The sequence below is a fragment of the Microtus pennsylvanicus genome, chromosome 10 (assembly GCF_037038515.1).
Source record: "Microtus pennsylvanicus isolate mMicPen1 chromosome 10, mMicPen1.hap1, whole genome shotgun sequence".
Classification (NCBI taxonomy): Eukaryota; Metazoa; Chordata; class Mammalia; order Rodentia; family Cricetidae; genus Microtus; species Microtus pennsylvanicus.
In genome coordinates this window covers 35,082,610-35,192,150 of record NC_134588.1, presented here as the reverse complement: position 1 = coordinate 35,192,150, position 109,541 = coordinate 35,082,610, and the positions used below count along the sequence as shown (strand labels likewise).

Sequence of the window (109,541 nt, the reverse complement as noted above, 5' to 3'; positions counted from 1 at the left end):
GAGGGAGGGGGAGGGAGAAGGACCAGTGGGGGAGGGGAATGGGAGGAGAGGAGGAAGTATAAATTTTTGAATGGAAAAAATAAAAAAATACGAAAAAAGAATATCAGAGTAAAAAGATATTTTACATAGTTAAAAATCAGTGAGTAGTTAATAAAAGATTGGTATTTTAAAATAAATGAAACTTCTAACTGAGAAAAATATCTTAAGCAAAATCAAATTTTGGTCAGCAAAAAAAAAATGTTTGTAACTTAGATCACAGACAAAAGTCTAAACTTTTCAATTATATAAAGAGCTCCTAGAAATAAATAAGAAAAAATGAATCAAGAAAACCAGGTAAATATTGATGAAAAGAATACAAAAAATAATTAGTAGTGACTTAAAATGAATAACATTCTAATTTTAATAAGAAGTAAAGTCAAATTGCCCTGGGAAAACATTTTTCTCATATCAGATTAGTAAGAACTACTTACAACTGTGATGATTTATTATATTGATTACTACATGGGGAAATATTTTCATGTGCAGTTGATGCAGAGGAAATTAGCTCAATTTCAATGAATACCCTTGTCTAGTAGACAGCAAATACACACAGCCGTTGACCTTACAATTGAAGTCCTAGTAATTTATCCTACAGATAGACTAGAACATCTACAAAATATATTTACTAGGTTAGTTGTTGCAACTTTAAGATATTATAAACTTTGGGAGGCAGAGGCATGTGGATCTCTGTGAGTTCGAAGCCAGCCTGGTCTACAAGAGCTAGTTCCAGGACAGGAACCAAAAAGCTACAGAGAAACCCTGTCTCGAAAATCCAAAAAAAAAAAAAAAGATATTATAAACTAAACTTCCATCAGGTGAGAGTAGTTATACTATGATTTATGATTCATTTGGAAACTAGAATATAGGGCATCTATGAGTGGCTAGACAGGGAATGAAGTATGTTGAATGCTTAAAGAATGCATATTGCGTTTGTGTGTCTTTGTGATTGTGTCTGTTTGTATGTGTGTCTGACACTCCACTTGAAGCTTGTTTTCTTCTTGGCAAAACTGGCCTTTAAGCAAAAAACTGCCCATGCACTGACCACTGACAAAATGCACTGTGTCCGGACTGGACAAACCTGATTAAAAAAAAAAAAGACTGCCAAACTTTTCCAAGACAGAATAATATAATTTTGACAATTTTCCTGCCTCTAAAAATGGTAGCCAGTTTTCTCTGTCATTTTCTGTGCATTTTGAAAGCTGCTTGATTGCACTTGCTACCTTGCTGTCTACTCAAGTAATATCATCTCCCTTCTCAGGTCTTCAATGGTGTAAAAAAAAAAAAAAGACAGTCGTAGTTACTTTCTTATGACTTAATCAAGCCATTTATAATATGAGACTTAGACTCCTTAGGTTAAAATAATTATTAAAACATTTAACATGTCTTTCTTGCTTAGTACTGTCTATGCTAGTTCTAATTTTTATACTTGATATGTGTTCTTATTGTATATAGTTTTGTATTAGGTTTGGAACTCTCCAATTTAGACAAAAGGGGGAGGTAATGGGGAACCTCCTTCAGCCAATGGCCTTTAAGAGGCTGGTTGAGCATGGTTTGGGGTACTAAAAAGGTCTAGGCTCGCATGCCCGCCCTCTCTCTCCTCTCTTCTAGATGTTGGATTCAGTTCCTATTTCCTGTTCTTGCAGAGGACTATGATCTGTGAATCCCTCTTAAATAAAATACCTCTTATTATACTTTAAAAAAAGAGTTATCTATAAAAATGCATGAGCTAATTGGCCAAACAGTGTTGTAATTAATAAAGTTTCTGTATGATGATTTTTGGTATTGGTGGTTTTGAAACAAATCAGCAGTCTATGCCTACAAAATAGTATCTCTGCCTATGAGAAAGAGAGGCCCCTTTTCCTGCATGCAGCTTCCAGAGATTGCTTGGGTCTGGCTGCTTCTCCTGCAGGTCACTTGGGCCTGCCTGATGCTCTTGGACACTGTTCAGGCCTTACTTTCAAATTTTTAATTTGAATTTTTGAAAATTTCATACATGAATATGCTGAATTTGAATGACTTTTACAATTCTCTCCCTGCTTCCAACTCTTCCCATGTCTTTCTTGCCCCTCTCTAAATCTTGACCTCTTATTCTATAATCAACATCTTATATGAACTATATGTGTACACCAACAATCTAGTGGGTCTAATTAATGTTGCTACAATATGAGTGTTTAGGGATGACCATTTAGGTTTTGTAATATATATATAGTTAAAATTAGTTTGTCCAATATTCAAGTTGAATACTACATAAAACAAAAATTAACAATCAAGAGCCATGTTGTGCAAAGTGATGTCTCAAATAAATTTCTGATAAAGGACTCTAACTAAACAAAGGAGTAAATTGCTTCTCCCCCACTTACATACACTAAGTATAGACAAATAGAGTCCATATTTTTGGAGACAGCAACATTGATTGGAAACTGGGAAAGCACAGCAGTTAGAAATGAAGACAGAGGTTTCTTGACTGGTCCCTGGGTGATGGTCCTGAAAGCCCTTCCTAACTGAAGCTCCCCAAATGACTTTTAAAAGAGCCTTCACTGCTTTCTGTTATGTGGTTATGAAACCCAGAGGCGATCACCAGCCCCTGCTCCTCACATTCTGAGAAACCTGAACTTGTTTCCAAAGAAAACAAGCTGGCATTTACAATAATAATCAGCAGGTCACAGGCAGGGTGCAGCAAGGGCAGGGATCAAACACTCAAGCGGCTAAACTTGTAGTCTATGTTTTCAGTTTACTTTGCAGAAGTTGCTGGGGAGCAGATCATTTAGTGATCCTGATTTCCTAAGCTGACTTTCAACTTCACTTTGGGGCAAGTCTTTCCCTGCAGTAAGGACAGTTCTTAACAAAGACTGGTGCTGCTGTACTTCTCTGCTCCAAGAAAGATCCAAACCATGAGACTATCAGCAAGAATTATCTGGCTTATGTTATGGACTGTTTGTGTAGCACAAGGTAAGTTTTAAACAGATTGCCTTTCTCCATTCTGGCTGAGCCGCACTATAAAACATTTGCAGATAATAATTCTCATAGCAACCATTGAAATAAAGTCTACAAAATGTGAAGGAATTACTGGTCTGTTACTTAATGGCCTTTGGTGCTAAGTTTAAAGGTTGCAAGCAGTTCATTTGATTGCCATAATTGATGGTTCCTCCCAATGTAAAACACAAACAGTCCTTGAAAAATGTTTTTGCAAGTCATAGTTCGGTATAGTCATTTAGCTTGTAGTCATCATGAAATACAAACCCCTTTTTTGTATGAATGTCCCTGAAATACTTCATGTAAAACAAGTGAGAAATATGTAAATATCTGTACTTAGTGAAAACTTTTTACAAATTTTTTAGGGAGTGAATTCATTTTAGGCATAATTCTTTTTATGGCATTTCTTGATCATGGTTTGCTTTTTTTCTGCTTTGTGTTATCTTTTAAAAATTATTTTTTATTGTTTTATTGAGCTGTATATTTTTCTCTGCTCCCCTCCCTGTCTGTCCCCTTCAACCCTCTCCCAAGGTCTCCAATGCTTCCAATTTACTCAGGAGATCTTGTCTTTTTCTACTTCCTATGTAGATTATCCATGTATGTCTCTCTTAGGGTCTTCTTTGTTATTTAACTTCTTGTGAATTGTAGGCTGTTTTTTTTGGTTTTTTTTATTTTTTTTGCTTTATGTCTAAAAGTCATTTATGAGGGACTACATAAGATATTTGTTTTTCTGGGTCTTGGTTGCCTCACTCAATATGATGTTTTCTAGATCCATCCATTTACCTGCAACTTTCAAGATGACCCATCACTTACAACTGAGATTGCCATGACTTTAAAGTTTGGTACATGAGAACGGCATGTATGAAACTAAAGTGGTTATAAAATTTGACACATAATCTTTATATGTCATTTGTAAGATCTTACGTATTTGGTTTCTGTTTTCCCATGAGTGTGTATGGAACATATACACGTGTGAAATCCTTTTGTGGCCTGTATAATGTGAGTGTCAGAGCTCTTCCCCCATGTCAAAAAGAGAAGTTCCAACTCTATCATTGAGTTAAATTCCATCAAAATAATTTGCTGTATTCAATAAAGGGGTTCACTTTTCTAGTACATAGTGATGCGACAAGCATTCAATTGACTTATTTTTGTTGTTCTGGATTTTTAAAAATAGGGTGTTCTAATGTAAGACACCAACTCAAAAAGCCTGTTTGCAACTGCTTTAAGCATATGCCCTAGGTGGATGACTCTCAGCAGTGGAAAAGTACAAAACTTGCAAAACAGCCCTGACTGCCAAAACTTGCACCCTGACCATGGTACCCTGCACAACCAGCCTGCCAAGAAACACCTAGCGCCCATGATAGGGCTTGGGGACTTTCCAGGACAGGGTTTGGGGTTTTTATGGCATTTCTGGGAAATAGAAGGAACAAATAGCTATGGCCTAAAACGGACCCAAAATGCTAAATGTTGTATCCAATTGTTTTGTACCTTATATCCATTATTTTAATGTTGTGGATTTTACCTATAAAAACTTGCTGGAATTGCTGTTCGGGGATTGGTCTGCCTCTTTGGAGACTAGAGACATCTGGTCACGTGATCCTTAATAAACCCTCTTGCTTCTTGTATCTGCTGGACTGGTTAATTGGGCGGGGGACTTCTCTCTCTTTGGCCTGCACGCAGTGGGTGAGGGTCTTTCACTAACACTCTGCTTTGTCCATAAACTCACTGTAATCCTGTGTCAGCCCTCTGTGTGCTGAGGTTACAGGTCCTAGTAACTGCCATACTTGACTTAGCACTTGTTATATCAAGTGAATAACGCAATGTTAATCATTTTTCCAGATGTTTCACTTAGCCAAAACTTTGCAGTTTGAGCCTTTGCTGTGGCCTCTACTCACTGAAGAATATTAACAATCAAGCTCTAACTGGACACGTACCTCTCTAGACAAGAAAGACAGATATGGTTTCTCAGTTATATCTTTTAATCAAGTTCCATAAATTTGTTGAATAGTGTTTAATATTTTTGAATGAACTTTTCAATTATATTTTGTAATATTATTTCTTGAATTTTAGCTTATAAGTCTTATATTCAGATACCTTTTAGACTAAAGCATTCATTTTCATATAAATGAAAATATAAGTATTATTAAAATGAGATATGATTATATTGGCTAAGATTTCTAAAGCAGTGTTGATATTATTAACTATAACTCAACCTTTTTCCTTGTCATAAGTCAATGCTTTTACTTTAATGGTCTATGTTCGTACAGAGATATTTTTGAAGGTATATATTATAAACAAATATCAATTTTATTTTTAACTAATTCTTAAATCTTAAGAAATTATAGAAATTAAATCAAGCTGTTTATATAAACACTAAGTGGAATTTAAATATTAAAAGGAAGTACCCTCCAATTTACATGAAAAAATTAATGTTAATGATTTAAAATCCTCATACCATGGATTCCAGCTGATTTTCTTGTTATTGTTGGATATGATTTTTCATCATTATGTATTGAAATGTGGTGCTCGTTCTTACTTGTGAGTTGGGCTGCACTGTCCACATTACTGTTCCAAGGGCTTTACAGTAAGAGATGAAGAAGGAGTTTAATATTAAAAGCATTATGTAGAGTAACCTTATGATATTCACAAATTCACACAATGAAGAGACAGATGTGAGAAGTTTCATGGACATTCAGTGGACAGAGAGCTCCCTCTTCATTCTTAGCTTGGCTAGTAGCCTGGGTCTGTCTGAAAAGTAAACAATTTCAACAGTCTGTCAACTTAACAGGAATTCCCCCATGCAACAGAACTTGAATCAATTAAAATTGTTACATATATGCTTCAATAGTTTCGATTGTTTCTTTTTCCAACATCAGACACTGGCTAACTGGGCTGATTAAAAAATGATTGTGAAATGCTACCCTAATGCTTTCCTAAGCCTGGAAGAAGAGGCAAGCATTTCATAAATCACTTCTGCTTTGATAAATATCAACATTCTTCCAAAACCAAGGTTAACTGGACCAGCAGGAAGGCTGAACTGGTTAATGAACTTTCTTGCAACAGAATCTGACTACTTGAGTTAAATCCATGGAACCTACAAGGTGAAAGAAAGAAAAACACCTTCTGCAGGCCATGTTCCAGTTTCCATAGGCAAGCATGGCTACAGGATATCACACCTGCCCATATTAAAAACAAAAAAGAAAAGTACAACTTTAACAAAAATTTTAAAAGGGAAGAACTATGAACCTAGCTTTGTTTTTGTCCTCGCTTTTCCATATGTCAAGGCTGCCTAATATATTTTTAGTGTAGGACCTGCCTGTGTTTACCCTCCTAGCTGCTGGGAACTTTAAATGCTGATTCTTGCAAAATCACATGCTGTTCAGATTGGGTAAGATTTACAGGACAACCTGTAACATAAGAGTTCCTTAATTAAGCTGTGTAATTTCAGTTCTGGAGAATGGATTATACCCAAGTTTTCCAAGCACACATTTTACCCTCACAATTGGATATTGTGTGAAACTGTCCACAGCCCAGAATTACTGAAACAAACCAATTAAATTTGTGCAGAATCACAACCAAATAACCACTGCAGACTTCCAGGGGAGATAAGTGTTCTTTGATCCTGGAGGTCTAAAGAACAAACACGTTCTTTTAGGCTTCAAGATTTTAATCATAGAATGGAGAATTCATTTAATTCTATATTATCTTATTTTAAGTGTAAAATGTTTTCAAGCTTAATTTGACTTTGATTTAGAAAATTTGATCTTGCATATATTAATTATGAATTAATAATAGGTACCCTTTAGAGATTAGAAGGAAAAGTTATTTATGCTTTTATTTTAAATGCTATGATAAATGGCAAAATGTTAACTGTGAGGTAAACTATTTTTTTTCCTTAAGAAAGAGAATTTATATGGAAAGTGCTCATACTTTTTCTTTCATTCTATGTTCACAGTAGAGTTTGCCCCATCTTTTTTTTTTCTATTTTCGAGACAGAGTTTCTCTGTGTAACTTTGGCACCTGTCCTGGATATAGCTTTATATACCAGGTTGGCCTCAAATTTACAGAGACACACCTGCCTCTGTTTCCTCAGTGCTGGGATTAAAGATGAGGACTGGTTACAATAATATACTCAAGAAATTGGTCATAAAAAAAAACAAAAACAGATAATCTAATTTAAAAATGGGGTAGACCTAAACAGAGAACTCCTCAGCAAAGGAATCTAAAATTTCTGAAAGATTATTGATAAAATGCTCAACATCCTTAGCCATCAGATGAATGGAAATCAAAACAACTTTGTGATTCCATCTTACACCTGTAAGAATGACCAAGTTCAAAAACACTGATGGGAACTTATGTTAGAGAAGATGTGGGGTAAAGGGAACACTCCTGTATTTATATTGGTAGTGAAAGCTGGTACAGCCCCTATGGATATCAGTATGGCTATTTTTCATAAAATTAGGAAACAATCTTCTCTAAGACCCAGTAATACCACTTTTGGGTATATACCCAAATGCTGCTTAATCATACCACAAGTAGATGTGCTCAACTATGTTCATAGTAGCATTTTTAGTTATAGCCAGAACCTGGAAACAACCTAAATGCTCCTTGACCAAAGAATGGATAAGGAAAATGTACATTTACACAATGGAGTACTCCACAGAAGAAAAAAATTGTGACATCTTAAAAACCAAAAGCAAATGGATGGATCCATAAAACATCATATTGAGTAAGGTAACCCAGACCTAGAAAAACAAATATCATATGTACTCACTCATAAGTGGCTTTTGACATAAAGCAAAGAAAACAAGCCTAGAATTCACAGTCCTGGAGAACCTAGACAACAACCTGGACCCTGAGAAAGACATACATCTAAATTTTGAATTTACATGGAAAGTAGACAAAGACAAGATCTCCTGAGTAAATTAGGAGTGTGGGCATCATGGGAGAGGGTAGAAGGAAAAGGGAGAGGAAGAAAGGGGATCAGAGAAAAATGTATAGCTCAATAAAATAAATTTTAAAAAGGTGTGTGCCACCACCATCATAGTAACTGAAAACCACAAAACCCATTCTTCCAGTCTTCACTTTTACTGTTTGAGATAGAGTTTTATCTTATGACCCAAGCTGGCCTTGCACTCCTCGTCCTCCAGTCTTAGCTTCCGAATTACTAGAATTCAACATCTAGAAAAACCTGCTCAGGTTTTTTATCACCATTTCTCAACTAAATTCACAGGAATAGCTGGTCCTTCTTTAGAAGAATGGGTAAAAATTCTTTTAAATTCCAGATTGTCAAAACCTTTTAAAGAAGCCATCAATAATTTTCTCTCCCAAGTGGAAAAGAAAAAAATCTTTCATTAAAAGAGAAATGACCAGTCCTTAAAACATGTAATAGAGTAACATTATACAAACTGAACAAGTTATATTTAGAAAAATATATGAATATCATATATGCAGGTAATAACAATGATGAAAATAAGAGTCCATTAATTTGAAAGCGAGCAAGGAGGTTTATATGGGAGGTTTGGGAGTGACAAGAGGAATGGGAAAATGTAATGATATTATAGTTAAAAGAGATAATAGTAAAAAAAATAGGAATTTCCATAGAAATTAGAAAATAATGTGGATTTACATAGTAAAAAGATGTGTCTGCAATGGTTTAGGTTACTCATGAAACCAATCTTGGCATCTTGCCTTTATGTTCCTATCAAGGGTTTGTAAACTTGATAAGTCATAGCATAAGCCAGGACTTACATGTATGCACCTTTTAAACATTTCCTTTATTTTAAATTATACTGAATAATTAGAATTACTGCTGCAGTCTAAACTGTGAGTATCATAATAGTTTCAAAGTGGGAAGACATATTAAAAACGCTGAATTCACCCATCCTTCAAATTTGTTTGACTTTCTTCTTTGGGGCAAAGGGGAAAGAATTCACAACTACAAAGGAAGCACCTGTTGCAAATTAAATAATCCTCTTCCACTTGCAAAGCTATAGCTTTACAATTAAGCAAACAGAGCCTCCCTGTGCTGAATCTGAGAACTGTAAGGAAAGGGAAGTAATCCTTTCATCACAAGCCATGGAAGGAAGGAGACTCTGACATTTCCCTAGGGAAAGTAGGGAAATGTATAACTCGATTAAAAACAGTAAAGTATATAAAAATAAAAAAAAATCAGGAAAGTAGAAGAGAAGACAGCATAGACATTCTTTTTTGAGCCTTGAATTTAGATTTTTCATAAGAAAAAGCTACAGAGACAAGGTCAGGAAAACATGTGCCCTGTGTACTAAGGTCCCCGCACAGTCTAGACATTTACACAACTTCTCCATGGTCATCATCACAGTCCCAGGGGCTAGAGGTCCAGTTATGCAGACATTTGCTTCTTCACAATCAACCCTAAGAGAGTATGTGAGTGTTGTAGATCTTTATGTAAGCTAGAAAAATGGGCAATACTAGTTAATTATCCAAATTAGGTTTTAATTTCAGTAGGATAAATAACCCTTACCCACAAGACCCATGTTTTCAAGAACTGTGTTGCATTTCCTTAACTGGTGCTTTTGGCATTGCTCTGTGTCCCATTTCTCTTCTGTGTTTTCTCTTCTGCAACTCTGAAAATACCTGACATGTTTATAGTATCACAAACCCAACCAACCTGTAATTTACGTGAAAGAGACAACAGTTAAATTTAGTGATATTCTGTGTAACTTATTCTGTGTAAAATTTCACTGATAGAGGATGAGACTGGGCAGTGGTAAGCAACCAAGTTTTTCTGAGACAGGAAGCATTTCAGTGTGAAATGCTGTGGAAGTTGTCAAAGACTGGAGAAACTGCTCACAGGCAGGGAGTAGGGTGGATTGTGATGGAAAACCTTGCTTATTTTTAGCACAGCCATATTCTAGAAATGCTCGTGCCCTTTACCTGAATATAATTTTAAACTGCACCTCTTAAGTATTGTGATCTAGAGTTATTCTGAGGTAGAAATTGCCACATAGCAAATAGTCTTCATTTTGGACTTAGATTGCTCAATTTTGAAATCTCCCCACCCTCCAGGTTAATCCATTTTTGTTTGCTGTCTCTAATTGTCAATAAGTTGTTACCACTTTCCTCTACACACACACACACACACACACACACATGCACGCACACACGCACCACACCTACCTTTCGTTATATGAGGAGATGCTGGCAACCAAGTCGTGTATGCTCAGTTGACTGATGCGTGGCTCACCCAGTTCTTCAGTTCTTCTCAGAACTTAGCACATGAAAAATACACAAGGTAACTGGGAGAAAACTGTTACATTTTGGTTAAAATGAATTAAAAAAAAACAATTTCAGAGAAAGTCAAGTAACCAGAGGGAGAAAAAAGGAAATTTCTACCTGGAAATAATAAAAAAGAGCACAAGAATTTGACAGAGCACTTTTGTTTTGACATATTAACTTAGAAAGCTTAGTTTCTCACAAACAGTGCTAACTGGGAATACAATAGACAGAGGATGATTGTAGAAACACCCCTTCAAAGATTCCTAAGAACTTTTTATACTTTGCCCTAAATGCAAGAGGTTTCTGACTGAAACACTGCAACATAGACTCACACTTGGTGCTGCAGCAAGGGCAGCCTGAATGCCTAGACTGGCTGGGAGTGCTGGGATTGAGACACAGAAGCTTCTTTTCAGGTGGAAGAACAGCAACCTTTATTTTGCCCCAGCTAAAGCCTTTTATATTAGGAAGCTTCTGCAGGAAAATCACTGGCCACAAGGAAGTTCCCCTGTCTGTCAGGGGGAATGAGGGCAGCTAGATCACAACAACTTGGGAGATGAATAGATGAACAGTATGGTTGTGGAGAGTTGTCAATGCAGACAACAGGCCTTCAAATTCACCAGATAATGGTTTCCTTGTCTTTTATTTTTCCTCCCAGTTTTGAAAAACTGTAAGAAAAGCCAGGTGGGGTGGAGCATGCCTTAAATCCCAGTACTAGGAAGGCAGAAGCAGATAGACCTCTGTGAGTTCAAGGCCAGCTTGGCTTCAAAGTGACTTGCAGGACATCCAGGACTACACAGAAAATCACTGTCTCATGGTATGGGATGGGAGGTGATAATAAAATCTAACCCTTTGTATACTAATTTAAAAGTAAAATTAAAAATAAAAATTAGAATGGGTCAGGAGGGAGAGAGGATGAAACATGTGGGCTGACTTGTTGAGGTTTCTGTCCTGCCCGGTACCCCACAGCTGGCAAGCCCCAAAGAAAATCACACAGAGGTGTCCATTAGTTACAAAACTGATTGGCCCATTAGCTCAGGCTTCTTATTAGCTCTTGTAGTGTATATTAACCCATTATCCTTATCTATGTTAGCCACATGGCTCAGTACCTTTTTCAGCAGGGTAGATCACATCTTGCTTCTTCAGTGATCTGGGCAGGAATGCAAGGAATGGGCTTCCTCCTTCCCAGAATTCTCCTGTTCTCATCGCCCTACCTCTACTTCCTGCCTGACTGACTTGCCTATACTTCCTGCTTGGCCAATCAGCATTTATTTAAAACATGATTGACAGATTATAGACAATTCTCCAGCACCAATGACCTTTGCTAGATATATTTTTGCTGCTTTAGTTTTATGTTGTTTATCTGAAACAGAGTCATACCAAACAGCACAAGCTGGTCTCAAATAACAATCTCCCTTCTCAAATATGCTAAAAGGCATGGAGCCTCATGTAGGCAGATTTTGAAAGCTGCATAGAAAGTTAGTCAGATGATGGCAAAAGAAGGTTAATGGTTTGGGAAAATATAAGTTATACAGAAAGAAATAAAGTGCTTCTGTAAAACGGGAACTCACCTCTACAGATCCAAGTAAATTCTCCTTTAGAAGTAAGGTTTTATAAAGCATGGTCATTAAAAACTCAGAGACAGATATTGGGGTTTAACCTGAAGACCAGAAAAGCAAAGCAGCCACCACTGGCTGTTACCTAGACCTCAATCTGATATGGTGATCCTGCCTCCAGGAATCTCAGAATGACACTGACACTGAGAGCTGTCTCCTCCCATTTTATAATCATCTCTAATTCTGGGATTAAGGACGTGTACCATTACTGCCTGGTTGGTTTCTATGGCAAACTAATATGGCTACTGGGATTAAAGTTGTGTGTCATTGCTGCCTGGTCTGTAAGGCTGGCCAGGGTGGCTGTTTTAATTTTCTGATCCTCAGGTAAGCTTTATTATTAAAATGCAAATGAAATACCACTACAGTGTGGAAAGGAGTTGCTTCCCTTTTGTTTTCATCCTTATCCTCTGGATCCTACTGATAACGCTCTGAATTTTTGCTATCTAATTGCCTATATTTATTTGCTCCATCCTGCAGCTAAGCTACTTTTTGAGGAAGTCTTTCAAGCCTAAGGAAAACCATTCAGTATAAACTAACGGTCTATTTTAAAAAGACAACAACGTGCTTGAAATCGTACTTGGTGTTTGGAGACTGCAGTCCAGGCAGTGCCCATTTCAGATGTGTTGAATGAATGCATTTCATGCTGCCTCCTCACAATGACACAATTGCCAGCTTCTCCTGACAATTTCCTTGAGGTTTCGGCATGTACCCTTGATGATCTAATGATCTATGCTTTCCTCAAGGTTAGCATCTTTACAAATAAGCTATGTAATTATCCCTTTATATTTTAGAAATACAAATTTATATTTTCAAATTTTTAAGTATCATTTGAACCTAAATTTTTATAGTTTGTTTTCTAAAGTATTTTATTGCAACTAATATTTATTTGTTCAAAATATAACAAACTCTATATCCTTCCACTATTCATAAATTACTCCGAATATTTTTAATTAAGAAAATCTCCTTGACTCACCATATAGTCATAAAATTAATATATGTTTATATCAATAAGAAGGCAGAAGGGAAATGTAATGAAAATACCTATTTTGATATTTCTATTTATTTGTTTTAGTTCTCTAAGGAACTTGTAGCTTTCCATTATATCATAGTCTACCATCTATTAATAGATAATATTTTAAAAGTGATACCATCTATTCTTTTTCTAAAATTTTAAGAAGCTATAGTAAATGAACAAAGAGGTTTCCTTTGACTTTAATCTACCAAAAGTGTGGGTACAAGAGATACGTCTTACAAAATAAGACAATTCATTATTACGTGTTTCATTTCTGCAAGAATTTTTCAAACAATCATTAAGAGACATATTGCCATTGGAAACAGGGAATTGTACCTTGTTTGTGTGTGCACACTACCTCTTTAAAATTTGAATATGAAAAACTGGTGAATCATAATTAATAAATATCAGATATTTGCTTTTAACTTTCAAAATTACACAATTATCTCCCTCAAGATAAAGTAAAAAATGGTCCTGTTTTCAGATAATGAAACCTATACACAGGGATATTTCAAATTCAGACAAGTATGGAGAAAATCAGCACAGGCAGTTTTCAAAAACACCATAAATTGTCAATTACATTACTGCAAACACATAGGATCAGACTTTATTTAGACTGACCTGAATAATGATGTGGGAAAGTCATTTGTCAATGTGTTGTTTCATTGGTTAATCAATAAAGAAAACTGCTTGGTCTGATAGGTCAGAAAATTAGGTAGGTGGAGTAGACAGAATAGAATGCTGGGAAGAAGGGAAGTGAGCCAGATACCATGCCTCTCTTCTCTGGTCAGACGTGATGAAGCTCCAGCCCAAGATGGACGCAGGTCAGACATGCTGAATCTTTCCCAGTAAGACACCACCTCATGGTGCTACACAGATTTCTAAATATGGGTTAAGCAAGATAGGAGAGTTAGCCAAGAAGAGGCTAGATATAATGGGCCAGGCAGTCTTTAAATGAATAGAGTTTGTGTGTTGTTATTTTGGGGCATAAGCTAGCCAGGAGGCTGGGAGCTGGGTGGCGGGAAGCATCCCGCAGCTCCTTGTACACTGAATAAAAATGTAGGCACAAAAAAAGTGAGTCCACTCCTTCACTGGTGGTTGAATACAGAAGGTGTGTCCCTTTTCGGGGGTTTTAAGATGAATTATCCCCCTGAAAGTGTTTTTATCCTTTTGAAAGCATTGCTATGCTCCCTGTTTAATACACACCTGCTGTATTTTGCTAACAATTTCCCATCTATTTCAAGAAAATTTTTTGCATATTTTGTTGACAGATTGACTACATGATAAAAAATAACTTGTTACAGTCTATTTAGAACTCTGAGAATATTTTTCAGTGGAACTTGAGAAATCCTGTTGTCTATCACCATCATAAGACACGACTAACTCTCATTATAGAAATATGGTAAATTGTTAACGATTTTATCTATAACACGAGTTACTGGTACATGTTGTTTTGAGAATCTAAACAAGGGCAGACAACATGTTCATTTGAAGGGAGAAGGTCTCAGCAGCACCTGAAAACAGAGGGAATCTTCATTTTCAGTTTCAGAGAGCTCACATTTTGAAGCACCAGGTTTTTGCTGCAGTGCTGGTGGGGTATTAGCACCATCTAGTGTACAAAAACTTAGTTGCTGAAATGATGAAAAAATGGAATGTAATTGATTACACAAGTTCACTAAGACAAGTGTTCTAAATATTAGAAAAATACTCAAGGGAAATATGTGTTCCTGACAAGCTAAGCAAGCTCTTTATTATTCTGTAAGCTATAGTGTTTTTTTTTAATTTTTATCACATGTGGTAAAATGGCATCTTAAAGATACAAGTTGTAGGTGGGACTTACCTCAGGTTGTTGTCTTTAAAAGGTAAAGTTTAGAATAGAGTGGTGGATTGTTACAAAATTAAGAAGTAAAATAAATCTAGCAATTAAAGTAATAATTTTACAGATATAATAAATAAAAATCCCAGGAATCTGACATTTAGGAACCAAGATTCTGGGTTTTACAAACACATTAATTTAAACATCAGGGTATTTATTGTAAAATTAAGTAGCAGGCATCATTAAAAACAATTCTTTTCCATAGCACTAATATTCCATAGCCATAATTTCAGCCCAATAGGAAGGAAAAAGTCTCAAGAACGTGTACAATAGTCAGAGACTCACTTGTCACAGTCAAGAGTCCCATAGAAATGTAAAGCTAATAGTTATAATACATACACAGAGGACCTGCTGTAGCTCTGCACAGTCCCTGTGCTTGCTGCTTCAGTGTCTGTGAGTTCACATGAGCCTTGATTGATTAATAATATACAGGGTCTTGTTCTCCTGGTGTCCTCCATTGCCTCTGTGTATATTCTTTCATCGTCTTCTTCTATGTGATTCTCTCGGCTTTGTGGGAGAGGATTTGATGGAGAGCTCAATTTAGACTCTCCCCTAATATCTGACTGTGAGTCTCTGCCTTTGTTCCCATCTGCTGACAGAGATGGGATGATGACTGGATAAAATACTGGTCTACAAGTATAGCAGAATACCTTCTTCCTTCCTTCCTTCCTTCTTTCCTTCCTTCCTTCCTTTCTTCCTCCCTCCCTCTCTCCCCCTCTCACTTCCTCACTTCCTACCTCCCTCCCTCTACCTCCCTTCTTCCTTTCCGTCCTTCCTGGTGTGGGAGAATTGCCTGTAATCTGTCAATCATGTTTTAAATAAACGCTGACTGACCAGGCAGAAAGTATAGGTGGGAAAACCAGACAGGAAGTAGAAATGATGTAATGAGAACAGGAGAATTCTGGGAAGGAGGAAGCTGATTCATCCCACTCCTGTCCAGACCACCGAAGCAGCAGGATGTGATCTGCAATCACTGAAAAAGTTACTGAGCCACATGGCTAACATAGATCAGAAAAATGGGTTAATCAAGATGTGAGAGTTAGCCAGTGAGAGGAAAGAGCTAATAAGCCAATCAGCTTTATAACTTATAGAGATCTCTGTGTTATTTCTTTGGGGCTTGCAGGCTGTGGGGTATCGGGCAGGACAGAAACCCCAACAAGAAGGCCTGGCTCTTCATGTTACACTTTCCTATCTGTCTGTCGTATTTATTTACCAGTAGTGTTTGGTTTTACCTTAGGTGGTCTGTGGTCTATCTAATCTCTAGTTCTTGGTTACTCAAGAAGTGTTTGGTATTTATTCTTTCTTATAGAGGGGGTCTTAGATCAAATAAGACATTGGTTGGCTATGACCATAAGTTCTGTGCTAGTACTTCCCCAGAGCATTAAGCAGGCAGGATAGATTGTAGATGAGAGGATTTTGGACTCAGGTAGTATTTATATTTTGTTAGCCTGCAGAGGACCTTCCAGCACCCAAAGCACTAAAATCTAGAGGTGAACACTCCATGTAGACACCAGCTCAACTTCTCCATGTTCAGTGAGTTTGTAGGTGTCATCCTGACATGGAGGCCCACTCTCAATGTGCAAAGAAGAATCCATTATTTTTAGCAAAAGCCTAGAATTTTGGAGATTTCCATGGAACCATCTTGATGAACAACTCAATTTGATGCAATCCAGTCCCGCTACTGGAAGCGTGTTTAATGACAAGAGAAAGCCCAGTTGAGACTATGTATGTCCCCATTATAGGGAGACCTTATTAGGATCCCCTTCACATGCTTTATCCCTCAACTGTCTCTCCCCAAATTCTCTCCCTCTCTCTTAGCTCCCTTCCCCATTCACACTGTGTGTGTGTGTGTGTGCATATTTTAATCTTCAAAATTTAGGTGTCCATAGGTTTGTTGTTTTATGGCTGAGTCTTTGTGTCTATTTTTGTGCCAGTCCCATGTGGTTTTTATTACTATTGCCTGCAGTACAACTTGAAATCATTGAAATCAGGAATGGTGATATCTCCAGCAGTTCTTTTATTGTTCAAGATTGTTTTAGCTCTCCTGTTTTTTGTTCTTGCATCTGAAGTTTGAGACTGTAATTTCAAGGTCTATAAAGAATTGTGTTGTAATTTTAATGGGTGTTGTATTGAATCTGTGTCTTGCTTTGGTAGGGTGTCCATTTTTACAAGGTTAATCCTACCAATCCATGAATATGGGATATTTTTCCATGTTCTGATATCTTCTTCAGTTTCTTTCTTGAAAAACTTTAACTTTTTTATCACACAGATTTTTTTCCTATGTGCTGGGTTAGTATAAAATCCAACATATTTTATTTTATTAGAGGTTATTGTAAAGGATGCTGTTTCCATTATTTCTTCCTCAAGCTAGTTTTCATTTTTATTTAGGGGGGGACTACAAATGTTTTAGATTTTATCCTGCATCCAATCACCTTGCTGGAAGTGTTTATTAGCTGTAGGAGTTCCCTGGTGGAATTCTGGGGACTTTTTATTTTTACTATCATATCATCCTCAAATAAAGATATTTTTAATTTTCCTTACAAATTTATGTCCCCTTGATCTCCTTCATTTGTCTTATTGTTTTAGCTATACTTTTAAGTAATATATAGAATAGCTTTAAAGAGATTGTACAACCTTGTTTGTTCCTGATTTCAGTGGAATTATTTGAGTTTCTCTCCATTTAATTTTATTTTGGCTATAGTCTTCAGCATATTTTCTTTATAGTGTTTATATGTGTCCCATTTGGCTATAGTCTTGCACCATATTTCCTTTATAGTATTTATATATTGTCCTTTTATCATGAAGGGGTGCGTTATTTTGTCAAGGTTTTTGTTGGCACCTAATGAGATGATCATGTAAGTTATTTTTTTCTTTCAGTTTATTTATATGATGGGTTATATTGACTGATTTTCTTATGTTGATCTACCCCTGTATCACTTGTATGGAGTCTACTTGATTATGGAGGATGATTTTTTTTATGTATTATTGGATTCTGTTTTCAAGTATTTTATCTAATAGTTTTATATCTATGTTTATATAAGGGAACTTGGCCTGTAATTCTCTTTGCTGAGTCTTCATGTGGTTTGGGTATGAGTGTTACTTTGGCCTCATGAAATGTATTCGACAATGTTATTTTTATTTCTCTTTTATGAAATAATTTGAGGACTACTGGAACTCTTCATTGAAAGCCTGGTAGAATTATGATCTAAAACCATCCTCTTTTTTTAAGCTTAATATTTTTGGTGGTGTTTATTTGCTTAGGGGTTGTCAGTCTATTTAAACTGTTTATTTGATCTTGATTTATCTTTAGTAAGTGGTAGCTTTTGAAAAATTAACCATTTCTTTTAGATTTTTCCAATTTTTTTAGAATTTAGGCTTTTAAATATGTCTATGTGATTCTATGAATTTTCTTGGAGTCCTTTGTTGTGTTCCCCCTTTCCTTTCTGATTTCCATTAATTTGGACATTCTCTGTAGGCCTTTTAGTTAGTTTGGATAAAGGTTCCTCTATCTTATTAATTTTCTTGAAGAACCAACTGGTGTTTTATTTTATTTTTGTACTGTCCTTTTGTTTCCATTTTATTGAATTCAGCCCTCATTTTGATTATTTCTTGCTGTTTTATCCTCTTGAGTGTGCTTATTTCTTTTAATTTTATAGTTTTCAGATGTGCTGTTGAGTTGCTAGTATAAAATTTATCTATTTTTTGTAGAGGCATTTACTGTTATGAACTCTTCATTTGCAATGCTTTCATGTATTCCATAATTTTGGATATGTCGTGTATTCATTTTCATGAAATTCTAATAAGTAATTAATTTCTCTTTTTATTTCTTTCTTGACCCAGTAACCATTCAATGCAGTGTTGTTCAGTTCCCATGAACCTCTAAGTTTTATGTTGTTTCTGTTCTTGCTATATTCACCATTAGTCCACGATAGAATATATACAATTATTTCACTTTGCTTCTATCTATTGAAACTTGCTTTGTTTCTGAGTAGGTAGTCAATTTTTGAGAAAGTTGCATGAGGAACTAGGAAGGAGGCATCTTCTTTTGTGTGGGGGTGGAATGTTCTTGAATTATTTTAAATAGATTTGATTTATAATGCCTGCTATGTCCAGTATTATCTCTTCAGGTTTTGTCTGGTTGACCTGTCCATTGGTGAGAGTGGAATATGTACGTCCTCTATTCTTAGTGTGTAAAGGTCATTAATGTGATTTCAGCTGCAGTAGTACTCCTTTTACAAAAGTGAGTGTCTTTTGTTTGCGGAATAGATATCAAAAATTGAAATATCATCTAGGGAGATTATTTTTTCTATGTAGTGTGCTCCATTTTTTTGTATTAATGTTGGTTTGAAGTCTATGTTGTTAGATATTAAAATGACCACAGCAGCTTGCTTCTTGGGACCATTTGGTTGAAATATCTTTTTCCAACCCTTGACCTTTGATGTTGAGTTGTGCTTTTTGTATGCAGCAAAAGAATGGATCCTGATTTTGAGTCCATTATCATCATCTGTGTCGTTTTACTGAGAAATTGAGTCCATTGATGCTGAGAGATATCAGTACCTTTCCTTGGTTGTTTCTGTTCAAATTCCTAAAATTTCATTTTTCATAATTCCATCCATTTGTGTTTTCTTTTTATGCTATTTTCATTTTCATCCCTCGAGCAGTTTTGTTTCCTTCCACTGTTTGTTTGTGTGTTCTTGAATTCCTTAAGTTATTTATTCATTCCCTCCAATCGTTTGTGTTTTATTGGATTTCTTTAAAGGATTTACCAATTTCTTCCTTAAAGACCTATGTTATTTTCATACAGGAGGTTATAAGATATGTTTCTTGAGCTTCAGCTATATTGAAATAATCAGGGTCTCTAATGGTAAGATAGCCACATTCTAGCAGAGTCATGACTATTAATTATATTTTATGTTTGCATCTATGCCTCTCGTTTTGGGGTGATTATAAGTCTAGGTTCTGATTTCTATATTTATATTTGTTGAATGGGTGTTTTGCTTCTTGCTTTGTGTTTCCTCGGAGGAATTTTTGAGAGTGTGATAGCTGTGTTTTGCTTATTATCCTGTCCTATTCATCTGGTATGTTCACAGGAACCTTGGCTTAGCAGGGGGATTCCTTCTGAAATTGAAGACTAGAAAAAGAAAGAAAAGTGTGGAGAGGGGAAAGAGAAGGGGAAGATCTGTGGGAAACAGAAGAGATAGAAGTTGAGATAGGACACAAAAGGCTGCCACAGGTGTTCTGTTGCAGAGCTGGGAATGAGGCTAGGAAATTTTTATCAGGTGGAACAGAGAAATAAGATCTGTAGGCAGCCTACCTCGTTTTTCCTTTAAGTAACATTTAAGTTTTAAGTAACATTAAAATTTAAGATTTTAAATAGTATTCAAAACACATTTTTAGAAAACTTAAATTCATAATTTACTGCTACTCGAATTTCTGTATATGTACTTATGTACATTTTTAAATTAAGAAACATTTACATAAATTTTCAGTAAATTATTGGGAAAGAATGACATACAATATTTAATTTTAGTTATTTATTTGCATTGTAGTATCAATCAGAAATATTTTCAGAATTTGCTTTATAACAAACTTTTGTTGTCTCCCCATTTCTATGGGCCATATTTGAAGATGATTGGGTACTTTATTTGCATCAGTGTGGTGCTGTCAGAGACTGCCATGGCTGTCAGTCACCAGGAGCCTTGGCTGGGCATTAGGCTGTATGTTCAACATGTCACCCTCACATGGCTTTGACAGGAGGCTTCAGTTCCTTACATATTAACCTCCGCATAGATTGCTTGATATCACCTAACTTATTAGAGAGTCACTAAACCAAGAGATCCCGGAGGCCCAGAACCCATTTATGATATACTCACAATTGTTTTGGACATGGTAGTTCTTTATATTCTGAGACTAACTTATATACGAAGAGGGAAATTATACTACCTTCATTGGAGACATTTGTTTTGAAGGATTTCAATGGCTTCTTAAAACACGTGCATCAATGTCAATTGAGTCAAGACATTTTATTTTGGTGTACTTCTGCCATTTTTTTTTCAGGTTTTTGCCTATCTGAATGCATATTCCTTTCTTCCTGTCTAGAAGACATTGGTTAATGTATATAATACCTAAGCCTGGTATCCCTTCAGCCAAACAAACAAACCCTACAGTGAAAAAAGAGTGGTCAAGGATCTCTTCTTAGTCACTTTCTGTCTCTGTGTCAGTATTACTGAAGAAATAACTTAGAACAAGGCCTTATTTAAAGTTTTGGTGCCTTTGGTGACTTGGGTTCATTGTCAGCTAGTCCCACCCGTGACAGACATAGCATTATGTCAAGGAATGAGTGCTAAAGCAAAGCTGCTTCCCTCCTGCCCACCAGGAAACAAAGCTATAAAATAATGACCAAGGTCCCAGTACCCCTTCATTGCACAGCCCCAATGATCTGACTTATTTTAACCATGCTAGCAACTTCTGAACATTACACACCCTCCCCAAATCACCAGCAATGAAAAACCAAGTTTCCATTAAAGTGAGACTTTGGGAAACATGAGATCCAAACCATAATAAGAAAGAATGATGCTATTGACAGTAAGAAATATCATTGATATATGAGAATTGTAAGGGGAAATTAATGATCTTTTAATATTTTATTTTTAAATTAATTTCTTTTGAAAATTTCTAAAATATTCTGGATATCCTATCCCCTTATTTTTTTACATCCCAACCTTACCAACAATACCTCATATTTGCATGTCTTTTCTCTAGATTCCCAAGTTTGGGATCTGATAAATGGTACATACAGTTTAATGAAGGACATATGTGTAACAGTTGAATTGTACTGTATTTTGGAAGCTACTTTAGACACTAGTAGGAATACACAAAAAAAAAAATCAATGACATCCGTGTTTTTGTTTTCTGAATCAGTCAGATGGGATTGTTCAGAGGTAGGACCAGAGTTCCCAGAGCTTACTCTATTCATGCCTGGGTGTTCATGGGTCATTCTTGATAGACTCAGTACAGACATCTGTAGATGTTGATCTATTGATGTAGCTTGTGACTATAACACCTCTGAATAGTCCTGAAGATATTTCACAGCCATGATGACTAAATTCTAGCTCTTAGAATCTTTGTGCCCTTCCATCCACATGGTCCTTGAACCTTTGAGAGATGTGTGTCTTGTTTAATGATGAGCTCACTCTCACTACTCCCACTACCTTGGGCATTAACAAGGCTCTACATTCATCACAACTTACTGGAAAAGATAAGCTTCTCTGACTAATGTTGACAGTGTTGGTTATCCAAGATATGAACATATATATATAATGTATGTATATATATAATGTATGTATGTATGTATAAAATTGTTCAGTGTCATGTCAATTTATTACAATAACAGAATTAAGTTCCCCCAAGATCTCATGAAATCCCTGCCAAAGGCTTTTGAGCAGGTTTACAATTACAGTTGTGGAATCTAAGAAGTTCAGTGAACCTCAAACCCATGATCCACAATATAGATCTTCCCCAAAAATACCAGGATTGTCTGTGACCTAAACATATCTGAATTTGAGTTTTCTCAAAGGAGAATTTCTCATGTTTCACTGAGTAAAATAAAGATGACAAATCTTATTGTAGTTTTATTAAATACATTTTTTATTTAAAATGTGTAGTACTCTCTTCTCAGGCCTGCTCAATTACTCATCTCTTTCATAAAATTGTTTGTTGCTCCAGGGAAAATAGAAAAAATTCAAAACTGAAGAAATACAGCAGATGATAAGCTTGAACCTTCCTTAGGAGTCTACAAATTGATCTTGTGTGTCATGTTGAATCTGAAGTAGGATGAAATTGACAATAAAAATTAGGAGTTCCTGGGACAGATCATAAAATGAACAGTGTAGTACTTATTTAAAACAGGTGAAAAATTAGTATATATTAGTATATATTAATCAATGTTGTGAGAAGCCTGAATTTAAAACTATGATGGACCAAACATCACTGCTGAAGGGGCCACGACCTGCATCTGGAAAAGTGTAATATTCATACAGGGCAGCTTTAGTACTGACTACCTCTGCTGATCATTCACTTTGAGGAATATTAGATTTGTTTTGAGGAATTATTTATAAAAGGGACAAACACAGATTTATAACTGCCCACATGAGAATGAAGATTAGCTAAGAGGCACAGGAATGTGTCTAAAAGTTTAAAATATCCCTATTTAAAATCATGTCCCCTTTTAGAACCCTTTAAAAAGAAATCTCAATGAGCTAATTTAAGTTCTTGATGTCGGATGAAAAGCAAAATTCTAAAATTTTAAAGAATAACACTCAAGATAAAAAGAATTTAAACTTATAAACTATGTAAAAATATGAGTGTGTGTGAATGAACAAGGAAGCTATAAGAGATTTCTGTGTTTTGTCATGTATTGAATAAATTCTTTTAACATACCGCATGAGGATCCCTGAAGTAAAATCATACTTCATAGAAAAGTTAATACTTTTCTGATATTAAAAGTATACTTATTATTTATAAATGATAGTATGAAGGAAAAAATTTAATGAAACATTACTTATAAATTTATTAATACAAAGAGATATATAGTACTTCAATATGAAGTTATAAAAAGAGTTCACTTTGATTAAATCAAATTAGATTTCAGTTCTGATAAAAATTACAAAAAATCAGCTATCACATTGGATATTATTAAATACCCCTAACCCACTTCTCTGGTGACATGTCAGGCATAACCTGAAATCATGAGGAAAGACCTCCTCATATACCTCAAAAGTATGGATTTTATTTGTCTCCTTCTCTGAGCACTCTCTAGACTTGCAGTTATTGTAATTAATAGAAACTAATTTACTGGTCAACTGGTTTATCAGTGTTTTTCTGTCTTTTTGTTTTTATTGCTAGGTCAACATTGTGATTTTCCACAAATCAAAAATGGAGGTCTATATGATGAAAAGGAACACAAACCCTCCTTCCCAGTAGCTCCAGGAAAGTCATTTGAATATTACTGCAACAGAGGATTTTTGCCTACTTCAAGGACATACTGGGACAGTATTCACTGCACTGCACAAGGGTGGGAGCCAGCAGTCCCATGCCGCAGTAAGTCAATGTCTGTATCAAATCATGTTTAATTCTATCAAAGAATGGAAAGAGAAGAGCACATATGTAATTACAGTTAAGTCTCTCATAAGAAAAATAAGAAACAGAAAAATTTGTGAATAAAAATACCTAGTTTCTGTCTTGTGAGCAGCTTTTCATGAAATGAACGTGAAAAATGAGGACTATGAGATTATCTTCATTGCTTGCATGTTTTCTTCATAAAATCTAAAGATAAGTGCTACTTCTTGAAACTTTTGATATTGGTTTTATTGTTGATGTCACACATTCTTATTTAACTATTATAGATAAACCTTAGTCTTTTTTAAAAAAATAAATGAATGTTGTTTCTTTTTAATTTAATATTTATGGTTCATTTATGGTCCTTAGGGCTATGTGGCATCTATCATATAGAGAATGGGGAAATTCTACAACAGAAAGGAAAGTACATACAAGACGAGTCTGTAAGTGTCGAGTGTTGCCCTGGTTACAGTCTCCCAAATGATCAGGACACTATTACGTGTACAGAGAACGGCTGGTCTCCTGAACCCAAATGCATCCGTGTCAGTAAGTAACCGGCTCTGAGATCACAAGATGCTCTTGACTCCCCATCCCATGTATATTAACTGTGTCAAATATTTCTTTCCAAGTGTGTATGAGTTAATTCTTAGGATTCTTGGAAAGTATATAGCAAAGTAAACACAAATATCAGACATTAAAACAAAATACTTAGTAAACTTTTGTTTAATATATAGTACTCTAAACTTTGCAATCACAAGAACTATAAAAATATAGTTTAAAAATAACAAATATAATAACAGCTATACACATCATTCATATATTCAAATAGTGACATGTCATTTTAAAGTACTGATATTGTTGCTGAATTTTCCATGATGTGTAGCTGGGAAGGAAATTTTGAGGTATTGTGTATTATCTGGTTTTCATGTTTTCTCTAATCTCTATGCTAATATGTTTGTACTGACAGTTACTTCATGTTCTATGTTCTTGTAAATGACTGTGTAAAGTCATACTTTATTTTCAAAATAAATGTCTATAAAATGATAAACATAATAGTGCTAATTTGAATTCCTTTCATTATCATTTGCGTTTTAAAAATATAATTCTAAGTCAATTTTCAGTCAAGAATTTTAATTTTTAAGTTCATTATTTTTAAATAAATGCACTTGTAATTAGTTTGCTGCAGTATTAAGAATTCTAAAAGTTAGTTTGATTTGCATGTATTCTTTATTTAATATAGATTTTCAACTTCTTTTAAACAACCTTTGTTAGATTTGAATGACATCTTGAATTTTCAGAAAAATTTTGAAATAATTACATAAGCATATTGACTCTTCATATTTATTAATGCAATATATTTAAAAGTTTTTGAATGTTTGTCAACTGTGCTCTGTTGTACTATTTTGCTGATGAGATACTTTTGCTAGCATTATTTTTTGATACTGTTCATTATGTATTTAATCTCTAAGAAATTTTATCTTCACTGATTTAAAATTTTATATGAATAATGTTAATGACCTGCTTAAAAGTTCTACTGAGTTTTTTCCCGGGAGTCTTGTCTACTTCCCATTGAGAAGTCAAGGACAATGGCACTAGGTTTCGATCCTAATACATGAACTGGCTTTGTGGGAGCCTAGCCTGTTTGGATGCTCACCTTCCTGGACCTGGATAGAAGTGGGAGGATCTTGAACTTCCTGCAGGGCAGGGAATCTGGACTGCTCTTCATTCTTGAGAGGGAGGGGAAATGGAGTGGGGGGAGAGGGGGAGGGGAGTGGGGAAAGGGGGCAATGTGTGGGAGGAGGGGAAAGGAAATGGGAAACGGGGAGGAGGCAGAAATTTTTTTTCAACAACTAAAAAAAATAAACAAATAATAATAATAAAGAAAAAATTCTACTGAGTTATTTGATAGCTTTTCCACCATGCTGGTTTTGCTCATATTTTTAATTTTATGGATTTTTTCTAGTGTCTTTGTTAATAGTGCTGATCTATATGAAAACAATGATTCTTAATATTTCTGTGACTTTTCACTTTATAAAAGTCCTATCCAGGTAAATTGCTATAACATTGATATTATTCAAATATCAAAAAATTGTCAATATTTATTCTTTTTCTGTCATCTAAAATGTCATTGCCTAAGTCAAAAGCAGATGCTTTACTAGAAGTTTAGATTTTCCCTTTAGGCACATGATCAATATTTATGATAATTTTATATGAGTGTGAGAAAAAATCTTAAACTTATTATTTTGTATTTGAATGCCAAAATATTAATATTTTATTTGTTAAAAGGTCATTTTCTACTACAAAATTGATATTAATTATTCCTAAGTATGTACTTATCCTATGTGTGTGCAGTTACTGACTTCCTGTTCTCTTCCACTATTATGTATACTTTTACGTTCCCCAAAATCAAATGATCTTTAGTGACTACTGTAATATTAGACCTTCAATTCTTTTCTTTCTGAACAATGTAATTTGAATCACTCAAATGTATAACAGCAAAAGCATAGGTTGTCGAAACTTATTATTTGAGAAGTATGACATTTCTGTTAATTAACACACTTCTAATATTTATATTAGGTTTAAAATATCTGTATCATTTTACATTTTGAATATTTTGCTGCTGTGGTCTTTTGCCATGTGACTTCTACATTGTGTTTGGTCATGAATGTAAAACGCTTTTCTGGAGTACAATTAGAGACAATTGATACAGAATCACTTAATTTTCCTATTAATGATTATGTTATACCTGTGTAATTAGATCTTTGATTCCTTAAAGCACTATTCCGTTGTGTGCAGCAGAAGGTCCTGTGTTATTCTGTAAATGTTTAGCTAGTACATATTTTTCATATTGAAGCAACTATATCCATCTTAATATTTTTCTTGAGTGAGTTGTATAGTCTATAAACTCCATTAAGTTTTAACTTGTCAAATTAATTGACATGAACATCCATAATCTTCTCTGTCTGTTCTTTTAAAAATAGGTTTAAAAAAAAGATATATTTCCAATCATTCCTGATATTGGTGCTGTCTCTACTTTTCTCTGATAAATCTGTTTAAATGTTATTAATTTAAGAATTTTTGTAGTATCAATGTTTAAAGTTTATTTTACATATGAATGTGTTTGAGTATTACAAACATTATTCCTTTTACTTTTCTGCTTCATTGTTTCAGTTCAGGATGTGACAGCTCCCTACACACAAAAACACATTTCTACTCACTTTAACTTTAATTTCTTCTTTTTCTAATGTGTTAAGAGAATCTGGGGTAATGGATAGGGGCGACTTTCCTTTTCTATGTGTATGCTCTGTGAAGCCAGCTTCCTCCATGGCCTTTATTGCTCTCCCACAATTTGCTTATGTGGTTTATTCATTGACACATGTGTTAAAAATTGTCAAAGGTTTTCTGGAAATTTTTGTTGGGAAAATAAAATGTTGCCACAGTGTATTTTCCCTCACATCCACCACAATCTTTGGAATAAAGAAGCAGTATCTGGTTTAAAACACTTGCTGCGAAGGAAATCTGCATAAGTGGAAGCTGAATTTGATTGATCACTTTGTTCCCTTTGAAATTTATTTAGACTGGTTTAGGAGCTTTTTCTTTCCAGCTAGTGTGTTCAGAGTATTGATAAACTTCTTCCGGAATTTTACTAAGGTATTTAGATAATCAAATGGAGCTGTTCCACTTTTCCTATTTGAATATCTCACATGGCTGGCATTCTGGGAACCTCTGACCTTAAAATCTGTGGGCGTTTTTCTTCTGTTCTTTTGTCACAGAGTCTTGTACTGTGTTGTAGTATGCTGGCATCTGGCCAAAGAAGCTAGAGGATGGTGATGATGATCTGCTGTTTACTCTTTTCTGCTTTTTTACATCACAGGTCCAGAGCCTTCAATTGCTTTGAAAAGACTGATTTTTGGTTCTGAAATTCAGTAAAATACCCATTTTTCTTTAGTTTTTTATTGCTTTTTTTTGAAGGTCAGAATCTTTCTCACTGCTATTTTTTGAAAATTCCTCCACACATACAGCCCTTGATAATGATAATAGAGCTCATTAATCTATTGCTACTCTGGAATTCTAATCTTGTGTTCTTTTTCTCCTACTAGCAGGCATTGGTAATTTTCAATATATTTCTCTGTTCCCTTCTTGTTTGTAGCTGGCACTCTGTTCTTCTTTTCTTTACAATTTTATTACATTCCTCTAAAAAAATCACAACTTCATTACCTTTTCCTCATTTGTCTTCTACATGAACTCTGTTCACTTTTTTCAGTTTCTTCAATTTGTGCTTTGTTAGTATTTATTTACTTTTCCAAGTTAACGATGTGAAAACATTTATTCCTTACTGGATTTTATTTTTTAATATTTTCTAATTGTTTGATGAAGTTTCTGCTTCTTCGCTATTTATTGATACCTCCCAATATATTAGCTAATGTTTTAATTGTCATTTACAAAAAATATTTAAAATTTTCTTCTTTGATTTCATACTTATCTGTATAGAAACAAATATGTGTACTAGGAAGATATCTAGTAACTGGAAATATACTTTTATAGTATCTTTTTAAATTAATTTTTTCATTGAATATATTTTTACCTGGTACATTTCACAATGAAATATTCAGCTGAAAAGAAATGTGGAATTAAAATATTTACTTTTACACCTGCAAGTTCAGTTATTTAAGACTTGAGGAGACAAATCTCTTGTAAGAAGAGTAAATAATTTTGTTTCTCATGATATTCTTCAAATATTGAATCCATTGTATTTTAGACATGAAGTTACAAAAGTATTTCAAATATTTGACATTGAAATCTGTAGCAACTGTGTAGATCAATTTTCCAGTGTTATCACTCAACCTTAGGAACCCTAGTTGGGATAAGTTTAAGTCCCTAAGAGAGCCAATTATTCTCAAGTTTAAAGAAAGTACAAGAAAAAAATATTGTACAGAGCTCTGACTTTCTGTAGGACTGTGGATTCCCTTGGACAAAAACTTTTAACACATTTTTGTTTTAAGGTGGAATTATGAGTGATTTAAATACCTATTTTAGAGAAGCTTCAAACAAGATATTTCATATCTTTCAATCTTCTGGCTTCAGCAATGTGAATGGTTTTGATTTCAAGTCTTCATGTATAAGTGAGTAATGACTATTTTAATATATTTTTGTATTGTGAACCCTTATGTTACTGAGGACACACTTGACTTTTTCTTACTTCTTTTCTTTTTAGATAAATGTTTAAAGTCAAATATAGAAATTCAGAATGGATTTCTTTCTGAGTCTGATCTTACATATGACATAAATAGAAAAACACAGTTTAGGTGCAAACAGGGGTATGTAACAGCAAATGGAGAAACATCAGGAACAGTTACGTGCCTTCAAAATGGATGGTCAGCTCAACCCGCATGCTTTAGTGAGTACCTCATTATATTGCTGCCATTATACTAGAGATATATGAGTTTAACTTTATTATTTATTGAGATAACTGATGTTATTTTATTTGAAAGTTGAATTTTAAACTTCAAGAAAATTATTTTACTATTTTCTTTTCTTTTTGGACTCATTCTTGCATTTTCAGCTCATTATCCTTTCCATTGCTTTACATACCCTCTAGTTTTAAATATAGTAAAGGATGCTTTGACCAGCTGCCTTATTAAAGATGTTCTGCCTTCCTTATCAAAGCCATTGCTCCTAGATATAAAGGTAAAGTTTTAGGTGAAGATATATATCTGTGTTTTAAATTTCAGAATATGTGATAACCGTATAATATGTATTTGACTCTATCAATTAAAGTTCATTTCAGAAAGTCTCCATCTTAGAAATACTTTCCAAATTTCTCAATATTGGAAAGAAAGAAATGTTTCCATGTAGAAGCAATTTTGGCATTTTAAGACTTACAGTTAATGAAGGTTTTTTTTTTTACTAATAATTAGTTCAGTTTGTTTTACTTATCAGAAAGCTAGCCAGTGCTCTTTTTTTCAAGAACTATTCATAACTTAAATGATAAAGTGATTCAAGATACTTACTGCTTTCTTAATTTCTAGTTTTCACTTATTGTACTTTTACAGGATCTATTTAAAGAAAAACTATTGAATTTTGCCCATGTACTCATGTGTATTAAATTATAATTAACAAGTCTTTTTGGATTTTCTTATTATAAAAGAAAAAAACTTTGAAACAATACAGAAAAGGCACCTTTTTAAAATTTAACTAATCTACTTTTCTAAACTAGGTTGCATATAAACTACTAAATATTGGACTTTATTTGCAAAATGCTATTACACTTCCCTAAAACTAAATACATCTGCTCTTATCTATTTATTTCCAGTATGTGATAAATACAATAAAAATTAGCTGAAAAATTATTTTTAAAGTAAAGTTTTATGAAACTTAACTGAGGAAGTAAATGCTAATAGTGGTGTACTTTTTATTTAGTAACTCTTTCAAGAAAATGATTTCTTGTTGGTCTTCTAAGGGTATTTTTATACAGTATTTAATTGCTATCATAGATTAACCTGGGACCACTATAGCTCTCATGAGAATTGCTCAGTTTGTCCATTAACACTGAAAAATGAAATCTCCCATTTTATTTTGCATTAGAGTCTTGTGATAGGCCTGTATTTGAGAATGCTGGGACTAAAAACAATAGCATATGGTTTAAACTCAATGACAAATTAGACTATGAATGCCATGCTGGATATGAGAACAGACATAAAGATACCAAAGGATCCATAATATGTAATTATTACGGATGGTCTGATAGGCCCTCATGTTTTGGTGAGTACTATTGTCTCTAAATTTTTTTAAAAAACAAAATTATTTATGTGTTATATAAAAAATTAACTTCCTAGAATATTCCGTCCAATTAATGTAAACTCAGAGAAAGGACGTTTTTGAGTTTTTTTTCTTTTTTTTCAAGACAGGGTTTCTCTGTAGCTTTGAGCCTGTCCTGGAACTAGCTCTTTAGACCAGGCTGGCCTCAAACTCACAAAGATCTGCCTGCCTCTGCCTCCTGAGTACTGGGATTAAAGGTGTGTGCCACCACGGCCTGACAGATGATCATATTTGTATTTATTATTTCATTGCATTCAATTATGTTTCCTGTATGTGCACAGTGAGTGCATGTGCATGTCTGTGGACGTGTGCATATCACGTTACACATAAAGATATCAGAGAACTTATTTTCATCTTTCTTTTCATCATGTGAATTTCAGGCATTGAACTCCTGTCACCAAGCTGGGAGGCAGGCCCTCTCACTGACTGAGCCATCTCAGCAGCCTTTTAATCTGTTTTTAAAATAATGTATTCATCAGGTATAGATATCTCATTCTTGTGATTCTTATGACTCTGCAAGAGGTTTTAAGTTGGAGGACATGTTGGACATATTGAGTTGTGTTAAACACACAATAAACAAAATTAATTATATTAAATTAATAATTCCTTTATATGGCATGTGTATACCAAGTATCTCTGATTAAAGTATAATTGTTTCATTATCATAAAGGCATGCTCTTAGTTATTTAAACTAGTTCTCCACTATCAAAATTATAATTTGAAGTATGACATATCATGCAAATTTGAAAAGTAGAAAGGGAAGAGATGGACAATTTGGAAGAGAAAAAAATTGAAAGTGAAAGGAAAAGTATTGATTCAGGACAAAGGACCACCTCTGGAGAGAGAGGAGACAGACAAGGCACATAGGAACCCCATGTTAGGATTGTTTGGTCTGAGGAAGCACTGAAGGAGACCCCAGACTTGAGTAGTACGCAAGAGCAAAAGCATTTATTAATATTTCAGCATGCATGTGGAGTCATTCACCTATACAAAATGGTGGCAATCCTGAGAGGAACATGCTGGGTCATTTTAAGAATAGATAGAGGAACTTCAGAGATGGTTTAATCATCTCAGACATAATTGATTAATCAAGCAGCTGTTACATTAGTGTATTTTCAATTGGCTGAGGTTTTATCTTTGGACATACTTAGGAAATTTTAGGGTCTGAAAGAAGCCCCCAAAGAAGACCAACAGCCACAAATGCAATAACAAGAGTGTTATGCCCAATTTGAGACCCCAAGGAGACACCACCGGAATCCAGTTAAATCCAGAATGCAAAGCAAGGTTTATTCTTTCCAGCTAGCTGGGAGCTGTCCAGTAGTGCAGTAGGGAGAGCTCCCATTTCTCATTTCGGGTTGACACATATTGTGTCAAGGCGATTGGTCTTGCTAAACCAAGGATGTGGGCTACTTCTGCATACCCCCTTCCTCCTTTAAAGGCTTCTTCTGCTTCTGTGCATGCCACCCACCCTCCACCCCCAGCAGTTACTCCTGCTTCTGTCTAGACCACAAAGCTGGATGTTGACAGATGGCTAGCTGCTAGGAACATTTTTGCAGAGGTACCTGTTTTCAACTATCTCTTGATGTTTCAAAATTTCTTGAACCCAATGTCTTTACCAACTACTGATTGAGCAAAGTCTCTTAAAATTTTCCATGTCCTTACATTTCTCCCTTCTCTTGTAACTTGGGGGACCAATTTTGGTTTCCCTTAGGGCCAAGCAGGGGCAACATACCATTCTTCCCTGATATTGAAAGGGTCGAGAGGGGTATTTACGATGCATGGTCCAAAAGTTAACAGTAGCATGAGTATTATTATGAGCTCCATTAGCCCAGCTATCAACATTGTTAGCCAGGGGGACTATGAAAACCAGGACTCAAACCATCCTTGGGAAGGGTCTAATTTTTTCTCTGCTTAGCCAATCTTTTCCTAACTTTGGCCAAATTATCTCTTATAATTTCTGAATAGTAAATGTAAAAACAGAATTTCTCTCCAAAAACTGCAGAGTCTTTCTATGTAAGGAAGTTCCCTTTTGACTTAGTGTCTCAAACAGGGATTATAGGACAATGTATTCTTTTAACTGTTTCCAGCTGACTTGGGGCATCATTGTCAAGAGTTAACAGAGGGGAAATGCTAGTCAAAAACAAAGAGAAAATTTAGGCAATGGGGAATTTATTAGGAACATCTGGTTTGTGAACTGTTGAAGAGCCAGGGAGCATTCACACAGGCCAAACTAGTCCGTATCAGTTTTCAGCAAGTCCAGGATCCACAGTCATTTGGAGCAGACTGTAGTCAGTAATTAATGCTTGGTTGTATCTATCAACCAAGGGGAAACTTGTAGAGACAAATTCAAACTAGGAACAGAAGTTTAATACATTTGAAACTTTTAGGCCCATATTAAAATTTATATTATAGAAAAAACCAAATAACAGATATAAAACAGCAAAAATAAACTCATACCTTTGAGATCTAACAAAAACATAGATTTGGGTTATAAGTGCGTAGACAACTAAAAGAAATTTAAAATTTTGAACTTGTGATCCAAACAGTAAGAAGTCATATTTTAATTAATTTATATCTTAAAATTTGATGCTGCCAAATTAACAAAGCCATAGCTAGCCCAGCCATAAATACTGTCAGAGATCTCAGAAGGATAAATAAATTATATTTAAATACAGACCAAACAGCTTTCAAAACTATTGAAAAAAAAACAGAGATCAGACCATGTACAGTCGTACCCAGGTCTCCACAGCATTGAAGGCTGTTGAAGTACCAGAACAACAGCTTTACCAGGCCCAAAAGATGAGAGGTTCCTGTTGAAGAGGGACATGGAAAAGACTGACCTTATTTTGTCTAGGTAAAAGTGGTGCGATCAATTCTCCAGTGTCCATAGTCTGGGCTGGATCCTGGCAGCAGGTGGTGCATTGGGGCATCTTGTCCAGTGGTCAGTGTCATCATTATCCAGGTAGAGCCATTGTGGTGCCTCATAATCTTCTCTGGAGACTTTGGGTCACTGCTAGGATCTGGGAGTCTCTGTCTGAAATAAGCTTTTAAATCACTATTTTAAATGTCTTATTTCATAGATCTCTGAAGTATTTAGGGCTTCCCAGGTATATCTGATCAGACAAACTTTACTATTAATTACTTGTTTTAAGTTTGACTTTAAAAACATATACAGGGGACTAACTAAGGCATATCTCTGTAATTATATCAGTACTTTAAGGTTAACTGATTCATAACTTGTATTTCTAACAGTCTTTGCATCTTTAATAAGGCCAGGACTTTATATCATATGTTATCAGATTTAACCTTTAAATTAATGATTTTACATTGAAGGTAACACAGAAACCAAATTAGCCTTTCTGGGTGTAAAAAAAAAACAGAATAAATTTGTATTATATTGCCATATATTAATGGAAGAGCCATTAGTTCCTTTTAGTATATAACATTCAGTTTATCCAAATAGCTTAAACTTAACAAAGTTAGCAAAGACAATGAGGCTAAAATCTAAACATTAACAATATAAAAACATTTGCAAGCACATATGTCTCATAATCTATTTTATTTTATTGTAGCTGACACTTCTGGTGACTATATCCTGGCATTGGTGTTTCTAAAACTGTTAAGGTCCATCCTTGCAACTGTTCTTTCTTTGGGACTCTAGTCTCAGTTGTTCTCAGGGATCCCTTTTAGTCCTTTATCTGAGGACTCTTGAATTACAAGGTTTAACTGACAGAGCAAAGTACAAAGCATTGAGGTGCAGCTTTTCAAAAAAGAACAGCATAAAACAGTTTTAACATTATCTATATCAAAAAGACAACCAAATTCCTGCTAACCTGAACCTAGTGACCAGAGAGCTCAGAGAACAAGTACAATACTTTCAATTACCATAGGCAAACTTTTCAACAAAACAAGTCTACATAATTTTCTCAAGATATTGACATGACCCTTTATTTTATTTTTTTTTATTATTATTAAAAATTTCTACCTCCTCCCCTCCTTCCATTCCCTCCCTCTCCCCTTAATATCTCTCCCCCTCCCTCTCTCTCTAGTCCAGAGAGCAGTCAGGGTTTCCTGCCCTGTGGGAAGTCCAAGGCCCTCCCCTCTCCATCCAGGTCTAGTAAGGTGAGCATCCAAACAGACTAGGCTCCCACAAAGCCAGTACATGCAGTAGGATCAAAACCCAGTGCCATTGTACTTGGCTTCTCAGTCAGCCCTCATTGTCAGCCACCTTCAGAGAGTCCAGTTTGATCACATGCTCCATCAGTCCCAGTCCAGCTGGCCTTGGTGAGCTCCCATTAGATCAGCCCCATCGTCTCAGTGGGTGGACGCACCCCTCGCAGTCCTGACTTCCTTGCTCATATTCTCCCTCCTTCTGTTCCTCATTTGGACCTCGGTAGCTCGGTCCAGTGCTCCAAAGTGGGTCCTTGTCTCTATCTCCATCCGTCGCCAGATGAAGGTTCTATGGTGATATGCAAGATATTCATCAGTGTGGCTATAGGATAGGGCCATTTCAGGTGCCCTCTCCTCAGCTTCCCAAGGAACTAGCTGGGGACATCTCCATGGACACCTGGGAACACCTCTGGAGTCAAGTCTCTTGCCAACCCTAAAATGGCTCCCTTACTTAAGATATATACTTCCCTGCTCCCATATCCAACCTTCCTCCATCCCAACCATCTCATTCCCCCAAGCTCTCCCCATCCTCCCCTTCTCACTTTTCTCTCCCCATCTTCCCTTACCCCCACCCTACCCCTACCCCCACCCCCAAGCTCCCAGATTTTGCCTGGCAATCTTGACATGACCCTTTTACAAGACTTTTTAAAGCCATAAATAACCTAGTATGTTAAACATTTAGCTTATTTTGATGTCTTCCTTTTTAAATTTAGTATTTGTAGGTATGAGAAACTATGAGAAACCATAGCAAACAGTTCACATCCTCTGGCCTTTTATAACTTTTTTATACCTTCTGCAATTTTTTGCTTTTCAGACAACATAAAAACTTCCATCAAAAACTTTTTTGCCTTTCCTCTCATTTTTTAGACATTATACAAATTTCCATCAAAGTCTTTTTCTGTAATTTTGTCCAGCAGAACATGGCATAAATAAAATATTTAAAACAAAAGCAAAAATGTATACATCTTAATCAAAGATGATAAGTGTAACCCATTGGACATAAATGACTAAAGCCCATATATTTTTCTTTTCCTGTGGAAATAAAAGCATATTTTTCCCAAACATAATGCATCTTTAACATTTACTTTTAAATCAACGCTTTATAAAGTATACAGGTTAGTATAATTTAACATTTCTTATAAGCAGTATCAGGCTAGAAACGGATTAAGATGGGAAAGTGCTGGCCAGCTGAAGAGACCTTGAATGTTATCACAAGGAAGAAAAACTTAGCTTAGGAAAGAAAAAAAGGAAGGCCGCAGTGGTGGGCACAAGAGTGTCCTTGGCTATCTGCCGATGTTCCTAAAAAAAAATTTTCTTTAGTTTTCTCTGTCCATAATCTCAGATTCTCTGTTTTACATTTGCGCAGTTTTTCGATTGTAAGCAGTCAATTCCCTATGAACAGGCATGCAGGTCCCTCCCTCCTGCCCAAAGAGATCTGCCGAGCCCTCAAGATGCTGAGACAGGGCTTGCAGAGCAAGACATGGAGGAAAATGCTCAGGTCCCTGACTGTTCCCGGTAGGCTCCCGGTAAGGCCCAACTGTGCCCTGGGACTGTGGTGCTTCTTGGGCCCATGCTGTTTTCTCCTCCTGCCTGGACTGTTCCAATCTGCGCGCCTCGCCCCTGCCCTCTGCCCTCAGCAGGGTGCAGGACAATTTTGCCATTTGCCATCTATTTCATCCCTGGCACCTCTGCTCCATGGCCTTGGAGCCCTGCCCGATTCAACATCCCCAGAGGGACCCCAGGGCTGTGCATTCAGCTTGCACGGAGTTTGCCACCACCTAGTCCCAGGTCCTCTGCCACATTGCACTTCCCGCAGTCTCATGGTTTGGCTTTCCTCTCGTGCTCCCTTTCCTATCCCCACAGTTAAGCTCTGTCTCATTTAGATAACAATCAGACAACCAGGCTTCCAGGAATTTCAGGGGGTAGAGGGGGTGTTTCCCATGATAACAGAGGGAGAGGTGAAATTACTTAAAACAAACAGCAACAAAAACACGTATGCTAATTAGGACAAACAAAAAACAAATCCAGACTTTGACAATGTCCTGAGACAAAGAACAAGATACCTCCTCTTCTCTTGGCAAGGGAAGAAGCCCCCAAAACACTCCTGAACTGGAACCGGACCTCCACCAGAGGTTCTTGATTGCTCCCTGTAGGAGTTTGCTGAAACCTCACTTCAGCTATTTTGAGGTTTGCTTCAGCCAGACTCTCCTCAACCTCTGCAGCAGCCAGATTCTAACTAGCTATAATAACCTCAGCGGGATCGAGATGTCTCTTTCTCCTACCAAGATTACTGTCCTGACACGTCTGTCCCTTAGTGAGAGCCTGGTTATCACTCGGACTAGCCAGTCAGCTCTCTCTCAGACAATGTCTCCTGCTAGTGAGTCAGCTCTCTAGTCTAGAGTCAGCTCTCTCTCCCAGAAAGTTTTGCCTCCTAGCGAGCCTCTCTTTTTCTAGGCCGAACAATCAGCACATACATACATATATCTTACCGGTATTAAAATAAACCTCTAGACCTTCGAGGGCCCCGGCTGGAGTCCCGGCCAGCTCACCAAATATTATGCCCAAGCTGAGACGCCCCCAGAGAGACACCACCGGAATCCAGTCAAATCCAGAATGCAAAACAAGGTTTATTTTTTCTCCTTTTAAGTGGAGTTAGAGGAATTCCAGAGAGGAGGGATTAATCTGGAGCTGATTGGTGGAGGAAAGATTAGTATGGTGTCTGGATGGCAAAAGGTCCTAGTAGTTAGGGACCTTCCAGTAGTTGCAGATAGGGAAAGTTCTCTTTAGTTATCAGGAGACTGGGGGTTACCTGCTGAGCCAGCAAAATGGCTTTGGGAGCCTACTGAGCTAGTGGAAGGGGCCATGGGGTGCTTGCTGAGCTAGCAGAAGGCTGTAGTTTTTCTGAGGACTGTCAGTTTAGCTCTGTCCCATTTTATGAACCAAAAATAAGGCAGTTCTCTCAGGTAAGTTTAGAGGGGGTTTCTGGAACTGTTCTTGAAACATTGTTGAGCTGACTCAGACCTTGTGCTCTCTCCTTTGTCCCTGAAAGTAATTTGTTGATAAATGATCATTTGTTGGAAGAGACACAAGTTTACCCTTCCCAGAGAACTGAAACCTAAATTCATTTGTAAAAGTTAAACCCTTCAGTATGAGGTGTTTGATCTTATTGGGACTTGATAATTAGGTGAGTGAAAAGGGGCTTTCAATTGCTGGACTTCAATACTTTGATAGCTGAACCTTGGTAGTCAGTCTCGGGAGGAGGAAGTGGCCAAATAAGAGAATAGACCTTGGTGGCTAGTTTAGGAATGTAATCTAATGGTTTATAGTCAAGGCAGGGGGAATGGGAAGAAGAGCAAAGTCTGTCAGAGACATGTTTGCCATGCCTGTGGTCTACCAGAATCCCTTTAGAAAAAATAGCAGCAGAAATTTAGAAATTTGACTTGCAGCATCAAGGGTCCACTCAAATGTAAATCATGAAGGATGTCTACACCTGACAAGGTGGTACCTACCTGTAATCCCAGGACTTGGGCGGTAGAAATTTGAGAGTCTTGAATTTGAGACCAGTCTGGGAGACATGAAAACCTATTATTAAAAAAAAAGAAAAAACAAACAGAATAAAATGACACCCCAATTAAAAAAATAAAACTAAACAAATGGTGATCATTGATTTCTCTTTGATTATAAACAGTTAAAGATTATGAAATCAGGGTTTTCTACAGTACATTACTAAAATAGAATGCAAAGGCAGAGTTACTAGTTCATTGGGACATTTGGCTAGCCCACAGCCTTATGGTTAGTCGTAGCATTAAGAAATAAAACTAAAAATATTATTATATCATTTATGAATGTGACAAAACTGCCTGTGAAGATGGCATATAGGCATCCACTCATCAAGCCCACATAAGGAATTCATGATAAAATAACATACAGATACCACCAAAGCCCAACTTGATGATCAATGAGTTTTATTGGGATTATTGACAGATGGGTGAAGCGTTACTAATAGGATTAGAAAAGACTCAAAGATAGCATTCTCACCAAGGCCCACCAGCATGGGTAACCGCTCACAAAAGCAAGGAACCTTGGAGTACACTGCAAATCTGCAGTAAGCTCGACAGGTTGAAGAATGTTTTTCTCTTTCCAAGGGACTCAGCTGATCTAACTTCTTCCAAGGAGCTTGGCTGGTTTTGTTTCGTCCAGGCAGTTTAAAAGGTCTCAAAGTCTTCTATTTTGTACCTAACCTTGTCTTCCTACCTTCTTTGCAGCTTGCCTTATTGGGAAATGACTCATCAGCTTGGCTTGTTTACTTTGGAGTGAGGGGTTTCCTGAATCTGGTCAGGTTCAGTGTCTTCCTGAAGTTCTTTACCTTCCTACTAAAAAAAACTTCCCTGTAGGATGGGATGTTTTAATACTAGATGAACTCTCACACAATAAATTCCATATACTTTTGCAGATATGGTCCCACATCCTTGGTAACCAGTAATGAAATAAAAAACCCTCTTCTTATTAAAATTTATTCATTGTTATGATGAATACCTGAGTGACCCCAGACTTTTATTTGTGCGGGGGGGAGGGGGCTAAAGAAAATGAAGCTTTCTTGTTAATGAGACCAGCACTATCTTGTTGCTACTGCTGTTATTTTCTCTAACTGTATTTTTTATTGATTTTTATTGAGCTCTATGTATTTCTCTACACCTCTTCCTGACTCTCCCCTCCCCTTCAACCCTCTCCCAAGGTCCTTTTTCTCCCACTTTACTCAGCAGATCTTGTCGTTTTCTACTTCCCATGTAAATTAGATCTATGTATGTATCTCTTAGGGTCTTCATTGTTGTCTTGGTTGTCTGGGATTGTGATTTGTGGGATGGTTTTCTTTGCTTTATGTTTAAACTTAAGATTTCTTTTTCAGCCCTTTTATCGTCTGTGTACAGGAAAGCTACTGATTTTTTTGAGCTAATCTTGTATCATTCTACATTACTGAAAGTGTTAATGAGTTATAGAAGTTCCTTGGTAGAATTTTGGGGTCACTTATGTAAACCATCAAATCAACAGCAAATAGTGAGAGATTGACTCTTCCTTTCTGATTTGTATTCCCTTGATCTCCTTCTGCATTTATGGTGGGAATACAAGCTGGTACAGCCCCTTTGGATGTCAGTATTGTGATTTCTCAGGATTTAGGAAATAACCTTCCACAAAACCTAGTAATATCACTTTGGGGTATATATATCTAAAGGATGTTCTATCATGCCACAAGGACACTTGCTCAACTATCTTCATAGCAGCATTGTTTGTCATAGCCAGAACCTAGAAACAACCTAAATGCCATTCAAAGAAAGAATGGATAAGGAAAGTATGGCACATTTGCAAAATGGAGTGCTTACTACACAATAGAAAAAAAAATGACATCTTGAATTTTGCAGGCAAATGGATGGAGCTAGAAAACATCATTCTGAGTTAAGAAACACAGAACCAGAAAGACAATTATCACATGTACTCACTCATAAGTGGTTTTTAAACATAAAGCAAATAAAATCAGCCCACATATCACAATCCCAGAGAACTTAGACAACAATGAGGACCCTAAGAGAGACATACATAGATCTAATCTACATGGGAAGTAGAAAAAGACAAGATCTCTTGAGTAAATTAGGAACATGGGCACCTTGAGGGAGGCTTTGAGAGGGTTTAAGGAGAGGCAGGGAGCAGAGCAGAGAAAAATGTAGAGCTCAATAAAAATCAATAAAAAAGAGGTTCAAAAGAATAAAAATAAAAACCACTTATGAGTGAGTATATGTGATAATTGTCTTTCTGGGTCTGGATTACCTCACTAAGTATGATGTTTTTTTAGATCCATCCATGTGCCTGCAAAATTCAAGATGTTATTTTTTTTCTGCTGTGTAGTACTCCATTGTGTAAATGTACCCCAGTTTTCTTATCCATTCTTCAGTTGAGGGGCATTTAGCTTATTTCCAGGTTCTGGCTATGACAAATAATGCTGCTATGAGCATAGTTGAGCACATGTTCTTGTGGCACGATTGAGATTGGTTATATACTGGGTCTTGAGGAATTTTCTGAGAAATCGCCATACTGATATTCAAAGGGGCTGTACCAGCTTGCATTCCCACCAACAATACAGGAGTGTTCCCTTTACCACACAACCTCTCCAGCATAAGTTGTCATCAGTGCTTTTGATCTTAGCCATTCATACAGGTGAAGCCAGAGTTGTTTTGATTTGCACTTCTCTGATGACTAAGAATGTTTCCTTTAAGTGACTTACAGCCATTTTAGATTCCTTTGTTTAGAGTTCTATGTTTAGATCTATACTCCATTTTTATTGGATTATTTGTTCTTTTTTTGTTAATACATATTTTTATTTGTTTATTAAACATTTCCACCTACTCCCCTCCTCCTATTCCCTCCCACTCCCCTTCCCCTTTCCTCTCCAGTCCTAAGAGAAGTCAGGGTGCCCTGCCCTGTGGGAAGTTCAAGGTCCTCCCCCCTCCATCCAGGTCTAAAAAGGTGTGCATCCAAACAGACTATGTTCCCAAAAAGCCAGTACATGCAGTAGAATCAAAACCCAGTGCCATTATCATTGGCTTCTCAGTCAGCCCTCATTATCAGTCACACCCAGAGGCCAGTCTGATCACATGTTCTTCAGTCCCTGTCCAGTGGCCTTGTTGAGCTCCCATTAGATCATCACACCTTCTCAGTGGGTGGACATACCCCTCGCGGTCCTAACTTCCTTGCCCATGTTCTCCCTCCTCCTGCTCTTCATCTGAATCTTGGGAGCTCAGTCCAGTGCTCCAATGTGGGTCTCTGTCTCTATCTCCATCCATTGCTGGATGAAGGTTATATGGTGATATGCAAGATATTCATCAGTGTGGCCATGGGAGAAGGCAAGTTCAGGAAGCCTCTCCTCTGCTACCCAAGGACCTAGTTGGGGACATCCCCTTGGATACCTGGGTACCCCTCTAGAGACAAGTGTCTTGCCAACCCTAAAATGGCTCCCTTAATTAAGATATCTTCTTCCCTGCTCCCATATCCACTCTTCCTCATTCTCAACCATCACATTCCCCCAAGTTCTCCCCAGTCTTTCCCTTCTCCCTTCTCTCTCACCATCTCCCCAACCCCCACCCAATCCCCACCCCCACGCTCCCAACTTTTGCCCAGCGATCTTGGCTACTTCTAATATCTAGGAGGATAAATATATGTTTTTCTTTGGGTTCACCTTCTTATTGACTTCTCTAGGATCGCGAACTATACGCTCAATGTCCTTTGTTTATGACTAGAATCCACTAATGAATGAGTACATACCATAATCATCTTTTGGGGTCTGGGTTATCTATCTCACTCAATAAGGTGTTTTCTATTTCCATCCATTTGCATGCAAAATTCAAGATGTCATTGTTTTCTACCACTGAGTAGAACTCTAATGTGTATATGTGCAAATCCTTCTTTATCCATTCATCCACTGAGGGTCACCTAAGTTGTTTCCAGGTTCTGGCTATTACAAATAATGCTGCTATGAACATAGTTGAACAAATGCTTTTGTAGTATGATTGGGCATTTCTTGGGTATATTCCCAGGAGTGGAATTACTGGATTCTAAAATAGGTTGACTCCAAGTTTCCTGAGAAACGGCCACAATGATTTCCAAAGTGGTTGCACAAGTTTGCATTAAAACCAGCAATGAATGAGTGTTCCCCTTACTCCACACCCTCTCCAGCATAAGTTATCATGGGAGTTTTTGATTTTAGCCATTCTGACAGGTGTAATATGGTACCTTTTGATTTGCATTTCCCTGATCGCTAAGGAGGTTGAGCATGACCTTAAGTATCTTTTAGCCATTTGAACTTCTTCTGTTGAGAATTCTCCTTTCAGTTCAGTACCCCATTTTTTTTTAATTATCAAACATATAATTTGCAAAGGAAAGCAGTGAGCAACAAGCCAGAAGTACACAGGATCATCCATCCCCCTGGGAGTGCCACCCAACAGCAGCTCACTGAGCAGTACCCCATTTTTAATTGAGTTATCCAGAATTTTAATATCTAGTTTCTTGAGTTCTTTATATATTTTGAAGATCAAAGCTTTGTCTGATGTGAGGTTAGTGAAGATCTTCTCCCATTCAATAGGTTGCCTTTTTGTCTCAATGACAGTATCTTTTCCTTTACAGAAGCTTCTCAGTTCCAGGAAGTACCATTTATTCATTGTTGCTCTTGTTGTCTGTGCTGCTGGGTTTATACATAGGAGGTGGTCTCGTGTGTCCATGTGTTGCAGTCTACTTCTAACTTTCTCTTCTCTCAGGTTCAGTGTGGTCATATTTATATTGAGGTTGTTAATCCATTTGGATTTAAGATTTGTGCATGGTGATAGATATAAATCTATTTTCATTCTTCTACAGGTTGACATCCAGTTATGCCAGCACCATTTGTTAAAGATGCTTTCTTTCTTCCATTGTATACTTTTAGCTCCCTTGTTGAAAATCAGGTGTTCATAGGTTTGTGGGTTAAAATCCGGATCTTCTATTTGATTCCATTGGTCAACATCTCTGTTTTTATGCCAATACCAAGCTGTTTTTATTACTGTAGCTATGTAATAGAGTTTGAAGTCAGGGATGGTAATGCCTCCAGAAGTACTTTTATTGTATAGGATTGTTTTGGCTATCCTGTTTTTTTGTTTGTTTGTTTTTCCATATAAATTTAATTATTGTTCTCTCAAGGTCTGTGAAGAATTTTGTTGGGATTTTGATGGGGATTGCATTGAATCTATAGATTTCTTCTGGTACAATTGCCATTTTTACTATGTTGATCCTCCCAATCCAAGAGCAAGGGAGATCCTTCCATTTTCTGGTATCCTCTTCAATTTCTTTCTTCAAAGACTTAAAGTTCTTGTCAAATAGATCTTTCACCACCTTAGTTAGAGTTACCCCAAGATACTTTATGCTATTTGTGGCTATTGTGAAAGATTTTGTTTCCCTGATTTCCTTCTCTTCTTTGTTGTTTTTTGTGTATAGGAGGGCTACTGATTTTTTGGAGTTGATCTTGTATCCTGCCACATCACTAAAGGTGATTATTAGCTGTTGGAGTTCTTTGGTAGAGTTTTTGGGGTCGCTTATGTATATTGTCATATCATCTGCAAGTAAAGAATGTCTGACTTCTTCCTTTCCAATTCGAATCCCCTTGATCCCCTTATTTTGTCTTATTGCTATTACTAGAACTTCAAGCACTATGTTGAAGAGGTATGAAGAGAGTGGACAGTTTTGTCTTGTTCCTGATTTTAGTGGAATGGCTTTAAGTTTCTTTCTATTTAATTTGATGTTAGCTGTTGGCTTGCTGTATATTGCTTTTATTTTATTTAGGTATGAACCTTGTATCCCTAGTCTTTCCAAGACCTTTATCATAAAGGAATTTGAATTTTGTCAAAGGCTTTTTCAGTATCTAATAATATAATCATGTGTTTTTTTCTTTACGTTTATTTATATGATGGTTTACATTGATAGATTTTCGTATGTTGAACCAGTCCTGCATCTCTGGGATGAAGCCTACTTGATCATAATGGATAATTTTATGGATCTGTTCTTGGATTCGGTTTGCCAGCATTTTATTGAGAATTTTTTCTTCGATATTCATGAGTGAGATTGGTGTAATTCTCTTTCTTGGTTGAGTCTTTCTGTGGTTTTGGTGTCAGGGTAACTGTAGCTCCATAAAAGGAATTTGGCAATGAGTCTTCTGTTTCCATTTTGCGAAACACATTAAGGACATTAAGGAGTATAGGTATTAGCTCTTCTTGGAAGTTCTGGTAGAAATCTGCATTGAAACCATCTGGTCCTGGGCTTTTTTTGGTAGGGAGGTTTTTGATGACACCTTCTAATTCTTTGTTCACTTGGTCTTGATTTAATTTTGGTATATGATACTTATCTAAAAAAAAGTATCCATTTCTTTTATATTTTCCAATTTTATGGCATACAGGCTTTTGTAGTAAGATCTAATGAATCTCTGAATTTCCTGTGTCAGTGGTTATGTTGCCCTTTTCATTTCTGATCTTATTTATTTGCGTGTTCTCTCTCTGACGTTTGATTAGTTTGGATAGGGGTTTGTCAATCTTGTTGATTTTCTCCAAGAACCAGCTTTTTGTTTCATTGATTCTTTGGATTGTTTTCTGTGTTTCTATTTTGTTGGTTTCAGCCCTCAGTTTGATTATTTCCAGTCTTCTACTCCTCCTGTGTGAGTCTGCCTCTTTTTTTTTTTTGTAGAGCTTTCAGGTGGGCTGTTAAGTCTCTAATGTGTGCTTTCTCCATTTTTTTTTTTAATGTGGGCACTTAGTGCTTTGAACTTTCCTCTCAGCACTGATTTCATAGTGTCCCATAGGTTTGGAAATGTTGTGCTTTATTGTTGTTTGAATTCAAGGAAGACTTTAATTTTTTTCTTTATTTCTTCCCCACCCCAGAGGTGGTTCAGTAGTTGACTATTCAGTTTCCATGAGTTTGTAGGCTTTCTGGGGGTAGCATTGTTGTTGAATTCTAACTTTATTCAATGGTGATCCAATAGTACACAGGTGATTACTACAATGTTTTTGTATCTGTAGAAGTTTGCTTTGTTACCAATTATGTGATCAATTTTTGAAAAGGTTCCATGAGATGCTGAGAAGAAGGTATATTATTTTCTGTTTGGGTGTAATGTTCTATAAATGTCTGTTAAGTCCATTTGGTTCATTATATCTCTTAGTTCTCTTATTTCTCTGTTAGGTTTCTGTCTGGTTTACCTGTCCATTTGTGACAGAGGAGTGTTGAAATCTCCTACTATTAGAGTGTAGGGTTTGATGTATGCTTTGTGTTATAGTAATATTTCTTTTACATATGTTTGTACTTTTATATTAGGGGCATAGATACTCAGGATTGAGACTTCCTCCTGATTAATTGTTCCTGTTATGTGTATAAAGTGTACTTCTCCATCTCTTCTGATTGATTTTAGTTTGAAATAAATTTTGTTAGATATTAGTATAGCCACACCTGCTTGTTTCTTTGATCCATTTGATTAGAAAACCTTTTCCCAACCCTTTAGTCTGAGGTAGTTTCTTTCTTTGAGCTTGAGGTGTGTTTCTTGTAAACAGCAGATTGTTGGATCCTGTTTTCATATCCATTCTCTCAACCTGCACCTTTTTATAGGTTAATTGAGGCCATTGATATTAAGTGATATTAATGACCAGTGGTTGTTAACTCCGGTTATTTTTTCTGGTGGTAGTGTTTGTGTGTCTCCTTTCTTTGAGTTGTGCTGGTGGAGGTTTGTCAGATGCTTGTGTTATTATGGGTGTTGTGGGCTTCCTTTGTTTGTGGTTTTCCTTCTAGTATTTACTGTAAGGCTGGGTTTGTGGCTGTGTATTGTTTAAATCTGTTTTTGTCCTGGAATATCTTGTTTTCTCCATTGATGGTGAATGCAAGCTTTGCTGGGTATAATAGTCTGGGCTTGCATCCATGGTCTCTTAGTGTCTTCAGCACATCTATCCACGACCTTCTGTCTTTCGTGGTTTCCATAGAGAAGTCAGGTATAATTCTGATAGTTTTGCCTTTATATGTTACTTGACATTTTTCTCTTGCAGCTCTTAATATTCACTCTTTATTCTGTATGTTTTGTGTTTTGATTATTATATGGCGAGGGGATGTTTTTCTTTTTCTTTTCTTTTTTTTGATCCAGTCTATTTGGTGTTCTGTATGCTTCTTGTACTTTCATAGGAATATCCTTTTTTTGGTTGGGAAAGTGTTCTTCTATAATTTTGTTGAATATATTTTCTGGGCATTTGAGTTGTACTTCTCCTTCTTCTACCCCCATTATTCTTAGGTTTGGTCTTTTCCTTGTGTCCTAGATTTTCTGGATTGTTTGTGTTAAGAATTTGTTGGATTTGTTATTTTCTTTAATCAATGAGTTTATTTCCTCTATACTATCTTCAGTGTCTGATATTCTTTCTTCTATCTCTTGTATTCTGTTGGTTATACTTGTCTCTGTAGTTCCTGTCTGTTTTCCCAGATTTTCCATATCCAGCCTTCCCTTTGTTTGTGTTTTTTTTTTTCATTACCTCCATTTCATTTTTCAAGTGTTGAAATTTTCCATTACCTGTTTGACTGCTTTTTCTTGGTTTTCTTGGGTATCTTTGAGAGATTTATTCATTTCTTCTATCTTTTTGTTTGTCTTCTTCATTTCTTTAAAGGAGTTTTTCATATCCTGTTTAAAGTCCTCTATTATTTTCATAATGTTACATTTAAAGTCGAATTATTCTACTTTTTCTGAAATAGGGTGTTCAAATCTTCTTGTTGCATGATCCCTGGATTCTGTTGTTGTCATGTTGTCTTTCAGGTTGTTGGAGGAATTCTTGTATTGGCACCTGCCCTTCTCTTCCTTCAAATGCAGCTAGGAAAGTCTTGGTGTCTTGGTCCAATCTTTGCTGTGACTGACTGTGTATTTGGGGAATTTTCTTGGCCTGGCTTCTCTTAGGGCCACTCACCACTGGAGATGGTTGTGATGGTGGATCTAAGGACCACACAGATGGAAAGGAGTGCCCTCTGGCTTGATCTCTTCAGTGCAGGAGTAGGATCTGTTCCTGGGCCAAGGACTCACAGACAATAGGGAAGGCTTGGGGGAGTCAGGGTCATGTGGAACAAAGAATCCCCAGCAGCAGGAGCTGGAGGGTCCTCATACTCTTTTCTGGACTGTCCTCCCAACCAGGGGGCACACACTCACCCATCTGAGTGGATCTCCTCAGCACAGGAACAGGGACTCCTGGTGGGCCAAGGAACCCACAGACGAAAAGGCAGATTTGGAGGAGCAGGGTTGTGTGGAACAAAGAGCCCTTGCAGCAGGAGCTGGAGGTGCCCCGCACTCCCTTCCAGTGACCTTCTGGGAGGATACACACTCACCCCTTTGGATGGATCTCCTCAGCACAGGCTTATTTGTTCTTCTGATGACCAATTTCTTGAATTCTTTGTATACTCTGGAGATCAGACCTCTGTCTGACGTGAAATTAGTGAAGATCTTTTCCCATTCTGGTGGCTGTCATTTTGTCTGTTGACCATGTCCTTTGCTTTACAGAAGCTTTTCAGTTTCAGGAGCTCCCATTTATTAATTGTTTCTCCTAGTGTCTGTGGTACTGGGGTTTAATTTAGAAAGTGATCACCTGTGCCGTGTTCAAGTGTGCTTCCCACTTTCTCTTCTATTATGTCCAATATGACTCGCTTTATGTTGAGGCCTTTGATACATTTGGGCTTGAGTTTTGTGCTTAGTGATAGGTATGGATCTATTTTCACTCTTCTACATGTTAATATCCAGTAATGCCAGCATAATTGTTAAATATGCTTCTTTTCCATTTGATATTTTTGCTTCTTTGTCAAAACTCAGGTGTTCAGAAGAGTGTGGATTAATAACTGGGTGTTCAATATGGTTTCTTTAGTCCTCCTGTCAGTTTTTATGCCAATACTAGGCTGTTTTCAGTATTGTAGCTTTGTAGTAGAGTTTGAAGTCAAGGATTTTTTTTTTTATTGTACTGGACTGTTTTGGCTATCCTGGGATTTTTGCTTTTCCATATGAAGTTAAGTACCATTTTTTTTTCAAATGGTCTGTGAGGAATTTGCCTGGGATTTTGATGGACAATGTATTTAATCTGTAGGTTGCTTTTGGTAATATTGCCATTTTTACTATTTTAATTCTATGTACCCAAGAGCATGCGAGATCTTTCCATTTTCTGGTGTCTTCTTCAACTTCTTTCTTCAAAGATTTAAATCTCTTGTCATACAGAGTTCCACTTGTTTGGTTAGAGTTACTTGGAGACATTTATTGCTATTTGTGGCTATTTTGAAGGGTGTTGTTTCTCTGATTTCTTTCAGACCATTTATCATCTATGTACAAGAGGGCTACTGATTTTTTTGAGTTAATCTTGTATTCTGCTATATTACACAAAATGTTTATGACTTGTAGAAGGTTTTTGGTAGAATTTTTGGGGTCACTTATGTAAACTATCATATCATCAACAAATAGAGAGGGTTTGACTTCCTTACAATTTGTGTCCCCTTCATCTATATTTGCTGTCTTATTGATCTAGCTAGGACCTCAAGAACTATATTGAACAGATATGGTGAGGATGGACAATCTTGTCTTGTTCCTGATTTCAGTGGGATCACTGTGAGTCTCTCTCCATTCAGTTTGATGTTGGCTCTTGGCTTGCTGCATAATGTCTTTATTATGTTTATGTATATTCCTTGTTTCCTTGCTTTGTTCAAGATCTTTATCATGAAGGGATGTTATATTTTGTGCAAAGCTTTTTTGGCATCTAATCAGATGATCATATGGTTTTTGTTTTTCAGTTTGTTTACATGGTGGTTTACATTGACAGATTTTTGTATGTTGAATCATCCCTGCATCTATGGGATGAAGCAGACTTGATCATGTTGGATGATGGATTCTGATGTGTTCTTGGATTCGATTTGCCAGTATTTTATTTGGTATTTTTGCAGCAATGTTCATAAGTGAGATAATAATGCCTTTCTGTGGTTTGGGTATCAGAGTAATTGTAGTCTCATGAAAAGAGTTGGCAATGTTCCTTCTATTTCTATTGTGTAGAATAATTTGAGGAGTATTGGTATTAGTTCTCCTTTAAAATCTTGTAGAATTGTGAGCTGAAACCATCTGGTCCTGGGATTTTTTTGGTTGGGAGATTTTTGATGACTGTTTCTATTTCTTCAACAGATATAGGTCTGTTTAATTTGCTTGTCAGGTCTTGATTTTATTTTGGTAAATTATATTTATCTAGAAAGTTGTCAATTTACTTTAATGTTTCTAATTTTGTGGAGTATAGGTTTTTTGAAACATGACCTGATGATTCTCTGTATTTCCTTTATGTCTGTTGATATGAACCCTTCTTTATTTCTGATTTTGTTAATTTAAATATTCTTTCTCTGCCTTTTGGTTAGTTTGAATAAAGATTTGTCTATTTTGTTTATTTTCTGAAAGAACCAACTGTTTGTCTCATTGGTTCTTTGTATTGTTTTCTTTGTTTTTATTTTGTTAATTTCAGCTCTCGGTTTGATTATTTCTTGCTGTCTAGTTCTCTTGGGTAAGTTTGCTTCTTTTTGTCAAAACATTTTCAAATGTTCTGCTAATTCACTAGTGTGGGATTTTTCCAGCTTCTTTATGTAGGCATTTAGTGCTATGACCTTTCTTCTTAAGACTGCTTTCACTGTGTCTCAGAAATTTGGGTATGTAGTGTGATCATTTTCATTGAATTTTAGGAAGTCTTTAATTTCTCTCTTCATTTGTTTCTTGACCTATTAATGATTGAGATGAACATTATTTAATTTCCATGTGTTTGATTGTGGGCATTCTAGTATTACTATTGCTGTTGACTTTTAGTTTTCAGCCATGGTGATCTGATAAGATACATGGGGTTATTCCGTTGGTTTTTTTTTTTTTTTGTTTTTTGTTTTTTTTTTTTTGTATTTGTTGAGGTTTGTTTTGTTACCAAGTATGTGGTCAATTTTTAAGAAAGTTCCATGAGGTGCTAAGAAGGTATATTCTTTTATGTTTGGATGGGATATTCTATAAATATCTGTTAAGTCCATTTGAGACATATTATCTGTTAGTTCCCTTGTTTCTCTGTTAATTTTCAGGTAGACCTGTCCAGTGGTGAGATTGGAGTGTTGAACTCTCCCACTATTAGTGTGTGGGGTTTAATATATGGTTTAAGCTTTAGAAGAATTTCATTTACAAATGAGGGTTCTTAAGTATTTGGGTAATATATTTTCAGTATTAAGAATTCCTCTTGATGGATTTTTCATGTGACTATTATGAAATGTCCTTTTTGTTTCTTTTGATAGATTTTAGTTTGAAGTCTATTTTGTTAGATATTAGTATAGCCACACCTGCTTGTTTCTTAGGTTCATTTGATTGGAATATTTTCCCCAACCCTTTACTCTGAGATGATGTCTGACTTTGAGGCTGAGGTGTGTTTCTTGTATGCAGAAGAAGGATGGATTCTATTTTCATATCCAATATGTTAGCCTGTGCGTTTTTTAGGTCAGTTCAGTCCATTTACATTAAGGGATATTAATTACTAGGGATTTCTATTCCCTGTTAATTTAGTTTTTATTATTAGTGATGTTAATTTTGCATTTTTCCCTTCTTTTGGATTTGCTGCCATGAGGCTATAAATTGTTTGTGTTTTTGTTGATGTAGCCAACTTCCTTGGTTTGGAATTTTTTTTCTAGTATTTTGTATAAGGCTGGTTTGTGGCTTAATATTGGTTAAATCTGGTTTTGTCATTGAATATCTTATTTTGTCATTTTATGATGATTGAAAGTTTTGCTGGGCTGGCATCTGTGTTCTCTTAATGTCTGCATAATGCTTGACCATGTCCTTCTGGCTTTCATTGTCTCCAATGAAAAGTCAGGTGTAATTCTGATAGGCCTACCTTCATATGTTACTTAGCCTTTTCCTTTGCCGCTCTTAATATTCTTTTTTTATATTGCATGTTTAGTGTTTTGATTTTTTGATTATTATGTGGTGAAGGAACTTTATTTTTTTAATCCAGTATGTTTGGTGTGCTATAAGCTTCTTGTATCTTCATAGGCATATCTTTCTCTAGGTTGGTAAAGTTTTCTTCTATGATTTTTCTTAAATATATTTTCTGTGCTTCTGAGTTGATCTTTTATCCTTCTACCTATTATTCATAGGTTTGGTCTTTTTATGGTCTCCAATATTTCTTGGATATGTTGTGTTAAGCTTCGGTTAGATTTAATTTTTTTTTTGACTGGTGAGTCCTTTTCCTCTATTGTATCTTCAGCACTTGAGATTCTCTCTTCCATCTCTTATATTCTGTTGTATGCTTTCATTTGTTGTACCTGATCGTTTTCTTATAATTTCTGTTTCTATAATACCCATGGCTTGTGTTTTCCTTATTGCCTCTGTTTAAGTTTTAAAGTCTTGAATAGTTTCTTTCATATGTTTGATTGATTTTTCTTGGTTTTCTTTAAGGTATTTGCTGATATCTTCCAATTTTTTGTGTGTCTTTTCCTTCATTTTGTTGAGGGAACTTCTCATTTCCTCTTTAAGGGTTTCATACATTTTCCTGAAGTTATTTTTTAGGTAATTTTCTTCTGCTTCTTCTCTATTTGTTTGTTCAAGTATTGCTGTTGTAGGGTCTTTAGGTTTTACTGATGTTGTGTTGCTCTTTGTGGTATTGCATGTGTTCTTACCTTTTCTACTCTTCCTTTCCTCTAATAGGTGTAGTTGGGGCTGTCTGTGATTTTGTTGATTAATCTTCTAGATGCCAGTGAATTCAAGGCCCAGATGTTTGTTCCTTGTGATACAGTCAGTTCTGTGGTTCTAGTTACCCCAATGGTCACTCAGTATTTCTGGAGATTTCTCAGCATTCCCGGGCTTTGCTCTGCTTCCTTGGAGTTTGCTGTCTCAGACTTTCTCTAGATAGAGGTTGTTGGCTCAAACCTGTTTCTGTAAATGTCCCAGGTCTGGTTCTGTTCCTGTAGAAGTTCCTGGTTTGCAGTTGCTTCCTCAATGGTTTCTGTCTCTGATCTACTCCTTCGGAGTTACCAGGCCTACAAACAACCTGGCTCAGGCTTACTCCCTCAGAGGTCCCAGATTCATGCCTGAACCTGCAGAGATCTCTGGTTGCTGCCTACTTCTTCAGATGCCCCAGATGTATGCCCAGACCCATAAATGTCCTGGCTCAGGCCTCGTTCCTTGGAGGTCCTTGACTCATGCCGAGACCCACAGGGGTCCTGGCTTAGGTCTACTCCCTTGAAGGTCCCAGATTCATGTCCAGACCTGTAACAGTTTCTGTCTCTGGCCCACTTGCTCAACATTTGCTCCTCTGTACCTGCTTCTGTAGAGTTCACTGTCTCAGGTTCACTGTCTCAGGTTGCTAGCTCAATTCTGTGTCCTCAAATTTCCCTAGTCTGGATCCACTCTGGCTCCCACGGAGCTTGTTTTTTCAGGCCTGCTCTGGCTTAGGTAGTTAACTGATTCCACAAATGACCCTGTTCTCGATCCACTCCTGCTCTCATGGAGTTCACTATGTGAGGCCTGCTCTCGAACCAAATCCTTTTAATAACTGTGGGTCTTGATAACACTGATTTTCCCAGTTAACCTGAAAAACTCAGTATTAAAACAAATAAATTATTTGAGAAACATTTTAAGACACTCAAATTATGCTATTCTTGTGTGTTCTGTATCAAGATCCAACATGAGGTTTTGGTTATATGCATTTCAGACACTCTATGTAACACCCGATTTGGTGTTACACCCTCGGTACAGTTCGAGCGCCACTGTACTGAATGCGAGTTGGGCTAGGGCCTGGAGAATGAAAAGAAGACACAGAGAGACCAGGGTCATTCGAAAGGAGATCAGCCGAATGCCACTTTATTCAGCATTGGGGGAGTCCTTATCTACCTGACTGCAGCACAAGGATCTCAGCCCAGGCAGGTGGGAAATTACCATATTAACAATGGAGTAAATGCCCTGCAGCTAACCACAAGGCGGGGGCAGGCATAGCACAGAAAACTGTCCCCGTGAATGCACCACAGGATTAAGGGAGACCAGGGCCCTACAACTCTAGTTGTGCTATTCTTTTTTTTTTCTTTTTTTTTTAAGGCTTTATTTTTTTATTTTTTTGGTTTTTCGAGACAGGGTTTCTCTGTAGCTTTGGTGCCCGTCCCAGAACTAGCTCTTTATTTATTTATTTATCTATCTATCTATCTATCTATCTATCTATCTATCTATCTATCTATCTATCTATCTATCTATTTATTAAGGATTTCTGCCTCCTCCCCGCAACCGCTTCCCATTTCCCTCCCCCTCCCCCGATCAAGTCCCCCTCCCTCCTCTGCTCTAAGAGCAATCAGGGTTCCCTGACCTGTGGGAAGCCCAAGGACTGCCCACCTCTATCCAGGTCTCCTAAGGTGATCACCTTAAGAGACCTGGATAGTTGTGCTATTCTTATGTGTTCTATAAAAAGATCCAACATGAAGTTTGGTTATTTGCTTTAGATATTGCTTTCAAAACTTGCCATTCATTTCTGTTACTAGGTGTGTGTTAGGTTGGAAGCATAGATCCCAGTCCCTTGCATCTATCCCAGCCCCCAGGCCTGGTCTGGACTTAACCCTGGGTACTTAAGAGATCCTCCCAAAAGAAAAAGACCTGGTCTCCCTTCCTTCTTCCCCGGGGGTCGCTTCTGTGCTTCCCAGTGTCCCTCTAGGGGCCACCTGAGAGCACAGATCTCCCATTAAACCTGGATATTTCTTAATTTGGCTTGTTTTGATTTGGTTTGATTGGGAATTTTTGCATCGTCAGGGAGCTTGTAATAAAAAATATTCCTAACAGTGTGTACTAACACTTGACTCTTGAATGTAGGAATTTTCTTTTTATGTATAACTCTACTTTTAAAACTGAAAACTTTAATTATGTAAATTAGTAAAAAATGAGACTTCAAAAAATGTTTATATTTTGAAACAGTTATTAATGTCAACAATTAAAAACACTTAATTGTAATGGAGAAGTTACACACACTTAATTTGAGTCAAAATGTTAAACAGTTAACAATAAGATTGAAAACACAATAAAATACTTTAGTGTGTTGTAAATATTCAAACATTCAACTAATGTTATGGTTTTGCACATGTCTCTTATGTTCTTTTTATTTGAAAATACCCAATTTTATTTTCTTAACCTCAAATACTTTAGAAATTATTTTGCCTGTTCTTCTTTCTCAATATATTAAACTGAAATAATTTTTGAAACTATATTAAGCATACTGTGTAGCATTAATTTCAAATATGAAAAAATGATTCTGTATAATAAGAATAGGATAGTTTTGAGTTTAACATAAATAACTTTCTACTGCAATTCAGATTCAGTAAAATATGTTAATTTCAGCATTCAATTCTATAAATGCATACATTTATCAGACTTCCATATAAATAAAGGGTCTATATAAAATGTAAAATGCAGCCTTTTTAATAAGGAAGAGTGTTGCTAATGTTTCCTTGTGAATGTACATGAGAGAGATAAAACTACATCTTGATCAAATATGTACTCTAACTATTTTACTTTTCAAGAAAAAGAATGCAGCATTCCATTTCTAGACCAGTACTTGCTCATCAGTCCCATTAAAGACAAATATAAAGTTGGAGATTTGTTGAAATTTTCTTGCCGACAAGGACATAGAGTTGGACCAGATTCAGTTCAATGCTACTCTTTTGGATGGTCACCTAGTTTCCCAACATGTAAAGGTAACTATCTGTTTTACATTTGCTGAATGAAAATTAGAGGTTTAGTTTCCTTCTAATATCTCTCAGTCTTACAGACAAACATGATCAATCTGCGTGTTGTGTGGCTAGTGCACAGTCGCTTACTTACAAGGTTAATCCCACGCTGTTGACTGAGGTTTTCTGTCCTGCCCGATTCCTGCAGTCCTTAAGTCACAAAGAAATCAGAAGTCTACATTAACTATAAACTGTTTGGCCCATTAGCTCAGGCTTTTTATTATTCTTATCTATGTTAGCCACATGGCTCAGTATCTTTTTCAGTGAGCCAGTCACATCTTGCTTCTTTTGTGGATGGATCAGGACTGCAGAGGAATGGGCTTCATCCATCTCAGAATTTCCTGTTCTGATTGACCCGTCTCTACTTCCTGTCTGGTTGTCCCACCTATACTTCCTACCTGGCTACTGGTCAATCACATTTATTTAAAATATAATTGACAGAGTATACACCATTCACCCACACCACTTCCCCTCCTTTCTTTTACAAAAGCAAGGGAAATATCCATAGTCCATTTTTTGGGAATGTGGGCATAGTTTTCCAGGCTATTCCGTGCTGGTTGGGGACACTGACAATCCTAGGGGGGACTAAAGAAAATTTAGAATTATGATCAAGTTCTGACTAGAGTATTCTGTGAGACTTGATCATCTCAGGCAGCAGTCTTGAATCTGTTCTGGATGTAGAACTTAGAAATCTGAGCCATCTGTTCCTACCCAAGATTTTTCAGGTGGTCTTCCTTGATCAAACCTGATTTTCCTTAATTCAGAATAAATCCATAGCCTCTCATTTTCTGTGGAAACAAAAGCAAAGCCTCTTCTCCAAAGTAACATGTCTTTTGATTTCAATTTTGAAGTCAAGATATTTTAAAAAATACCTATCTTGGATTAATTTAGCAGCATTTATAAACAAATATCTTTTGGCAGCTGTTGCTCCTTCCTCAGCATTCAAACAATTCAAAGAGCATAATAACATACAGTATCCATAATCTCTGTGTATTTTTCATCTTTATGTGGCTTTATTTTAACCTCTATTTCTTTTATTTTTACTTTTAATTTTTGGCTTTTTGAGACAGGTTCTCTGTGTATCTTTGGCCATCCTGGAACTCCCTCTGTAGAGCAGGCTGTCCTTGAACTTACAAAGTTCTGCCTGCCTCTGCCTCCCAAGTGCTGGAATTGAGGTGTATGCCACCACAACTTGAATTCACAGAGATCTGTCTGACTTTGCCTCCCAAGATTTGGGATTAAAGACATATGCTACCATGTCTTGAAGTCACAGAGGTCTTCCTGTCTCTGTCTCCCAAGTGTTGAGATTAAAGGTGTGTACCACCAAACCCAACTACTCTCTTTCTTTTTTGTTTTAATTTTTTTCTCCCAAGCCTACATATATTTTAACATACTGTAAACCATTTAGAGGTTTTCTTCATCTTTGAATCTCTCTTTACTGTATATCTATCTCCTTTTTTTTTTGACCACATGAGTTTCTAATTTGCTAAGCAATATGGGTAGTATTAAATCCGTGGCTTTGACGGCTGGATTCAGCCCATTTCTTAACTTTCTAAGATTCCAGCCTCATGGTGGAAGTATTGCCTATAGCCATGTTTATTGCCACAACTCTATGGTGTTTCAAGGTCCCTAACAGCAAGCAAACTGCAGCAGTGTACTTAGAAACCACATTCAAATGCTCCTGCCTGAAAAAGTTAAGTTTGTGTTGGCAGGATGGCCCAGAAAGCCAAAATTTTAAAATAACATGGCTTTTTTTCTGCTACAGCTGAAAACCAAAAAGCTTGCAGTCAGCTTTTCATCAACACTATTTAAGTGTTTCTTGGTGGGACCTCTTAGAAGTGCTGTAAGGTTTTACAGCTAAAACTGAGTCAGGAAGCCTCTCTTACATGAGAGCGCTTGCCTCTAGCAAGCAGAGCCCACTTGAGAAAATGCTGCTATTAATAAGCCATGTTTAACCCTATTATTTTCTGTCTAGAATAACTTCCCAAGCTCTGTTAGGCTTTATGTGGATGCACTTATCCATGTGGGCACTACTTGTTGACTGAGGTTTTCTGTCCTGCTGGTTCCCACAATTCTTAAGTCCCAAAGAAATCACACATAAACTGGTTGGCTCAGGCTTCTTATTAACTCTTTTAACATATATTAGCCCATTATTCTTGTCTATATTAGCCCCATCGCTCAGTACCTTTTTCAGTGAGGCAATCACATCTTGTTTTTTCTGTGGATGGATCAGGACAACAGAGGAATGTGTTTCCTCCTTTTCAGAATTCTCCTGTTCTCATTGACCCGCTTCTACTTCCTGTCTGGTTGTCTCACCTATACTTCCTGCATAACTAATGGCCAATCAGTTTATTTAAAATATAATTGACAGAATACAGACCTTTTTCCCACACCACCACACTAACTGAAAATGTGTTATCAGTGTGTGCAAATATATAGACATGATGGCTTTGAGTCCAAAGATAACTATCATTCTGTCTATAGTACCATTAATCCTGATATTTTTACAGCATAAACATTTCTTCACACTGCATAGAGAATGTCTAAACTGTATGAAAGCAGATCTTGATTAATTCAATAGCATTTATTAAAAAATTAAAACATAGTAATCAGATGTTTTGTACAGTACCAATATTTTTTACAAATGGATAACTGTATGCTAAAAATATTAAAAGTGTGAAAATCACTACAGTTTACAAAACGAGAGTTGCTGAATGGTTTTCTTTTTTAATTTCTTTTTTATTTTTATTTTTAAAAAAGAAAAACAACTATCATTTTTCATTTTACATACCAATTCCAGTTCCCACTCCCTCCCCTCCTCCCCTTCCCTCCACCTACCCCCCTACTCCCCATCAACTCTTCAGAAGGGTAAGGCGCATTGCTTTGGGGAAGGTCCAAGACCCTCTGCACTGTATCTAGGCTGAGCAAGGTACCCATCCAAAGAAAATAGGTTCCAAAAAAGCCAGTACAAACAGTGGGGATAAATCTTGGTGCCATTGCCAGTGGCCCGGCAGTCTGTCCCAGTCATACAACTGTTACACACATTCAGAGGGACTAATTTGGACCTATGCTGGTTCCTTCCCAGTCTGGCTGGAATTGGTGAGCTCCTCTTAGCTCAGGTAAACTGTTTCAGTGGGTGTTCCCGTCACGGTCTTGACCTCTTTGCTTATCTCACTTTTCCCACTCTTCAACTTGACTTTGGTAATGCAGCCCAGTGCTCTGCTGTGGGTTTCTGCCTTTATTTCCATCAGTTGCTGAATGAAAGTTCTACGGTGATATTTAAAATATTCCTCAGTCTGACTATAGGCTTAGGACAGTTCAGGCAACCTATCCTTAGGGTCTTTACTTCAAGGTATTATGTTTCCTAAGCATTGTACCACTTTCAATATGCTTTCAATATTATTTCAATAGACATGTTATGATTGTGAAATATGAGTCTCATTTTAATAATATTGAATTAATAAAGTGTTATAAAAAGTGATATGGTGAATAAATTCTTAGATTCTTCATTAACTAGGTTTTTAAACTTCAAGAGGGACACTTTCATTTATATGTACATAATATTCTACAATAGGTAAAGTGAGATCATGTGATCACCCTCCTGACCTCTTCAATGGGAAACTTAGGGGAACAAAGAAAGAAAAATACAGCCATGGTGAAGTGGTGGAATATGATTGCAAGCCTAGATTTCTACTGAAGGGACCCAACAAAATCCAGTGCATTGACGGGAAGTGGACAACCTTGCCAAAGTGTATTGGTAATAAAAATGCTACTACTTAGACTGTTTTATATCTCATGATATGCTTTAATAATAAATGCACATTTGTAAAACATCTGTTTACAGAGGAGGTGAGAACATGTACAGACATTCCTAAACTTGATCATAGCTCTGTGAAGTTTTTCGTCCCTCCCTACTACCACGGAGATTCAGTAGAGTTCACCTGCAAGGAAATATTTACAATGATTGGACATGGTTCAGTTTCATGCACACACACACACACACACACACACACACACACACACACACATATATATATAGTTGTAGTTTGAAATCTTCTTAGAACAATCTAGTCCTAAATATTATGCAAATATGTTATAATGCTGAATAAAATTACTAATATAATCTGTGTTTGCTTCACTTAAGTTAAATCTAGTTGTTAGTAATAAATTTTCATCTTAGTAAAATGTGAATACTAAAACACAAGATACAACAATGTACAAAATAGCATTGTTGTTATTATATGGCACTCTCCTTCCATATCATGGAAAGTCAAGGAATCAAGTATGTAAATCACCCATTTCCTACTCTCTCACAACAACCTTTTCTTTCCCGGAACTTTTATTTAATAGTCTACAAGTTGAAGTCAGTGTGATTAAGGTGGAAACATAGGTCCTCTCATTGACTCTAGAACTGATCTATACCAAAAAGTTTGGGCTTAAATGGGTGACATTATCCCATAGGTGTTTTCATTCTGCAATAACCTCCCACTTTTGCCACATGTTCTTTTACTGACTGAATCTTTAATGAGCAGCTTAAACATCTTGGTGCCTATATTCACTTTTCTCTGAAACTGAGCTTTTACTTAGACTGTTCCTGGGTCATTACTTCAGAATATCCTTGATACCCAATATTTACTCTTCATTAGAATTTTAAGTGTTGGCTAATGCCAGTGAAAAATGGAGCTCCTTTGGAAAGGGCACTTTTGCCTATGCTGTATAGTGATATCTTCTCTATACACAGAATACCAACCAACTAAAAAACATTTTGTCATGTAAATAAGTGGATATACAATTAATCATTATATTTTTGATAAGAAGCACTTTTTTAAAAGAATCTCTACCTTCAATACTTTAATTCCTATTCACATGACTGTTTTAAAACTGTATGATCAATAAATTAATATGGCAGAAACATCAGACAAATCAGGAATGAAAACAATAATTCTCCATTCTGTTAGGAGTTTTATTTTATTATTTGTTCATATTTCTGAGGTTCTGTTCTGGTGGTTAATTTGCCAATAGTGAATTTCATATGACCCCCCGGAGTTATCACAAACTGTACTGCAACATTAGCCTTACAGGACAAATTTTATTACTCTTCAACTATACATCCTTTGTCTTCTCCATGTCTATAACATTCTCTTCACAAATAAGAGATTCTTAGGAAACAAATTAATCACAGAGTCACCATGCCCCCACGACTATTGGTCTTTCCTAATTTACCTTTACAGACTTTTTTTGTATTCCTACGAACCAATCTTAAAAAGGGGCTTGTTTTCTCGGGCGTTTTGATTTCTTGAAGTATTCTGGTCAATATTTAAGTGTTGTTTTAGAAGAAAGTTATAGAACTTTGGCTAATAATTTACATTTATTTATTCTATCTGTCTATTTCACTCTTTATTTCAAATTATTAGCAAATGTTATCCAGGACCTATACTGAATTTTTGTCCAATTCCCATCATCATTTAGTAATTATAGCACAAATATATTAAAATATATATATATATATATATATATATATATATCCCTTACTTAAGTCATAACACAATCAAACATTTTTATTATTAATACATAGTGTTGTTATATTATAGAATGATCTAGCATAGGAAATAACATCTTATAAACTCTTACAAATGAAATATAAAGGAGAGAGATGATGACTACAAGTATCTAATATGTTATACAAATCTGGCTCTCAAACAATTGTTTAACACCATTTATATTACATATTCTTTTTTAATAACACATCTTATCAAAAAAGGGAATTCAAACTAAAAAACCTCTTACACTCAAGTTTTTATGTAATATTTTTAACAATATGGCCTGAAATTAAGATAAGAGGAGAGCCACAAATGTGAACATTTCACAGCTCTCAAGTAGGGACCAAAGCTAGTCAAGTCATAATTGTTTCCTACATAGAACATCTGAGACAAAGATTTGCATTGTTATTACAGTTGCCTGGTGCCCATATCCCTGCCTCTGATATGTAAAAGATTTGACATGAGAACTAGTTCAATCACCATAGGACACTCTGTATGGTGACCATAGCATTTTAGTTGGGAGAATTTATAGATATAAATAATAGTTCCATTTGTACATTGACTATATAGCTATTTTATTAGCTCTATCATTTTTTATAATTGTTTTTAATTTTTCCTGGATTTATTTTCACATAGCAACAGATCAACTGGGATATTGTAAGACACCAACGTTAGCTGATATGAAAGCAATTCATGCAAAAAAGATTGGATTTAATCAAAATTTTATCTTGATTTACAAATGTAGAGGAATACAAAATTATAAACTTTCAATCTGCTTGAATGGAGTTTGGATTTATGAACCAACCTGTACAGGTAAGCTCTTGTTTGCACTGTCTTCTAGTGGTTTTTCTAGTCCTTTCTCACCTGTGATACTAGTAGCTTTGAGTTCTTAAATCACAGTAATTGTTTTTTAGAATTTTTTATGCATGTCCTGCATTTTTATCTTTTCCACCTCTTTCTCTTCCACTTAAACACCTCTGTGTACCCTGTACTTCCTGTCCATTTCATGACTTCTTTTTTACAATATACATATTTATGTATATGTAATATACATACAAATACATGCATATATATACATACAATAAAAACTTGTATATATATTCAGATAATACATTGAGGTGGGTAGATTCACTATAAACGCAGGTGGTGTTATTTTATAGTCAGGGGTCTTGAAATAAGTGAAAAGGAAAAAGAATCCAAACATCTGCATTAGATTCTGTATGTCCTTACTATAGACAGAGTACAACTAGCTGCTTTACACTTGGGCTAGATTACTTCCCTGTTTGATGAGCTAAGCCAAACCCTTCCTTCCTTCCTTTATAAAGTTGCTTTTGTCACGTATTTAGTCACAGCCATGAGAAAAGTCACTAGTATACTAGCTAAATGGAGGTATCACTTTCATCAGTATGCTCTCTCAGGACTTTTAATCTAATCCAAACTATTACATCAAAGATATTCACACAGAGCTCTAGAAAAATTTCCATGTAACCTTAATTTATAATATTTCATCTTATAATTCATTTAAAACATCATAAAGGTTAGAATAAACATAAATAAATTTTAAGAAATACTACAATTTAGCCTTATTTATTTATTTATTTTTATTGAAAAAATTTCCGCCTCTTCCCTGCCTCCCATTTCCCTCCCCCTCCCCCCACTCCCCCCACTCCTCTCCTCTCCCCCGTTTCCGTTCCCCCTCCCTCTCCAGTCCATTTGCTTTTTTAAAATAAATTTATTTATTTATTAAAGATTTCTGTCTCTTCCCCGCAACCGCCTCCCATTTCCCTCCCCCTCCCCCAATCAAGTCCCCCTCTCTCTTCAGCCCAAAGAGCAATCAGGGTTCCCTGCCCTGTGGGAAGTCCAAGGAACCCCCACCTCCATCCAGGTCTAGTTAGGTGAGCATCCAAACTGCCTAGGCTCCCACAAAGCCAGTACGTGCAGTAGGATCAAAAACCCATTGCCATTGTTCTTGAGTTCTCAGTAGTCCTCATTGTCCGCTATGTTTAGGGAGTCTGGTTTTATCCTAGGCTTTTTCAGACCCAGGCCAGCTGGCCTTGGTGACTTCCCAATAGAACATCCCCATTTTCTCAGTATGTGGGTGCACCCCTTGCGGTCCTGAGTTCCTCCTTGCTCGTGCTCTCTCTCCTTCTGCTCCTGATTTGGACCTTGAGATTTATATCCGGTGCTCCAATATGGGTCTCTGTCTCTGTCTCCTTTCATCGCTTGCTGAAGGTTAATATTCAGGAGGATGCCTATATGTTTTTCTTTGGGTTCTCCTTATTTAGCTTCTCTAGGATCACTAATTATAGGCTCAATGTCCTTTATTTATGGCTAGAAAACAAATATGAGTGAGTACATCCCATGCTCCTCTTTTTGGGTCTGGCTTACCTCACTCAGGATAGTGTTTTCTATTTCCATCCATTTGCATGCAAAATTCAAGAAGTCCTTGTTTTTTACTGCTGAGTAGTACTCTAATATGTATATATTCCATACTTTCTTCATCCATTCTTCCATTGAAGGGCATCTAGGTTGTTTCCAGGTTCTGGCTATTACAAACAATGCTGCTATGAACATAGTAGAGCATATACTTTTGTTGAATAATAAGGCCTCTCGGGTATATTCCCAAGAGTGCTATTGCTGGGTCCAGGGGTAAGTTGATCCCGAATTTCCTGAGAAACCGCCACACTGCTTTCCAAAGAGGTTGCACAAGTTTGCATTCCCACCAGCAATGGATGAGTGTACCCCTTTCTCCACAACCTCTCCAGCAAAGGCTATCATTGGTGTTTTTGATTTTAGCCATTCTGACAGGTGTAAGATGATATCTTAAAGTTGTCTTGATTTGCATTTCCCTGATCGCTAAGGAAGTTGAACATGGCCCTAAGTGTCTTTTGGCCATTTGAACTTCATCTGTTGAGAATTCTCTGTTCAGCTCAGTGCCCCATTTTATAATTGGGTTGATTAGCCTTTTACGGTCTAGTTTCTTGAGTTCTTTATATATTTTGGAGATCAGACCTTTGTCAGTTGCGGGGTTGGTGTTCATTTGCTTTTTAAAAGAAAAAATAAGAACAATTAAATGAAGACAAGAATAATTAGAAAATAGCTAAACAAGATGAAAAGTATAAAATATACATAATTATTATTTGGTCATAATTAACTTATTATTAAATGAAAATTATTGCTTCAGTAATTTAAGGCACAATATTTAATCAACAACTCTGGTTTCTGATGTATTTTGGGAGCAGAGAAAGAATACTGCCCTCCTCCACCACAGATTCCAAATGCTCAAATAATGGAAACCACAGTGAAATACTTGGATGGAGAAAAAGTATCTGTTCTTTGTCAAGATAATTACGTATTACAGGACACAGAAGAGATGGTGTGCAAAGACGGAAGGTGGCAGTCGTTACCACGCTGCGTTGGTCAGTAGCTATGATTTATTTTATAACATTATTTCTTTAAATACTGAAGAGAACTCACTGGGCAGTGGAAGCACACATATTTAATCCCAGCATTTGGGAGGCAGATGCAAGAGAATTTCTGTGAGGTCAGGACTGGCTTGGACTACAGAGCTTCAGAAAAAGTACCAGGAAGGAAACCCTGTCTCGGGGGAAAAAAAAACAACAATAACAACACAAAAAACTGAAGAGAACCCAAGTGAAGGGGGGGATATTAAAAAACTAGGGCTTAACACACAAACTGTGAAGACATAATCCAAGCAGTTTGCCATTATTTTCCAATGAAACTTTTTAATCTATGCTTAACTGTTTTATTTCTCTTCATCATATAGCAAAAATTCCATGTTCTCAACCCCCCAAAATAGACCATGGATCTATTAAATTGCCCAAATCATCAGAAGAAAGGAGAGACACAGCTGAGTCCAGAAGTTATGAACACGGCACTACACTCAGCTATGTTTGTGATGATGGTTTTAGGATGGCTGAGGAGCACGGGGTAACCTGTCACATGGGAAAGTGGAGTGCTCCACCTCGTTGTGTCGGTGAGAACAGCATTGAAATTCAATTCTGGTTTTAGAACAAGTCTTTAACAATTATCTACTCCCATCAAAAGCAGAGGAATGATTGAGATTGACACATGTAATTTTTTATATATTATACCATGAATTTCTATTTCCATAATTTGATCTATCCTCCCTTTATTAATTGTATTTATTGTTTTGAAATATACTGTTCTCTTGCATTTTTCTTTTTAAATATGATGCATAGTATACTGACTTCACCTGCTCATGTGAGTTGTAGTGTTTTGCTTGTCATTAGATGTTAAAATCCTCAGTCTCTCTCCCACCCCACAGTAAATGCTATGTTTTCTGACATTCTTACTTCTCTTTTGAAAATTCCTTTTGTCATAATTTGCTAGACATTATTTTGTCAAGTTCTTGCTCAGTGTTGAAGCATGTTAGTAGATTCCAGACAACAGAAGGTGTTCATAGGACACACTGTCCACCTCTTCTGTGATAGCACATCTTCCTTGTTAACATTTCCCTGTAGAACTACTACACATAGACCTGACACATACAAGTGAGCTTCTGAATTAGTGCAATGTGGAATCATTTCACTATGTTCCTCTCATTGTGTTATTTTTAGGACTTCCTTGTGGACCTCCACCTTCAATCCATCATGGTATTGTGTCTCATGAACTAGACAGTTACCAACATGGAGAAGAGGTGACATACATTTGTTCTGAAGGTTTTGGAATTAATGGACCAGCATTTATTAAATGTGTAGGAGGAAAGTGGCCCCAGCCACCAGATTGCAAAAAGAAAGGTTTATTTTCATTATTTAGCTAATAGATTACCTAATTCAACCTATCTGTGAAGTGGCCCCAGCCACCAGATTGCAAAAAGAAAGGTTTATTTTCATTATTTAGCTAATAGATTACCTAATTCAACCTATCTGTGAAGTGGCCCCAGCCACCAGATTGCAAAAATAAAGGTTTATTTTCATTATTTAGCTAATAGATTACCGAATTCAACCTATCTGTGGCACAAACAAGATAGTAAGGCATAATTCTAGCATATCAGGTTGTACTAGATGCAGGCATTCAAACACAGTACTGGTAAAACGTAGTTTGATCTTTGAGCCCAATTATCTGTTTACACGCCATGTATCCTGAGCTATCAGCATTATCAGACACCCAGTTTAAAAGGTTCATCACTATACTGATAGTTTTAGCAGCAATGCTCTTATAACTATATATACTCACTAACATTTTGAAGTAATAACTAAAGTTAATTTATATTTAATGAAAATAATTAGTAGGAATATATTATACTTCCATACGAGAGAAAGAAAGTTAAAGCAAATATGGAAATATCTCAAGAATTGTAACCATTACTATTCTGTATAATTCCTATTTTATTTATTTTCATAACTCTGGAAAAATTAATGTAAATAAATCAAATGGGAAAACTGCAGTAATTTTTGTCTCTATGACCCTATATATTCCTTCATATATTTTATATCCTACAATTTCCTGAAAAAAATAAACCCGATATATTCTTTTCTTTTTTTATTTATTTTTACTTAAAAATTTCCACCTCCTCCCCTCCTCCCATTTCCCTCCCCCTCCCCCACCCCTCCCCCTCCAGTCAAAAGAGCGGTCAGGGTTCCCTGTCCTGAGGGAAGTCCAAGGTCCTTCCCCCTCCATCGAGGTCTAAGAAGGTGAGCATCCAAACAGACTAGGCTCCCACAAAGCCAGTATATGCAGTAGAACTCAAGAACAATCACAGTGGGTTTTTGATCCTACTGCACGTACTGGCTTTGGGGTGCTCACCTTAGGAGACCTGGATAGAGGTGAGCGGTCCTTGGGCTTCCCACAGGTCAGGGTACCCCGATTGCTCTTCGAGCAGATGAGGGAGGGTGACTTGATCGGGGGAGGGAAATGGGAGGCGGTTGCGGGGAGGAGGCAGAAATCCTTAATAAATAAATTAATTAAAAAAAAAGAATAAAAAAGAATAAAAAAATGTATATGGAAAAAAAAAAACAACCTAACTTTCAAAAATTGTAGAAAACCACTAAGGCTTCTGATAATTGGTAAAATTAACAGAATCCAGGGATCTAATCCTCAGTTGAGGCCATATGTGCTTATACATGCCCACATCCTTGCACTCAGGACACTGAAGCAGGAAGATGGGGGGGGGGGTTCAAGACCAGCCCAGGCTGTATGAAAGACCTGTAATGAAACAAACAGAAAATAAAAGCCTGAACAGAAAAAAAAAAAAAAAACCCAGTGCCATTGTACTTGGCTTCTCAGTGCGCCCTCCTTCTCCTACACGTTCAGAGAGTCCAGTTTGATCACATATTCCATCAGTCCTAGTCCAGCTTGCTTTGGTGAGCTCCCAATAGATCAGCCCCACTGCCTCAGTGGGTGGACGCACCCCTTGTGGTCCTAACTTCATTGCTCATGTCCTCCCTTCTTCTGCTCCTCATTTGGACCTTGGGAGCTCAGTCCAGTGCTCCAATGTGGGTTTCTGTCTCTAGCTTCATCCATCGCCAGATGAAGGTTCTATGTTGATGTGCAAGATATTCATCAGTATGACTATAGTATAGGGTGATTCCAGGCTCCCTCCCCTCAGCTGCCCAAGGATCTAGCTGGGGACATCTTCATGGACACCTGGGTACACCTCTAGAGTCTCTTGCTAACCATAAAATGGCTCCCTTAATTAAGATATATACTTCCGTGCTCCCATATCCACCCTTTCTCCATCCCAACTGTCCCATTCCCCCAAGCTCGCCCCATACTCCCTCTCACTTTTTTTCTCCCCATCTCCCCTTACCTCCTCCCCACCCCCACCCCCAAGTTTCCAATTTTTGCCTGACAATCTTGTCTCCTTCCAATATCCAGGAGGATAACTATATGTTTTTCTTTGTGTTCACCTTCTTATTTAGCTTCTCTAGGATCACGGATTATAGGCTCAATGTCCTTTATTTATGGCTAGAATTCACTTATGAGTGAGTACATACCATATTCATCTTTTTGGGTCTGGGTTACCTCACTCAGGATAGTGTTTTCTATTTCCATCAATTTGCATGCAAAATTCAATATGTCATTGTTTTTTACAGCTGAGTAATACTCTAATGCGTACATATTCCACACTTTATCCATTCTTCCATTGAGGGGCATCTAGGTTGTTTCCAGGTTCTGGCTATTACAAATAATGCTGCTATGAACATAGTTGAACCAAGGAAGTGAAAGATCTATTTGACAAGAACTTTAAATCTTTGAAAAAAGAAATTGAAGATGATACCAGAAAATGGAAGGATCTTCCTTGCTCTTGGATTGGGAGGATCAATATAGTAAAAATGGCAATTTTACCCAAAGCAATCTTTAGATTCAATGCAATCCCCATTAAAAATCAAACAAAATTCTTCACAGACCTTGAAAGAACAATAATCAACTTTATATGGAAAAACAAAAAACCCAGGACAGCCAAAACAGTCCTATACAATAAAGGTATCTCCAGAGGCATTACCATTCCTGACTTCAAACTCTATTACAGAGCTACAGTAATGAAAACAGTATGGAACTAACACAAAAACAGAGATGTTGACCAATGGAATTGAATAGAAGCCCCAGATTTTAACCCACAAACCTATGATCACCTGATTTTGGACAAAGGAGCTAAAAGTAAACAATGGGAGAAAGCATTTTCTTTTCTTTTATTTATTTATTTTTTTCCATTAAAAAATTTATACTTCCTCCCCTCCTCCCATTCACCTCCAGCTTCTCCAATCACCCTCCTCTCTCCTCCTCCCTCCTTAAGAGAGGGCATGGAACCCTGCACTATGGGAAGTCCAAGGCCCTCCCCCTACATCCAGGCCTAGGATGCTTTGCATCCAAATAGACTAGGGTCCCAAAAAGCCAGCACATGCTGTAGAAACAAGTCCCAGTGCCTTTATCAATGGCTTCTCAGTCAGCCTCCATTTTCAGTCACATTCAGAGAGTCCGGTTTGATTGCATGCTCACTCAGACCCGGTCCAGCTGGATTTGGTGAGCTCCCATTAGAACAGGCACACTGTCTCAGTGGGTACACTAACCCCTAGAGATCCAGACTTCCTTGCTCATCTTCTCCCTCCTTCTGCTCTTCAACTGGACCTTGGGGGCTAGGTCTATTGCTCTGATGATGGTCTCTGTCTCGATCTCCATCTATCCCAGGACAAAGATTCTATGGTGATATTCGAGATAATCATCAGTGTGGTAATGAGGCAAGGCCAGTTCAGGCACCCTCTCCTCTGCTGCTCAAGGACCTAGCTGGGGGCAACCCCGTGAACACCTGGGATGCTCTCTAGAGCCAAGTCTCTTGCCAACCCTAAAAATGGCTCCCTTAATGTAGATATCTTCTTCCCTGCTCCTATATCTGTCCTTCCTCCATATCCACTCTCCCAAGCTCTGGCCAGTCCTTCCCTTCTCCCTTCTCTCTCCCCCTCTCCCCTTTCCCCAACCTCACCACCACCCCTGCTCCCACCCACCTTCATGCTCACAACTTTTGCCCAGCAATCTAGTTTGCTTCCAATTTCCAGGAGGATCTATATATGTTTTTCTTTAGGTTCACTTTGTTATTTGGCTTCTCTAGACTTACGAACTATAGGCTTAATAATGTCCTTTGTTTATGGCTAGAGTCCACTAAAGAGTAAGTACATACCATATTTATCTTTTTGGGTCTGGGTTATCTCACTCAGGATAGTGTTTTCTGTTTCCATCCATTTGCATGCAAAATTCAAAATGTCATTATTTTTTACCATCAAGTAGTACTCTAATGTGTATATATTCCATACTTTCTTTATCCATTCTTCCATTGAGGGGCATCTAGCTTGTTTCCAGGTTATGGATATTACAAATAATGCTGCTATGAACATAGCTGAACAAATGATTTTGTAGTATGGTTGGGCACCTCTTGGGTATATCCCCAAGAGTGGTATTCCTGGATCCTGAGGTAGACTGATTCCCAATTTCCTGAGAAACTGCCACAATGATTTCTAAAGTGGTTGTACAAGTTTGCATTCCCACCAGCAATGAATGCGTTTTCCCATTACTACACATCCTTTCCAGCGTAGGGTGTCATTGGTGGTTTTGATTTTAGCCATTCTGACAGGTGTAAGAGGGTATCTCAAAGTTGTTTTGATTTACATGTCCCTGATGGCTAAAAAGGTTGAACATGACCTTAACTGTCTTTTGGCCATTTGAACCTCGTCTGATGAGAATTCTCTTTTCAGTTCAGTACCCCATTTTTTAATTGGGTTAATTAGAATTTTCATGTCCAGTTTCTTGAGTTCTTTGTATATTTTGGAGATCAGACCTTTGTCTGTTGCGGGGTTGGTAAAGATCTACTCCCATTCAGTAGGATGCCTTTTTGTCCTAATGACAATGTCCTTTGCTTTACAGAAGTTTCTCAGTTTCAGGAGGTCCCATTTATTCACTGTTGGCACAGAAGCACAGATGTTGATTTACTGTAATCATGCATATGTGGATGTTTGTTTCTATTGTCTTTAAGTTCCCTTTGATTACCAGCACCCCAAATATTTTCCTTTTATGTTCATTGTTTCTGAATCCCCATTAACAATACTTATTGACTATTGAAGTGTTAACTTACTTCACAAATCTCCCAGTTCTTCACTATGCTGTCTTTTCATAGATTTCAATAATAGGTCACATGTGGTATGCAACTTATCTTACTAGGCCTTGATTAGCTTATCTTACAATATTGAATTGTAGCCATGAATAAAAGAGAAAAAATTCATCAAATTGAGGATAACATTTGTATTTTTAAATACATGATCAAAAGCCTCCATTGGTTGAAAGACTCTTAAGGAAATGTTAACATCTTTAGCCATCAGAGAAATATAAATCAAAACAATTCTGAGATACCATCTTACACCTGTCAGAATAACTAAGATCAAATACACTACTGACAACCTAGGCCAGAGAGGATGTGGAGTAAGGGGAACACTCCCCCTTTGATGGTGGTAGTGAAACATGTACAACCACTTTGAAAATCAGTATGGTGATTTCTCAGAAAATTAGAAATTGATATTTCAAGACGCAACAATACCATTCTTACGCATATACCTAAAGGGTATTCAATCTTACCACAAGGGTATTTGCTCAACAATGTTCATAACAGCATAATTCACAATAGCCAGAACCTGGAAATAGATAGAGAAAAAGTGATACATGCACACAATAAAGTACTACTCAGTGGTATAAAAATTAAATATTGAAATTTGCAGGCAAATGGATGGAACTAGAAAAAAATACTGAGTGAGGTAATCTAGACACATAAAAAATACAATATGTACTTACCCATAAGTGACTTTCAGTCATAAAACAAAGAATAACCAGCCTATAATCCACAACCCCAGAGAACTTACAGAACAAAAAGTCCCTAAGAGGGAAATACACGGATCTGCCTAGAAAGGAGAAAAATATGGGGATCTCTTGAGTAAACTGGGAACATGGGGGGCTGAAGAAAGAGGGTAGAAGTGGCAAGGGAAGGAAGAAAGAGGAATGGAAATAATGTATAGCTCAATTTAAAACAAACTATAAAAAGCACATGACCAAATAAATGTTTGCATGTTAGTCCACTGCAAATTTATCTGCTGTCTTATTGGTCTCTCAAGGATTCCATAAAGTTGGAATAAAAGGACCCTCTTTATCTCCTGGACATCAAGGGCTCATTTTAAGATCAATTTTGCCAAAGCAGCTCAACTTCCATATTCTATTTAATTAAAAACACTAAAGGTATATGCATACGTACTTGAAATGGACACCATTTCTATAATGTCCAGAAAATAAAGGAGCAGCTTTCTCTTTTCATTTGCCTTAGTTAGGGTTTCTATTGTTATGAAGGGACACCATGCCTATGGCAACACTTACAAAGGAAAATCTTTAATTGAGGTGTTAGCTTATAGTTCAGCGGTTTAGTCCATTATCATCATGGTGAGACATGGAGACATGAAGACAGACATGGTGCTAGAGAGGTAGCTGAGAGTTCAACATTGTGTCCTAGAACAGGATGTGGTCTGAGACACTGTGTGTGACTTGAGCATATATGACCTCAAAAAGCCACCCCCAGAATGCCATACTTCCTCCATCCAAAAAGGCCATTTCTACTCCAACAAAGCCACATGTCCTAATATCGCCACTCCCTTTGGGGTCCATTGTCCTTCAAGTTAGTACATCTTATTGTATAAAACAAAATTTACTTTAAAGCTTTAATACTGATAATTTGCTTATGGTTTCCTTATTTTTCAATTTGATGGTATTAGTTTTTATTTCTTGATTTCTTTTTTTTTTCTTTTAAAGTGTTATCTACTGACTTTCCATGTCAGAAAAAGTATAAATTTCTGTTTGCTATTCTGTCCTCACGGTCACCTCCATTTTTCCACATCTTTGGACAAGAGTTCAAAATTAATTTGTGATGTGATTACCATGCAGCATTCATTCTGCTGTTAACTGCCCTTGGTAAGTCAAGAAGAGCATCACAGTTCCACTTCAATTGCAGTAGCTTATTTCCTTTTGAGACTGTACTGTACGTTAGGCATTTGCTATTTTCAAATCATGAATGCAAAGTATATCTTCTCTATTTAGGCAGTTTTACAAAAGTACTCCCAACTTGGGTGGCTTATATATAAGAGTAATTTCATTAATTTTTTAATGTTTAGAAGAACATTAATAAAATGTCAAAGGCAGAGATTTTCCACTCAGACCACATGCTTTGGCTGGCTCCTTACAAGGCTGCCTTTTAGTAGTGGTTCTTAATATCAAAAGCAACCACTACCTTAGGAACCATCCTAATGGTTTCCTTTCAACTTTATTTCCCATTTTAAACTCCGGGATATAAATATAATTCAACTGTGATTTGTGGGATCTGTACTTCAACTTGTAAATTTGAATAGGTCACATTCTGTGTGCACCATTTGCCAAGGAGAAGAATTTAAAGCTGAAAAATGCTAGGAAAAGAATGCTAGTTTTTGTGGAATTATATTTGGTATCATTATAGGTTGATCAAATATTGTACCATGAATTTCTGACTTTGTATGCTTATGTGTACATATGAATGCATGCTTATGTTTGTAGATATTTATGCACATGTTCCCCCACAAATGAACATATGAACGCACATGCACATGCACACACACATACACACACACACACCTACATATTCAGTATTTTCTTTTATGATGGACAACTTCCCCAAGACATGTTTATTTGAAGAAGCATATAAAATACAGCAAACAATTAGTTCTCAATCCACTTAGACACAGCATGTACCTAGGCAACTAAAATTTACTTTCGGCGATAAAATGTAGTGGATACACAAAAGAAATTGCCCAAATAACATACCTCTTCTCCCAGAGTTCAGATGGTAACCAGTAATGCAAATGTGGAGAGATCCAGGGAATCTCTTACTTTCCCAATTTTGAATAAGTCCTACATACAGTCCTACTTTAAACATCATCTGCTTCCTTATTTTCTAAGGCTTTGGAGGTCTCTTTGACAACAGCAGCCATGTGTGATGGCATTTTTATCTAAACCTAAATTTTGTCTTCCTCTGGATGAGTCACTTGTCACTCATATACTTGCTTTACAATTTCCAGAATTCTACTACTGTTGCTTCATCTACTTAACATTTAGGCCTTACAGGTATTTTTTTATTAACTTCTTGCTAATTTACTTCAGACAATAAGAAATTGATAACATTTACTTCAATGACAGCTTCACAAATTTATTTTTAAAATTTAAGTGTAGAAGATATTATACATTATTTGATTGTGTGTTTATATATATACACATATATATTACACACCTGCTTCTCAATGAAAGACTGTAAGATTTGTAAAATTAAAATGTCATATAAACAATATTTATAACTATGTGTAAAAGTATAAGGCATACACACACACAATTATGCTCAAATTCATTACTGTATCAGATCTAATTGAACCACTTTTGTGCCCAACAATTTAGGAAATCTCAAGTTGTAATTACATAAAAAAGGAAGATCTGGATTAAAATAAAGTATTATATGTGAAAAAAAGGAGTGAAATTATTTTCAATTTTTACTTTAGTTGTATGTCTGTGTGTTCTGCATGTGGGAAGGGGCACATGTGTGGAAGTACTTCTAGAAGCCATAACAGGACAGTTCCACGCCTCCTGCATCTGGACCTATATGCAGTTGCAAGCCGTTTGATAAAGGTGCTGGTAGGTGAAGTTGGGTTCTTTGTAAGAACAGTATATGCAGTCATCCACTGGATCATTGCTTTAGTCCTGACTTTTTTTTTTTAACTTCAAACACCTATTTCTTTAATCAAATTTTGTCAATTAGAACATACAAATTCAATCACAACTACAAAGTCAATCACAACAACATTTTTGAAGCAATTTAAGTCTTTTATTTATTATTGAAAGAAAAAAAAAGAAATTCCCGCCTCCTCCCAGCCTCCCATTTCCCTCTCCCTCCCACTCTTCTCCTCCTCTCCCCACTCCTCTCCCCCTCCTTCTCCAGTCCAAAGAGCAGTCAGGGTTCCCTGCCCTGTGGAAAGTCCAAGGTCCTCCCCCCTTCATCCAGGTCTAGGAAGGTGAACCTCCATACTGGCTAGGCTCCCACAAAGCCAGAACATGAAGTAGGATCAAAACCCCGTGCCATTGTCTTTGGCTTCTCATCAGCCCTCATTGTCCGCCATATTCAGAGTCCGGTTTTATCCCATGCTTTTTCAGTCACAGTCCAGCTGGCCTTGGTGAGCTCCCAATAGATCAGCCCCACTGTCTCAGTGGGTGGGTGCACCCCTTGTGGTCCTGACTTCCTTGCTCATGTTCTCCCTCCTTCTGCTCTTCATTGGGACATTGGGAGCTCAGTCTGATGCTCCAGTGTGGGTCTCTGTCTCTATCTCCATCCATCACCAGATGAAGGTTCTATGTTGATGTGCAAGATATTCATCAGTATGGCTATAGGATAGGGTCATTTCAGGTTCCCTATCCTCAGCTGCCCAAGGAGTTAACTGGGGACATAGCCCTGGGCACCTGGGAGACCCTCTAAGTTCTTTTTAAAAACATTAGTAAAAGAACTATTTGAGATCTTTTCTGACCATGTGTTTGGGTGATGTCCAATGATTAGTTCCAGGGATGCTTTGACAAAACTCCATAAACTCAAGTTAATCCACAGAAATCTAAAGTCCCACAGATCCAGATGCTAGAGTGAACTCTCGGTAATAACAATATGCAATATGTTTTTTTTTTCTAGAGTTGTGAGGGGAGATCCTATGCTGAGTGCATGTCTTTGGCTCTTCTCTTCACTTTCATGTTCCTTTAAAAACCCTCATATATGCACCTTTCTTAAATTGTCTTCTTGTGTAGGACACCATTGCTTTTAAGTAGAGACTCCCAATAGTTGCTTCATTACTCTGCTGAAATTTGTCAACACCTCATCTCTAGATATATTCAAATCTTGAATTTAAGAGTTAAGTCTTCAATATATGAATTTGTGGAAATAGAATCACTTCATAGTAGACATTTTCTAATAAAGGATGAGAATGTTTATTTCTTTTTAAATTTACAAGCATATGAGCAAGAAGTTCAAATAAAGTGCAGGACCATGTCATGTAGCCACTCATACTACCTTTTACTAATCCAAGTTCATACAAAACAAAGTGTAGTTAAATTATCTCTTTGAGAACTGAAATCATAATCTAGCAATTTATTTAAGTTACTTTGATTTAGAGAAGTCTGGACTTAAGAAATACATAAAAAAAAAAATCTTAAGTCAAAAGTTACCGAACTGTTTCCTACATGTCTTCTTAAACAACGAATATTCCAGTCCCCACTGTAGATAACTGGAAAAGAATTTTTAAAACAGTATGTATTTTTAAAGAAATTCTCCAATTGATTCCATTATTATCTGCTTGAGCCATCTGCTTTCATTTGGGGTTGTGGAGAGTTAGGCCATCTTAACAAAACTCTACCTTGGAGGACATATTTAGCTAGATGATTACTAAAATGTGAAGTATTAATAAAACAAGTGTGTTGACATAATGGACAATGTTTTTAATGTTAAAATAGTCATAGTTTATAAATAGTTCCTTAACTTCAGTGAAAATTTAAGGTTTCTTTTTTTGTGTGTGTTAGTATTTTTTTAATTAATTAATTTATTTATTTATTTTTTCATTGAGAAAAGAAAGAAAAAAAAACAAGTTTCCACCTCCTCCCAGCCTCCCATTTCCCTCCCCCTCCTCCCACCCTTCTCCCCCTCCTCCCACTCCTCTCCCCCTCCCTCTCCAGTCCAAAGGAGGAGCAGAAGGAGGGAAAACATGAGCAAAGAAGTCGAGACCACGAGGGGTGCACCCACCCACTGAGACAGCGGAGCTGATGTATTGGGAGCTCACCAAGGCCAGCTGGACTGTGACTGAAAAAGCATGGGATAAAACCGGACTCTCTGAACATGGCGAACAATGAGAGCTGATGAGACGCCAAGGACAATGGCAAGGGGTTTTGATCCTACTTCATGTTCTGGCTTTGTGGGAGCCTAGCCAGTTTGGATGTTCACCTTCCTAGATATGGACAGAGGGGGGAGGACCTAGGACTTACCACAGGGCAGAGAACCCTAAATTTAAGGTTTCAAAGTTTCATTATAGCAATCTTTATTTTGTTTTTCCCTTGTTGTTTTTGTTTGCTTTGTTGGTTTGTGTAGTACTAGGTTTGACTTTTTTTTTTTTTTTTTGCTTTTTGGTTTTTTTTTTTTTTAACTCAAAATAAGCAAAAACCTTGCAGAGTGGAAAACAAAGTGTACTGACGGGGTTTCAGAAAACTTACAAAAGATGTACTGTCCACTTAACAGTGGCTGCTCAGAAAGAAGTAGGCCTCTGTATTGTCCATCCTAAACACAGACAAGAAACAGAGTAACAACACTGAAATGCTGCTGGAGTGGCTTTGTCATTGCCTGGTCCACATCTGCATGCTTATGCTTACAGTTAAAGGATAGTTGCATATCTTGCTTAAAATGACTATATTTGTGTGTGTGTGGGGGGGGGGAGACTCAGCTTCCACGTTCAGAGAACTTCAGAATTTAGTACAAAAAAAAAAAGAAGTTGACACTGCCTGGTACCTCCTCTCTCTTCCTATCCCATCCAGCTTACATCCAGATCCCCCACCCTCTGTTTCTCTTCCCCCTCCCTTCCCTGGTGGCAGAGAGCCTCCCTGCTCTGCCTGCTTGGGCGCTGGGTCCTATCCCCAAGCGTAGGGTAAAGGGGAGCTCGGGGGCTTCTTTGTCCCCATAGCCCGCCTGCAGCAAGCAGGGTGGGCCCTTTGTCTGCGAGCGAACCAAGCAGCACGGAGTTTCGATCAGGGCACCTAGTGAGACATCATTGTGGTGAGTGAGTGCTGGGGCACCCGGGAACAGCCCGCCTACACTTCCTGATCAACCTACAGGGCTACACTGCCCGGTACCTCCTCTCTCCTCCTATCCCATCCAGCTTACATCCAGATCCCCCCACCCTCTGTTTCTCTTCCCCCTCCCTTCCCTGGTGGCAGAGAGCCTCCCTGCTCTGCCTGCTTGGGCGCTGGGTCCTAACCCCAAGCGTAGGGTACAGGGGAGCTCGGGGGCTTCTTTGTCCCCATAGCCCGCCTGCAACAAGCAGGGTGGGCCCTTTGTCTGCGAGCGAACCAAGCAGCACGGAGTTTCATCAGGGCACCTAGTGAGACATCATTGTGGTGAGCGAGTGCTGCGGCACCCGGGAACAGCCCGCCTACACTTCCTGATCAACCTACAGGGCTACACTGCCCGGTACCTCCTCTCTCTTCCTATCCCATCCAGCTTACATCCAGATCCCCCCACCCTCTGTTTCTCTTCCCCTTCCCTTCCCTGGTGGCAGAGAGCCTCCCTGCTCTGCCTGCTTGGGCGCTGGGTCCTAACCCCAAGCGTAGGGTACAGGGGAGCTCGGGGGCTTCTTTGTCCCCATAGCCCGCCTGCAACAAGCAGGGTGGGCCCTTTGTCTGCGAGCGAACCAAGCAGCACGGAGTTTCATCAGGGCACCTAGTGAGACATCATTGTGGTGAGTGAGTGCTGCGGCACCCGGGAACAGCCCACCTACACTTCCTGATCAACCTACAGGGCTACACTGCCTGGTACCTCCTCTCTCTTCCTATCCCATCCAGCTTACATCCAGATCCCCCTACCCCCTGTCTCCCTCCGTCCCTCCCTTCTTGGAGCAGAGTGCCTCCCTGTTCAGCCTGCCTGGGCTCTGGGACTGAACCCGAAGGTGAGTGCAAAGGGGAAGGTGGTAGCTCCTTTGTCTCCATAACCTGCCTGCAGCAAGCAGGGTGGGCCTTTGTTTGGAAGCTAACCAAGCAGCAAGGAGATCGGAACTGGACTCCAGGAGAAACAGCACGGGGGAGTGACATCACTTGGAAGGTACATCAGTTGGCAAGAAGACCTGATCCTGTAAAAGAAGATCCATAGGAGAATATTGGAAGGAAGAGATGGGGAGACGCCAATGCAAGAATTCACCCAACAATCTGAAGAACAACACGAAACCACCAGAAGCCAGCGACCTCACAACAGGAGGACATGAACACCTTAATCATGAAGAAGGAGAAAAAACTGACTTCATGACAGTGATTGAAACCCTTAAACAGCATATAAAAAACGCCCTTATAGAAATGGATGAGAAGTATAACAGAAAGTTCGAGGAATTGAGTAAATCAGTGAATGATACCCTAGGAAAGCAAGGAAAAACAATCAAGCAGATAATGGAAACAGTTCATGATTTGAAAAATGAAATGGAGGCAAAGAAGAAAACACAAACAGAGGGCCGGCTGGACATGGAAAATCTAGGTAAACGAATAGAGACTACAGAAACAAGCATAACCAGCAGAATACAAGAGATAGAAGAAAGAATCTCAGAGTCTGAGGATAACATAGAGAAAATAAACGCACTGATCAAAGAAAACAGCAAGTCCAACAAACTCTCATCACAAAACATTCAGGAAATATGGGACACAATAAAAAGACCAAACCTAAGAATAATTGGAGTAGAAGAAGGAGAAGAAGTGCAGCTCAACGGTCCAGAAAATATACTTAACAAAATTATAGAAGAAAACTTTCCCAACCTGAAGAAGGATGTACCTATGAAGGTTCAAGAGGCATACAGAACCCCAAATAGGCTGGATCAAAAAAAAACATCCCCTCGTCATATAATAATCAAAACACAAAATATACAGAATAAAGAAAGAATATTAAGAGCCGCAAAGGAAAAAGGCCAACTTACTTATAAAGGTAAACCTATCAGACTTACACCTGACTTCTCTATGGAAACCATGAAAGCCAGAAGGTCCTGGATAGATGTACTGCAAAAACTAAGAGACCATGGATGCAAGCCCAGACTACTATATCCAGCCAAGCTTTCGTTCACCATAAATGGAGAAAACAAAATTTTCCAGGATAAAAACAAATTTAAACAATACGTAGCCACAAATCCAGCCTTACAGAAAATAATAGAAGGAAAATCACTAACCAAGGAGTCCAACAAAGACCTCAATAACTCAGACATCTAGAGACCCTTCACCAGCGCAACTCAAAGAAGGGAAACACACAAACCCTACTACTTAAAAAGTGACCGGAGTTAATAACCACTGGTCATTAATATCACTTAATGTCAATGGACTCAACTCACCTATAAAAAGGCACAGGCTAAGAGACTGGATACGAAAACAGGACCCAACATTCTGCTGTCTACAAGAAACACACCTCAACCACAAAGACAGGCACCTACTCAGAGTAAAGGGCTGGGAAAAGGCTTATCAAGCAAATGGACCTAAGAAACAAGCAGGTGTGGCCATACTAATTTCTAACAAAGTTGACTTCAAACTTAAATCAATCAAAAGAGATGGAGAGGGACATTTTATACTCATAACAGGAAAAATTCATCAGGAAGAAATCTCAATCCTGAATATCTATGCCCCTAATATAAAAGCAACCACGTATGTAAAAGAAACATTGCTAAAATTCAAGGCAGCCATCAAACCGCACACACTAATAGTAGGAGACTTCAACACTCCTCTTTCACCAATGGACAGGTCAATCAGACAGAAACCTAACAGAGAAATTAGAGAATTAATGGAGGTAATGAAGCAAATGGACTTAACAGACATCTATAGAATATTCCACCCAAATAGGAAAGAATATACCTTTTTCTCTGCAGCTCATGGAACCTTCTCGAAAATTGACCACATACTTGGTAACAAAGCTAACTTACACAGCTACAAAAAAATATTACTAACCACCTGTGTCTTATCAGACCACCATGGATTAAAGTTAGAATTCAACAACAATGCTACCCCCAGAAAGCCTACAAACTCATGGAAACTGAACAGTCAACTACTGAACCATACCTGGATTAAGGAGGAAATAAAGAAAGAAATTAAAGTCTTCCTTGAATTCAATGAAAATAAAGAAACAACATACTCGAACTTATGGGACACTATGAAAGCAGTCCTGAGAGGAAAGTTCATAGCACTAAGTGCCCACTTAAAGAAAACAGAGAAAGCACATATTGGAGACTTAACAGCCCACCTGAAAGCTCTAGAAAAAAAAGAAGCAGACTCACCTAGGAGGAGTAGAAGACTGGAAATAATCAAACTGAGGGCTGAAATCAACAAGATAGAAACACAAAAAACAATCCAAAGAATCAATGAATCAAGAAGCTGGTTCCTGGAAAAAATCAACAAGATTGACAAACCCCTATCCAAACTAATCAAACGGCAGAGAGAAAATTTGCAAATTAATAAGATCAGAAATGAAAAGGGGGACATAACCACAAACACAGAGGAAATTCAGAGAGTCATTAGATCTTACTACAAAAGCTTGTATGCCACTAAACTGGAAAATGTAAAAGAAATGGACACTTTCTTAGATAAATACGATTTACCAAAATTAAATCAGGACCAGGTGAACAAGCTAAACAGACCTGTCAGTCGCGAAGAACTAGAAGCTGTTATCAAAAACCTCCCTACCAAAAAAAGCCCAGGGCCAGATGGTTTCAATGCGGAATTCTACCAGAACTTCCAAGAAGACCTAATACCTATACTCCTCAATGTATTCCACAATATAGAAACAGAAGGGTCATTACCAAATTCCTTTTATGAAGCTACAGTTACTCTGATACCAAAACCACACAAAGACTCAACCAGGAAAGAGAATTACAGGCCGATCTCACTCATGAATATCGACGCAAAAATCCTCAACAAAATACTGGCAAACCGAATCCAAGAACACATCCGAAAAATTATCCATTATGATCAAGTAGGCTTCATTCCTGAGATGCAGGGCTGGTTCAACATACGAAAATCTATCAATGTAATCCATCATATAAATAAACTGAAAGAAAAAAACCATATGATCATTTCATTAGATGCTGAAAAAGCATTTGACAAAATTCAACACCCATTTATGTTAAAAGTCTTGGAGAGATTAGGGATACAAGGGTCATACCTAAATATAATAAAAGCTATATACAGCAAGCCGACAGCTAACATCAAATTAAATGGAGAGAAACTCAAAGCCATCCCGCTTAACTCAGGAACACGACAAGGCTGCCCACTTTCGCCATACCTCTTCAATATAGTGCTGGAAGTTCTAGCAATAGCAATAAGACAGCATAATGGGATCAAGGGGATTCGAATTGGAAATGAAGAAGTTAAACTTTCGTTATTCGCAGATGATATGATAGTATACATAAGCGACCCCCAAAATTCCACCAAAGAACTTTTACAGCTGATAAACAGCTTTAGTAATGTGGCAGGATACAAGATCAACTCCAAAAAATCAGTCGCCCTCCTATACTCAAAGGATATGGAAGCAGAGAGGGAAATCAGAGAAGCTTCTCCATTCACGATAGCCACAAACAGCATAAAATATCTTGGGGTAAATCTAACCAAGGAAGTGAAAGATCTATTTGACAAGAACTTTAAGGCATTGAAGAAAGAAATTGAAGAGGATACCAAAAAATGGATGGACATCCCTTGCTCTTGGATTGGGAGGATCAACATAGTAAAAATGGCAATTCTACCAAAGGCAATTTATAGATTCAATGCAATCCCCATCAAGATCCCATCAAAATTCTTCACAGATCTGGAGAGGACAATAATCAACTTTATATGGAAAAACAAAAAACCCAGGATAGCCAAAACAATCCTATACAATAAAGGATCTTCTGGAGGCATTACCATCCCTGACTTCAAACTCTATTACAGAGCTACAGTAAGTACAGTGTGGTACTGGCATAAAAACAGAAAAGTCGACCAATGGAATCGTATAGAAGACCCGGATTTTAACCCACAAATGTATGAACACCTCATTTTCGATAAAGGAGCTAAAAGTTTACATTGGAAGAAAGAAAGCATCTTCAACAAATGGTGCTGGCACAACTGGATGTCAACCTGTAGAAGAATGAAAATAGACCCATATCTATCACCGTGCACAAAACTCAAGTCCAAATGGATTAAAGACCTCAATATCAGCCCGAAAACACTGAACCTGATAGAAGAGAAAGTGGGCAATACCCTACAACAGATGGGCACAGGCGATCGCTTCTTAGGTATAACCCCAGAAGCACAGACATTAAGGGCAACATTGAATAAATGGGACCTACTAAAACTGAGAAGCTTCTGTAAAGCAAAGGACACTGTCACTAAGACACAAAGGCAACCTACTGACTGGGAGAAGATCTTCACCAACCCCGCAACAGACAAAGGTCTGATCTCCAAAATATATAGAGAACTCAAGAAACTAGACTTTAAAATGCTAATTAACCCAATTAAAAAATGGGGCGCTGAACTGAACAGAGAATTCTCAACAGAAGAAGTTCAAATGACCAAAAGACACTTAAGGTCATGCTCAACCTCCTTAGCGATCAGGGAAATGCAAATCAAAACAACTTTGAGATATCATCTTACACCTGTAAGATTGGCTAAAGTCAAAAACACCAAGGATAGCCTTTGCTGGAGAGGCTGTGGAGGAAGGGGTACCCTCATCCATTGCTGGTGGGAATGCAATCTTGTGCAACCACTTTGGAAGTCAGTGTTTCGGTTTCTCCGGAAATTCGGGATCAACCTACCCCTGGACCCAGCAATACCACTCTTGGGAATTTACCCAAGAGATGCTCTATCACATGTCAAAAGCATTTGTTCAACTATGTTCATAGCAGTATTATTTGTAATAGCCAGAACCTGGAAACAACCTAGATGCCCTTCAATGGAAGAATGGATGAAGAACGTATGGAATATTTACACACTAGAGTACTACGCTGCGGTAAAAAACAATGACTTCTCGAATTTTGCATGCAAATGGATGGAAATAGAAAACACTATCCTGAGTGAGGTATCCCAGGCCCAAAAAGACGAACATGGGATATACTCACTCATAATTGGTTTCTAGCCATAAATAGGGTTCACGGAGTCTACAATAGGCGAATCTAAAGAAGCTAAGTAAGAAGGTGAACCCAAGGAAAAACATATAGTTATCCTCTTGGATAAGGGAAGTAGACAAAATTGCCGGGGGGAAAAGTGGGATCTTGGGGGTGGGTTGGGATGGGGGTTAGGGGAGATGGGGAGAGAAAAGGTAGAAGGGAAGGAGGGTGGACTTGGGGAAACAGGAGGATCGGGATAAAGGAAGGTTGGATAGGGGAGCACGGAACCACAATTCTTAGTTAAGGGACCCACTTTAGGGTGGGCAGGAGACTTGACCCTAGAGGGGCTCCCAGGTGCCCAAGCTGAGGTCCCCAGTTAGTTCCCTGGGCAGCTGAGGATAGGGAACCTGAAATGACCCTACCCTAGAGCAATACTGACGAATATATTGCATACCATCCTAGAACTTGCATCTGGCGATGGATGGAGATAGAGACAGAGACCCACACTGGAGCACTGGACTGAGCTCCCAAGGTCCCAATGAGGAGCAGAAGGAATGAGAACATGAGCAAAGATGTCGGGACCACGAGGAGTGCACCCACCCACTGAGACAGTGGAGATGATCTACTGCGAGCTCACCAAGGCCAGCTAGACTGTTACCAGAAAAAGCATGGGATAAAACTGGACTCTCGGAACATGGCGAACAATGAGGGCTGATGAGACGCCAAGGACAATGGCACGGGGTTTTGATCCTATGCAATGTGCTGGCTTGGTGGGAGCCTAGCCAGTCTGGATGTTCACCTTCCTAGATATGGATGGAGGGGGGAGGACCTAGGACGTACTACAGGGCAGGGAACCCTGACAGCTCTTTGGACTGGAAAGGGAGGGGGAGAGGAGTGCGGGGAAGGGGAGAGGGGTGGGAGGAGGGGGAGAAGAGTGGGAGGAGGGGGAGAAGAGTGGGAGGAGGGGGAGGGAAATGGGAGGCTGGTGGGAGGAGGTGGAAATTTGTTTTTTTTTTCTTTTCTTTATCCTCCTTTTATCAATAAAAAAATTAAAAAAAAAGTAGTAATAATAAAAAAAAAAAAAAGAAGTTGAACTTTACTTTTATTTCTTCATTAATATGCTTTGCACAAATTAGGAATACTGCTGATCTTTATTTTCTGGCTAAGCCAACTCAGCTAGAACTACTTAGTTAGAGAGAGCAAACAGATATGCTTATAAGTTTCAAGTCAAATTTCACTGTATGTTTGTAATCTGAGGACAGGGTTAGACTTTTATTCTAAACTCTTTTTCTCTTGTTAATATTCTTCAATTTGCAAATTTAGTAACTAAAAAACACGATTCAGTCCTTCATAAGTAGTGATTTTAAGACCTAAGGATTATTATTTTCTCAAATGCATAATGATTTATATTTCTGGCACTTTGTGATAAATTTAGATTCTTCAAAAAAAATGTTTTCACTGGAGAATAGAAACAATAGCCCAGGAAATTAATCCAAACAAAACAATTTTGAAGAAAACATTGAGGCGTGATTGCTAATTAACATTGTTAATAGGCAACATTCTCTAAGCGTCATTTTCAGTAAAACAGTGAAATCATACAACTCATCTTTGGAATTTTTTTGGAGACTCCTACTCCTTATTTCTTGTGTGGGGAATTATGCTGAAGAATGTATTAGGTATCATTAAATCTGAAGTCTTTTGTGTGGAACTAGGATTAGAAATGTACATACTATATATAGTCTATCACCCTAAGAGTTGTCTTGCTCATCCCACCTCTTAGAACAATGATAGGTGGCCAACAGTCTCTTGTCACCCCTTTCTGCAATTTATCCACTTCCAATTCACATGGAGGGATTTCTTTAAGGGTGATCCTTTTGTGTAGAAAATCATTTTAATACTATTACTGACATATAGAATCATTTTAATGCTATTACTGACATATAGTTATCAGAAATAACTACAGCTAAAACAAAGAGCTTGGATTCAATTCCCAGAATAAAAAACTTTCACTACATGCATGCATATCAATGCATAGTGGACAAGCTGTGTGAAGAACTTAATTGATAGTGATCTAAAGAAATTGATTTATATAGATAAAAGAATATAGAGCTTTAGAGGATGCAAATGTGGCAACAGCTTCTAATAAATATATAGATATCAAATAAGAAATTATTAAAGCTCAAATTCACTTGAGAATTTGCTAACATCTAATCATTTATATAACTGTCACCTGGAGCATTTAATGGAGATATGTAACATGGAGGGCTGGCTTGTCGGGGTTTATGTCCTGCCCAGTTCCCACAGCTGGTAAGCCCCCAAAGAAAATGACACAGAGAATCTACATTATGTTATAAACTTATTGGCACATTATCTCAGGCTTCTTATTTGCTCTTGTAGCTTATATTAACCCATTATTTTTATCTATGTTAGTCACATGGCTCAGTATCTTTTTTAGCAGGGCAGATCACATCCTGCTTCTTTGGTGGTCTGTGCAGGACATAAACCCCAACCAGTCAGCTCTCCATGTTACAGAATATTTCCTCAACGTGGTCAACTAACTCCATGTAAAACCTAAAGAGTATAGAGAGTCATATAAAGTCTTTAAAGAGACAGAGTACAGATAGTCATAGATTAAAAAAAATAAGCTACATAAAAATGGAAAATTCACAGAGTCTGGATTCTGTGTATTATTGTATTTTCTTTGAATTTTTTGACAGTAAAAGAGCTAAGTAAAAAGAGACATTTCATTGTATGGGCTAAACTAAACCAGTATATTATATTATAAAGGTTTTGTGACTTCAGAATTTTGGTCTAAGAATATGATGCTTTGGAAAAGATGTTCTTTTGTTTTCACAGAGGATGAGACCCTGTAGATTCCTTCTACACCAATATGGTATGATAGACCAAGCACCCTCAAAAACTTACTTTGCTCAACTGCTTACTTAGATGTACCGAGCATATCAGATGCACCATGAAAGACATGAATAACAGCACCCCCCCCCCAGCATGAAGCAGTTTGGAGAGAAATAACTGTTCCCTTATACCCAAAATTGTTTATAAATGTTCTTTTACATTTAAACGGGGGTATGATATAGATGTAAATAATTTACATTGGAATAAATCTTGATTTGTTAATACAAATTTAAGGTCATTCTTGTTATATGTATATTTCTGCTCTTGATTAAGGTATTGTGATTGTGTAGTTCATTTAAAAATGTAATGTATAATTAGGTAATATAGGTTGTTAATAGATAATCATCGATAACAGTCTAGCTTATAGTCATGTTAGTTAGATTTTCTAGATAGACAGAGATATATTTCAGTTAGATAGGCATTCTTCATATCTTTCAAAGACCACAGAATATGGCATTTAAAATGTTTTAATAACTTAGGGCTTTTCATGACAATGAGACATGTCTGCTCCTATCAGCAACAGTTATTTTAAGAGGAAGATGGGCATTTAACAGGCTCCTTATGGAGTTTGATAGCCATTTGGGCAAAAAAAAAAACCCTGCTCTTGCCTGGACTTCTTGCCTGGACTAATGCATAAACTGGACATGAAGAACTTACAGAGAGATGACTGCTAAGCTTGCCTAAAGGTGAGATGATCCTTCTGTTTTCCTGATTCATGAAAAAGTCTGTAGGACATTCTACAGGATATAAAAGAAAGGGACTAAACTGTCTTTAAAATTCCTGCTTCAAGGAAAAGTCTGCTGAATACTATGGGCCTGAAAGTCAAAGATGGATATCCCATTGGTAGAGAAAATGACTTTGGATGACTGTCCAGGCAGCGGGATGTCTCTTGTCATTTCTAGAGCTTTGAAAGTTGCTTACAGTGCACTTTCTGTTTACTTAGGTAATATTATATATTTCTGGAGTATTTGATGGAGTTAAAGAATAGATAGATAGTTATCGTTATGGTTTTCCATGGTTGTGATAAGAGATAAAATAGATCTAAGTATTGTAACTGTAATTCTTGCTTGATAACTGTTTTGTTATATGTAATTTTATTATGTTAAAGTTAAAGCCTTCCTTTTTGTTAAAACAGAAAAAGGGAAAATGGTGTCGGAATTTCTTTGTCTATGTGTTGCTTTCATTGGTTGAATATAGAAACTGCCTTGGTCTTTTAGTAAGGTAGAACGAAGATGGGTGGAGTAGACCAAACTGAATGCTGGGAAGAAGGACAGAGTGGCAGATGCCATTCTCCTTCCAGAGATGGACACTGCTTAGACTCATGCCAGTAAGCCACAGTCAAGTGGTGATACACATTAATGGAGATGGGTTAAACTAATATGTGAGAGTTAGTCAATAAAAGACTAGAAGTAATGGGCCAGGCAGTATTTAAATGAGTACAGTTCCTCTATGGTTATTTCGTGGGTTAATCTAGCCAGGTAGCGGAATGTTGCCCACTCCTCCTACTACAGAGATAAACTCTAAAATAAAACATATACTCTTAAGTTTTTTAGTGTCCCAATATTTGTCATTCATTCTATTGTGGAAGTGTTTGTTTGCTGTTTTGTTTCATAAATTAAATCATTAAATAAAACAAACCAGCTAAATTTATTTTCCTCTTGATAAATCAACAGTAATGCCAAAATTTAATAGTTGTAATGACCATATGCAATTTTATAGATTGAGTACAACTTAATTAAGTGTAAGACAGTTTCCTATAATACCCTATTAATCTGTCAATATTTTCAAATATTTAATTGTATATGAAATATTTGAGAAATACAAACAAGGAAGTATTTCTTTATTCTTCTGACCAATGAGTATTTGTAATTTATGTATTTGTTTTATATAAAAATGCTAAAGTCATGCTCAGAATGATAATACATGCTTGTAATTTCAACAGTTGTATGTTGGAGCCAAGAGGACCACGACTTCAAGGTCATTCTCTACTGTAATGAGTTTGAGGCCAGGTTGGGCCACATAATACCTTGGTAAATAAAATGGTAAGCATGAATATGAATATATGTATGTATACAAACAATTGTAGTACTAGAAATAACCTTAATTATAGTGCATACAAAATTTAATACTTGACTTATAAATTTACATATATATACAATATAGTAAATAAAAATTTATAAAAATGAAATTTATATAAATTAAACATATCTATACCATGTAATAATTTATACCTAAACTATATAAATAAAACTATAAAAATGAGTAAATTGGGACATGAATTAGTTCAAGTACCAGATGAATTTAGTCTATCACTGACATAATTTACAAATATTTGAATGATTTAATAAACTATTTGCCAAACCAAATGCTTGACTTTCTTTCCCATATATGACCCTGGTAGTGAATACTACAATACCAAATTGAATCATCCAGGCCAGTAAATACCAAAGTCATCAAGAATATTACAAATAATAAATAAAATATTTTTTATACATAATAAATAAATACCAATACTATAAAAGGTGTTCGTGTAGTGGCTGATGATCCATGCTCCACTGTCACTTTTTTTTCCAACTCTAAATGTTTATCCTCTCACTGTCAGGGGTGTGTGTGTGTGTGTGTGTGTGTGTGTGTGTGTGTAATGTGCATCTTTGATTTCCTGGTAGGATTAGAATAACTGTGAAGAATTTTTCAGAAAATTGCACAAGCCTGTCAAATTCTAAAGTAAGAATACACATACTATAATTTTAACAACCTTTTAAAACTCATACTCTCTTAATAATTATTTTGAAAATTTACTTGTTCTAAGTTCTTTATTTTTTTAATAAAAGCAACGTCAAGACATGAACCTTAGAAAAAACGTCAGACACTAAGTGCCTCTGGTTGTGAATCAACCTCCTACTCCTTTCTGATCCCTGTTAGAAACAGCTTCTGTAGTAAGAAGTTTGGGCCAGCTTTTGTTCCTGGCTGCCCAGGTAGCATAACCCCTGAAATAACCATACAGAAATTGTATTAATTAAACTACTGCTTGGCCCATAAGCTCTAGCCTCTCATTGGCTAAATCTCACATCTTGATCTAATGCATTTCTAATAATCTGTATTCCACCATGAGGTTGTGGCTTACCGGAAAAGATTTAGCATGTCGGACCTGGTGGCTGACTCCATGGCAGCTGTCCCTGATCCTGCTTTCTTTCTCCCAGAATTCAGTTTTGTCTACCCCACCTACCTATGTTCTGCCCTATCAGGCCAAGCAGGTTTTTTTTTTTTATTAATTAACCAATGAAAGCAACACATAGATAGAAAAACCTCCTTCGCCAAGCTTCCTTAGGTAATACAGCATGTGTATGTGTTGATGGTGGGAGGGAGCAGACAACACAAGAGAATATTTGGAGTAACAATGGTCATTTTTTTCAATTATGTGCTAATCATTCAAATTAAGTATGTATTTAAATTTTTTATATTTAATGATTGTTCATATGGTTGTAGGAAAGGCTTGCATGATAGAAAAATTGACCAGCTATTGTTATGGTAAACCATTTTTAAGGCCAACACAATTGTAGCACTGGAAACAGAAAGCTGTTTTTATTACTTCAGGTACAAAATTTAATACTGAATTTAAGCAATATTTGTTTTTCCTAAAACTCTCAAACTTGCAACATGCTTTATAAGGACTTGGGAGCTATTAGATGTTGAAAATGTATTTTAATATAGATAATTATCAATTCATTCACAGAGTAGCCAAAGAACTCCAATACTCTCATCACATTTGATGAGGTTGGTTATTGTGTATCTGCATTCAGAAATGCATAGATTTTTCTGATAAAGAGACTGTGCTCAAATGCCACACATTCATAAAATATTCTATTTGCCTTTAATTAAAATGCTAGAACATTTCAATCAGTTAAGTGCAGGTTAGAACCTTTAATTATGTCCATAGTTTAAGGTAGCTGAAGAATTTTACAAAGCAGTTTTTTGCTAGTAATATCTACAATAGAATGTTTTTAGTCATCTTAACTTTGCACTGTCTGCAAATCAAACAATATTGTTCTGTGACAGGATAGCTACTTCTCATTACAACTTAATTAATTATAATAAAAATCTTACTATTGTCTATTACTTGCTTAAGCATTTTTTAAAAATACAATTTAAAATGTAAAACTTATATCAACCTCTCCTTGTTAATGAACTGCTTATTATACATAAAACTAGATCCATTTATAATTATTTAGTAGATTAAAATTAATATGTATACTTACCAAGGCAGTACTATGAAATTTTTAAATAAACATTTTATATGAAACTAGTAGGCATTTGCCATTCTAATTTGTGCCTCATAATTAAAAACAGGTACCAGAATGATAATAAGGCTCTCCAGGTGTAAGCTGGATGACCTAAGTTGAAATCCCAGAACCAGACACAGTGGCACATGCATAATTCCAACTTTGTCTGGGAATTGCTTTCTGGAAAATGGGAGGTACAGACTGCAGTTTTCTAAAAGCTAAGGGCCTACAAGCCTGGTATATGCAGCAGTGAACAAGAAGAGACTATTTTCAAGGACTGTGGGAAACAAGCTGACACTGAGAATGGTCTCTGCTTTCACACTCATGAACAGATTCACACATACGCATCATAAAGACACTAAAACAATGATTATTTATATTGTAAAATTGTGTTATATTAATTAATGTAAATAAATTTTCTGATGATTTCTTTAATAATTATCATTATTAAGAATAAATCAGTGATCCACAACCTCTGGGTAGTGACCTGTTTGAGGGTCAAGTGACCCTTTCATAAGGGTTACCTAAATAATGAAGAAACAGTGATATTTATATTAGAATTCATTACATTGCATTTATAAAGTAGCAAGGATGGTTTGGGGTCACTATAATATGAGGAACTGAATTAAAGGTTTACAGCATTTGGAAGGTTGACAAACACTGACATGATCAATCTTGCATTGAATGTTCAGGTGAAGATATAAATTGAGGACAAATTCCCTCTAACTTACAGGAGGGAGAGCCCCCAAATCTACAGAAAAGCACAACAACACTGTTAGTAACAACAGTGCTATCCAAACCTTTATTTATGAGCTCTGTGATAACATCGATAAATTCTTTATTTCAACTTTATACTCATCTGAAACAGAAATGCAATGCTATTAACTTAATTATTATCTATTATGAGAATTAAATATACTAATTATCCATGAAATACCTAGCACATAAAAATGTTTAATTGCTGTATAATTTTATTAATGTTTTTTAATCCCTATATGAAACAGAAGTATAGAAATCAGGTTATGAGCTGGGTGATGGTGGCTCATGCCTTTAATCCCAGCACTCGGGAGGCAGAGGCAGGCGGATGTCTGTGAGTTCGAGGCCAGCCAGGTCTACAAGAGCTAGTTCCGGGACAGGAACCAAAGCTAAACCCTGTCTCGAAAAAAACCAAAAAAAAAAAAAAAAAGAAATCAGGTTATGATACTCATTAAATTTATGTGCAGAATAGTTAACAACAACAAAGTTCATAATTTTATATTTCATTTATTCCTCTCTCTCTCTCTCTCTCTCTCTCTCTCTCTCTCTCTCTCTCTCTCTCTCTCTCTGTGTGTGTGTGTGTGTGTGTGTGTGTGTGTGTGTAACGGTAAAGATCAGAAGACTACTTCAAGAAGTGCATCTCCTCCTTCTACCATGTGGGTCCAAGGGAAAGAACTCAGGATCTTAACTTAGAAACAAGCATCATTAGTCACTAAGGCATTTTAAAGACTCAAAATTCCATATACATTCATTTTTTTCTATTTGATAAAAATATAATGATCAAAGGTAAACAAGTGCTGGCAAATATTCCATTGTGCAAATGTACCTCCTTTTCTTTATCCATGCTTTGGCTGAATAAATTTGAAGGCAAATGGATGGAAACAGAAAACATCATACTGAGTGATAAAAAGATCCAGAAAGACACACATGATATGTACTCACTCATAGATGGATATCAGATGTAGAGTATAGGATAATCATGCTACAATCCACAGCCCCAAAGAGTCTAGGTAAAAAGGGAAATTCATGAACTTCCCTAAGAGGAGTAAACAGAAGAGATCTCCTAGTTAGACTGGGAGTTGGCCGTGATGGGAATCTGAGTAATTAGGTTGGGGGTGAGTGGACAAGGAGAGTACTGGAAGGGAAACTTCTAGATTCATGTAAGAACCTAATGCAAAAGAAACTCCCGCAAATCTACAAGGATGATCCCAGCTAAGACTCCTAGCAATAGTGGATACATAGTCTGAACGGGCCATTTCTTGTGATCAGATTGGTGACTACCCCGGTGGTGAACAGGGAGCCTTCATTCAGTAACTGATGAAAACAGACACAGAGATCCGCACCAAGCATTAGATATAGCTCAGAGAATCCTATTGAGAAGAGGGAAGATGACTTTTAGTAGCCCCAAGGGTCAAGGACATCACAAGGAAATCCACAAAACAACTCACATCACTCATAGGAATGCACAGAGTCTGAACTCACAACAAGGGAGCCTCCAATGGACTGACCTAAGCCCCACACATATATGTTGTATCTATGTAGCTTATCTATTTATGGCACTCCTAACAGTGGGAGTTAATCCCATGGCAGTCTATTTCTAATGCTTTGGCTGGCTCTTGGGAACGTTTTCCTCATACTATACTTCCTTATAAAGCCTTTATGCACATAAGCAAATTTTATATAGCTAATTTGCTGTTAGATTTCTTAAAGTAAATTTACACAAAACACACACAAATACATAATGTTTCAGATTGTCAAATAGTACACAATGCAGTGTTTATAATATATCATTGTAAAACAACTAGAATTATTTTTGGTATACTATTATAATATTTTATATTTCTTTTGAAAAATCAGTAATAAAGTTTTATGATATAAGTTCACATATACAGGATTATGGGAAGTGGTGCATGTGAGTCTTTTCTAACATTGGGAGTTCTGTATTTTTCTGAAATTAGTAACAGAGTTTGAATCCAAGATCAGTTTCCTTCAAGTCACTGTGAAAAGTCAATAAGCCTGGTGATACTAGGGCAGAGAATCAGTCACACACCTTAGAAATGACAGAGTAGATAACAATGCAATAAAGATTTAGACAAATAAATACATGTAACCATCCATGGGTTAATAAACTTGCCTAATGCTTCCTCAATGCTTCAATTCCCCTCAGCTGTGGAAGCAGCAACAAGAATGAACAAAGTTTCTATGTGAAAACAGAGTTGGGTAATTTGCAAGGTAGACCCAGAATCATTAACTTTTGACAAGTCTACACAGAGTTGACCTTTGGATGGGTTCCCTGCCATCATTTACAGAAAATGACAATGAATTCCTGGGAAATCAGCAAGGGGGGAAAGATTCATCACTATTCTGGACAAAAATTTTAACATCAGAATAATGACTTGTTTGAAAAATTACCTTGGTTCCTTGTTCCATATTATAATGGAAAAGTCAATTTGACCAGACATTTAAAAGGTTCAGGTCTCCATATACATTCAAATACATATGATCATACTGAAATTAGTAAAGATTTTCATCTGAAGACTTTTCACATCATTTATATGAGTTAATATTTGGTGGAATTAATTTGGTCTCTTTTTTCTTTCTATAATTACACAACTCAAAAAATTTCACCAAACATGCACTCAATGAATTCTGCTGTTTTTAACTAAACTGCACAATAAAACTGTGTTTTTTGCTGTATAAATAATTTAGAATTACTTACTCCAAATATACTTGCATACTTTATACCTTTGTTCATGACTGGTAAAATTGACTCTGGATTAATCATTCCTTGAGCATAATTTAAGCCAGCAAAATAGCTCAGCAGGTAAAGATGTGTGCCAACAGTCCAAATGACCTCAGTTTGATCCCCGTGAATCACTGGAATCCAACTTATGCAAGCTTATGTCCTTGTATGTTCCTGCACATGACACACATACACATAAAATAAATGGCAAATGTTATTTATATTACAAATAAAAAGGAATTTAATAGTGAAACTCTAAGGCTCTGGGTGCATAGATTGCATCTGTTTTATTGTTTGAAAGGATCAAAACAAGCATATTAAAATGTCATGTTTTACATACTGTGCTTCTGTTCTTTACATCAGTTTCACTGTACACAAGTTCACCATATACATTGTACAGTAGACCAGCACAGAACCTGTATGGTCCTACTTACATGGAAGCTTGATAAAGAGAACATGGTTTTACAGGGACAGTGACCATAGAAAACATGAATCAGTAAGTTGGTACCTGTGTGAAAAGGAGGTCTCCCTACTCCAACTCATTAAAAATGTGATATCCCATTGCTTTGTGATTTTGAATATTTTTCGATCTCATTTTTATTGTACAGTAAATACTTACAGAAAAAAATTACTTTTTGACAACTTCCAAATATAGAATCTAGCATGAAAATAGCACTCATTTCTTAAGCAATATTTAGGTAATTATTCTTCCATTTAGTGTTTCATCTGCTTTGTTTAATTTTTCACCAGTTTCATGTGTTTTTATTGTTTTGAAGATAAATGATTGATAGGGATTGAATGAGGGCATTGTGAACTATGGACAAGCATTTTCTTTTATACTGTCAAACAACCCTGGCTCAAATATTGTCACATATTTTTTGCTAATCTACCTTTATGTTTCATTCATTTAGTTAAAATATAAGATAGTAATTGTCTAAGGTTAGAGACTATATGCAAACATAACAAAATATAAAGTTATTTTCCTATAATATGACCTTCAATTAAATGGATTCTATATTGTCTACTGTCTTTCATGCAAAATATATTCCTTTAAAAAAACTTATATTCAATTGCAATTCATCCTCTTCAATCAATAACATTTTAAGCAAAATGATAACAACTATTAAACATTCTGTAAAATTTGTGTAGACCAAAATTCTTATGAGGCATTAGTATTAACAATACAAAGAGATGGATTAGGTGCTCATGGAGGTGAGGGTGGATATTATTGATTGTATCACATTCTGCTTTTTGTTTTGTTTCAACTATATAGAGCACTGATCATATATTCATTTCCAGCCATAAAGTAGTGAGAAAATGTGCTTTGATTAGGTAAAAGGCAACACTGTAGGATAGAACAATGACTGAAGTAGATTAAAATAACTAAAAGTAAAGACATAAATAATTACAGTTCATGATAATGAGAAAGCATAAACAAGAGTCAAGCAAACTTACCTCTGAGATTTCTAATGTGACGTGACTGATACTTTAAGAGACAAACACCAGGCTCTCCTTACAAACAGCAAAGTTATTGCATCTATTTAATTGTTTTACATAAAGTATCTTGTATATTACAGCACAAACAGCTGATGCCATAACTGATCGCTCTACATTCCTATTAATCAATGTAAATATTTTTGGTTTCCAATAAAACTTTAAGTATTGTTCTCTGCTAATGTTGTTATATGAGCACTAGCATTTTTTTTGTATTTTGAACCATAAAATGATTAACATTATCTGTTTCCCTTCTTAGTATCAGAAACAGTAATATAAATTTTTAAAACAAATTCATATAAATCAGCATCATATAAATATGTACTGCAGTTATAGTATCCTGCCATAGTGAAATCTGACCAACTTGTGGGGGATTGATTGGCTTCAATAAAAGAGAGACATGTCACAGAATATAAAAAAGAACTTCAGACTTTAATAAGAGAGGAAGAACAAGCTACAGAGGAATGCATTTAGCATGATTGAAGAAGTAACACACAAACAAAAACATCCCAGTAAAACCTTAAAAGTCAAACTACTTTCCAAAGAATACAGATCAAGATGTGTGAAGGCAAAGGCATAAGTCAAAAACATTCCCACACCAGTTTAGAATTATGATTAATAGAATGGTTATTTATTTAAAGGGGAAAAAACTTATAGATCACCGTCCCAGACAACAGCCCTCTGCGCAATCAGAAAGGGAGTCTAGTCGCTGGAAGTGGAGCAGGAAGTAAGAGAGAGCAAGAAGGGAAGTGGCCACTTTTTTAAAGGGGAGGGACCACGCCCCAGTGGGCTGGTATCTAAGCGGCTATTGGCTGGAGGAGCGGAAGAACCTCCCACAACAGATGTGTTGTAATAATTAGTAGGGAAATGGTGTAAATAATTTCTAACAAATTAATTGTAGTTTTTTTTATACTTCTCAAAAGGCATGATGAGAATTAAATGTATAGATACACATCCTGTTTCTCTTAAAGGGCGATTTAGCTGTCTTTGATGGATGGTTTGAAACACACCTGGAATGTACATATAAATTAATGACCTCACTGTGGTCACAAAGGTTTAGACAGTTTAAAGTGACTAGCAGAAGCCAAAGTAGGTGCTGTGAAATGAGGGTTAGCAGGAAAAATGCATGGAATTTGTAGATTTTGTATGTAACAACACATGCAGTGACAATAATGACCACTATATATCCAAGTTGTACAAAGAATACCCAGAATTTGCCTTTTATAGTTATTGACTATTTGGCTAGGAAGAATAACATTTTTCTCAGGCATATCAGTTTGAAGAATCTAAGATGAAATGCCCCTAAAATATTTGAACATAAACCTTGTGATTAAAGCTCTAGAAATTGATGTGATGAAAATATGTTTTCATAACTGTCACATACTCTGGGAGACATTTGCAAATTCCAATATCAAGAAAAAAAATTGAGGCTTAAACGTGCTTGCTGCCAAGCATACAAGGTTAGTAGATCTTAGAAAAAGTTCTGTCATAATGTGTAGTAATAGGAGCGGCGTGGCTGCGTCCCCAGCACCCCGGCCGCCTGGCTAGCTTATGCCTGAAATAACAACACACAAACTGTATTCATTTAATCACTGCTTGGCCCATTTCTATCTAGCCTCTTCTCAGCTAACTCTCGTACTGAGACTAGCCCATTTCTGACCATCTGTGTAGCCCACGTGGTGGCTTACCAAGGAGGTTCTAGCCTACGTCCAGCCTGGGTCGGAGCTTCATCGAGTGTGCCTGGGAGAGCGGAGCATGGCATCTCTCTGAGGCATCTGCTCCCGAGAGGAGAGCTGTCGAGTCTGAGCTCACTTCCTCTTCCTCCCAGCATTCTGTTCTGTTTACTCCTCCCACCTATGTTTTAACCTATGAGGGCCAGCCAAGCAGTTTCTTTATTTCTTAACCAATGAAATCAACAGATTGATATATGACACTCCCACATCAATAATGCACAAAATAAGCCCCCTTTGAGAGAGAGAGAGAGAGAGAGAGAGAGAGAGAGAGAGAGAGAGAGAGAGGAAGATCAGTATCTTCTTTCTTTTCCTTTTTGACTAGAAACATATTGAGGGAGAGATTTTAACCAGTCAAAATGTGTAAGTAGGCTATAAGTAGTATCAATCAGCTTTCTAGTGAAATCAGGTGACACATTACTCTCTAGGCCATAGAACCAGGGACAGATCCTATGCCCCACCCCACCATCAAGAGCCCAAGAAGCCTGGGAGAAGCCTCCTCACAGTCCCAACCACCCCATATTTGAGACCACCCAGGCCTTAGCCCCACCTACACTTGGATCTGTGAGTGACTGGGTTCCAGGCTGAAGGGACCTACCCGTTATGTCCTAGCACCTGCAAGCACCTGTTGAAGCCCCACAGAATTGGGAGCAGGCTCCCCACACCCCCAATCACCCTCCATGGCATCTGTAACCACTAGCGCCTTGGCCTGAATGCACTTGGAGAAATGAGTATCTTGGTCTCAGCTGAAAGGCCCTAGGTCCCAGAGGAACAACCTACAATCTACCTGTCAGCAGCCTGCCCATACCCTCAAACAGCACCCATGACATCTGGGACCACCAGAGTCTTGGGGCCACCTACAACTGGAGGAGCTTTAGTGCTATATCAGCATCCACCAAGCCATGAATATGCCTGGCCCTGGGTGAAGCAACAAGCTCCAACTGTACCAATTGGAGGAAGGGAACACTCTAAAGTGCAGACCCCACCTGCCACCCAGTAGAGGAAGTGATGGGCAGATGGCAGTGTAAAATCACATTCAAAAACATAAAAAGTAATATGGCACTACCAGAAACTAATGGTTATAAATCAGCAAGACACAAATATCCCAATGCAGACAAAGCAATGACCTTAAAAATATTTTTATGAAGATGATAGAGGCCCTTTAAAGAGGAAATACAAATTTCCAAAAAAATATAGAGTAAAAGGCAAATAAAAATTGGAAGAAATCAACAAATCCTTTTTTAAAAAAGCCAAGAGAAAAAATCAAACAGCTGAAGGAAATGGTTCAAGACATGAAAACTGAAATAGAGGCAATAAACAAAACAGAAACTAAGGGAATTTTGGAAATGGAAAATCTGGGTAAATGATCAAGAACTACAGATGCAAGTATAACCAACAGAATATAAGAAATGGAAGAGAGAATCTCAGCTGTGTTGAAGATACAACACTGGTCAAATAAAATGTTAAATCCAACAAACTTTTAACACAAAATATCCAGGAAATCTGGAACACCATTAAAAGACCAAACCTAAGAATTATAGGACTAGAAGAAGAAGAAGAAGAAGAAGAAGAAGAAGAAGAAGAAGAAGAAGAAGAAGAAGAAGAAGAAGTCTGACTCAAAGGCACAGAAAATATATTCAACAAAATCATAGAAGAAAATTTTCCCAACCCAAAGCATGTACCGATGAAGGTACAAGAAGCATACAGAACACCAAATAGATTGAACAAAAAAAGGCCCCCTCACCATATAATAATCAAAACACTAAACATACAGAATGAAGAAAGAATATTAAGAGCTGCAAAGGAAAAAAAATCAAAATAGCATATAAAGGCAAACCTATCAGAATTACACCTGACCTCTCAATGGAAACAATGAAAGGCAGAAGGCTCTGTATAGATGTTTAGCAGACACTAAGAGGCCACAGATACCAGCCAAATGCCTATTCTCAGTGAAGTTTTCAATCATGATAAACAGAAAAAACAAGGTATTCCATGACAAAACTAGATTTAGTCAATACCAATCCACAAATCCAGTCCTACAAAAAGTACTAAAAGGAAAACTCCAAACCAAGTAGGCTACCTACACCTGCAAAACACAAGCAAGATAGATAATCCCATACCAGAAAAACCCACAAGAAGGAACATGAACACACACACACATAATACCACCAACCACAACTAAACCAAAATTAAGAGGTACTAACAATCACTGGACATTAATATCTCTTAATATTAATCAAGGGTCTTAATTCACTTATAAAAAGACAAAGACTAGCTGTACCAGAAGATCCATTGGAGGGATGAGTTGTGTTCCTGACAGGCGGCAGAAGCCCCGGAAATGGAGCACAGACATTCCTCAGTCCACTAATCTTTCTGGACATTCTTCATGGACTTCTCACCCCAGCTACTGTCTCTCTTTTCCTATCCCATCCCAGCTTGTGCTTAGGCACCCCTTCCCTTCTTTGGGGCCATAAGATCCCCCAGCCCAACCTGTTTTAGGGCTGGGACAGGGTGTTGAGTGCAACTGGGATGGAGTGCCTTTGTTTCACCAAGCATGCAGGCAGCAAGCTAGGCCTTTTGTCTGTGATGTCACTGGCCAGCAAGGAGCCCTGATCCTGTACCAGAAGATCCATTGGAGAGCATTTGAAGGAAGAGATGGGCAGGCAGCAATGCAAGAATTCCTCCAACAATCTGAAAAACATGATAACACCAGAACCCAGTGAACGTACAACAGGAAGACATGAACACCCTAATCCAGAAGAAGTAGAAAAAATTGACATTATGACAGTGATAGAGTCCCTTAAAAGTATATAAAAAACTCCCTTAAAGAAATGGATGAAAAAAAATGACAAAAAGTACGAAGAAATGAATCAATTCGTAAAAGATACCCTAGGAAACCAAGAAAAAACAATCAAACAGAAAATAGAAACAGTTCAAGACTTGAAAACTGAAATGGAGGCAATGAAGAAAACACAAACAGAGGGCCAGCTGGATATGGAAAATCTAGGTAAATGAACAGAGATGACAAAGACAAGCAAAACCAAGAGAATACAAGAGATAGAAGAAAGAATCTCAGATGCTGAAGACACCATAGAGAAAATAGACACACTGGTCAAAGAAAACAGCAAATCCAACAAATTCTCATCACAAAACATACAGGAAATCTGGGACACAATAAAAAGACCAAACCTAAGAATAATAGGGGTAGAAGAAGGAGAAGAATTACAGCTCAAAGACCCAGAAAATATATTCAACAAAATTATAGAAGAAAACTTTCGCAACCTAAAGAAAGATATTCTTATGAAGGTTCAAGAAGCATACAGAACATTGAATAGACTGGATCAAAAAAAACTTCCCCTCAACATATAATAATCAAAACACAAAACATACAGAATAAAGAAAGAATATTAAGAGCTGCAAAGGAATAAAGTCAAGTAATTTATAAAGGTAAACCTATCAGACTTACACTGAACTTCTCTATGGAAACCATGAAAACCAGAAGGTCCTGGATGGATGTGCAGCAGAAATTAAGAGACCATGGATGCAAGCCCAGACTACTATACCCAGCCAAGCTTTCATTCACTATCAATGGAAAAAACAAAATATTCCAGGATAAAAACAAATTTAAACAATACATAGCCACAAAGTCAGCCTTACAGAAAGTAATAGAAAGAAAATCACAACACAAGGAATCCAACATTGCCAACACTGCCTACAATAACTCAGAAATCTAGCGACCCTTCACCAGCACAACTCAAAGAAGGGAAACACATAAACTATACTACCAAAAAGATAATAACAACCGGAGTCAACAACCACTGGTCATTAATATCACTTAATATCAATGGACTCAATTCACCTATAAAAATGCACAGGCTAAGAGATTGGATACGAAATCAGGATCCAACATTCTGCTGTTTACAAGAAACACACCTCAACCACACAGACAGACATCTACTCAGAGTAAAGGGTTGGGAAAGTGTTTTGCAAGCAAATGGACCTAAGAAACAAGCAGGTGTGGCCATACTAATTTTTAACAAATCTGACTTCAAACTATTATCAATCAGAAGAGATAGCGATGCTCATTTTATACTCATAACAGGAACAATTCATCAAGATGAAGACTCAATCCTGAATATCTATGCCGCTAATATAAAAGCCCCCACTTATGTAAAAGAAACACTATTAGAACTCAAGGCAGATATCAAACCACACACACTAATATTAGGAGACTTCAACTCACCTCTCTCACCAATGGACAGGTCAATAAGACAGGATTGAGACTTCACATATAAAAAGGCATTTGTTCAACTATATTCATAGCAGCATTATTTGTAGTAGCCTGAACCTGAAAACAACCTAGATGCCCCTCAATGGAAGAATGGATAAAGAAAGTGTGGAATATATATGCATCAGAGTACTACTCAGTGGTAGAAAACAATGACATCTTGAATTTTGCATGCAAATGGATGGAATAGAAAACACTATCCTGAGTGAGATAAACCAGACTCAAAAAGATGAATATGGTATGTACTCACTCATAAGTGGATTCTAGCCATAAATAAAGGACATTGAGCCTATAATTCGTGATCCTAGAGAAGCTAAGTAAGAAGGTGAGCCCAAAGAAAAACATAGAGTTATCCTCCTGGATACTGGAAGTAGACAAATTGCCAGGCAAAAATTGGGAGCTTGGGGGTGGGGGTGGGGTGGGGGTAAGGGTAAATGGGGAGAGAAAAGTGAGAAGAGAAGGATGGGGAGAGCTTGGTGGTATGGGACAGTTGGGATGGAGGAAGGGTGGATATGGGAGCACGGAATTAATCTTAATTAAGGGAGCCATTTTAGGGTTGGCAAGAGACTTGACTCTAGAGGGGTTCCCAGGTGTCCAAGAAGATGTCCCCAACTTGTTCCTCGGGCAACTGAGAGGGTGCCTGAAATGGCCCTATCCTAAGCCACACTTATGAATATCTTGCATATCACCATAGAAACTTCATCTGGTGATAGATGGACATAGAGACAGAAACCCACATTGGAGCACTGGACTGAGCTCCAAAGGTTCAAATGAGGAGCAGAAGGAGGGAGAACATGAGCAAGGAAGTCAGGACTGTGAGGGGTACACTCACCCACTGAGATGGTGGGGCTGATCTAATGGGAGCTCACCAAGGTCAGCTGGCTTGGGACTGATGGAGCATGTGATCAAACCAAGGTGGCTGACAACGAGGGCTGACTGAGAAGCCAAGTACAATGGCACTGGGTTTCAATCCTACTGCATGTACTGGCTTTGTGGGAGCCTAGTCTGTTTGGATGCTCACCTTCCTAGACCTGGATGGAGCAGGGAGGACCTTGGACTTCCCACAGGGCAAGGAACCCTGACTGCTCTTTGGACTGGAGAGGGAGGGGGAGGAGTTGGGGGAGGGTAATGGGAGGAGGGGAGGAGGTGGAAATTTTTAATGAAAAAAATTTCAAAAAGACAAGGGCTAACAGAATGGATATGAAAACAGGATCCATCCTTTTGCAACATACCAAAACATTCCTCAACTTTCAAGACAGACATTATCTCAAGAGTAAAGGGTTGGGAAATGATTTTCCAATCAAATGGTCCTAAGAAACAAACTGACATAGCTATCTTAATATCTAACAACATAAACTTATAACTAAAATTAATCAAAGAGTTGAAGTTCATATTTATCACTGGACTGTAAAGATTTTGAATTTAAAAGCATTAGGAAGCAAAATATTTTAAACTTACAAGGCCATACTTATTATTCTAAGAAAATATTTAGACAGTGGATATCCCCAGAGAGACCAGACCACCTAAGCAAGAAGCAGTGGCTGGACACAGGCCTAGTTGGTATAGACAAAGGAGGGGGAAACTTCCCAGAGGTAAATTAATTGGACTGTCGGTATAAAGATGGTAAAGAATAGATGTTTCAAATAGGAAATGTTTTCAGTTCCTTAAGGAAACTGAGAGAGATATTAGATGAATGTGTCAGTTAAGAACGAAGAAACTATGTTTTTGGATACCTGAAATGATCAGCCTGTTTGGTCTTGAAAGCTATGAACTCAACCCAGGCAACAGAGGAAACAGAGCCTTGACATCAGAAGGCAGAGCAGTAACTTTTCCCTGGAGCACAATAAATGCCCTGATGGCAAATTACACTAAAATGCTATAAAATTGTGTCAATATTTCCTTCACATACATACAATTTGGAATAAAATTTGCCTTCTGAACTTCTAGTTTTTCCCATAACAAGTTTTCCCTGAAAGGACTGCTTCATATGTATGGAAGAGAAACTAGCCAGAATTCATTTCTATTAGGCCATGTGATGCAAAAATATTCTTTATTCTCTCATTGAGATTTTTAATCTCTTTTTTATATTTTGAGATTATAATTAAATAAATCCCCCCTTTTTTTCATCCTACAAACCCATATACCTCTCACTACTAACTTTCAACTCATTCCCACTTTATTTATTAATGAATGTTAATAGTACTATATATAAATATATGCATTTATGGTATTTATTTATGCATGCTCCAAATATGTACAAACTGTTCAGTGTGTATAGTGTTAATTGTATGTATACTTTCTGGGCTGAACATTTGGTGGAATTGGTAAACAATTGGTATGCTTTTTTGGGGGGAAGATTATTTCTCATGCTATCAATATTTCTTGGTTGATTTTAGTTCCTTGTAATATTATTATGTTGAATACTCAAGGGCTTCTCTCAGTCCATCGTTGCAAACCCTCTTCAACTCATTCTTAGGCATGCATATCAGTGTGACTTTATAGATGTTTCTTTTGTCATTACTAGGAGACAATCTCAAAGCAAAACCCCTGATCCTCCAGTTCTTACAATCTTTCAATGCCCTCTTCAGCACTAATTATTAAGTTTTAGGTGTAGGATTTGTACAGTAGATGTAGTTTGGAGTCCACAATTCTTCATATTGACTCATGGTGGTTTTCTGTAATGGCCTCTGTCTGGTACAAAGAGACTTTTACTGCTTTCCACAATATTGACTTTTCTTATTCCTGCTATCTCCTAATCTTGTGGAAGATATATGTTCTTTATTTCATTGTCTTCTTATTGTCATTTCCACTTAATTTTTTTAAATTTATGATTATAATTTTTATTTTCTCCTCAGAGTAAAAAAGCCTATTACCTTACCTTAAAATAATTTTTATAATAGCAATCAAATAAATAAAGCCTATATAAAAGCTTTATTGGGTAGATGATCATACTTTAATATATGATATAATATTATATCATCATATAAAAAGTAATTTGATTACTGCTAGTAATCCATTTTCCAAGCTTTAGTCATATTAAAATCCTACTTATTTATAATAAACATAATATTGACGTTAATATTCCTATTTTACATATGAGTGGGTCAACCGGAAGACATTTGATTATGTAATAGAAACTTTTCTATCAGGTAGCATAAGGGAATAAAATTCTACTTGCAAAGTGTTTCTCAAAAATTATTTAAAAGTATATTACAATATTTATTCTCTAACAATACTAGTAGACGATAGATCCATGTTATAGTTTCAGTAAAGAACAAGGGAAATTGTTAGTCTGTTGTAAGCTTATTAGTGGTACAGAAAGTTTTATTTTGGGGAGTAAAACAATTAACTAGAAATTGATTTATATGCCAAAGTGTTGGAGAGTCTTTTATAATATTTGCAACTCTTCTTTAATTGTTCATAGATTAATTTGACATTTCATAAAGGCTAAAATGTTGGAATTTCATGTACTGAGAAATGGTCAAACAAGTGAATAAAAAGGCCAATTGCACTTTTCTCCTTTTTGTCTTTAGTCCTGTCATAGCAGTTGTCCAAATCAGATTTATTGTAATGATTTATTATGGGAAACATCAGAGTATAGAAAGTTACTTTATATTCTGGTATCTGAAAATAGTTATATCATCTGATTTTCAAAGACCATTAACTGTGGTGAAAGTCACCTATGTCAAGATATTTTTTATATTGAGATTTGTAATAAGGAATATGTTCTTAACAATGAGCAGTGGTATACTTTCTTTTTTTTTTGTTTTTTTCCATGTGCCAATTATATCTCAGTATAGAAATTTTGGAAAGAAAACAATAATGCTGAAAGTCAGCTGCAAAATATCCTGGAGGAATAATGACTCTTGTTATACCTATTCTACTGTCAATGTAGTCACACAGAATTGGTTCCAGGGGTATATGTAGTCAGACAGATTGTCTATCTAGTTTCACATTATTTTAAAGTTAAAATATTTGTTGACCTTAGTAACATAAAATGAAAGGATATTATTATTTTTGTTTTGCATGGAGCTGGATACAAAAAAAGGTAAACTTTAATTCAGATCAGGAAAAGGAAAGAAAGAAGAAAAAGAAAATGTTAAGTATTTATTTAACTGTGTATGTGTGTATATATATATATATATATATATATATATATATATATATATATCACAGCTTAAATACACCAGGAACAGTGATAAATACACAATAATAAATTCACGTGGCCACAGATGCTAAAAAGAATTACGAGATGCATGTGTGCATGACAAGGTATGAATAAATACACATCTATAAAATTCCACAATTCCCCATCTGTATCTATATCAAATTAAGGAGAAATTCAGACAAATGTTCCAATTCTAATTCACACATATATATTTATTCTGATCCTCCTCTTTGCTCTCTGAAATCATTTTCCAACAGTTAGATGTCAAGTCCTTAATTATTTGCTTAGTCCTCTCTACAGTCATAGTGTTTACATAACTATTGGTCTCACGTAATAACTTCGTGCTAAGGGGTGAGTGTGTACCTGACCGGCTGGCCAGACACTCTGGAAAAGGAGCACAGGTACCCTCCAATCCCCTAAACTTCCCGGCCATTCAGCGGAGGCTTCTTCCCAGCTACTGTCTTTATCTTCTTATTCCATCCCAGCTTCCCCCCAAGCACCTCTTTCCATCTGTGGGGTCATAGGATACCCCAACTCAGCCTACTTCGGGGCTGAGGGTCTGGAGACAAAGTGGTGAGTGCCACTGCTACAGAAGATTCTTTGTTCCACTAAGCCTGCACCCAACAAGACCGCCCTTTTGTCTGCAAGATCCCTGGCCAGCAAGTAGCCCTGCTCCTGTACCAGACGTTCCATCCTGAGGGGTAAGTGAGTGCCCGACCGGAAGGCTGGACACCCCAAGAATGGAACACAGGCACTCCCCAATCCCCTAAACTTCTTGGCCATTCAGCGGGGCATCTCTCTGGATGCCTTTCTCTATTTATCCCATCCCAGCTTGCCCCCAAGCAATTCTTTCCATATGCAGGGTCCTTAGCTCCACCACCACAGCCTACTTCAGGGTGAAGAGGATCTGAGAGACAACTCCAGTGCTGAGGGGACCTAAGAGAGGGCAGACCAAGAAAAACCCCAGCTAAACAGGTAGCCACAGCAAAGATCGGACCAAGCCGCTAAGACTCTTATAACAGCTTTTGAAGGAAGAGATGGGGAGGCACCAATGTAAAAATTCCTCCAACGATCTGAAAAGCAACATGATAACACCAGAATCTAGTGAACATACAACAGGAGGACTTGAACACCCTAATTCAGAAGAAGTAGAAGAAATAGACTTTAAACGTAACATTATAAAAGTGTAAAAGACCATTAAACAGGATGTGAAAAACTCCTTTAAAGAAATGGATGAGAAGACTAACTAAAGTTAGAAGAAATGAATAAATCCCTCAAAGATACCCAAGAAAAAGCAATCAAACAGGTAATGGAAACAGTTCAAGACTTTAAAACTGAAATGGAGGCAATGAAGAAAACACAAACTGAGAAATGGCAGGACATAGAAAATCTGAGTAAACAAACAGAAATTACAGAGACAAGAATAACCAACAGAATACAAGAGATAGAAGAAAGTATCTCAGACACTGAAGATACTATAGAGGAAACAAACACACTGATCAAAGAAAACAGCAAATCCAACAAATTCTTAACACAAAACATCCAGGAAATCTGGGACACCATGAAAAGACCAAACCTAAGAATAGTAGGGGTAGAAGGAGAAGAATTATAGCTCAAAGGTCCAGAAAATATATTCAACAAAATTATAGAAGAAAACTTTCCCAACCTAAAAAAGAATATTCCTGTGAAGGTACAAGAAGCATACAGAACACTGGACAGATTGGATAAAAAAGTCCCCTTACCATATAATAATGAAAACACAAAACACATAGAATAAAGAAAGAATATTAAGAGCTGCAAAGGAAAAAGGCCAAGTACATATAAAGGTAAACCATGAAAGCCAGAAGGTCTTGGATAGATGTGCTTCAGAAACTAAGAGACCAAGGATGCAAGCCCAGACTACTATACCCAGCCAAGCTATCTTTCGCCATCAATGGAGAAAACAAGATATTCCAGGATAATAACAAATTTAAACAATACATAGCCACAAACCCAGCTTTACAGAAAGTAATAGAAGGAAAATTACAACCCAAGGAACACAACAACACCCACAATAATTCAAACATCTAACAACCCTCCACCAGCACAACACAAAGAAGGGAAACACATAAACTCTACCACAAAAAAAGAAGTTAACAACCACTGGTCAAGAATATCACTTAATATCAATGGACTGAATTCACCTATAAAAAGGCACAGGTTAAGAGAATGGATGTGAAAACAAGATTCAACATTCTATTGTTTACAAAAATACACCTCAATGACAAAGACAGACATTTACTCAGAGTAAAGGTTTGGGAAAAGGTTTTTGAATCAAATGGACCTAAGAAACAAGCAGGTGTGGCTATACCAATGTCTAATAAAATTGACTTCAAACTAAAATCAATCAGAGGAGATGGAGATGGACATGTTATACTCAGAACAGGAACAATTCATCAAGGTGAATTCAATCCTGAATATCTAATCCCCTAACATAAAAACACCCACATATGTAAAAGAAACATTACTAGAACTCAAAGCACACATCAAACCCCACACTCTAATAGTAGGAGATTTCAATACTCCTCTTTCACCAGTGGGCAAGTCAACCAGACAGAAACCTAACAGAGAAATAAGAGAACTAATGGAGGTAATGAATCAAATGAACTTGACAGATATCTATAGAACATTCCACCCAAATAGGAAAGTCTATACCTTCTTCTCAGCATCTCATGGAACCTTCTCGAATATTGATCACATACTCGGTAACAAAGCAAACTTCCACAGATACAAAAAAATCTTAGTAACCACCTGTGTCTGATCAAATCACCATGGAATAAAGTTAGAATTTAACAACAATTCTACCCCCAGAAAGCCTACAAACTCATGGAAAATGAATAGTCAACTACTGAACCACCCCTGGGTCAGGTAAGAAATAAAGAAAAAAATTAAAGTCTTCCTTGAATTCAATGAAAATAAAGACACAATATACCCAAACCTATGGAACACTATGAAATCATTGCTAAGAAGAAAGTTTATAGCACTAAATACCCCCCAAAATCTTGCTGTTTAGAGCCACTAGGTTTTGGTGGTTCTGTGTTGCTCTTTGCTATTGTGTGTGTTCTTAAATTTTGTCTACTTATCTTTTCCTCCAATTGGTGTAGTTTGGTTTGTTTCTTCTGTGGTTCCTCCTCCAGGTGTCTGTGTGTCAAAGGTTCAGATGATTGCTCCTCAGGGTAGGATCAATGTCAAAATTCTGATCATGCCAGAAGTCAAGTTGTGCTTCCAGAGGTCCCTTTGCCTGAATGCTGCTTCCAGAGGTTGCTTGGGTCTGGCTGCTTCTCCTGGAGGTCACTTGGGCCTGCCAGGTGCTCTTGGACACTATTCGACCCTTACTTGAACGTTTCTAATTTGAATGTTTGAAAATTTTATACATGAATTTGAATAATTTCCACACATCTCTCTCCCCCTTCCAGTTCATCCTGTCTTTCCTGCCCCTCTCTAAATATTGACCTCTTCTTCTATAATCAACATCATATATGTATTTTAGTGTACACCAACAATCTACTGGCTCTAATTAATGCTGATATATATATATATATCTCTGTGTGTGTGTGTTTAGGGATGACCACTTTGGTGTGTGTGTGTGTGTGTGTGTGTGTGTGTGTGTTTAGGGATGACCACTTTGGTTTGTGTGTGTGTGTGTGTGTGTATGTATATTACAAAATTTGTTAAAATTAGTTTGTCCAATATTCAAATTGAATACTGCATAGAACAAAAATTAACAATCAAGAGCCATGCTGTGCAAAGTTATGTCTCAAATAAATTTCTGATAAAGGACTCTAACTAAACAAAGGAGTAAATTGCTTCTCCCCCACTTACATACACTAAGTACAGACAAATAGAGTCCATATTTTTGGAGACAGTGACATTGATTGGAAACTGGGAAAGCACAGCACTTAGAAATGAAGACAGAGGTTTCTTGACTGGTCCTTTGTGTTGGTCCTGAAAACCCTGCCTAACTGATGCTCCCCAAATGATTTTTTAAA

General features: G+C 37.0%; 1 protein-coding gene across 3 annotated transcripts; it reads left to right on the top strand.

Annotated features, from left to right (window-relative positions):
• The first annotated feature begins 2,791 nt into the window (after nt 1-2,791).
• Nucleotides 2,792-66,160, top strand: LOC142858637 (complement factor H-like). 3 transcript variants are annotated; one of them, XM_075988155.1, is made up of 14 exons: nt 2,792-2,988; nt 23,675-23,869; nt 24,257-24,433; nt 28,891-29,010; nt 29,103-29,285; nt 29,487-29,575; nt 30,475-30,649; nt 54,983-55,156; nt 58,764-58,946; nt 61,366-61,542; nt 63,972-64,148; nt 64,517-64,726; nt 65,331-65,551; nt 65,720-66,160. In XM_075988155.1, exons 1-13 carry the CDS (start codon nt 2,931-2,933, stop codon nt 65,531-65,533), a joined length of 2,121 nt encoding a protein of 706 aa, XP_075844270.1. In that variant the 5' UTR covers nt 2,792-2,930; the 3' UTR covers nt 65,534-65,551; nt 65,720-66,160. The 3 variants fall into 3 exon arrangements, with proteins under 3 accessions (XP_075844270.1, XP_075844271.1, XP_075844272.1); XM_075988156.1 differs by lacking the exon at nt 29,487-29,575 and having other exon boundaries at nt 2,794-2,988; nt 30,473-30,649; XM_075988157.1 differs by lacking the exons at nt 29,487-29,575; nt 30,475-30,649 and having other exon boundaries at nt 2,794-2,988.
• Nucleotides 66,161-109,541: the final 43,381 nt, after the last annotated feature.

Excerpts from the sequence above, each read along its gene's own strand:
- LOC142858637 (XM_075988155.1), top strand. The coding sequence starts at position 2,931 with ATGAGACTATCAGCAAGAATTATCTGGCTTATGTTATGGACTGTTTGT. Across the intron at positions 2,989-23,674 it reads GACTGTTTGTGTAGCACAAG|GTCAACATTGTGATTTTCCA; the intron begins GTAAGTTTTAAA and ends TTTTATTGCTAG. Across the intron at positions 64,727-65,330 it reads TGCTCCACCTCGTTGTGTCG|GACTTCCTTGTGGACCTCCA; the intron begins GTGAGAACAGCA and ends TGTTATTTTTAG.